Source organism: Sphaeramia orbicularis, chromosome 7 (genome assembly GCF_902148855.1).
Source record: "Sphaeramia orbicularis chromosome 7, fSphaOr1.1, whole genome shotgun sequence".
NCBI lineage: Eukaryota > Metazoa > Chordata > Actinopteri > Kurtiformes > Apogonidae > Sphaeramia > Sphaeramia orbicularis.
In genome coordinates, this window is record NC_043963.1 from 23,867,486 (window position 1) to 24,009,977 (window position 142,492).

At 38.5% G+C, this 142,492-nt stretch overlaps 10 protein-coding genes across 11 annotated transcripts; 7 read left to right on the plus strand and 3 right to left on the minus strand.

Annotated features, from left to right (window-relative positions):
- Window positions 1-8,667: 8,667 nt before the first annotated feature.
- Window positions 8,668-19,837, minus strand: bin2a (bridging integrator 2a). 2 transcript variants are annotated; one of them, XM_030139799.1, is made up of 13 exons: window positions 19,580-19,837; window positions 15,272-15,382; window positions 14,550-14,630; window positions 14,319-14,373; window positions 14,133-14,227; window positions 13,864-13,959; window positions 13,592-13,699; window positions 12,801-12,886; window positions 12,641-12,716; window positions 12,482-12,564; window positions 9,800-10,418; window positions 9,596-9,671; window positions 8,668-9,492 (listed from the first exon to the last, which is right to left on the minus strand). In XM_030139799.1, the coding sequence occupies exons 2-12, from the start codon at window positions 15,353-15,355 to the stop codon at window positions 9,618-9,620; spliced, it is 1,437 nt and encodes a 478-aa protein (XP_029995659.1). In that variant the 5' UTR covers window positions 15,356-15,382; window positions 19,580-19,837; the 3' UTR covers window positions 8,668-9,492; window positions 9,596-9,617. The 2 variants fall into 2 exon arrangements, with proteins under 2 accessions (XP_029995659.1, XP_029995658.1); XM_030139798.1 differs by lacking the exon at window positions 19,580-19,837 and having other exon boundaries at window positions 15,272-15,764.
- On the plus strand, window positions 17,549-21,169 carry LOC115423083 (uncharacterized). Its single transcript, XM_030139800.1, has 5 exons — window positions 17,549-17,785; window positions 19,848-19,953; window positions 20,196-20,302; window positions 20,551-20,723; window positions 20,824-21,169. The coding sequence occupies exons 1-5, from the start codon at window positions 17,629-17,631 to the stop codon at window positions 21,100-21,102; spliced, it is 822 nt and encodes a 273-aa protein (XP_029995660.1). The 5' UTR covers window positions 17,549-17,628; the 3' UTR covers window positions 21,103-21,169.
- Window positions 21,170-22,657: 1,488 nt separating this feature from the next.
- Window positions 22,658-29,895, minus strand: racgap1 (Rac GTPase activating protein 1). The gene is made up of 17 exons (XM_030139983.1): window positions 29,770-29,895; window positions 29,261-29,355; window positions 28,955-29,157; window positions 28,705-28,847; window positions 28,255-28,324; window positions 27,993-28,046; window positions 27,816-27,893; window positions 27,508-27,625; window positions 27,085-27,227; window positions 26,713-26,877; window positions 26,491-26,586; window positions 25,808-26,006; window positions 25,340-25,445; window positions 24,900-25,032; window positions 24,332-24,458; window positions 24,147-24,246; window positions 22,658-23,920 (listed from the first exon to the last, which is right to left on the minus strand). Exons 2-17 carry the CDS (start codon window positions 29,343-29,345, stop codon window positions 23,845-23,847), a joined length of 1,896 nt encoding a protein of 631 aa, XP_029995843.1. The 5' UTR covers window positions 29,346-29,355; window positions 29,770-29,895; the 3' UTR covers window positions 22,658-23,844.
- A 1,050-nt stretch (window positions 29,896-30,945) lies between these two features.
- LOC115423030 (inactive dipeptidyl peptidase 10) lies at window positions 30,946-52,137 on the plus strand. The gene is given in 26 exon segments (XM_030139723.1): window positions 30,946-31,080; window positions 37,031-37,145; window positions 37,629-37,724; window positions 38,003-38,097; window positions 38,667-38,738; window positions 42,664-42,716; window positions 43,316-43,394; window positions 43,845-43,965; window positions 44,092-44,246; window positions 44,334-44,431; window positions 44,590-44,713; window positions 45,123-45,164; window positions 45,258-45,362; window positions 46,087-46,178; window positions 46,975-47,022; window positions 47,726-47,812; window positions 47,814-47,842; window positions 47,928-47,975; window positions 48,272-48,370; window positions 49,251-49,317; window positions 49,429-49,623; window positions 49,734-49,788; window positions 49,905-50,004; window positions 50,118-50,176; window positions 50,663-50,735; window positions 50,830-52,137. Coding segments are annotated over 26 exon segments (2,364 nt in total). The 5' UTR covers window positions 30,946-31,041; the 3' UTR covers window positions 51,048-52,137.
- A 1,994-nt stretch (window positions 52,138-54,131) lies between these two features.
- On the plus strand, window positions 54,132-66,216 carry cs (citrate synthase). The gene is given in 12 exon segments (XM_030137928.1): window positions 54,132-54,310; window positions 57,327-57,374; window positions 57,615-57,722; window positions 58,252-58,317; window positions 59,659-59,790; window positions 60,816-61,004; window positions 61,205-61,404; window positions 61,523-61,652; window positions 62,413-62,514; window positions 62,613-62,822; window positions 64,109-64,211; window positions 64,214-66,216. Coding segments are annotated over 12 exon segments (1,404 nt in total). The 5' UTR covers window positions 54,132-54,259; the 3' UTR covers window positions 64,279-66,216.
- Window positions 66,217-66,818: 602 nt separating this feature from the next.
- Window positions 66,819-71,348, minus strand: coq10a (coenzyme Q10A). Its single transcript, XM_030137929.1, has 5 exons — window positions 70,701-71,348; window positions 70,114-70,263; window positions 69,824-70,016; window positions 69,605-69,706; window positions 66,819-69,471 (listed from the first exon to the last, which is right to left on the minus strand). Exons 1-5 carry the CDS (start codon window positions 70,835-70,837, stop codon window positions 69,304-69,306), a joined length of 750 nt encoding a protein of 249 aa, XP_029993789.1. The 5' UTR covers window positions 70,838-71,348; the 3' UTR covers window positions 66,819-69,303.
- Window positions 71,349-71,862: 514 nt separating this feature from the next.
- On the plus strand, window positions 71,863-90,992 carry ankrd52a (ankyrin repeat domain 52a). The gene is made up of 28 exons (XM_030139891.1): window positions 71,863-72,049; window positions 72,660-72,743; window positions 72,874-72,952; window positions 73,149-73,219; window positions 73,418-73,618; window positions 73,732-73,819; window positions 74,136-74,278; window positions 74,458-74,670; window positions 75,192-75,270; window positions 75,374-75,488; window positions 75,746-75,828; window positions 75,942-76,059; window positions 76,172-76,240; window positions 76,385-76,525; window positions 76,648-76,710; window positions 76,855-76,966; window positions 77,292-77,363; window positions 77,456-77,657; window positions 77,789-77,876; window positions 77,972-78,089; window positions 78,540-78,759; window positions 78,866-78,953; window positions 79,051-79,134; window positions 79,350-79,495; window positions 79,713-79,795; window positions 79,994-80,076; window positions 80,431-80,522; window positions 81,216-90,992. Exons 1-28 carry the CDS (start codon window positions 72,023-72,025, stop codon window positions 81,485-81,487), a joined length of 3,234 nt encoding a protein of 1,077 aa, XP_029995751.1. The 5' UTR covers window positions 71,863-72,022; the 3' UTR covers window positions 81,488-90,992.
- A 1,448-nt stretch (window positions 90,993-92,440) lies between these two features.
- Window positions 92,441-98,389, plus strand: rnf41 (ring finger protein 41). Its single transcript, XM_030139097.1, has 7 exons — window positions 92,441-92,581; window positions 93,473-93,578; window positions 93,672-93,787; window positions 94,256-94,527; window positions 94,860-94,995; window positions 96,366-96,469; window positions 96,562-98,389. Exons 3-7 carry the CDS (start codon window positions 93,698-93,700, stop codon window positions 96,914-96,916), a joined length of 957 nt encoding a protein of 318 aa, XP_029994957.1. The 5' UTR covers window positions 92,441-92,581; window positions 93,473-93,578; window positions 93,672-93,697; the 3' UTR covers window positions 96,917-98,389.
- A 1,978-nt stretch (window positions 98,390-100,367) lies between these two features.
- On the plus strand, window positions 100,368-119,114 carry dgkaa (diacylglycerol kinase, alpha a). Its single transcript, XM_030139095.1, has 24 exons — window positions 100,368-100,540; window positions 107,819-107,924; window positions 108,269-108,345; window positions 109,540-109,669; window positions 109,837-109,911; window positions 109,998-110,047; window positions 110,177-110,251; window positions 110,969-111,085; window positions 112,256-112,373; window positions 112,555-112,643; window positions 112,766-112,885; window positions 113,569-113,667; window positions 113,885-113,971; window positions 114,119-114,192; window positions 114,275-114,349; window positions 114,459-114,544; window positions 114,642-114,731; window positions 114,871-115,031; window positions 115,118-115,182; window positions 115,463-115,553; window positions 115,696-115,882; window positions 117,551-117,668; window positions 117,882-117,942; window positions 118,109-119,114. Exons 2-24 carry the CDS (start codon window positions 107,849-107,851, stop codon window positions 118,187-118,189), a joined length of 2,202 nt encoding a protein of 733 aa, XP_029994955.1. The 5' UTR covers window positions 100,368-100,540; window positions 107,819-107,848; the 3' UTR covers window positions 118,190-119,114.
- An 800-nt stretch (window positions 119,115-119,914) lies between these two features.
- tamalin (trafficking regulator and scaffold protein tamalin) lies at window positions 119,915-132,188 on the plus strand. Its single transcript, XM_030139928.1, has 8 exons — window positions 119,915-120,221; window positions 122,667-122,719; window positions 124,109-124,163; window positions 126,232-126,334; window positions 128,162-128,255; window positions 129,367-129,433; window positions 130,506-130,572; window positions 131,285-132,188. Exons 1-8 carry the CDS (start codon window positions 120,024-120,026, stop codon window positions 131,773-131,775), a joined length of 1,128 nt encoding a protein of 375 aa, XP_029995788.1. The 5' UTR covers window positions 119,915-120,023; the 3' UTR covers window positions 131,776-132,188.
- Window positions 132,189-142,492: the final 10,304 nt, after the last annotated feature.

The following is a 142,492-nucleotide window of genomic DNA, read 5'->3' on the forward strand; positions in this document are numbered from 1 at the left end:
TCAATCTAAAACACTATTTTTTTTTATTTGGGCACTAGATATAACATCCATATACTCTGCTTTGTTTTGGATTTTGGCCATTTCTTTTTTTCGTCTTTCTTCTTCAAAAAATTCGCTCCTAATTATTTTTGTGATCAAGTAATTAATAGTTATTTTAGTCAACTACAGTAATTATTTATGAATGTCGGTAAGATTAAAAAATCAAACTGTTGGTAGAAATCATGTTTAAATAATACACCATTTCTTTCACACTGTACAAAAAAACACATTTATTGCCTCCCATATTTATCTCAAATAGGGAAGTCTTCAATAACTGTCAGGTAATGGTTTCCACAAAACAAAAACAACAAAATCAAGTACAAACAGTGTTCAGCTGTCCTGTTCCTAAAGAGGACATTGTTTTTGAGCTTATAAAAGAACCACAATAAAAAAAAGCTAGATTTAAAAAGTAAAACAGTCTAACAGTAACATGATACAGATAGTACAACTCAATAAAACAGATTAAACTCAAAAGAAAGATGGCTGATAAATAGTGCAGCAGAAAAGCTGATCTTACATTTGGACAGTAACTGAATATTAGCTGATCATGCAACTGACTGTAGATAGAATAAAATCCCACCACCCATTTTGTAGTTTTGCACCCGCCTGTTGTCTTTTCACCTGCTTTAGGACCATCAATATGCTGTCTTCAATACAATAATAATAATATCTTTGGTGTTGCTTTTACATCTTTCAGAATGTAATATCAAAAATGGCACTTCTCTTCATCTTTTATAGTAAGTGGTAGCCTTCCATAAAAAACACAAATACAGGGAAAATAAAAACAGGCCTACATTTCCACTGTCTTTCACAGATGAAGACTAACATGCTCCCACAAAGTCTTGCGTCGACTTCAGATGAAGTATTCCTTCTTTTCACTCACAGTCTGGTCATTGAATTCCTCATCGGGGTCTTCTCCCGGAGCCAGCTCTCCTGTCGTTCTGTAGTCGCCCTTGTTGTGGCAGAGATACCGGTAAAGCAGGAAGCCCAAAACAGCTACAGTCAGCAGGATTAGAACAATAACCACTGGAAAGAAAGGAGGAAAAAGTGTTTAAAAGCTGGTTTTATCAGGAAGTCCATGCATTTTAACAGGAAAAGTTTCAAAACTAAAATAACCATGACCATTCAGTCTTTTATAACATGAACAGAAGTGTACTTTATTTTATTACTGAGTGAAAATTGAATAGGAACAGTTTTTATGTGCCAACTGTCACCTATTATGGATAGCTGTGACTCAATCAAAAATCAAAGACTGGTGGTTTGATTCCTGATCCAAAGCAACTAACCAAGTTACTCCCAGTGATCATTGCACTGGTGCTTTAAAGTAGCATATTGTAAAAGTATACAAATGTAAGTCCATGTACCGTTTAATACTCAAATATTTCAATAAATCGTTAAGCTAACAAGCTATATTAAAAGGACTAATTTAAATCAAAAGTTATGCAAAAACAACATTTTTGCTGTCAAATAATGACAAAAAGAGGTCATCTGCACATATATGCCTCCATAAATCCAATGGAAAACCTTCAAGTCAATTCCATTTTTAAAACCCCCACAGTGTCTAAATCTGCTCTTGCTGTGAGTTTTATTACAGCCAAAACTAAGGGAATCATATTTATCAAGGGTTAAAAAGGTTTGCTTAAAATGGCAGCTTTGAAACTGTGAGGGAAAAAAATTCACCTTAAAATGAATACATGGTGCTGCTCAATGAAATCCTTGACCTTTATCAACTCCATGATCCACGTGTATATTTCAACTTTAAAATATTTATATCCTTAGACTTTTCAGGATAAAGAATTCTGATATTATGTCAAAGATGTTGTTGTAATGCATTACAGATAAGAACTGAATTTCTTCACATCCATGGGCAGGTGTTGCTGTGACTGTATGTGACCACTAGAGGGAGTCACATATCTGGTCTCACACAGCATTGACAACTAACGCCAAGACAGAGTCAAAAATAACTGATGTGTTCTCCACTATTAGACAGAAAATTACATTTCCTCTATACTGGTAAGTTTAATAATGGAGTAAATGAAGGTACAAAGTTACTGAGAACTGAGGTGTAGATTATAAGAGCAGTGTCATTTTGACCAACTGAGTTTTGTTCGAAGGAAAAAGGCTGATGATGCTATCATACATGCGAAAACAATAAGTCTCATACTTTATTCAGTGAGTGATACAGCCTGCAAACACAGTGTTGATTTATTGATGGTTTTGGAAGTTGTGCATTCTGATATGCATCTTTCCCCTGCTGTTGATATCAGTAGTTTGAATATTAATACTGCAATACTATATTCAATCCCTGAATTGATGCGGTTCCAGGGCTAGTTCAGGGCTGTTGGTCAATCCAGAACCAGTTTTTTCCTGTTTCCACCACCAAAGAACTGGCTCAGGACCAGAAAAACCAGTTCCAGAGATGCAGCAACTTCCTGGGCTACAACAGGGCTAAAACCAAGCACAAATACATCAGGGGCTTAAGAAAGGGGCTACTGATACCAAGACCAGTTAAACTTAGTAAACATCATATTTGACATAATACCTAGTCTGTTTGAATTAACTAAACAAGAAGATAATGAGAGATTAATTATAGAGGCCAAGTCATGTCTGTCCTATGTCTGCAATACAGATCCGGAGTCCAACCTACAAAATATGAAGGGTGGTGAAGGTCTCAATTAGGCCCTGATTTACACGTTTGTCAAATTAAGAGATAATTTTAAGAGCCAACAAAGTGGCGGGTAATGGAAAAGATGTTAGAGAAACATTTGGTTTTGTGTTCATTTCAACGGACTGCATCTCATTATATGTGAGACATGTTATCAACACAAAAACTCACTGCTTTGGTGCATTTTACCTCAATCTCTAAGAATGAGGTGAAAAGTATAAGAAAAAGAGGTGAAAAGTCACTACAGGTCTGGTCATGTTGAAGGTGCAGAAACGCCTTCAACAGCTCTGAACAGATCGAGACAGTTACGATTACATCACTAGAGCAACTTTTTGGCGCTGAATTTACACATTTCCACAGTATGATACTAAAATAATTTTCCAACAAACTGCGACTTTACTGACTTGAATAATTATCTTTTACACTGACAAACCTCTTATGTGTAACTCATAGCATAATTCTAATGGGATAAATAAAAAAAGGTTTCTCACAACTGACTGTAATTTTTTTCTAAAGTTAGGGCACATGGGGAACCACTGGGAGGGGCAGGACATTGACTCTATACAGTGACATAATAGTTCCACAGTGGCTCTCAGCCAATGGAAACACAAACCAGGCCAGCAAGAAGAACCAACGGGACACCAGCCCTAGCATTGTCCCCTGCCAAACACTGGAACCACTTCAATGGAAAAGGGATATCTGAGGTCTAGGCTCCATAAGCACCTTTTTGAGCCTTGGCCCAACTTCTAATAAGTGGAAATGATTTCTGGTTCAGACTTATGAGATAATATTGTTGACATTTCACTTTTAACCCATAAAGACCCAAACAATCACTGGCAACTAAAGTTATCTACCAGTATAAAATATTTAATAACTTCTGAACCATTAATCCTATCAATCCAGCGTAAATAATTGGTGTTAAATACAGCTTGTCATCTGAACATGGTCATCAGATATGACCCATTTGGACGTTCAGAGGCTCCGTAGTTACTGTGAGAACGCCGTAATCTTCTACAACTTTGAGCTGGATCAATGACAGTGGATGGATACACTTTATGTTCAGTTAATGATAAATTTTATTGAAAAAGTCACGTTTTCTTCATTTTTCTCTGTTTTTGATACTATAACAATAAACTTTAATCTGAGCTTTTATGAACATCTACATGATCAGGAAATTAAATATGGGAAAATACCAGATTTTTATTCAAGAAACGAAAAATTCAGAGGAAAATATTATAATGAATGGTGATAAATTACTTTACAAAGGTTAAATAGAAAGAAAAATTCATTTGGAAACTGCCGGAAAAGTAACACTGGGTCTTTATGGGTTAATGTCATAGGTGAGCAATTTTAATCTCAAAACCATCAAGAGTTTTACATCCCTAAAAATAAAATGTCATGACTTTTCTGGGTGTCAGGACTGTAGGAGTGGTATTATATAAAAAAAAAAAAAAAAAATACAAAGTGCCTACAATTACCTGCAATAACTGTGTTGTCTGTACTTGGAGGGAGAGCTGTCGTAATGACTGCACAAAAAGAGAAAATACAAGAGCATTAGTGTTAAAAGTACTTGTGGAAGTCTTCGATGACTTCAGGAGCTGCAGATGAGTGTAGGAGTTACCCTGAATCATAGTGGTGTCTGCTTGTGTGGGAAGAGATGTTAAAGGGCTTTCTGCTTCTGAGAGAAGACACACACACATAAGCAACACATGAGCTGATAAAGCAGCAGAAACTATGAGGTTATGACATTACAAACATTCACTGGGTACAAGTCAGAATTCAAAGCCGTGTCATCGCAGAATCTAAAACACTTACCCGGTGTCAGACCTGTGTTTGTAGCTTGTGTTGGAGACACCATATCTGTAACTAAAGCACATAAAAGCATGTTTAAAATGCAGTGCACTAGAAGAGACTTGTGAAACTGCATTGTTGGAGGAGGAAACATTAAGTGTTGTGACACATTAATCTGATTATTAAGGACTGGGACTGAAACAAACCTGCTATGCCGTTATTTAATATCCGAATACCACGTGGTGAAATCACTTAACCCTCAAAGACCTGAACAGCTGCTGATGACCAGAAGCATCTAAAGATCTAAAATGTATAATAACTTCTGAACCATTAATTGTATTAATACGTGCGAGTGTTTAAGGTAAAACAGATTCTGGGCTTTTCAGCAGCATCAGATATGATCCATTTGGACGTTCAGAGGCTCCACAGTGAACATGGCAACACCATTGTTTTCTGCAACACTGATTCACCAATAATAAAATCCATGTAATTTGACAAATAATAATGGTTATAGACACTTGTGTTTAAATTCAGTTAATATCTTTTGCTGAAAAAAAAAAAAGTCAGTTTCCTGCATTTTGACATAACTTTTGGATTTATTTTGAGCTTTTATGAACATCTACATGGTCAGTAAGTATGGAAAAATACCTTATGTTCAATGAAAAATGTAGAGGATAATATTATAACAAAAGGTGACAAATCACTTAAGGAAGGATGGATGTAAATTTATTTAGAAGTTGTCAAAAAAATGGTCCATGGTGTTAAAGGATTTTAATCAGAAAACAACTGGTAGAGGATTTGTAAAGAAAGTTGTAATGCTACACAATGTCACTTAAATGCACAAAAGAAAAACATACCCCAATCTGAGTAATACTTGTGGATCATTTTGTTCATTTTCTATATTTAGTTGACCATTTTGTTCATGGTGACAATAATTTTTGCTCACTTTCTTGACAATTTTGTTCATTTTTGTTGACTATTTCATTACATTAAATTATAAAACTTTTTTTTGGTAGCCCATTATGTATACTATGCACCATATTTCTTAAATTCATTACCCTTTACGTAAAATATGAATATGAAAAGTATCCTCCAACTAAAGCTGTCAACAAATTGAGTGCCTTGTAAGTTTAGAGTAATATTAAACTTCACCATACTCTAGTAAAGTACCTCGATGCTTGACTTGGCAGGGTATTTCTTTCACCACTTGAGCACCTCACACTGATTTTGGTTAAAAATAACTTCACAAATCGCATGCCACATGTTCAGCTGTGTCAAATAGATAAGATATCTGAAATGGCGCAAATAATTCTGCACTTAAATTAAACTATTTTAGTATTAACTTACCATTCATGGCTGCTTTTCAGTTATGTTGACCTGGAAAACAAAGTTGCAGCAACTTATTAAAAAAAACAAACAAACAAAAAAAACTCTCCAGTGTACATTTCCGCAAACATAATTCCAAAGGACATGTTTGGTTTTATTGACAGAGGAAACACCTTTTCCACCATTGTTACCGACACCACAGACTCAGCTCTTTTTCTTTGTTTCGACTTCAGCTTCACCTTTAATGGAAAACTAAACGTGTTCTTAGCCACGTCCTCTTAGTTTAATTTACTTTAAAATGAAATGAACTAAGTAAAAATAAAAAAAAAGGAAAAGAAAAGGCAGGTTCTGTTAAAGTTATGAAGGTTCTTAGACATAAAACAGACGCGGTTCTTCTCAGCTGTTTGCGCTTCTTACCTGGACGTGGCCGCAGTTGGTGTCACAAAACCGAGTCAAACTAAACCAGGCCGACTTTAACTGGGGGGAAACTCACTGTGGGGGTCGGTAATGTAAACCCGGGCAGACTCCTGTGAACCGTGTGAATCTGCGTCTGTGAAACACAATAATAAGTCAGACTTTTCGCCTCGTGAGTCACAGAGGACACGCTCTCGATTTCCGCCCCTCCCTTTTCCTCCTCGTGTCCGCGTCGAAGATCGTCTACGGAGACAGAGTGTGAGCTCTGGACCACATCCCAGTTCATCCAGTCTAATGGCTCACCCTGATTACATTCAAACTGATTAACCCAGAAAGACACTGTGCTACTTTTGTGGGTTCCCAAATGCATTGTTCTCTCTATTTAACCTTTCGTAAGTATTTCCATTTATTATTATATTATCTTTTGCATTTTACATTTACATTTATGCACTTGGCAGACGCTTTTTTTTCCAAAGCGACTTACAGGGGAAAACCAATCAAATCACTCAATCAATCAAATTTTATTTACATAGCGCCAGATCACAACAAAAAGTTATCTCATGATACTTTATATATAGAGCTGGTCAAAACCAGACTTAAGTGAATTTACAGAGACCCAACAGAATCCTTTTCCACTATAAATCATGTATTTTCCTCTACTTAACCCTTTCATGCATAGTGGCCACTACAGTGGACGGCTGTTCTCTTGTATATTCATGGATTTTGTTGATTTAGTTCCATATCAGCGAACACAGTGGACACTCAACTGCAAAAATCTAGCTCTGACCAAGTGTATTTTTCTCATTTCTAGTCCAAATATCTCATCACAAAAAAAAAAAAAAAAAAAAAAAAAAAAAAAAAAAAGAGACAGAATCACCTAAAGAGGAACTTTTCACTGATATATAAGAACTGATTTATAGACAATAGATCTGGAAAATCTTATTTCAAGTAATCTTACCAAGATAATTTTCACTTGTTCCATTGGCAGATTTTTTTTTTTTTTTTTTTTTTTTTGCTGGAATTAATTAAAAAAAAAAAAAAAAAGAAGTTACTCTTTAGGTGATTTTGTCTTATTTTAAGTGTGATGAGATATTTTGACTAGAATGAGAAAAATACACTTGGTAAGATTTAGATTTTGGCAGTGCATGCACCATCTCATACATTGCAATTCATACTATTATTGTAACTTCACTGTTCTTGATAAACCTGATCTGCACTGACATGTTTGAGTGTAAATTAATTGCTTGTTATTGTTATTAAACTGTAATTAACAGGGTTTTTTCAAACTTTTTTTTTTTTTTTTTGCATATTATCTCCATAAAGTGAGTAATGACTAGTCTTAGTGTATGTTCAAATGTCAGAAAACATCAGATTAGCTGGATTAAAAATGTTTTCATTTCATAGTTTTCACACAGTTTATCAGTAAATATCTTTCTTTGCTTCAGAAATTAAATGTATGGTGTCCAGCTGAGTGGACATTTTTGCAACTCCATGAAAAATAGGTTCATAAAAACAATTTAAATTGCATTGTTTTTTTTAATGCCTCGAGAAATAAAAACACTCAGGAAAAAAATCTTGATTAAAGCTCTCATCATTCATGCATGAAAGGGTTAATTTCCTATATTTAACCTATAAAGATTTTAATACCTGTTGATCCACGAATCCTATCAATCCATGTAAATAATTGGTGTAAAATATAGTTTGTCGTCTTTTCATGGTCATCAGATATGACCCATTTGGGCGATCAGAGGCTCCGTAGTGAACGAGGAAACACCATCATCTTCTGTCTCTGTTTTGATTTAATAACCTTTGAATTTACTCTGAGCTTTAATGAGCATCTAAATTCAGTATAGGAAAGTAAACATAGGAAAATATATGATTTACAGTGAAACTGAAAAATACAGAGGATAATGGTATAATAATTAGTGATAAATCACTTAAGAAATGTTCAAAAGAGAGAAAAATTCATTTGGGAACAGACACAAAATTAGCACTGGGTCTTTATGGGTTAATTTAGATGTTCATGAAAACTCAGAGTAAATACACAACAAAATTACACGTACTAAATAATTCATTTACATTAAAACTATTTCCTTCATTTTGTATTTGTTGATTATTTGCTTCATTTTGTTGACTCTTGTTAAATTTTTCCATTTTGTTGACTATTTTATTCATTTTAATTATTGCTTTGTTAACTTTTGTTCATTTTTGAATTACTTTTTGACAAAATGAATGGACTGTTCTGTTTAAGTTGTTCATTTTGTTGACTATTTTGTGAAGAATTTGTAATTTGTTATTGAATATTATTCTAAAATAATATACTATAAACTGTAATGTATTAATTTAGCTTAATTTTGCTCCAGTTTCTCCAGTGTATGGATGGAAAATAAAAATATCACACTAGAGGCATAAAAAGAAAACCACACTGACACCAAATACCAAGAGCATCATTTCACCTTTAATCTGGTAATAGAGCAGTAACCACAGCTATCAACAATTTCAACAATTATATACAACTCTTACATCATTTTAATGTTACACATTTAATTATATATTTATCAGACTTAGATTACAGTCTAATTACACTTACTGAAACTCATCAAATAGCTGGAGTTAAAAGAAGATACAAAAAGATTACAACTTGATTTCTTTTGTGGCTGCACTGCCCACCTGAGTGATTTTGATTTTGAGAGAACTATGGATTAAACATGCTTTTCTCAAAGTCAAACAGAAATGGAAATTAACAAAAATAAATCTCCCGGGACTTTCCATCAACAGGTAAAATCCAGTTTTATCTCCTGAGTAGACACCATTAGTTGACACTTCATATGACTTAAATATAAAACAAGATGTATGAAAGTTGCTCATTCTGCTACAACTGAAAGAAGATTATGACTGTAAAATAAACCTAATGTTCCTATGTGAGTTTTTTTTTTTTAAATTTTCAAAGACAATCCTTAGTTTTCCTACTCATCAGGTAACTCTTAATAACAGAGACATTACGAATGTACAAACAACCTTCAGGTTCAAAGCTTAGACACGCTGAATTCACTTCTCTGTCCCAAACCTGAAATTAAAAAATTACAGTTCCTACTGAAAAGGCTGTATGTACAATTGATTTTGATAAAAGATAAATAAAAAAAACTAAACCAAGCAAAACACCTCAGCATATTGTATATCATTCATGTGTGCACAGCTGATGTGTTTTCCTTCTGCAGCTGCTGACTTCAGTCTCCTCTTCCACAGCCTGTTTAACTCTACACAGAGCAGACACACAACTGATGAGAAACTCTGTCAAATACAGAAATAAGAGACCAAAGAATAACAATGACAGATTATATGCACGAGAAACACACAAACCTCATTTGACAGTCTGAATATTTTAAACATCTGTGCTCTTTGAGTTCGTGGAAGGCTGTTGTTCTGCAGGAGTGTTCTAGATAGGACACAAAGAACAGAGCAAAAAAATGTGAAATATGAGAGTCAGGACACAAAATATTGGTAATTTTATAAAGGCGGATTGGATCACAATGTGTTATCTGTGGTACTAATTAAATGACAAACCGAGTTAGGAATGCTGAGGTCTTTAGTGTCAGTGTGAAGCCCAGAAACCTCTCCATTCTCCAGCCCATTAGATTTGGGGGCGCTGAGAGCCGCAGGGCTGTCTTCTCTTTCTTCGATGTGCAGCGGGCTGTTGTCTGCAGCCGACAGCTGGAGCTCCAAGCTCTCTGAATCACAGGAGTTGCTCAGTTCAGAGCTGTCACTTGGTGGAGCTTTTTCACCGTCTTCTTTATTATCAGATTCTGCAGGAGGCTTTAGCTCAGACTTCTCTTCTTTCATGCTCTTCTTCTCTTCTTCTTGATTGCTGTCTTCTCCCTGTTTCAGCTCATTTTCAGGCGTCTCTGCCGCACCACCTTCCTCTGCAGGAACGCTTTGGGCCTCGCTGTGGCTCGACCCTGCATCCAGGTCCCTGGACTCTGAGGTGGGGTTCTCCATAATAGGCATTTCTGGGGATACTGCAAGGCTGCTGCTCTCTCTAGACAAAGTTCCATGTCTGGGTTTGTCTGGGGACTTGAAACTAAACCTCTGGGCCGTTTTAGGGCTATAGTTTCTATTAAACTCAGAAAAGCTGGCCTTCCACATCCTGGGGGACATCAGAGATCGTCTCTTCAGGGAGCCATACCTAGAATATTATACAAATTAATGTGATTTCATTAACAAAAGCAGTAATATCATTTTTATCTTCAAATACTGACAGCAGCTCATTGCATGTAGTTATCAAAGTTATGTATAAAACAATTTAGGGAAGGATACATTTCATTTGTATGAGTGTAAAGTAACAAATCTGCTGAAGATGATGCTATAGGTCAGGGGTGTCAAACTCATTTTAGTTCAGGGGTCACATGCAGTCCAGTGTGATCTCAAGTAAACCAGTGTAGTAAAATAATAGACATAATAATCTATAAATAATAATCCAAAATTTTCTCTTTGTTTTGGTATGGAAAAAAGTAAAATTACATTATGAAAATGTGAATAACTTGAACAACCATGTACAACCTGAAATTTCCTTAGAAAAATAAGTGCAATCTTTATATCTCTGCTACAGATCACTGTAAATTGCACAAAACATTTAGTAACAGACATTATATTGTAAAAATTGCACCTATTTTTCTCAAGATATTTCAGTCGTTCATATGTTTTCAGGATATTCACATTTCACTGTGAAAGGACAGTCTGTAAATGTTAATCAAAACATTAAAACAAAAAGTAAATTAAGAGTTGTCATTATTTACAGGTTATTATGCTGTTATTTGTATAATGTGGCCCCAGAACAACAACGACTTTAACCTTTTTGACAGTCAATGACTTCAGTGTAATTTTCGCACTTTGTAAATTGATCCCAAGGCCCAGATTGGACCCTTGGGCGGGCCGGTTTTTGGCTCTTGGGCCATATGTTTGATACCCCTGCCACAGATACTATGGCCGCTTTTACACAGAAATCCCAGAAAAAAAGGTGAGATGGTGATCCCACCTTTTTTCCACCATTGACTGATTTCCACAGCTAAGCCAAAGGAGTAACAGAGGTGAGACAGGCTGGACTTTTACACAGTGGACCTGCATTCTGGAATCAAAGGGGCAGTGACACAGCGCAGCGTATAATGTGACGTATAACTTGTACATTGGAAATACCCCAAGTATAGCGGTGTTGCTAACCTCTCAAGAGTTGACCTGTCTTTCACCATTCCACAAATCACAAATGTTAGCATGGATACAGTCCTCCACCCAAAGTGACAACAGCTCGCGGATGTCGGCAACTCCCTAGTTTGACATCTTTCTGGTCGCGTTGATATGCCTGTTTACTGTACACGGTCCACACTCATTCTTAAATCCCCCCTGGCACAGGGCAAGGTTCTAATAGTTTTGGATTTTTCATTATAGTTTAGTTTTATTTAGTTTTGACTTTTTTTTTTCTCTAATTCAGTTAGCTTTAATTAGTTTTTAGAGCAGGTTTGCTATTTTTTTTCATTAGTTTTCATTATTTTCTAAATGCTTAGTTTTAGTTTAGTTTTAGTTTTTTCATATCTTTTATCTTTTTCTCTGTCATATTCACATAAATCCCAGACAGGACTCAGCTGCTTTCTCCCACCTTTAATCTCCATGTTTCCAGGTAGAGTAGGAACAAGAAACCAAATTTAAACAAGTGACAAGAAGTGACAGATCGTTAAGTGTTGTATGGTGCCACCAGCTAAAATTGCTCGAGGGAAATAAATTGATTTCGTATCAATCTGACATTGACAAAAATGAAAATGAAGGGAATTTTATCCATAATTTGTATACGTTTTAGTTAGTTTTGTAAACACACAATACAGTTTCAGTTAGTCATCATTTTTTCTTTTAATTCTAGTTTTTATTTTTATTTCAGTTAACGAAAATGTTTTTATAATTCTAGTTTTCATCATTTCCTTAGTTTTCGTTAACGATAATAACCTTGGCTCAGGGTTCACACATGCAATACGTCATCAAAAAGCCACCTTGGTTGCAGAACGAGAGGTGTTCCTTTTACATAGTGTTCTGGACTCATGATTGCACCTGTATCATGGCTCTGTTACTACCTCCAGAGGCATTACAAAGATAAAGATGGGACCAAATGATCCCACCATTTCATTTACACAGACGTTGTTCCGGTATAAAGGCGAAATATTCCTGTAACAGAAGTGCAGTGTAAAAGGGGCTTATAAGACTAACCGCTGAATCCCCTTCACAGAAAACTGTTTGTCAGGATACTGGCTCTGTAGCTCCTTTACCACATTCTGCAGATCAAGGTTGAGCTGAAAGAGGAAAAGACTGATGAAAAAAACAATTTTTAACATCAGCTACACTGAGCCAACACAGAGCTAAACATACCGTGCTGATTTCCTTGTAGAAGGTGTCTCGTAAATTAGAAATAGCTAAGAAAACTGCCACATAGCATCCAATCCGGCTTGAAATGAAGAATTAAACAGAGGTAAGGTTAGTCATTTTGATCAACACCTCTCATATTGTCAGTAAATGTAGTGTCTCAGACCTGTCATAAAGCACAGGGAGCTCTTCTTTCAGGTCATTGTTGATACTTTCATAAACACTTTTGGCCACATTCATCTCTTCCTCTGCCTGTGAAAGTAAAGTGACAAACAATGGAAATGTAATGTTTTAATGAATAAAGAAATAATATGAAAATTAAAGGATGTTTATCATTTTAACCTTTTCATGCATGAATTATGAGAACCTTAATCAAGATTTTTTCCTGAGTGTTTTTATTCCTCTTTAGGCATAAAAAAAAAAAAAAAAACATGATTGATTTTTTTTAATTTTTTTTTTATGAACCTATTTTTCATGGAGCTACAAAAATGTCCACTCAGCTGGACACCAGGTGTTTAATTTTTGAAGCAAAGAAACATGTATTTACTGTCATACTGTGTGAAAACTATGAAATAAATGTTTTTTTAATGTTGCATTTTAATGTTGCCAAGCTGATGTTTTCTCACATTTTAACATACTATAATAGTAGTTATTACTCACTCAAATAATATGCAAAAAACAACAAAATACAACAACTTCTTAAAAAAACCTGTTAATTACAGTCTAATAACAATTAGCAACTGATTTACACTCAAATATGTTGCTGCAGATTAGGTTTATCAAGAACAGAAATGTTACAGTAACTATATGAATTGCAGTGTATTATGGGATGGTGCATAAATATCCACTGTGTTGGTTGATATGCAAGTAAAATAACAAAATTCATGAATATACAAGAGAACTGCTGTAGATTAACTGCCTGCTGTAGTGACCACTGTGCATGAAAGGGTTAATGACCTTGTTAATCTTGATATCGTCCCTCTTCTTGGCAGTCTGCAGCGCCTCCAGGTGGTGACGGCTGGAGTCATAGTCCACCAGTTTTCTGCCCCTTTTGGCAATTTTGTCCTTCAGATTGGAAACCACAGATCATCCAGATAAGCTCTACGTATAAGTGCATGGGAAGTGTTGGTGTGTGCCTGTGTTGGTTTTGTGTGTTTGCTCAGGGGCCTTTTGTTCATGTCTGTGTGTTCGCTTTTGTTTGCTTTAATACCAGCTTCCTTTTGCCTTACCCTGACATCTGGGAATTGGCTCACATAGGACTCCATGGTGCGTATGGACTGGTCTAATAGCTTCACCTCGTAGTCATTCCACAGGAGGTCCTCCCCCTTATTAAAAGGCATAGCATAAATATTGCATTAATTATGTATGAAGAGAGAGAGAAGAAATGTGTTAAAGTCCCCTGGTAATATGTGAATATCCCTGCTTTTGTACTTGTAAAACAAAAATGTACAACAGCACTGCTGCGGCTGTTCTGTGTTGAAATTCTATTTAATCTAACCTCCACAATGGCTCCCAAGTCTTCTTCTCCAACCCAGTCACTTTCATAAACATCAAACAGGGACTGGGAAAGGCGTCTTGAAGCTTCACGCATATCTACAGAAAAGCAGAAGAAGAATCACTGTTATATGTATAAAACCTCTGGAAGACACAGTTCTGCAGCATTTACTTACAAAACCGTTCTTACCTCTGACTGCATTAAGGTAGTTCCTCAGGTCCTTGTATATTCGGTTTCCGTCAGTCTGCAAACAAACAACTGTCAGTCTTTTATGATGCTGAATTTACAGAGTACAATCAATAAGTCATCCCAGTGTTTACATTCATTGTATATAACGCCATTGAAATCTGTTTTAATACTCAAATAAACCAAGCTTCACATATGCAATCTTTTATATTTCTTTTGCCGAGCACCGATTACCTGCTGGTCATTAAACTGCTGGAGAAAATGCTCAAATTGTTCATCTCTGGTCTCTGCTGTCTTTCCCAACTTTTGCAGCACCTACAAAAAAACAAAGCATGCATCTTAACCCATAAAGACCCAAATATCTACTGTCAACCAAAACCATATATATATAGTAAATAATCCCTGTTGATCCACTAATTCATGTAAATAATTGGTGTAAAATACAGTTTGTCATCTTTTTATCATCAGATATGACCCATTTGGATGTTCAGAGGCTACATAGTAAACATGGAAATACTGTCATCTTCTACAACATTGATTCACCAGTAAAACCCATGGATTCTAATCAGTGACAGTGGATGGAGATACCTGGTTTATGTTCAGTTAATGATAGGTTTGGCTGAAAATGTAACTTTTTCTTCAGTTTTCTCTAGTTTTTGATATAATAACCCTCAACTATACTCTGAGCTTTTATGAACATCTACATGATCAGTGACTTAAATGGAGGAAAATACCTGATTTTCACTGAAAAAAACAACAACAACACAAAATACAAAAGATAATATTACAACAAATAGTGATAAATCACTTAAGGATGGTTAAATATAGAGAAACATTTATTTGGGAACTGACACAAATGACACACCGGGTCCTTATGGGTTAAAGCAAAAGCCAGTAAATTGTAACATCATAATCTTCTCCTGTCTTTGGGGAAAAGGGAACTTGCAGAATATTACCTTTTCTTTTCCTCTGCTCAGCTGCCTTTGGACTTTTTTGGCAAAGTCGCCGGAGCTGCCTTTTGGACTGTTGCTCTCTGCCATTTTTTGTCCTGTCTGTGTTTATTATGCCTAAGAGAAAGGGACATGGAGAAGATGGATGTGTAATACCTGTAATGCTGTAAGGGGCAATTTTTCTTCAAGCATTTCATATTACACTGGGGTATAAATATCTAAAAGCCTGAGATTTGAAAGGAAAAGTGCAAAAGAAGGAGGAAAGGGAGTCTCATAAAACCCATTCTATGTCCATAAAAAACTCCTTCTATGATGCTTTTCCCAGTCCCTATTGGATGTTTATGAAAGTGACTGGGTGTTAATGTCTAAAAGTACAAGATTAGAGAGTAAAAGTAGACAGAGGGAGTCTCATAACACCCTTCCTATATCCATCACAGTGGGAATTACTGAAATACTTTGTGTTGGGACTATTTGTCATCAAAATTAAACCAACTTAAAAGTGACTGAACTTCAGACTTTAACATAAATCAAATAACCACTAGATACACCGTGGGTTTATGGTTTATGCAGTCAAAAACATAATGTCCATTACCATAGATGTATTTCATGTGTTTTATTCTCAGGTTTTGCAGGCAAACAACAATTAAGGCCTATTTGCTGCCTCTCCTGCTCATCCTGTCATACTGGCCGACCGACTGACCGACCAACCGACCGACTGACTGGTAAAAAAACAAAACAAAACATAGACCCACCCAGGTGCATGCTGCTCTCACCTATTTATGATCAGGTACCCACTGTCTAAACCAGGGGTGTCAAACTCATTTTAGTTCAGGGGCCACATTCAGCTAAATTTGATCTGCAGTGGGCCGGACCAGTAAAATTATAATATAATAACATATAAATAATGTCAACTCTAAACTTTTCTCTATGTTTTAGAGTGAAAAAAGTAAAACTACATTATGAAGATGTTTGCATCTATAAACTATCCTCTCAAACAATGTGAATAACATGAACAAACTGAAAAAAATGTGTAATTTTAACAATATTTTGCTTCAGTTGATCATTTACACATGTACATTATAACTAACAGATCACAGTGGATCTACAAATACACAAAACATTTTGTAACAGGTGGAATATTATTAAAATTGCACTTACTTCTCTTAAGACATTTCAGGTTGTTCATATTTGTTCAGGTTATTCAGATATTTTTGCAATATTGTACTTTGTTTTAGTGTAAATACATGAAAACATTTACATTTACAAAGAGAAAAATTTGGAGTTGTGAGTATTTATACGTCATTATGACCTGCCTGAGATTGAATTGGTCTGGATGTGGAACCTGACCTAAAAGGATTGTTAATATCTTAGTGTAATTTTAGCATTTCACAAATTCATCCCAAGGGCCAGATTGGACTCTTTGGTGGGCCAGATTTGCCCCCCTGGCCGCATGTTTGACACCTGTGGTCTAAACCAATAAGAAAAACAAAACAAAAGGTGCTAAATACTAAAGAATGAAAGTAATGATCATGAAAGTTAAAAAAAAATAAAATAAAAAAAAATCTAAATATTAACCCTTACATGTAAACTGGTCACTACAGTGGACAGCTATTCCACAGCTGTTCTCGTGTATATTCACGGATTTTGTTGTTCTTTTCGTTGTTTAAGACACTACATGTCTTTTCTGATATGAATTGGTAACATTATGTAGATCTCCCCTGAGCATAAATCCCCAGAATCACAAGCCCTCCCCATAGCTTTCACACAATTTATCAGTAAATACATGTTTCTGTGCGTCAAAAATTAAACGTGTGCTGTCTAGCTGAGTGGACATTTTTGCAACTTCATGAAAAATAGGTTCGTAAGAATTTTTTTTTTCCATTATTTTTTTTTAATGTATTGTATTTTATTTATTTTTATTCTTTTTTTTTTTTTTTTTTTTTTTTTAATTTTTTTTATTATTATTTATTTTTCTGAAGAAATTTTTCAATCACATTGTTTTTTTCATGCCTAAAGAGGAATAAAAACACTCAGGAAAAATTTTTGATTAAGGTTCTCATAATTCGTGCATGAAAGTGTTAAACAAACAAAAAAAGCAAACACTAAAAAATAAATAATTAGCCAAAAAATACTAAATTACTAAACAAAAAATTAAATTAACTTCAAACAAAAAACTAAATAGACAAACAGCTCCTACACCATTTTTCTCCCTGCGCCCCAATTTGTAACATGAACTACTGATTTAATCCTCTTAACTACAACACCCAGACTTCCTTGAGCTGAAGCCACGCCCACTAATAATATGGCAGTGGTGAACTTTACCCGGACTGTTTATATTTTTTTGTTGTTGGGGGAGTGGACTCATGTCAAATCATCAGTTTCCTGAGTTGATCGCGGATCTGCAGGACTGGATCATGGGGAGCGCACTGATCAAATGTGCCATCACGGACCTGAGCATCCAGTGGGCCGGGTGGGCCATGGCTGCAGCTCTTAAAACCGAGAAGTTTTACGATTTGGCAGGTAATGTGAGCAATTTGTAAATCTGTGTCTTTGTGATCAGGCATGCGGCCATGAGGTGACTGGTTTCTGATTAATGGTTCAGAGAATCTGATGTGAAAAGTCCAATCCACAGAAAAGCGCAGCGCATTTACGCGAGAAAAGAAAACAGCTTTTTATATGCGTAAATCACAAATGAGCAGGATCAATTATTGTAGAGGAAAAAATATAGAGCTTTTCTCTGCATTTAGATGTTGAGGAGTCACTATTATAAAACCCGTGTTATCTAAACAGCTTTGTTGTGAAACAGCCTGACTCTAGAGCTCCTCCTTCAGCTCAGGATCACACTCTACTACTTGTCCTCAGGGGCGGACACAGAAAATCCAGGGATTAGTTTTTCCCAGTTACAATGTGATCATCCATCTTTTAAGACATTTAATAGTAACAAATGGCTTTGTTGGTTATAATGTACAGCACAGTGGAGGAGTCTTAAGCTTAATTTCATTTATTTTTATGTAATACGCCTACGTTCTCAGTATGAGCATAAATAAAGTTATGACAAATACATATGCCTGTTCGGAAATTGTTTATTCTAAATCTCATTTCCTTATTAGCTAAATTTCATATTCATACAAGCAAATTTGCCAGTCAGAAACCCAGCTTTGTGGTCTTTAAATCTTATTTGAAATCCTATCTAGACACACTTAACTTTTGCACTAACCCTAAAGCTGTGAAGACTGAAGCCTTATGTGAAGAATTTAAATTGTATTTTTTTTTTTTTTCCTCTTCTTTCCTCTCCTCTCCTTTACTTTTATTTTATCTAATTTACTTACCTATTTATGTAATAGTATTTAATTTCTTCCTGCCTCACCTTGAGCATTATGTTTTTTTCTCCATGCCATGTTCTGGTATATGTGTATACAGTATTTTGTAAATAAAGTATGAAAAAAAAAAGACAAATACATATAAGTGTCTATCTCTACACATAAGTAAATGTATACAGCATATAACCAGATAAACTTTAGAACAGATTCTGCAGTATTGCTTATAATAAAATAAATGTCATGCCCAGTTAAGCAATGAAATGCCAATGCTCCCTATACTACGGTTCCTTTTATTCAGTTGCATGAAGTACATTTTCAACATAAAAAAAACTTTGCTGTTTCTATAAATTATGTGTATTTGCAAATCATGAGAATCTGTACAGACAGCATAAAACAACTTTGCAATTAAATTTACATACAGACTGGACAATACAGTCAGTTTTTTTTTTTTTTTTACAGTCATACAGTGGAATCTACCACCACCGGTCACTCTCCTACAGATGACACTATCAGTTGCAGTGCTTTGCGACTAATAGACATGAAGAATTTTAGAATTAGAATTTAACTTTGCACTTAATTGTTTTAACACCAGTCCAGTAAAAAGCTGTGTATATTAAGATATGCTTATTCTTCTAATTTTTAGAGGGCTGTGGGTGGGATTGCTGCCTTACTAGAGGGGTGTGGCTCATCCTGTGACACTGACATTGACTTAAACCTCCATTTCAAACTCTGTGAACTGTTTCACAACATTTTAGATATTGCTTCAAATAATTATGAATAACTGCAAAATAAGAAATTATTTCCTTCCAGTTGATCAGTATACTCAGTTTACTTAACAGGATATTTAATTGACAGTCTAAGCATAAGAAATTGTTAAGTACTAATGAGGAAGTTCCTAATAAACCTAATATGTAAAGACCTGATACTATCAAGCCTGAATACAGTCATCCATGAAATAATTTGTTACAGTGTTATGTAGAACAGCGTAGCTTACCTGTAACACACCAGAGACTGATTTCTTTCTAATTTCACGAATGAATCACCGTGACACTTCTCTTTTACTCGTCCTCCTCTGGCTCTCTGCTACTCTGTGTACTCGTGGATATTTTACCCTTGAACTTTGGAACCAATTGTCTGCAGGATCCTGGGTAAAAGATTTATTGAACACGCCTTATTCTGCAACAAGTAGAGCCATCCGCCATGCCTACGTCTGTCTGAACTACCCTGAGTCTGCAGTTTGTCTGTCCTTTTTTTCCCCTCAGGATCTGGAACATTTATACTGCTTGCTCACCTGAGTCGTATTTGGGGAGGAGCCAGTCATGTCCGGCAGAATGTGCAGACTGGGTTGGTAACAACATGGGGGTTGAGGTAAGCAATGCACTGCTGTAAACAAAGTAGCATCCCTGTACCACAACACAGACACCTTTCAGCAAAGTGCACTGCCCTCTATGTTGTTGCATTAAGATGCAGTGAGTTTTGTGCAGTTGTAGCCATGCATGATCCTTGACTAGGTAAGAAGAAAAGCCAAAGAATGTGAAACCCTAAAGTTAGGTTAATGAATAATGCTTTGGTTAATGTGCATATGGACGTTAACCATGTTCTCTTTGCAGGCTGGGGACATTCCTCTTCATGCGGATCTTGAAGGACGGCCATGATCGCAGGTTCAACAATGTCAGAGACAGCCCAGGGACTTTCTTTGTGTATTGGACTATTCAAGGTATTCGTAAGCATTGTTAATGCCTACTCTATGAACGTCTCATTAACATAGTCCTTGACCAAGACAGTCTTTCATAGGAGGTGGGCTCGGTATAAATCTCTGCCGAGTTTCTATTCATTTATATGTATTTATTCTGTGAAGGAGCTGCAGGCTATGTTGAAGTAACATTAAGTTGAATGCATTTATTGCACAACAGTATCGAGGCAAGGCTAGTTAAAGATGATTCATTTTTTTCCTATTTCTCCCAGCCGTGTGGGTATTTATGACCCTCCTGCCCACCCTCATGCTCAACACTGAGAGGCGAGATGTGCCTCTGGGAACGAGGGACTACATTGGCTGGGGTATGTGGGGCCTTGGCTTTGCAACCGAGGCTATTGCTGACCAGCAGAAATGGCTTTTCAAGCGTGACCCAGATAATGCTGTAAGTTCATAGACCTCAGGATGTGCCACCTCACACTGCATTAATGCCTCCTTTACAGAGTGCAACAGCTGCACTGTCCAATTTACTTTTGTCCCCCCAGGGGAAGTTCATCCAGAGTGGACTGTGGGCCTACAGCAGACACCCTAATTATTTCGGTGAGATCCTGCAGTGGTCAGGCCTCTGGCTGTCAGCCTCGTCGGTGATGCAGGGTTCCCAGTACCTGAGCGTGGCGTCACCTCTGTTTGTCTGGTTTCTGCTGCGCTATGTCAGTGGTGTCCCCATCCTGGAGAAGCAGGCCATGAAGAAGTGGGGATCTGACCCGGCCTTCCAGGACTACATCAAGAACACTCCTCTGCTCTGGCCATGGCCGAGATTTTGATGTTATGTTTGTTATAATGAACATTTTTCTCATTTTGGTACCAATAAATGCCACAAAGAAAACTTCATTTTGGACTCACACTAGTCTCAAATGTGAAGCAAAGCTGTTGGTTTTCACCGTCACCCACTATAGAAAAGCTTTGGTCAGGTGTAATTAATCTTCATGTTATGCAAATTGTTTTCCACACATGTTCTTTAGAACTACAAAGCACCTTTAAAAACTTCCTAAGGGGTGGCCCAGTGGTTAAATAGACTGGGGAACATGATCATAATATCTGATTCAAGTCACAGTCTAGGGTTCTGTTCAGATTATGCAGGGGGAGGTAGCCTTGCTCATACACTGTGACTCAGATTGGTATTTTAATATTGTGTGAATAGTGCAAATCACATGGAATCTCACCTTCTTAAGTGATCCTAAATCAGATAGAACTCTGATCAATGTATGTGATAAGAGTCAGCCACCAAGCTCAGAATTCACCTCACTTTAACATCGGTCTAGATTAAAATTTGTCACACACACACTGGAGGGAGTATTGAGTAGTCCAAATGAACTCAAACTTAATCATATGTAGCAATAAAACGCATCATACACTTTGATGTAGCTGTAATATGAACACAAAAACATCACATCCAACAGTAAAACACTGACTTGGACCATTACACATGACCACTTGATAACATAGATAAGTATGAATCCAAAATTTAAGTGGAGTATTTTCAGGGTGTATTATTACCATTACTGAAGGAAATGATCTGAACACCAACCACTTTCTTGCATATGGGTCTGTTGAGATCCAACACTTTACACTGAATCAAATACTAGCCACATTAAAGGGGTCATATTTTGCTAACCTCACTTTTATTAGTCTTTGGTACATTTATTTGTGTATTTGGACCCTAATAGTTCAAAAAGTTTGAATTTGAACCCTCCAGGTTCTGCAAAGTTATCTTTGTATTCATTTTGGCAAAAATCGAGTGGATTTCTACAACCTGTTTTAATTCCTGCTTAATTTGTTACATATATAACTAGTTATGTCACGACATTTGCACATTTAAGGTCAAGACTTCAGATGATCATTTCTTCGAGTACGACATAACTGTTTGTCAGCAGCAGCAGTTGTACTAAAAACTGAATATATGTCCAAACTGTGAGCCGATTACCTAAAGTGTTCAGTTGTTGGTTAAACGGGACAGAGCAGCATGGTTAACAGCCTGGAGGGGGTGGGACATGAAGTGGCTCATTTGCATTTAAAGGGCCAGCACTCAAAACGACCTTTCTGGTGTCATTACTCAGAAATAGGGTTGAAGATGGACCTGTGGAGTTTAATTAATGAATAATTCAGACCCAAGCATAGCATTTACAGTTTATGGAGACCACAAGGTCTGTTTTAAAATGCATAATTTCATTTAAAAAAAAAAAAAGCAAAATATGACTCCTTTAAAGAAAATAGTTTGTGAACAGCTAAACAGGACCTCTTTACTGTCTTCATTTCCTCTCCACATATCTGAATAACAGCACAAAAGGACCTAAAACAGTACAAATAGTTAAGCTCGCTTGAGATAAGATCCTTTTTTGGTGTTCTTACAAGTTTGTACAGTGCAGAGGTCTAACACATCTCATTAGCAGTCTCTCATCTCCCTCCACCTGTATCCACCTTACAGTAGTAAAACTTCAAGTAAAAGGAAACACAGACAAAGCACTTAAGAAAAAGGGCACGAGCCATTTTTGTGTGTGAGAATGTATTTTATAATTTACACAAATTTCAGATTACACATGTCCGCAACTTATGCTAATAGTTAAATCGTATAATGCCACAATATCTGAACTGGCTAATCGTACAAGATAATTGCTTTCAGTACAATGCCGCCTGAAAACATCCTCCCTCAGTACAAACATTACACAGAGCAATAAACATTAAATGAGCACAAAGATCCGACAAAGCTGAGGATACTGCCTGTGACATAACCCCATTAAACAGTACTCTTTAGGGCCACTGGTGGTGCACACAACACTGTAAAACACAGTGACTGAGGATTACAAAATGTGCCCCTCTACCCAGACACTCATGACGCTAAAAAAAACAAACAACAAAAAAAACCCAGTTATGCTTATATGGGGTGAGTTTTTGTCATCTAGACTCGTCATCACACACAGCAAAAATGACATGGCATGTGTGATTAAAAATATTTAACTAGGGAAACAACACATGGAACTGAAAAATAGGAATGCACAACAAACACGAAAACTCAAAAATTACACCGCAAGTAGTCACGTATTTAACTGTCAAATGAAATGCCTTTACATCAGTTCTTCAACTTCTGAGTGACACATGAGTTGAATCACTGCCAAAAGAAATGATTACGTTTGTAAGCAGATCCTGCACACTGCACACTCAGGACCTATTTTATCTATGCACAATTTTCTCATAAAGAGTAATAATACAGTACATTCTCTGGTGAGTTGGAAGATGAGAACGCCATACTCAGTGATTACTGAAGCATCAGAGCAACGGCTCGGAAGTGTGCATAGATTTTTAAAAATGCTATAATTTGGTTTAAAACAAAACTTATTTTACAAACAGCTACAATCAAAATACAACTGTTACCAATGCCAATTATTAAAACAAGTATAATTACATATAGAAAGTCTACCACTGAGGAGTTTATAGCTATAATGAATGTAATGTATAAAAGATACTTTGTTATTGCAGTAGGAGTAAAAGCTAAATGGAGATGCTTTGGATTATTTGAGGAGAGGAGATGCAAAGAATTTTCCTTGACGAGAAATTGCAACCGCTGATTTACTCTTGCTCCCAAATCTGCAGAAGAATAATCCAAATAATGATGAGTTAATGTCAATGAAATAGTCCATGAAAGATGAGAATGAGAAATGAGGTGGATTAACTTTAATCTGCCTTTTTCTGAATTAAAATTCATTTAAAACATGTTTCTAAACACTTGAATCTGCAGCACAGTGCAGTCAGTGTGGCTGAATAATCATTAGATCAGTGAGTGGGACAGGGGATGAGCATGCTGGGTATTTACCTGGGTGTCAAAGAGGACTTCATGCGTTGAGATAGGGAGCTTGAGGAGGGGGTTTTATTGAAGTGGTGCTCTGGAGTGGTCAGAGGTCCCAGCATGCTTGCTGCAAATAGTACAAAGAGTTTACAATATACTTTCTGGACACTGAAACAGGATCTGAAAAACTGTAAAAACAAAAAGAGCCTCACCTCTTTCCGGTGTGGCATAGCAGTTAGCATTCTCTATGATCAGGTGATCCAGGTTTGGCTGCTCGTTTGCTGCCATGACAAACTGGCCCCAGTAGTCCACCGGCAGAGCCAAAAGACGCTCCACAACCTACACAGAGTAGGATTAGTTAGAAAAAAAACAAAACACAAAACAAGGGGATTTCAGTGTATTGCCTCAGCTTCTGCCGATGGTGCCAAGCTAGTTATAAAGACGCCCAAGGCAAGACAAAGGGGAATTACTGAAAACACAAGTGTGTGGTACTGTGGTGATGTTAATATCATAAATGGAAAGCGCTTTCTATTAGATCTACAAGCTATAGTTGTAAACCAGCCTCTAAGGTTAAGCTGAAATAAAGAATTCAATTAATTTACAGCTAGATGTCAATTATATTTATTGATCACAAATAGTTCAATTTTAAAAGCTCCCTCTCAACTCTGACAGTTTACTCCTTGGCATGTACTCTGAATAGCAGAAGGTATAGAGTTAAACTTTTTATATGAGTAAATTATTAGTGATCAAATGATATCCGTGATGAGCAAGTCAGGTCACCTTTGGCTGTCGTTTAGTATCCTGAAGGATTGTCATGGGCTCCGGGTTGGGAACTGCATGACCCACAATGGTCGGGCCAAACACTCGAGCAAGGTTATGGATATCCATCTTTGTCTCCACACTGTCAGCAACTCTGAAAGTTTTTGTTTAAGCAATGCCATAAATAAAACCCCATATATACTGAGTTTTTAAGTATATTTTCAGGTAAATTGTGTTTTCCAGTACTAGCACCATATAAGATCACAACTATTGAGAAATTCTGAGCACATTTTTGCCTTGGGCAATCTAATCCAATTCGTTCAATTTGTCCAGTGAGTATTAGCAAATTCCCATATTGATTTTACTGCAGGAATTTGCAAGGCAGGTGTCTGCCTTTTAATAAGCTGTGTTGTGTCCAACGGGTACTTTAGAATTAAGATTTAGAACAGCGTGATGCTAACCTCTGAAGGTGGAGGACAAGGAAAGCAAGTGTGTCTCTGTTAGGCTGTGGAAGGTCACTGATGGTTTGGTACATCAGAGCAATGCTGTTGTCATCATCTGAAACTTCTGCAAGAAATGAAAAACCCCTTTTATCAGCAGACAGCAAGAAATGTGTGTGTGTTGGTGTTTAACGAACCTGAAGAAAAATGTAATTGACTACAATAAAAAAATGAAAAGGCTAACAAAATGCAAGATCAATCTCTCTGTTGTCTCAGGCAACTTCCTGGTTGAGATTTTTGACTGTGCTGAAAAGAAACTGCATGCACAAACCTGAATGGGTCTGCTGGGTGCCTTTCTGCTGCCCATTAAAAGTGGAACAAAGTTACAGGTTTTCCAAGGACTACCATAAATTAATTTTATTTTCTGTTCGAGTAATAGCCCTCCCCTTCAGAAACTGCTCCCAACATCAAGAGGAGTCACACACATACCGGCTGCATCCATAAATGGGCGGTTCAGGCGGAAGGTAAGAAGAGGCTCCTTGAGGTTTCTCAGAAAATCCTTGAGGAGGCCTGTGATAGCATGGATGTCCTCCACCTTGCTGAGGACAGGAACGTTTTTGCTCCGGAGAAACTTTTCTTTTAGGTCCTTTACTGTTCGATCGGCGCCTGACAGACGGTACAATCCAGCCTGAGAGGGAGGAGATGATAATACAGTATTTGTCATCTCATTTACTTCATAAACCTTAGCCGCATCGTTACAATACTAAAAACGTCTAAAACCAACAAAGGGATGGTCGCTGATTCTCCAGAACCTCAAAGAAAAAGCAGCAGATGGAAGAAAAACAATATTTAATGATCATCTCAGAAAAAAAAAAAAAATCCATATGCAAGTACAAGAAAAGGAAAAAACTAGGACAGAAAAAAAAAACAGAAGGGAAACAAAGACAGCTGCACACTCATACATCAATCAATGAGTAGAGCCATATTAAACAGATTTGGAGTACTTCCACAGGCCAATTACAAATTTAATCTCCCAGGAACAGATTGTTAAGACTTGGTTAGAGCTCTCTGTGTGTACTAAAGAGGAAGACATTAAAGAGAACTTCTGAAGCCTCAGGCTTTGCTGTCCTTCACATTTCTGCATAATATTAGAGCTGCAATAAAGCACTCACCTCATGCAGTCCTCTATGTTCAATTTCACTAATACAGTGGACCACAAGAGGGGGGATCATAGGAGAGGTGTCTGAGACGTAGTCTGCAAGAATGCCCTGGCAACAAAATAGATATGTGATTAACTGACAGCATCAGTACCAAAATGTACACAAGGGAGTAAACATGTACATCGGGAGAAAACATGTACATCGGGAGAAATTAGCTATGAAAAATGCACACACCTCCCCAATTTTGACTGGTGTGGCACAGGGGTTTGGGATGCATGGCAGGGGGCAACGTTCACGACACTCTGGGTGTGAGACCACTCTGCAGTCTCGGCACTTGAGGGAAATCTTTCCAAATTTGATTCTCTTTCCACAGGGCACACAGGACTCTGGTTTAATGACCTATAAAAGGAGAGAACAAAAAACTTTTTGAGTGACTGGATAAACGAAATGTATAAACACAATCACAGAAACCAAAATAATACTTAATTTAAATTTAAAATACCAAGGTTAAAAAAAACAAACTACAACTGAAACCAAAAAGATAACCTGCTGTTTAAGGATGATCATTAATTCACTTAACAAATCTCAAAGAAACAGTATTTTTACCGTCTTGGAGACAAACTCGTGGAGACGGACACCTCCATTGTTCTGTGGAGTGCTGGGCTGAGCTCTTATCTCTCCCTCAGGGTTGGTGGGCTGCTTAAAGACATCCTCAGACTTGACAGATTCAGAATCCCAATCCATAGCCGCTGAAAAGCAGAGACAGAAAATAAATACCTGTGTGTTACATACTATGACAGTTCAGTAGTTACAGGAAAAATACTGTCACAATGCTAAAATAAAATAATCACTCAAGCCAGGATCATTTTTTTTACTGCTTGTCTTTGATGAATAAAGTTTTCTGAATGAGAATGAGGAGCATTTGTGCCGGTTTTACGCTTCATATTAGTATCAATTAGTCATGCTACATCTGAAGAATGGGCCCATTACTTCCCAAGGGCAGATACTTCATTGTAGTATAAGTCTTACCCGTCTTTCTCCTGCTACGAGTCCAATAAGGAACAGTCTCAATGGTTGAAATGGCCTCAACAGGTCCTCCATTAGTAGGGACTGTCACTGTGGTCTTTGTCACTAGGGTCTCATTTCCCTATTATAAATACATAAAAAAATAAAGTCAGAATTAAACACAAATAAAATTTTATATTGTATATCAACTGCAAAATATGTTCTTTAGTCATACAACTAAATAATAACTGTCAGGCTTAAAATAACCCATCACCCTCTGGTTGCTTCAGCTGAAAGACCCCTTTTGGTAACAACAATGTGACAAACTTTACCTTCTCTGAACTCCTTCCTGTTGAGCGAGTCCTCTTGGATGCAACAGGAGGACCGTCAACATGATTTCTAGATGAGCGCTGAAATCATGACATTAATTCCTTCAGTAAACATATTTTGCCTTGCAAAAGCAAATATGAGAAATAGGAAAAAAGGGTCTTTGACTGATAAGAACATACCCTTTTCTCACGTCTCTTGAGGCGGACTGTCCTCACTGCAGAAGAATCCCAGTCCTGTCACAGATCAAGCAGAAATAACACAATAAGAGAGTCTGGTTTCGACTGGCTCGATATGTAAAGTGTCATGAGATAACTTTTGTTATGATTTGGCGCTATATAAATAAAATTTGATTGATTGAATAACATTCACAATTATTAGTCAGAATTACATTTCTGGAATACGTATGAACTTCTAAATAACAGAGAGGAAGAATGCACTTACAAGAGAGTCATCAGTTTTATCATAACTGATATCCGACAAAATCGAGGCAGATTCGTCTATTGTCATCAGTCTGTTGGGGGAATGGAACACAACAGGAAGGTTTCTCAAATGTAGACTATTTTGCTAAAAATACCTATCTGACATCACCCAAAACAGTGAATGGTTTTTAATTTGTCCTTTGAGGTTTGCAAAATAATCTGATTAAAATGTGTGTCTGAATGAGACGTTTACATGATTTATAGCCCAAGTGGGAATCAGATAAAGTTGACTGCTCAGTGTTGGCCTTTGAAAAGAATGTAGTAACAGAGTCTCAGGTGTCAGACATTCTCACGTGCAAATGTAACCCCCACAGGGGTCCAATAATTTGCGTCTAGAATCCAGGCCACAAGCATGGCACAACAAAGAGGTCTATGCCTTTACTGTTTCTTGTTGTGGGTTACGGTTTCTTACCTCCGGCTGGTGTTCAGATTGGATGCTGCTTGACAGTTTGTATTGAGGAAGGCAAGTGCTGAGCGTTGCTCTGCACTGAGCTGGATGCTGTTAGAAGATCCTTCACTGGTCAGGAGGTCCCGGATCAGCTGAAGCTGACGGTCCTGTAATATAGAAGAGTAAACAACAGATAATTTAGAAATTGCTTAAGACAGAAGAGTCAATCATGTAGACAGCATTAAAAATATAAGGTTGGGTTAACATAACATACCAACTTCTCACAGTCAGCCTCAGCCTTTTGCCTCCTCCGGATCTCAACATCTACTTGATTGCGAGCATGTTTCAGTTTAACTTCCAAGGCTCCCCTCTCTGTCTCTGTTTTGGTGAGGATCTCTTTACTAGCTCCCAGTTCTTGCACTGCTCTCAGCCATTTGCGACGGCAATCCTCAAAGTTCTGTGCCATCTGAATGAAGCCTGGAAAAGAGAGTACATAATTATGAGCGAATTATATGGTATGGATCTGTAAGGGCACTTATGTTATCCGTCTAAAAAGAATGTAAAGATAAAACACACTTACTGGGATCAATGTTCTCATTGAGAAGGTGAACTTGCGACATCAGCTTATCATATAAACTCTGCAGGTTCTGCACAGCCGTATCCATGGTGTAAAAACTGTAAAAAGAGACACAGGGGGGATGCAGTTATGCTGACAAAGCTTATGGTCTTATGGTTTAGTATGGTACGTGTGTAATATTTAATATTTCTTCCATTATAATTGAGGCATCTGGCAAACGATGACAAGGATAATACGTTAGCGTTAGCCTTCAACTAACGCTAATCACATGAAAACAATATACAAAAACAGTCACTGTAAAACACAGAGAATAATTTAGACATCCTCACATTTTAGATTTTTCCTAATATCTGCTAAAACTAGCTTGTTTTACCTTAATCCAAGAAACTGTGTAAAGTAAGTAAACGCAAAAACATGTCGGTGCTAATGTTAAACCTACCGTTAGCTGCTAACCTTAACTGTACCTGCTTTGTGTTCCAAATAAGCAGCACACAGGTTCAACTGTTACTTACCGCTGCGGGAAAACGAGTTCTGTCTTAAAAAGGTATTTTTCGTCGCTGTTTTATTGACTACTTGGTCCTTTTCTTTTTAGCGACTAACTTGAGGAAACTTTGTCCACATCCTTCCGCAACCACGACTCCTTTCGAGCGCGATGCTTTTCAAATTTCCCCACGAGCCAATGAATGAACTTCACTGCGGCTACTCACTTCCGGATATATACTTTCAAAGTAAAATCATTCAGAGAGCTGCGTTGTATGTCAAATTAAAAACATTAATTGCTGACTAAAATCCAAAGATAAAGAACTTCGAGTCAATTAATTGTTTCTTACAGATTCAATAACTTTCCTTTGAACGGATAGATAATGCAGTTAAACGTAGTAAGAAGCAGATAAAGTTCAAACATCCGGTCAGAACCCTAAAAATAAAATCCATACTGGCGGATGTATTTATGGTTTTATTGGTTTTGTTGGGAGTGTCAAGTGGAAAAATAACGACCGATCTCTGTCGTTGGTGTGGGCATTGCCACCGTGTTACAGCTGTGGGGCAAGGTCCCATCGAAAATATGCTTTTCAAAAGCTGTTGGCTTCAGCTCTCCCTGGTAGCCCCATTTACTGAATCTTTAATTGACTTTGAAAGACAAAATCACTTACTGACAAATAAATTACTTATAATTAAACCATAATTGGGGAAAGTACATTCATAATTTCTATAACTTTCAAACATCATGCAATTATCAAGGTGACTAAATGACACAAAACGAGTTTATCATGATTGTAGAATATTATTTTATTATAGAATATATATAAATATTAGCCCATAAATATTTTATTAGATAAATAATCAGTGCATATTGGGTTATCACATTACCAAAAATCTTGATCATCCATTCTATTATTGTGTTATTACCTAACGTTAACTCCTTGCTTGAATTAATGATTACCAAACAACTGGAGTCACCTGTTAAGGTATGGTATAGATGCACCGAGCAATCTGTCTGTCATGAATAATTTCCAAACCAATCGATAACCCATAAGCAGTTTGGAAATAGGCAGCTGATGAATGAATGCATGAGAGTCACTGGGAAGAGAGAGAGAGAGAGAGAGAGAGAGAGAGAGAGAGAGAGAGAGAGAGAGAGAGAGAGAGAGAGAGAGAGAGAGAGAGAGCACCAGCTCACGGAAGACAAACTTGCAAGAAGCAGGCTTGCAGGAGAAGCTCTGCAAGACACCAGTGCAGCTGCTCGCCGGGGTTTGAGGCTACAGAGGCAGAGCTTGTTGCGGATTAAAATGATTGCTACAACTCAACAAAACATGACCACTGAGCTGGTATGATCTTTTTTTCTTTTTTTTTCTTTTTTTTTTTTTTTTTTTTAATTATTCCTCTATCCAGACTTGTTTTTTCTTTATATTATAGAGCAGATGTGTGCGCGCATGTGTGTCTGCTCTGTTGATGATATTTTGTGCAGTGGGGAATTCCTCATCCAGGGTCTGCCCACAATACACTGACCGTCGATTAGAGCGTGTGTTTTAGGCTGTTTGGTCATTCATTCAGACTTTTCGATCAATACCCATCCTCTGGACAGGGTTACCTCTGTGCACTGCGGTGCAAGCTGGTGAAGCGGCTACCTCGACGTCCAGTCCTTCTCAGTCTCACATCGCCTTTCTGTCCCATGCAGACTTTTACAGCGTGATATCTGCATCACTACAAATCCTACTTACATGCAAGAATTTGTCCCAGGCATCTGACTGTCCCGTCCAGTCTGACCCTGCAGTGACAAAGGGGCTCAATACTACAGCCTGCACTGTATGATTGATTATCCCTGTGCTGTGGAGGTGTATTGTCGATGAACAAAAGATATGAGCCAAAATCCTCATACACATATTTTTTTTGCGCACATTGTACTGGTGTCATATACATATTCAAATATTTGTAATGCGTCTGCAGCTTTCCTGTAAAATCTTAGTACACGTGTCAGATTATGTGGCAGTTCTATGGTTAGCTGAAAAGACACTTGTTTAAATGTCCAACTTGTATGTACATAATTGATTTAAAGTGGAATATAGATATTAATATCACTGTTGATTTTCACATATTTCACTGTATAGAATTCTCATTTGTTAAGGGTTCAGTATGATGCTGATTGTCATAAACATGTGTATCTCATTAATCATTTTTGCTTGCTTTGAATCGGTTGAAATCTGCATGACTAATATCTACTCATAAATTATACGCACTGCTTCCTTTTAGATTAAAACTTTGTCAGCTCCACATTTCACATCGTCCAGATTTTATGGAGATTATGCTGTGTTTTTTTTTTTCATTCAGTGCAACAACTTAGATCTCTGCCAAGTCAACTAATTAGCAGATCTCATCAAACTGTAAGCTTTCTGGTGGTGAGAGAATTAATCACATTCCCTGGTGGAAAAGTGTTCTTGAGACCAGACTGAGAATTTGACTTATTAGTGTGAGGACAGAATGTGATACTGAGCAAAGTGATGTTTGACATGTGACACACTGAATTGTTTTACTCACATGTTGATGTGATGAAATCTCGGTGAAACTGTCTAAAGGACTGTATGATAATCTTGCAGCATTGTTGTTTCTGAAAGGGCCACACAAGGCTGCAGAGTTTACAGTCAATCCATTACCTGCAAATGTCGCAACGTCTCCTGCGCCAGTCTTCAATCAATGTGATTTGCACAGTAAAGAAATTAATGAAGCACACCACATTTGCTCATTTTCATTGTAACTGGATGGGTTCACAGATTACTTCTCAGTTGGATTTTGCATGTTGCCTCTTCTTCTCCTATATGTTTGTTTATCATTATGTCTTATTGTGATACAGCAGGAGCAGAGTGCACTGTTAAACTAACTTAAATGCTTCGTAATATTGCTGTTTGCAATAACCTGATTCAGCAAAGAAAGTGATATGTCATGCTAGAAAAACATAATGCTGTTTGCTCTGGCTCAGCTAATCCCAGTTATTAAGGAGGGAAATAACTGATTTAATTAGTTTTTTCAAAGGTATGTTTTCCTTCAACACTGTGGATCTATATTATGTATCTACTAAGCATGTTTAAGCATATAATTTCCCAATGGAGTATCTCTGTAGAGAACATATTCTGCCCCATATTTTACTGTATTTTGTGTAACTCACGTGTGTTTTAGTGACGATGCTTTTTTCCTAAGGCAGACACTCAGCTGTTGTGAGTGGCTGGACATACAGGGGTAAAAGGGTCCTCATACAGGACCCTTTCGCACAGTAATTCTCTTATGTATGCAAAGAATAACACAGTAGGGCAGCCTTGCAGCAGGGACGGCTAAAGAGGCAGGTCTTTTATTTCACTGAGGCTTGTGCTGCATTGTCTGGCTATATAATCTAGGGGGTAAAAAAATCCACCCTGTTAGTCCCATATGGTGTCTATACCACCTACGGCTTTTCTAGATAAGAAACACAAGAAAGGGAGAAATGGTGGCGCAGTGAGTAGGAGAACAGACATTCCCCTGTATGTGATGAAAGAGGAGGATAGATATAAATCAATATTAAACCAAAGTATTTCATGACATCACTTGGATTTATCTTAACCAAGCTCAAGTTACAGCCTACTATAATGATAACCTTCATTTTAAATGAGGCAGTAAGAGATATCGACAAGGTAATACATATGTGGGTTACTTGCTAATCTACAGCTTTCCCCTGTGTCCAATTATAGTGAATCATTAAAATCAGGAACACATAGGCTGCACTGAAGGCTGTATGTATCTGCCAATAGATTGCTGCCTATTTATGTTGCTGGCTATTTCACTTATGTCTCTGCCAATGTCATGTGTGTAATAAACATCATCACCCGATGTTAAATGAAGGTTTAGAGGTATGCAAATCCAGAGCCAGTGTCTCTGAACAGTACGCCTCATTCCTCTGCATGTGATTTATTGTTGGATTCTCACCGCCTCAAAGACACAGAAGATGAAGTTAAGGGGGTCTCCTGAGTCTAATTTATGAATTCTTAGCACCGCCTGGATTCTGCACAACCTAGTTGTGTGGTGCAAGCAGTGAAGATTGAGTAATTGTGTTTAGATGGCTTGTTTTTTAGTTTGCAAACTCAATCAATACCATTTGAATGGTTTGATTTTGTGTGCTGCGCTCTGCAGAAAAGGATTCCTGTAGCTAAAATCTGTTTGTTTGTAGTTAAAAAATGGCTCCAGTCAGATATCTGTGGTTGTCTTATTGAAATGGGAGAGAAGGTCAGAATGGTTCCTATATTCCGCACAGAGTTGTCATGCTTTGTGAGGAAAAGTGCTCCACACAGGCTGTCTATCTAAAAGTCCCCTTTATGGCTGTATTCCCTGTATTAATTGTTTCTCACTGGACCTTGTACAGCTATACACCTTATTGATTCTCTCATTTGGTTGAATAAAAATTCTCTTGCTCTGCTGGCAAAGGTAATGCAGCTACGTTTGGTCCACCTAAAAACACTCTCAAAGGGATTCCCTCAGAAGGGTTATCCATAAACATAAAGATCTTTGGTTTGCATTCTCCCACCTTTCAGCGTCTGGTTGACACCTCATCTGGGCATCTTTTCCAACTCCTGTGGGACACAGCCGGCTGAATAAAATAGATGGCTCACTGAGTAATGATTAATTTTTGATCTGGCTCAGCAGAAAATGTTCTCTGAAATATACTCCCTTGTCCATTAGGGTGCAGTGTGAGACTGAAGCCTGACCGTCTCCATCATCTGCCCCAGCACCCCGTGCTGTATTACATCCGTACGTGCATTGTAACAGCGGTCACTCGCCACCAGCAGCTTCACTGTTTTCACTCTTGGGATTCAGTCCAGCACATCTGTGTCTCATTTACAACTGTGACAAAACTCCTCATTCACACAAATGCATGAGTCTCCCAGTCTGTCCTAACAATGAGGCGACCTTAATTGGAAGTGTGGTCTAATGTCTGGGCTCAGGGGAGTGATAGGCGCTCCCATTAGGAGGATGTTTCAGCTTACACGTTGCACACAGTAATTACAGGGAGGACTTGGAAATGAAAACACTGTGTGGTAAAATCACTCCAGTGGCAGGATTTCATTTAAAATTCCTTTTCATTGTCTGCTATCAGTTGGTAATATTAGGGATTTTGTATAAGGACAGTAAAGCTTCAAACATCTAATTAGAAAAGAGACCTAGATTGATCCCACCATGAGTTTCCTTAAATTTAAAATTCACCAAATTAAAAAAAAAGTAAAGGTTCATCCATAGGGAAAGTGTAGAGCATACAGTACCATTCAGAGTGTATATTTTCAAAATCTTTATAGATCGCCACTGGTTTCTTTATCTGCTGCAAGGATTATGTTGCTTTGCTGAGAGATTGTGTGCTGAGTGGAAGAGAGAATGAGATAAAACACAGTGTTAAAAGGGCCAGTAGATACACAGCTTTGAACATCAATCATCCAGTCTGGCCTGCAGCGAGAGCCCAAACATCACTTAAAAGTTGTCCCTCCAGGTGAAACTGGTAGTGCTTTTAATTTGAATAGTTTTGATAGTGCAGCCAATGTGATCTATTTCAGATGAGTCCTTGGCAGAAGTCCTGCCCTAGCAACCAAGAGTGGGAGATCATTGCTTTCATTTCAGGTGTTTGTTAAATGCAATATCTTACAATGGCACATTTGAGAACATACCAGTTTTTAACAAATCCACAAAAACACACAAACGGGGAAAAAATGTTTGAACAACACAAGACTAAAAGATCAAGGTAAGTATTACATAATGATAAAAGCATAATTTAAAACTCAGCTTTTGATAAATTCAAAAATCTGTCATATTTTCTCTGTTAGTCACTTTCAGATCTGAACTTCTCTTTTGCTGCATCCCTCTCTCATGCACTCAGTGACCAGTGTAGCTTTTAAAACTAAGTTTCAAAGGCTTTGACTTAACTTTAAATCAGTGCCTAAATGTTTATTCCCACCAGAGTTCACAGTAAAATCAAGTATTTAATTTTATTTATCAGCTAAAATCATAAAGTTGATTCAAAAGGCTTTAGAGATGATACAGCATACAGCACTCTCTATTCTAGACTCATATTTCAGGTATAGAAAACTCAGCAAACATGAAAAGACCTTTAAAAGAAGCAGAAAAATCTCTGCAGCACCCCTTAATCTCCTGTTTCATTAGAATTTACTGTAATTTATTTCACTGCACAGCATTCCCAGTCAGTTTATGTAAGTATGTTTGCTGGTTTTTTAGCAAAATAACGCCAAGTGCCAGGGGCTCTCAGATGCTCAAAGGGGGTGTAGAAGTGTTAATAATTTTGTGTGTTACATTTTGTGTGGAGAGGAAGTGCTGATATCCGGGTGGCACAGATTCAGGGACAGCTGGTATTACCCAGGGAGCGCAGAGAAGCAGCAATCTGTTGACCACTGAACCACAGATGCCCTTCTTCCTCTGCCTTTCTCCCCAAGGCTCGCAGGGAAGAGATGGGGATAGACGAGGCCACAAGGGTTAAGCCAAAGGGGTGGGCAGCCATTATAAGGGCTGAGTTTTATGGCCGTTCTGTGATTGAACTCTCACACTCGAGCAGGCAAGTGGCTCCTGCAATGCCAGCCACTCATTATGAGGGAGTGGAGCGCGGCCGGGGAACGGCGCACAGTTGTGTTTAATTGTGACTGATTCTGATGCTGGCTCATTCCATCAGTTCCCCCTGATCGCATACAGAGCCTATACAGGGACTTAAACCTAAAGTTGCTCTCTTTGTTAAATTGTACAGTCCTATCTTTTCATGCTCACTTTTATTGACTCATTTACACCACCATCCAAATCAGTTCAAACTGCAGCTAAACTAAAGGACCTCTTTGCAGATAAATTAGCCAGCAGCTTTCCTGTGAAGCCCACTTTACTTCCAGACCCACGCATATGTGGTTATGGTGCCCATCCCTCTCGGTTTTAGCAATACCTCATGGCCCATCAGTCATGCAGCAGGTGAAATGAGGCGGTGGGGAAGAAAAATTAAGTTTTGACCAAAAATGCTGCTGCCATTAGGGGCTGATGTCTCATATGCAGTGATTTTATGCTGTACTTATTTGGAAAATTAGTGTAATTCAGGGAAATCTCTGCGGTGCTGAAGGCTGGTCTCAATCCCCCTGGGGCTCTGCTGTACTGATACGCCTGTCAGGGAGGAATGTCTGTGAGACTGTGGAAATGAAGCAGCACTAATATTCCCCGTCCTCTTCTGTACTCGCATTCATCACTGTGTCTGTGTGTTTGTGTGTGTTCTTTTCAAATCAGGACCTGGGGAGTTCAGATGGACCCCCGCGGAACTGGAAGGGTATAGGAATTGCAATGGTGGTGATTCTGGCTGTAATGTCTCTGGTCATTCTGTCTGTCATCCTCCTCACACCTGGTAAGAATGTGGAAAAAGAGAAGGAAAAAAAAGAAAAAGTCCAAAGAGATGTGGAGGTAAAAGAGAAACAAAATGCAGCAGCAGAGGAGCTGTACTGATATAAAAAGTAAATCTAATACAGCTATGGTGCTTTGGGCAACAATTTTAGTTTCGAGTGTTATCTGTTGCTGCTTGGGTTTTAGTTATCTTCAAATTTGAGGTTATAAAATTAAGAACCATTTATATTTATTAGAGAAACACAAACTTTAACGCATTTGGGCTACACTTAGTTTAGTTACTGTGAAAACTAAATTACTGTGTTTATATATATGTTTGCAATGGTGGTAATTTCCTTACTGCTAAATGAATCCAGAGACAAACACATAAATACAAAATAAATCTGCAGCTGAGACCAGACTTTAGGCCAGGTGGCAGATATGCTTCAGTTCTCTGTAAGAAGAAAAGCCTTTCTGATGAACTAACTACTTCTGTCTATATCTAAAGATGAATCACACCTGTTACTCCGCTCCCATCTCACCATGGAGGACCTGGAGAGTGAAGAGTTCAAAGTTCATGACCCCTCTGTAGCATGGCTTAATGGTATGGATCTCTGTTACCTGCTCATAGCTGTGTTAATCATTATCATCCCTTCCCTTTGTAATTTGTCTCATTATGTCCTTATTTATGTGGGTTTTATGTCTTTTAAATGGGTTTGTGTGGCACAGCACGGGTAGAAGCCCAAGGCGAATCTCCCAACATTGTGGCACAATAAAGGGAATCTTGAATGTTCCCAGAAAATAAACCTCTTATTTGCAGATACAGCAACTGTTGATGCCTGAAATAACACAGGACTCTCTAAAATGTTTCAACCCTGTCAGAAAACGAAGTGGCTCTCCGCACCAGAGAGGGTCATGTCCTGTCATTCAGTCTCAGCAGCAACATCACCACCACCCTGCTGGACAACAGCTCTCTGGTGAGTCACAGCCCACACAGCTTACAAGGACAGGAGATGGATTTCAGTATTGATTGTGGTTCAGATTCACAGACAGGTGGACAAATTGAGTGACCACTAGAGAGAGGTGCCACCAGATTGAGAAAGAGAGTCTGTGTAGTCCCCCCCGGTACACACTTCTGTAGTTGAGACAAATAAATTTCTGGCAGAGTGACAATATCAACTCATTTCCCTCCCCAATCTGGCTCTTCTGCAAGTCCTCAACATGTGCCTTCAAAGAGAATTTTCCAAGCGAGGGCATCATTTTGAACACCGCCTCTGCACGACACAACTGACTTATATGGGTCATCGCTGAAGAGCTTAAAGCAGGGTTGTGTTGTCAGGTTGGGAAGAAGTCTCTCCTCAGCGCTGTGATATGGTGTGCCATTTCAACTGCTGCTTTCTTTTTTTTTTTTTCTAGAAAAATGCTTTTTCTTGTTTAAACACTAAGACGCGTATAGGACTTTCACTTAAACAAATATGTTAACTCACAGAAGAGTAAATGGAAGTTGCTCCTGATGTGTTGTCCTATTCTGCTTTTTTCCCTACAGGATCTAACCACCACTAAATTCCAAGTGTCTGCAGACAAGAGGTTTGTCCTCTTGGCATATAACATTCGGCCGGTGAGTTTTGTTTCATGTGTGATGAAAAAAGATTGAATGTCAAGCTGATTCAGAATTATGCAACAAAGAGCAGTCAGCCTTTTTGCCTGCAGAAAATACCCAGGCTCATTAATTATCCTCTAATAATAAACCCCCATGTCTGTCTGGCCACTAGTGGCTGTTAAACAACACTGACAAGCATTCTAATCAAAGCCCCAAAGAAACAACAGAGGGAAGGAGCGACGACATAAAAGAGGAGGTTCAGGAGAACATGCGCGTGTATGTGTTGGTGTGCGTGCTGATTTTGCCACTGCAGCAGTCTTTGGTTCCATAACACAGCCAGCCAAATGACTGGGGTAACATATGGGGAGTTGAATATTTAAACCGGCTGATGGAGGAAGGTGCAGGGGGTTGTGGAAAGCTTGGAGTGAGTGATCAGTGTGAAGTGGATAGCAGAAAGTGGGGGGAGGGAAGGGAGATCAAGGAGATGAAGAGGTAAAGTTGGAGCTGCTGTAATGAAATCACCCTGGTGGTTCGGTGGGGAATTTTAATGAGAAGCTGACGAGAATCACAATCGTAGGTGGTTTTAGATAAGAATTGTCTCACAACAGCGATGTGAACAGAGGACACAGATCTCCCTTCTGTACTTTTGCTGCCCCAGTCAGCTATTTCACTGCGTAAATGCCTTCTCCATTAATAAATAGTTGACGCTTTCCTCAAAGGGCAGGCGAGTTGTATAATGTGTAATTGGTGAGGGAAGAAAACAGAATTAGGAGGAAATGAAAGCCCTCAGCACATTTTCCCCATATTTTTATTAAAAATCTGAAAACAGATTTTGCTGCTGTTCAGCTCCGTCACACTTCTGCAGCCAGTCTTTCAGAGTTTCCTTCAAAGATTCTGCTTCTGCTTTAATCATTGCGTATCATATCTTCTGTGTGTGGGGGAGATTGAGCCTGTTGCTGTGTTACAGTGTTCGTCACAAACAGATTGCAACTATTCTTAATGAATTATTGAACGGTTAACATACGTTCAATCATTTCTCAGAGATCTCAGTAGAAAAAGGGCTCTGCTTTTGCGTGTTGCTTTGCTTGATTTATACTGTGTCATTAGCATACTTCCTTTGATATCAGCAGGAATTGTCTGCTCTCATCTGTATGCTCAGTGTGTATCCACGCTCCAAGAATTCAGAGGCACTGGGCATGCCACCTGGAATTTTGTATACATAGAAATTATATCTTTGTGTTAGTGTGAGCGGGGTTGGCATTTGTGCACAGGGACTCTTTCTCCATTCTCTTCTTCTTCATAGCTTTCTCCTTTTCTCTCCCGCTTCATCTTCTTCGCTCTCACTCACTTTTTTCCGTCTATCTCTGGGGGGATTTGTGCTGACTGAAGCAGTTTGCAACAAGCACCACTTTCGCTATTCGGAAGACGAGTGGCGAGCTGCTGAGAGTGGCAGAGAAGGAGAGGGAGAAACAGGGAGCAGTAAGGAAAGCCACTCGCAGTGGAGGGGGAGAAAAAGATGGGATATGCACCATTTGCCCTTAGATACACTGCCCAGTTGAAATCAATCAGAATGGTTATCAAAGAATGACAGAGATGCTCAAGGAGCGAGCTGCAGTGTGGAGGAATGGATGAGCAGGCTGTGGGTGAAGTTAAAAAGCTTCTCTGGATTTTGTGTTAGCGCTAAAGGCTTTAGGGAGGGTTTGCAGGGTGAAAGTAAATGGATTTGATAAGAGAGAGTGTACGTACATTGAAGTGAGTTAGGGATTGGACCACTTTGGAACAAGAAAAGCAGATTTCCTATGGGAAAATGTCTTTACTCAAAGCTTATTTGAATTAAGTATGTTTGTGTATGTGTGTGTGTGTGTGTGTGTGTGTGTGTGTGTGTGTGTATAAGAGGAGAGATGGAGAATGAGAAGACCTAGATATTTTTAAAAGAGTAATGGTTGTATAGTTTGGAGGACATGGTGGCTTCTGGGATTGATGAGCACAAGCAAACGAACCGGTGCCTGCCAAGACGGTGCAGTTTAGAGACAAATAAAAATCCAAGGGAGTCGTGTCTGCACTCTGCAGCAAACACTGATGGCTGCTGGTATCAAAGGCAGTGCATTGTGGCTTAGAAATGCTTGTGAGGCAGGGACGGTGTTGAACAGGAAGGATGCTATTATCTATGCATAGTATATCTTCCAGTGTACAATAGCTCCAAGTATAAACAGGCATGCAAAAGGTGTAGTAATCTCTACACATTTCCTTTGTCATGGTATCCCACGCAATGCTCTGATTGTTTAGTCTGTGTGCTGTAACCCCCGGCATTTTCTGGGGAGGGGGTGGCTCATAAAGGGAGGGGTGGGAACGGTTGAGTAGAGCGATGTGTAAGATTTATGACATGTTACTGGCAATCATATTAGAATTCACCCTGCCTCTCTGAGACAGATGCTCTCAGCATGTCTGTTTATCACACAGACACACAAGCACACAATAATGTACAGTCTCTGCCACTGGCATCATGATGTTAAATCACGAGCAGAATCACCAGGTTCATTAACAAATCATAAACATGGTACTGATGACAATGGTGCTACTCTTGAGGAGTCATGCTCCCTGTAACTCAAAGATAGGTTTTTTTGCTGCCTGTCAAGTGCCAGCAGATTCTGCTGTCAGCACCTTTGACCTCTTCGCATCATTTCCTGTCGTCTTGTGTTTGTTTCTTTCCCTTTGTCAACCTCTGTTACTCTCTTACCTTTAGTATTTGATGAAGCCATTCCTTCCTCCTGATCTTTCCTGCCTTTTTTCTGTGTTTTACCACAGTTGTTTTTTCTCTATAGCCACTCGCCTTTATCCTCCAACTTACAGGTTTCATTTTCATTTAGATAGCCTTATTTATTTCCCTTCCTTTATACCTGCAGTTTTACCATTGTTCCATCCTTGCATTTCCTACAGAAAACAGACAAAAAGCACAGAGAGAAATCCAATTTCGCTGCTAAGTGTGCTGTGTAGAAGATGTGACATTTCATTTCTTTAGGGACTTGTTTTGCAGGAGGCTGGCGCTTTTAGGGGCCAGTGGGCAAATAGCTTGCTTCCAACCCTTTGTTTGAAAAAAAAAAAAAAAAAAAAGAAAGACTGGTAGCAGATCAATATATTACCTAGAATTCATCAGGTAAAGTTGTGATCAATTGTAGTTTATGCACACCCGTACACATACACACATTCATTGATTCTGTTCCTTTGGTCTCGTTCAGCAAGTTAATTTAATTATTCACTGAGCTGCTGATGCTTGTGTGAGGGTTGCGACAGAGTTGCCAGCCACAATAGATCTCACACAGAGGGATATTAACTGTAATGATGCTATTTAATGAGATGTCTGTCTGTTTAAGCCCTTTCCTTTCTGATGTCTTATCTCTAATGTTATCTCTTTTACTCAGTCCTAAGGGTCCCTGCGATCCGAATCTCTGTTATTCACATGTGATCATAGTAATGATGTAATGTAGATGAAATCGCTGCCAGCACTTAAATGAGTCATAGAAACGAAGTTTAGTGCTGAATTGTGTGACTGACTTGATAAGAATCAAATAAGAATTTGTCATACAAACGCTCACATGATGAAACATTTGCTGCTGCTTTATTTGGATAAGAACAAAACTTCTTGGTGAAAAAAGGGTACATTAGTGTTGAATTATTTTTCAATGAACAATTGGCTTTGTAATTGTGCACAGCTGTCCTTTTATTAGGCAGCGATTTAAGAATAAATGTAAAGCACAGCCTCTGTTGCTTACTGCTTGTTTCAGATTGGCCTGAGCAGTGTCCTCCATAACCTGTATTTCATGTAGTGCATTTATCTTAAGGCACATTTTTACATGTGTATGAGCATGTGTGAGCACTAAAATGTGTGTGTGTTGTCATTTAAGTGCTGCACACCTGTTTGCATGATATCCTTTACCTCTTTCAGGTGTTCTCTCAGTCCTTCACAGCCTCCTATGCTATCTACAATGTGGCTAATGGGTAGGTAGAGTCATGAATGCTAATGCATGGGCTGCACTGGGCATGAGAATAATCAATGCAAGCAGACCCGCAGACTGAAAAGTGTCTCTCATTGAATATCCCAGCCTCATGTTGCTGTCAGACATGCATTCATTCATCCATGTTCTTTGCAGGTTCCATTTCCCAACATAAGGTTTGTACTATACTCAAAATCCACTGCCTGAAATTCATGTTCAGCATTAAATCAGTGAGAAAAAAAAACTCTGTGGAAGGTGATCCCGGGAACGAGTGCTTAAAAATATGGTATGAAAAGGATTTCAGCAGGTACCGCAATACTGATCATTGCCTGAATATGCCTTGGAAAACGTTTGCCTGTCTTGAAGAAGGAAAAGCGCAGCTAGAAATAAGGTTGCAGTCACACTTGCATGATCCAGTCCCTCTGCTTTGTTGTCCCTTTCTGCATCTTGCTATTTTGTCCTCACGGTACAGTATTTCTCTCGTACAAAGCTCAAGGCCAGGGCATGGAAGGACCCCAGAGGTCCTCTGTTTGTATCCAGTGGTGGCTTTAAACAGGCGCCCTTAACAAATGGCTAATGTCTGGACTTTTGTGTGTGTTCCAGGGACCTGCAGGAGCTTAACCCTCCAGAGGAAAAGGCAGTGCTACAGTACGCTTCTTGGGGGCCACAGGGGAACCAGCTGGTAAGGCTGACACTTGCTCATTTACCTGATCAACCTGTTATTTTAATAAACCTGTCACTGAGGAAAAGAACATGTTTTCTACCTGTACATTACCACCTTTGGTTGTGTCGTTAATCACTGATACAGTGTCGTTGTCATCATGAAATTGACTTCAGCTCAGAGGTTATTGCAGTGACCGTATTTCTATTATGGGGTTGTTTTACACCAATAATATAATTCATCTAAACTTCTCTGTGCTGTAATTGGCTTTCGCTGCTCTGTCGGTGCTCATCTGCAGCACATTAACAGGCAAGAGAAAGATGTATTGGCTCTCACTCATGTGTGCTGGCTGATGATTCATTCAATCTTGGAAGCTGTCCGATGTTCGGATCAGGCAGCCAGGAATGATGCCTGCAAACGTACCGTCTTTGATAATGGATTGGCGCTGTCTGTCCTTGCTGCTCATGCCAGGCCTATGTGTTTGACGGAGATATTTACTACAAACCGAGCGTGACCAGCAAACCTCTACGTCTCACATCCACCGACCAGGAGCAGAATGTAGTTAATGGTCTCTCAGACTGGACATATGAAGGTAGGTGAATTTCCAACTTCAGCAGAAATGTTTTGCTTAAAAATCTGCAAACACAACATAACAAAAATGTGATAAGCAAATAAATGCCTGTGACTGTGTATTAACAACCTTATTTATCTAAAACAGAGGAAGTGCTTTTGACTTACGTTGCTCATTGGTGGTCTGTGGATGGTGCTCGGCTGGCGTACCTCACCCTCAACAACTCAGCAACACCTGTGATGGAGATACCACACTTCTTAGGTGGTCTTTACCCCTCAAATGTCCTCTTTCCTTACCCAAAGGTGAAGATTGTTTGAAAAGAAAGCTTCCAAAACTTTGCTTCCCTCTATCACTTTTTTATTCTGTATTTGTTTGACTTTTGCTCACAGGCTGGTTCAAGTATCCCATCAGTCAGTCTGTTTGTGGTGAATCTATATGGTCCAGCGCACACTCTGGAGATGATGCCTCCTGACTCTCTCAGAGCCAGGTAGAAAATCTGTGTGCATGTAGACAGACTAAACTTTAAGAGCTTTAGACTCAACCTGTCTGAAATGATGCAAATGTCTGTCTTCTGTTCACTGCTTTTCTTTTGTTTTGATTTTTCAATCTTTTCCCCGTGTATCATTTTCTGCATCACCTCTTCAGAGACAGCTACATCTCCATGGTGACATGGATCAGCAGCACCCGCCTCGCGGTCCGTTGGCTGAATCGTGCCCAGAACCAATCAGTGCTCTGCGTGTGTGAGGCCACTACAGGGGCATGCTCAGAGGTGAGCGGTCATCGGTTGTACCACATTAGTAATCCAGTGGGCCCCTGCTGCAGTACGGAGCCTAATAGAATTTTGCTTCTTTTACAGTGTTGGGAGTTAGGATTGATTTCTTTAAGCTCTCAAATCTCTACTGACTGGATTAATATTTAAGGTCATTTGCTGCATGAGAGGAATTTTCAGTGATGTATTGCAGCATTTCATGGCTTGTTCCACTTCTGTAAATCCTCACAGATTTCTGTTTCACCAATGCCAGTTATCTATTAATGCCATGTTTAATAATTAATTAAGTCATTAAGCACAATAAAATTTGTTTATACAATGCTGCTGAAACACACTGACATATAACATGTCAAATATAATTCCTCTGTGTGACTAATGAATATTTCTATGTGTGATTATAAATCCGTAGAAACACAAGATGGCAATGGATATAATGCAAAACCAGAGGCAGGTATGTGTTACTCATGATGCAAAACAATGTTTTTAGAATTGCCACTTTATCAGCTCTTTACTGCATTAATTTTGACCCTTATCTCACTAACAGGATGTGCCATTGTTTTCATCTGACGGCCCTATGTTTTATACAATACTGCCAGCAAAACAGGGTGCTAGTGGAGAGTTTCACCACATTGCCAATCTTTCCGCTCAGGTAAGTATGAGGGCCATTAACTTTAACTCCGCTCTCCCACCACTGAATAATTCCTTGAATAAAAATTGCTTGTTAACATTTTAATAGGAGTTTAAAAAAAAAAAATAGCAGCACCGATCCCAAAATGTATTTTGCCCAGTGTCAGTTCTTTTATCACCATTTTAAGCTACTTTAATGTGCTTATTTTCTCTAATTCTTAATCACGACTCATAGTCGTTATTTTAAGGGTGATTTTTCTTATTAGAACTTTAATTATCCTTTTTAATTTCTGAGGTAAATCATCATATTTAATTTTGGCTGAATAATTTTATCCATCACAAAAATGGCAGTTAAAAGGTTTAATGAAGCAATTGTTACAAAAATATTAAATATAATACAGTAGTAGGAATGGCAGTGGTTGAATTTTTCTCACTCTTAATTAAAGAAAACTAAAGTAAATTGGATGTTAACATTTGATGAGAAGTCAGGCCTCCCCAGGATTCATACCTTTCTCTTTATTGTGTCTCTACTATATGGCATCATTCTCAAAATAAACAATGAATAAAAAGATTTTTTTCACTCTCCTACCATCACTATTTTCATCTGGTTTCATTTTATGAAGCTATCTTCATTTCTTTTTTTTTTTTTTTCCAATCCATGACACACTGTATCACTGCACCTATTTTTATTCTGTATATCTGCCTGCTTCTACATTCCTCTTCATCTCTGTTCCTCTGTAACGCAGCCTGCCACCCCTTCTGTCCCTCCTCGCTTCTTGACATCAGGGAACTGGGACGTCACCTCACTCTGCGCCCTCGACGAGAAGGCTGGAAAAATGTATGTGAGAGGCACAGTGTGTGTCAAATCACCCTTCAGCACCACCTTTATCACCTCACAGTTCTTCACAGTGAATGTACAAGTGACAGGGATGGTGGGGGTGGGGGGTGGGGGTTGGATGGGTAGTGGCTATCATTAAAATCATCACCTCTATATGTAAGTTCAGGGCAAAATCCAAGTGTTAGCTGCTGGAGAGAAAACTGCAAGGTCAGACTATGGGTGAATGTTACACTTAAGAAAAATTCATTTAACAAAAACATTTAAGCACAAAGCATTGATTTTGATGGAAAGGCCAAAGAAAATTACTCCAACTTTGCTTGTGGCTATGCACTGCCATGGAAGTGCACAAAGGAGTACTTACATTCAGCTGTGCAAGATTATTGCTTAAATCAGTCTTTATTGTTCTGGGACTAGAAATCCTTGATGACTGGTCTGACAGAGTTGTGATCACAAGTACAGTCGGATTAAGATCTAGCTAATTAAGTTCCCAAATCCCACCGCGCAACGCATGCATTCATCTTATATTCATATCGGTGAAGATAGTGAACATATAATACAGTGGTGTACATCTAAATGTTTTAATCGATGTCCCAGATAATGTCACGACTACAAATTAATTGTGATGCACTGAGCCTATTAATGCTGAATATGTAAATGTGTGTACATCCATTTTTTCATGAATAATTAATACCTCACATAATTATAAGGGAATAAAATACCCAAAGGTTATCTGCAGTTCTTGGTTTATGTTGAGTAATTTGCTGTGTCTCTAGTTAATTTTTTTTTTCATCATCAGCTACTTCCTGAGCACAGAGGAGTCAAGGCAGAGCAGACACCTTTACAGGTAAACATGCCCTAATGTGTAAAAACACTCATATCACCATAATGAGGCTACAAATCAGTTTCAACTGGTAAACTATGTGGAATATTATTTGCTGAATTCTCTTTTTTTCTCGCTTTCATGCAATACAAAGGCGTTCTCATAATGTTTGTGACAATAAAGTGGACATGACTGAGCATTAATGTGTTAATACATTTCTTTCTTGTGTGCTTAAGATGCTCCAGGCAAAAAAACAAAACAAAACTAAATTGACACATTTATAATAAAGAAACTCACCCAGGGGAGTTAAATGTTACCATGAGACCTGCTGTCCTGCATTTAATAAACACATTCTTTGTGTTCCATGTCACCTTTCATGGTTTCGAATCATTTGCTGAGCTTTTGGTGTTAGCAGAAGGCTCGATATTAAAGCTGAGGGGAAGATGGCTTGCTTAATCCGTCTTGTGATTAATTTTCTAAGAAATTTGTTAGCAGTGCTGTGAAGAGGGACATTTAGAGGCTGAGCACCGCTTAACAGACCAATCTGTCAAACAGCTTTTATGTCTAACCTTATTAAACTCCATTTGTCTCTGAAAAGTCAACTGAATAGTTTGTCTCCAGACACTGACTGTGTTGCTTAATCTCTTTGTAATCAATTGCCATCCATCTCTTTCGACTACCTTGATTTTTTTAAGTGTGGTCTATAAACTTTGTTCTTCTCTCTAAGTGTGGATTTGGATGGAGTGTTTCAGCGCCAGTGCATCTCCTGTAATCTCCTCGATGGGTGTCGGTATTTTAAAGCCGAATTCAGCCCAATCAAACCACTTCACCCTCTACTGTCTAGGTAACTGAGACACACACAGTCAAACATGAAATGAAAGCTCAGTTTCAGACAGCAGGTTTATAATGTCTTTTCATCACTTTCCCAGGTCCAGGAATCCCTAAAGTGACAGTTCACAGCACAAAGGACCCCTACAGTGAGTGTTACATCTGCTCATCTGACTAATAATGTAATCACACACAGAGTCAGCAGTTTACCATGACAGCCTGCAGAGGGGGGTATAGTCAAATAAACCCTGGAGTAACCTCATAAAGACCAGAATGCCTATTTGTTTCATGCTTGTGTACGCTGCCTCCTGTCGGACGCTCTCAGAAACAGCTGCTGCCTTTATGATTGAAGATTTGACCCATAACCTCTGTTTATTGATTGAAAGTTCAAGACCCAATAAATGACTCCCTGTTGTTTTTTTTGTTTTTTTTTTATTCCCTAAAGGATATGTGGTCTTGGAGGATAACAGCCCTCTGTCTAAAGCCCTGGAGGACAAAAGCCTCCCTGAGACACTATTCAGAATCATCTCAGCAGATAATCAGGGTACCATTAAGAAACCAGATACTGTATTTTTGTTTTCTTGCATATGTTTATGTATAAGTTTTCCTGTCTGCGCTCTAACCTTAAAATTAGATTGAGATTATTCACTACAGTTAGCATAGTTTTTGCATTTTTCACTAGTTTTGGTTTTTATTTAGTCTTTTTTGATTGGTTTTGATTATTGTTTAGTTAGTTTTACAAGCGCTTAAGTAGGATTATTGAGAAATTGACTAGTTTCTGTTTAGTTTTTGGTCATTTTTGGTGTCGGAATCAGTTTACAGGTAGTAAACTGAAAAAGATCAAATTAAAGAATAAATGACAGTACATATGATTTACAAAACCGTGGTTTATTCAAGGTCTTATATTGTGAGAAGCCTCTTTATTCCTGCTCCCCATGAACCATTAACTGAAACAAAACTGGAACTCTGCTCTGCTTTAGACTGTGTTCCATTCTGCTGTAGAAAATTTAATTATTAGTCATTTTTATTTATTACATTTTATTTTTACTTCAATCAGCAAAAGTATTTTTCTTGTGAGTTTCAGTCTTAGCTGAGCTATAACTTTGGAATTGAAAGATCCCATTCAGTGTTTTTTAATGCAACTAAGTAGGTGTAATCAGTAACAACAAAGTCAGTGGAAGGTGATACCTTGAAATAACAATATAGTTAATACTCAACCAAAGCAGCAGTCACTTCTATTAGATAATTAGTTTTTTTTCTTCAGGGATCAGTATATTTCTTTCATATTGCAGTTGTGCATATTTTGCACTCCATATTGATTTATTGTTGAGTTGTATTTTTGTTTTACAGTTTCATATGTGCTAAAAGCTGAGGCTCTGGCTGCAGAGTGATGACCTTATTTAACCCCTGTTTGCTTTCTTTAGAACTGCACCTGAAACTATCCCTACCTCAGGGTTATGAAGCTAATCTCCACCCTCTCCTCATCATTGTGTAAGTATCACTAAACAAACTTTTTAGGGTGACCTGTTGTGCAACCTGTCATGCTCCTCAAGGCAAACAGCTGACTCCAAATATACTGATCCTGTTCGTCTTGTCCTTCAGGGACAGTGCCCCGGGCAGTCAATCTGTCACAGAGGAATTTACCCTCGGCTGGCCTCAGGTCCTCTGTAGTGCACACAATGTGGCCTTGGCCTGGGTGGACGGCAGGAGTGGCGTTGTCCGTGGACAAAAGACCACCGCTGTGGACCCACGCAAACTCGGCTCACTCAGAGTCAAAGATCACCTGGGAGTTGTAGAGTCAGTGCAGTTACATAATGTATAAGTAATAATAGAAGGCCATATGATTGATACTGTAGGCGAATGGTGCAAGATTTATTAACTAATAGGCTTTTATGATATTTCCACAGGTGGTTAATGCAGCTGCCTTTTATTGATGATCGTCGCATGGCCCTCTATGGCAAGGTTACAGCGCTTTTTAATCCGCAGGCTCATTACCTCTCTTGAATAAGTTATCATCCTGGAAATCACCACGGTAAAACATGCTTTTTATGTTTGCACTTTTCTGTCTGTCTCCACAGGCTTTTGGCGGCTATTTAACTCTCAAGATGTTAGCTGCAACAGATAAACTCTTCCAGTGTGCAGCCACTGTGGCCCCAATCACTGACTTCAGACTTTATAGTGAGTTAGGATGATGCCTTTAGCTTTTCATACAATACAACCATAGAAAACATGATTTTAAAAAAAAGGCTTACAGATATGTATGACAAGAAAGGTTATTTCACTTGTTTCAGGTGCTGCATTCTCAGAGAGATACTTGGGCTTTCCAGCAAAGGAGGAGCATGCTTACTCGGTGAGGCTTAGGGTTATAACTCTTTAGCGATTAGCCTGTCAGCTATTTTACCAATTAATCCATAAATTGTATGCTCTCTAAAATATCACAAAAATGTGAAAAATATTGATTTCCCCATATCCAAGATGATACCCTCAAATTACTTGTTTTGTACACAAGCCAAAGATATTCAGTTTAGAGTCACAGGGGATGGAAGAACCTGGAAAATATTCAAACTTGAGAAGCATTACAGATTTTTGACTTTTTTTCTTAATAAATTAGTCAAACTGATGAACTGATTAGCAAAATAGTTGGCAAGTCATTTAGCAGATGACAACTAATTCATTAATCTAATTACTTTTCCATCACTAATGAGGCAAATGCTCTAAACCTAGACTGATTCCAACTCAGAATTAATCGTTTTAGATTAAGAGTTAAAGATTGTGTGATATATATATGTGCATAGTTATTTAGAGCCAACTATGTTGTACTGGTGTATATTTTCAGACTGCCTCTTTGCTGGGGGAGGTTAACAAACTGAAAGATGAGAACTTTCTAATTGTACATGGTACTGCAGATGGTAAGACCCTGTTCAGTGTCATATAGACCTTTACAGCAAGTTTGTGTTATATTTGTAACCTTTACATTGAATTTACGTATGCGTTTTGCCACAGCGAGGGTACACTTCCAGCACAGCGCTGAGCTCCTGAGCCGGCTGGTGAAAGTGGAAGCAAATTACTCTCTGCAGCTGTACCCAGATGAAGGCCACACCTTGAGGGAACCACGCAGCATCCTCCACTTCCAGCGGACAGTGGTGAACTACCTCCAAAACTGCTTGAAGCACAGCACATACCTAGATGTTGTAGAGGAAGAAGAGGAGGAAGATGACTAAACATCTTTTTCAGCTTCCCTTCTTCTAGAAGGACTGTCTTAGAACTGTATGCCATCTTATGCATTACCTTGGGTCGGATTACCAGGCACAAGAGCACAGGAGTGGGGACCAAACACATCAGATCACCTCCTAAAAATTGATTTACTGTATACCTTGTTGCACACAATTATCTCTGCTGTTATATACTGTATTTGAAGCCTTGTTTGTTTACAAATTCATATGAGATGATGTGGACTAGTAGGCTACTGATTCTGCCAAAAGTTTACAAAGATGTTAGAACATGCATGTCATAATGGCTGCATGATGTGGAGTAGTTTACAAAGTATTTTATTTATTTCCAGCCCATCAGGGTGAAATGTGCAGAAATCTGCCAACAGCCAGAAACACACTTGAAGACTTTAAAATCCTTACTGATGCTTAACATTTCACACCAAATGACTGCATAAATTGACAGATTATTTCCACTCAGAATTTGGAATAAACTGGGAGCATATTCAGATGCATGCACATTTCATCTAAAAATAAACAGTTCAGAGAGCTCTCATGTAAGATACCTGACTGACTCCCAAATCCTGTGATAGAATGCAAAATGTCACTGCACAGATCTGAGTTAAAACTAGTCTTTACTGAAGTGTGTTCCTGACCTAATTAAAGTTAGATGAAGCATATTAATCATCTAAATGTGCCAAATATATCTGGTGGATTTTATCCACTTGATTTACTAGAATTACTTGCATTGGTGTGACTGAGTATGCAACTATTCACAAGCTCAGATTCAGGAATGATTGCAAGAAGAAACTAATAAGTTTCAGTCTATATCAGGTCTGGTCTACATACTGTATTTGTATGTAAGTATAGTATGTTTTGATAAATTATTTCTTGTGTATGGAAGAGTTAAGTTGTTTCTTTAGACAAACTATTTAATCATTATGTTCCAGTCCTCAAAGGTAGTGGGATTAAACATGAAAGTAACCAAACTGTACAGGTAAAGTGCATGTAACTGTTTTAAACATGAATGCCCTTTAACCCAGACTACCAATTACCTTTTCCAACAACCCTGTACAATAAAGATTGAACATTTTGTTTTACAGCCAAAGATTTATAGCGTTTCCTTTACTGTATAGTAATGGCTATATTCAAGAAACAGCATATATTTTAAGGAGCTATTTCAACTACTTCTATACTTCCTACACTGAACAGGTGAGTCATGACTGCAAAATTACAGTTGTGGCTTTCACAGTTACTATTATCTTCATTTATTGCTCTTGAAAGATAAAAGATCAATGCTGCTGATGCGAGCCTTACATTTGTTGGTCTACCCTGCCTAACCCTAACCCTAAGTGATCCATTAATAGTAGCTATCTCAACTATGCTAAAAGGTAGTACATGCTGCTACTCAGTCCTGAAAAATGAAATTATAGACTTATATTGTGGGTGGAAGCACAGATTTTGCATCAGAAGGCTCTTATTTTTGAAAAAAAAAAACAAAAAAACCCCCAAAAAAACCTAACATATTATGTACACTAATTGTTCTGAGACAGATTTTACCACTCTTTTATTAGTGTATACATCTGTTCTAATATTACGTCAACTTGGTTCTCTCAGAAAGGTAGTGAACAGAAACATGCTGAACAATACACTGAAGTCCAGGGGTTATAGAAATTTATGAACCCCCTAAGACCTAAACAGCCACCAGTGACCGAAAACATCTACTGATCTAAACTGTTTAATCATTTATGAAATCAAAATTTATCAATACATAGATCAGGAAAAATGCAGTTTCTTAGCTTCTCATCATCATCAGATATGACCCACTTGGATATTCAGAGGCTCCGTAGTAAATGTGGAAACATGTCCTCTTATGCAACATGTGATTCACCAATAAAACCCATGAACTTCGACAAATGATAGTGGCTGTAGATACTTGCTTGTATGTTCCATTAATGATACATTTTGCTGAAAAAGTCAGGTTTCACTCTGAGCTTTTATGAACATCTATATGATCAGTAAATTAAATATGGGAAAATACCAGATTTTCACAGAAAAATGCAAAGATTCAAGATTCATAGCATTTATTGTCATATGTACACTGAAGAACATGTTAGTTGCTCTGCTGTCCACAGAATGTCAAACATATAAACACAACTGGGCTATAAATAGATTTTTTTTTTTTTAAATTAAAAGATAAAAAAAAAAAACCAAATAGAAATAGCATAACAAGATAGATAAAATAGTGTAAAAATACAGTGCACACTGCAAATGTTAATTATGCAATTATGTCTGTGCAAGTGAAAATGTAAACAGCTAAGTACAGTTACATGAGATAGTGCAAATAATGGTAGTCCATCATTGTAAACTCCCATTAGCTGTTATGAAGTCTGTTGGCAGTGAGAAATAAATGCAGTGGAAAGGATGGCATCATACTTAATGGTAAATAAGGGTTAAATGCAGAGGAAAAATAATTTTGAAGTCACTATAAAAAAAAAGAAAAGTTCTAGGTCCCTAAGAGTTAAAATAAAACCAGCACATCATTAATGTGAACAGATGCCATGTGAACATTTTAAGAACACACTTCACCAGATAGAACAAAAGTAGAATGAATGTTTGAAAAGACAGTCTCACAGCATCAGGTTAGATTGCGATAATAGGAAGACATGGCCTCAATCACACTAAAGGTTTGATGCTGATGATTTGTACCAAGAACTCAGCTCATTTCAACAAATGACTGCACATACAAGAATTTACAGAGGACAAGACGCTCTTTTACTGTACCCACACCGCGCAGAACTAGCAGCCTTCCTTGTGTTGAAAGAAAAACTCTCCACTAATATATAAGAATTGGGGCAGGGATTGTTTGGGAGGAGCTTCCTCAACAGTGAGTGACTTCGCGGTAAATAAAAGCGGTAATAAAACCATGACGATGAAAATAGTTGCTCTTGAACACACCCCGACTGCCTTTTGTCGTCATAGGTAGATGTCAGGGAACTGCCCAATCAGCGTGCGCTCAATTGGAGTAAAACCAATCACTGTCCTTTACGCAACTCTAACGACCATGCCCCTCGTCCAATCAGCAACGACGCTACTTGCGGGCCTGAATCCCTCTTCAACCTTCTGCTTTCTGGAGGGGCACCTTCAACCAGCTCCGCGGTGCACTGGCAGTGGCTTCCTAAGTTTTAAAGGATACTTGGAAATAATACTTGAACACAGACACAATGTCCTTTCTGAGTGTCAGCAGGTTAGCACCTAAACTTCTCAGTTCAAAGGTAAGCGGACGACAAACGGCCTCACCGTCAGTATCTCAGTCAAAGTTAACATGAAAGCTAACGCGACGCTAGCCGGCTAACGACGTAGCTAATGGCAAAGCTATTTAACGTTAGCTTAGCATTGCCAGGCACATTGTGAATTGTCGTGGCTAATTTAAAGGGCTTTGGAGAATAACCTACTTTAATCCTTGTACTGAGTTTATTTAAACATGTCATCTGTTTATTTTGTAAAAATCCTTGTTCTTAACGCGAATCTAACAAACCATTCTCTTTAACTTGGCCCGGTTATATTTCAGCCTGGGCATGTTTCTTTAACTAGTTGGTCACTGGACCGTGTTCACTTGTTTCTACTGTGTGAGTTCACCTGTAATGTTGATGCTGAACTTGCATATGTAATTTGTTTTTCTGACATTATCACACAATATGTCAGGTCTTACACTCAGCAACCACTTTGTTTCTTTGGCCACCTCCGTTGACCTTCAGGTTAAAATTTACAACAACTATTCATCGTCCCATCACTTAATATCCCTTAGAATATGTCAAACTTTTTCTTAATACTGGCTTCAAACTTGAAGACCTTGTGGATTAATATTGTATAAATACATGCAATTGATAGTGTAATTTTATCGAGTTTATCAGAGGATTAATTACCTAATTGTAATTCTAATTGGAATTGCATTACCCTTTACTATATTTATATAAAGCTTTGTTTATTCCAAGCAGTGTTAAAGAAACTCTCTTCTTTATGCTGACAGTATACTATAACCTACTGTCTTACTCTACTGACCTTTTGGCCTACACACTTAATGACCCATACCACAACATTTATCCCACCACTGAGAACGTTGTAATTGCATAACATAGTTCATGTTTCCACTAAGTAATGATTAGATTACTTCCTATCTTGACCTCTGTACAGACAACAGACAGGGGAGAAGTGTGTCCCAGGTTTCAGTATCTTAAATTAGGAATTTGTGCCCCTAACCTGTGTCACACTCACCCTTTCTCTCTTATCAGTTGTAATCTTTTGCTCAAGAGTTATAAGCAGGTTTGTTTGTAGCCATTACATAACAGTCTTTGGTCATAAAATTCTCAGTAATGTTTTTTAAATGACTGAAAATCATGGTGATACAAGTGTGGACGGTCTCTATCTGTTTTTTATGACCATAAATACAGATTTGTTTTGTAGTCTTATATTATGGAGCTTCTTTTGGCACTTGGTTGTGGTCTGGTGGAAAGCTGTAGCTTGAGCCTTTTTGCCAGGCAGGTGTTGGCTGGAAATGAATGAGAGAAACTTGTGCTCTATATATAAGACCCAGAGCTGTTACATAATCTCTCTGAGCAGTCTAGAGTGTGTACCGTGCATTAGCTTTTGTTTAAATGGGTCTTGCCCGTTCTTTGTCCACTCCCACTAGTTGTGGTGAAGGGGAGAATCCTAGTAGGACTTGAGCCAGCTGTCTGACTCACCTGCCTTTGACAAGAGAGTCCTGTTTCAGTGTCAAACAGCAGCCTGGCTACTCTTGTCAGTCTGCTTTCTTTTAACAAGATTACCAGCCTCCAGACACAGTCATAGCTTGAAACTGCCTCCTCTACGTTCCAGTATTTTTTCTAATCTCATGCATCTCCTTGCCTAGTCTCAGTTTCAGCAACAGTCTGAAGCTCAAGCACTATTAATTACAACTGTTTAATTTTTAACATTTTTTTTTCTCAAATTGTGCAAAGCAAAGTGCTTTGTTATTTGTTTTTTTCTTTTTATGAATCTCATGGTACAGGGATGGTAATCCATTCATAGGACTTAGTCATATATTGACAGTATTGCAATTTTATCTCCTGTCATGGCATTCCGGAGCTGTGATGAGTTTGAGACTTTGTAACTCACCCTACAATTTATCTATGTTTAATATCTGACTTGAAAGATACTAATTAACATGCTTAAGACTATAAAACATACAAGTCAAAAACATATCACATGATTAGGCTCACACTATTTTTCTTTTTTCCTTTCAAACAGCCACATTACTGATGCTGAAATTATGGAAGTGCATCAATCAATTCCATATATTGACATTGTAGACTGGTGGTGTGACATGTCCATATAATAGATAACATATTGTTTAATAGTGTTTATCTAACTCTGACCATCTTTGTGTCTCTGTCTGTAACTTGTAAATCTTCATTTTAGTAGATTTCTTTGGCTGAGTAATCTTCCATGTATCAATTAAAGATGAGCTAGGAATAGGATGGGGCAATATGTTGAAATAATTTTATTAATTTTTGTTTTGCTTTCTGAAATTCATGAAAAATTCCTAAATTGACATGGTTCCTCTAGAGATATTTCTTCTCAAAAACAATTTAAAAGGTAGCCTGATAGTTCTTTATAACATACAGTCTCATATAGGTTTAGTGAAAAGAAAAATCAGAAATTGTCTATAACATTGAAAATTGAGATGTCATTTTTTCGGCCATATCACCCAGCTTTACCTAGAAATGATCCACCCTCATAGATTTTTTTCCCCCCTTTTCTAATAATGTTTTTTTTGATACAATAACATTAACTTGGTGTGGACCAGTGGAAAAACAGGAAATATGACGCGTCAGTATATTAGTTGAACACATGATATGTTCATAGAAGAGTTGCCCTGAGGGTTTGGAATTCTACAACAGGAAGAGAAATGCATTACAGTAGGAAGAAACAAAGAAAAAAGTCTGCTTTCAATGCCAACTGTGTAATGCAGGCTACTCATATTCTCATCTCACTGCAAAAAGTTAAAAAGACTAACTGTAAAGTTTTCTGAACTTTCCGTGGACCTATATTGCTTGATTTTAGTGTCTGTTGACTAAATTCATGGAGGTTTTTTTTTTTTTTTTTTTTTTTTTTTTTTTAAACAAGAAGTTTTTATTCAAAATATTTTGTTCTCACCTATTCATGCCTGTTTAGAACTACTGCTTCAAGGTTGTCTATTGTCCTTGTCTTACTTACTTTCTGAAACTTATCATTTCTTTTCTCCTTCCACAGAATGCCACCTACTTACTTGTGGCTGCCAGAAATGCAAGCGCATCAACAGTAAGTAGACTTTGTTCACAACAAGGTGATCTTTTGGCCTCACATTTTAATGAGAAGTTTGTTTTGGACAACTTTTTTACTGTTTGCTCTCTTCAGTATAAAAAAAACATCTTCACCCTCTGGCTGCCTATGCTTTTTAAAGTTTATTTAATTACTTCCAGCTCACAATAAAGTGGAAAATATTATTTTAATACCTAGTATTTAGTCAAAGATATCAATTAAATGTTTTTGATTGTATAGAATCTGAAGGATGTTCTGGCAGACCTCATCCCTAAAGAACAGACCAGGATCAAGAACTTTAAACAGCAGTATGGCAAAACAAACATCGGACAGATTACTGTTGACATGGTGAGTAACTTTTCAACTGTTGTGCACAATGAACAATAGCTTCATATCATTTGTTAGAAGTAAACAACTATTGTAAACTCTATTAATTAAAAAAGTAAGCCATCGGTCATGATTGAGATTAGATGTTGCGTGTTAACCTTGGCCTAATCCTGCTTGGCCACCTGCCTAGCCTTATGCACTGTGTCAGGTGTCATTGTTTGGCTGTCTCTATCAGAAGCATTTCAGTGCCAGAGAAAAACAGCATAGTTGCTATATAGACTGTACATGCACAAACACACTGATTTCTGGCAACTTCTTTAGTGGAGAGCTTTACTTTCATATAACAAATAATCTTTCAGTTTTCCTTTTCATGTGTATGTAATTCTTATTATTATTCAAATGCATTTTGTTCTTCCTGTATATTCTGGAGCATATATTAATCAGCAGGTATTAAGTTTGTACAGTGAAATCCATAATCCCGGTGGTAAAAATTTCTCTTTCACTGCACTAAATCTGTTTACCTCTTCATTGTGCATCTTTTCATCCATAGGTTTATGGAGGTATGAGGGGCATGAAGGGGCTGGTGTATGAGACTTCTGTTTTGGATCCTGAGGAGGTCAGTATATTGTAGAGTGACACAAAATATCATTTACATATTGTACATATTCTTGTCTTGAATGGCCTGTGCCACATCTTCCAGGGTGCTTACCCTTGACTGCATCATAAAAAAAGAAATGTGCAAAAGCAGAATAATCTGTTTAATTATCTATACAAAGGTAATGCTGCAGTTATGCTTTTATGCCTTTGTTTATTCTGTGAACATAAATTTATATTACACATATTGTGGAGAATGTTACAATTTCCATTTGTTTATCTGGGATGTACAAACAAGCAAGTAGACTTGATTTCATTTGTGTATTGCAGTGGTTGCGTATATTTTTTGGCCACTAGTTCAACATTGGGCTATTTGTTGCTTGTTGGTATCCATTTCATCTGCTCTGCACATGGGAGTCATGTGAAATGCACTGCAAAAACATCACTGCCTAAACAGAGACTAATTGAAAAACTCTTCATTATAAGTGTAGATAATAAACAGATAGCAGAGAATAGGTTGTCATGTTCACACTCACATGTTTTGTATTTAAGGAAATTGAACTGTTTTCCACTTGTATAATTGCACACACTCTGGCCTTGTGAATGTGATTGGATTATCTGTGTAGCTTAATTTCAGCACTGTTGAAAGAGAAAATGTGTTGGATTAAACCAAATTTCTAACAGCACATTTAGTGCTTGGCTTAATGACGTTGAAGAAAGTATTTAAATTAGGATCTGTGGTTGTAAAAGCACAGGAAAAAATTACGCCACCAACAAACGCCACATTTATACCAGTGCTAATAATCAGATGTGTATGGATGTGACCTTGCCTTAAATGGGCCTTAAATATAAATTGCAGAAGCCTTGTCATGGGTAAGGTTTCTGATCCATCAGATCATCCAGTAGAAAGCACTTACTGACTCACAAGATGGACAGTCACAACAAGTTAAATTATCTGAGAAGGCTGGCTGTTCATAGGGTGCTACTGTGTGGAAGCATCTTTCTGGAAGGTTGGCTAGAATAACAAGATGATAGTTACCAGCAAGACTATCAAATGAATATGTTTACAGACTAACCCAAAGCAAGAATTAACATAGTTTAAGACAACTAAACTTTGATTTGCCACATTATTGTTTTTGATGCATTTTTTTATTGCTTTCACATGACTTACATGGTGGCAGAGTGGTGCTGTCATCATATCTGTTGTTGCATGTCTTTAAATTATTAATAGATTATCCAAAAATCACGGTAGAGCTGGAGGTCATATCAGTACTTAACACTCACTTGATGGACAACCTAACTTTGCGATTATCACGACTTGCGCATCATTATGTGTCTTTAATTGATTCCCTTTTACATACAGGGCATCCGTTTCCGAGGATACAGCATCCCAGAGTGTCAGCAGTTGCTTCCTAAAGCTGCAGGAGGTGAGGAGCCACTGCCTGAGGGTCTCTTCTGGCTGCTGGTCACAGGACAGGTGCCCACCGAGGAGCAGGTGAGAAGAGACGGTCATACACTGACTGTAATGAGGGAGGACGGTGAAGCTGTCACTGTGTTTTCAGTCCTCCCCCTTCCATTTTACAGGGTTGATGTCTCAGGCTCTACCTGTCATATTCTAACACGTCCTCCTCGGTTTGTTCCGTAATGTCAAATTTAACCAACCCTTCATTGTAATTGACACCTAAGTGACAAATGACAGGGAAAACTGATCGGTTAAAGCATCAGTGCGCAGTAGTTTCACGGTGTCACCTGCAAAAAATCCATAATTACCTTTCACCATATTGTAATTCATGGGGTCTGTAAGGAAGCTAGACTTCTGCACCTTCTGTTGATTTTCTTTACAAACTGTATAAAATCAACCCTGTGATCCAAGACTTTGTCCATAGGTTTTTTTTTAGGTAAGGGGATAAATGTGTTTATATTTAGTCTTGATATGGGCATATTTTTTCAAAATCTTGCTTTTTACCTGATTTCTGCTGCAGTTTTAAAGGAGGAAATCAGTCGTGCAGAGTGTCATGATTACATAGCTGCTGTGATGTGGAAAGTTGGATCACAAAATGAGTTTACAACTGTAATTGCAAAGATGGCAGAAGTAGCATTAGATATAATTGTGTGTGTAAACTTTACTTTGTATAAACTTTGTTTACAACCACAGAACCACGCAGTCTTGACCTTAAATGGTCTTTTTATTACTGCTGTTATCTCCTTTCCAGCTGATATGAGCTTAACCTCTTTGATAAGCTGCCTATTTTGCTGACAACAGTTTCAAGTCATAGCTTGCAGCATTACGCCCTACCTCTCCGATACTTTTCATTTTATTGATCATTTATTACTTGTAGAAGTCATTTAAGGTGATGAAATTTGTCCTTTTTGCCTGCTGTTGTACACTCACCAAAATACAGTCTCATATATATTCAGTGTCACTGTTTTTAGCACAGCTTTTCAGTAACTTGATGAGCTCAATAACGAATCAAAAGAAGAAACTGAAGGTTCACTTGCACATTTTCCTCTGTTCTTCAGGTGAGCTGGCTGTCCAAGGAATGGGCAAAGAGAGCTGCACTTCCCTCTCACGTAGTCACCATGTTGGATAATTTCCCCACAAACCTGCATCCCATGTCTCAGTTCAGTGCTGCTATCACAGCTTTGAACAGTGAGAGCAGCTTTGCACGGGCCTACTCTGAGGGTGTTCACAAATCCAAGTACTGGGAGGTGAGGTTTCCTCTGTCATAAATTTTGCTGTCATATAGTTTGACATATGTGATCCTCAGGTAATGAATAAGTGTTGATCTTTAGTGTAATTTCATAATATTTTTGCCCTGAATTTAACAAATGCATTATATTCATTAAAGTTAATTCATGCTTGTTCATTTATGTATCTCTGTTTTGTCTGTATACTTCGGTTCTCTTAGTTTGTCTATGAAGACTCTATGGATTTGATCGCTAAGCTGCCCTGCATTGCTGCCAAGATCTACCGCAACTTGTACCGTGAAGGCAGCAGCATCGGAGCCATCGACTCCAACCTGGACTGGTCCCATAATTTCACCAATATGCTCGGTTACAGTGATACCCAGTTCACTGAGTTAATGAGGCTCTACCTCACCATCCACAGGTGCTTTTTTTATGCTAGTGTCTGTCACTGTCAAAAACTGCCACTTGTGTTGATGGATATGTCATACCAGGGTAAAAAATCACTTCAGGCTGCTGAGCTAATGTGTCTTACATTTCAGTGACCATGAAGGAGGCAATGTCAGTGCCCACACCAGCCACCTGGTGGGTAGCGCCCTGTCAGATCCCTACCTGTCCTTCAGTGCCGCCATGAATGGTCTTGCCGGTCCTCTTCACGGCCTGGCCAATCAGGTTTGTGTTAAACAAGTTTTACATTTTTAACATTTAAAATGGCAAGAATACATTTAAGGAGTATCACGCAAATGGATCCGCTAACCTGAGAACATATACCCTTAAGGACAGTTTCATATACATTTCCTAAATAATACCTAAAATAACATTGAGCAGCTATTTTACAGTGTCTGCTTTATTGTTAAAGGATTACTGCAACTACTTGAATTTCAGTCGCACTTTTGAACATTTTGTTGGAGGAAAAATGTAATCACGGTGGAATCGATAACCACTAAATCAAACTTTGCAACCGGGTCAGAATTTCTTAGAACAAAAACATTTTTACAATGTGGTCTGAGCTAATAGGTTTTGAAAAAAAAGAAAAAAAAAAGAATAAAATCTTATTTCTAGGAGTAATATGTTAAGATTGCTTCCATTAACCTCGTCTACTTTCAATCAGTTCAAAGTGCAGCCAGATCTGACTGGGAATAGTTCATTTAGTGTTATGATTTGGCACTATATAAATAAAATTTTATTTGATAATTCGCTTGGTTGAATCATGAGCAAGAAGACACTAAAATGAGAATCTTGGGGTTTAAAGGCACAAAAATAATTAAACCACATATATGTTAAAACCAGTAGTCTCCTTTGTATGGGTGTTCTTTGCCTCAGGAAGGTCTTAAATTAACATAACAGAAAACATATATAGTTGTTGTATATACCATTTGAAATTTTTGTGTATCTCACAAATGTGTTTTTATTTCTACCTTGGGTCAAATAGGAGGTGCTGGTGTGGCTGACCGCCCTGCAGAAGGAGTTGGGTGGAGAGGTGTCTGATGAGAGGATGAGGGATTACATCTGGAATACGCTGAAGTCTGGAAGGGTAAATGCATGATTTTCATGGATTGCTTTGGAAATGTTAACACTTATGACTCAGTAATAGTGTCTGAAACCACTCTTAAACTGGTCTGTTTTCTTTAGGTGGTTCCAGGCTATGGCCACGCTGTCCTGAGGAAGACTGACCCACGTTACACCTGCCAGCGAGAGTTTGCCCTGAAGCACCTGCCCAATGACCCCATGTTCAAGATGGTTGCCCAGCTCTATAAGATTGTACCCAATGTGCTCCTGGAGCAGGGCAAAGCCAAGAACCCCTGGCCCAATGTGGATGCTCACAGTGGAGTACTGCTGCAGGTAAGACGTATATGGTGTTTTGTTTTTTTTTTTTTTTTTTTAAACATTCAGAGTTTAATAGGGGATAAACAGATACCGTTGCAGTCAGCCAAAGTCTTCACATATTAATTTCAGTTTAACATTTGAGTATAAATGCTGTATAATATTAAATCTGACACCTTGTGGGTTGCTCTCTGTCACTACATTTTCTTAATACAATGTCCTGCCAAAGAAAAGTCTGTTAGCAAATATGCAACAAGTACTTACACCCTAACTGATGCTGTGAGTGGCTTCTCATTTGTTAAACAATCGATCAAGTTGGTGGGATGAATAAAGGTTATGTGGTCTGAGTCCACATTGACCGTGTTTCGGTGTTGCTTCAGTTGTTCAGTTCTCAGTTTAACAACATTACATATCCAAAAAAACACAGAAATAAATGTTGTGACATTCATAATCTTATCTAAATGATACCACAGTAAATTCATGCCATAATCAAAGCTTAAGGGTAAATATAGATTGGGAACTTTTGTTATTGCTACACTGTGTGCATACACTGTTGGTAATAGCTCACATAACTCACCACTCAGGGCCTGGACTTGAAGCACAAGGAGTAGTGGCATATGTTTTGTGTATTATTATTATTATCCAACTGACATACAATGCAGTGGGAGAGAGCAATCAGCATGTCTGTCTGTCATTATTTTGTTTCTGGAGCCTAACAGGGAAAACCAGGCAACATTTTTCCACCAGACTTTCTACAGTTTGTTAGTGGAGATTTCTACCATTGGGTCTGACATCCATCGGTGTTGTCTGTCACAGCCATTAGTTCTGTGTTCATTACAGGAGCAGAACTAGACAACAATTCAGTATTTTTCCAGTAAGCTACTCTTCTCCACTGCTGTCATTTGACTGCTCAATGAAACATCACTAAGAAGTACTATTTTTTGATTTAGTGGGAGGATATGCATGACTGATGTGTTTTTTTTTTTTTTTTTAATGAAGGAAGAAAACGTACAGCCAAGTGTCAAGGCTTTTCTATATAAACCCTCAGGCTTTACTTTGTATTTACCTGTGTCAAATTCAGGTGTTTGGTCTATAAATGTTAGGAAATTGATTTCTGACTGAGCTAGCCTCTGGTTTCATGGTAGTTCTGTAGATCAGTGATTTAATTTAAGCAGGTAACTAGCAGTTTTACTCTGTTTTTTTTTTTTTTTTGCAGTTTTCTCTTTCTCCTGTCAGTCCTGGCTGGGGTGGTTCTTGCTTTCCATCTTAAACCTAACCTGTTTTTTTTTTTTTTCTTTGTGCAGTACTATGGAATGACCGAGATGAACTACTACACTGTGCTGTTCGGAGTGTCCCGAGCCCTGGGTGTACTAGCTCAGCTGGTGTGGAGTAGAGCCCTGGGCTTCCCCTGGAGCGTCCCAAGTCCATGAGCACAGATGGACTGATGACATTGGTGGGAGCCAAGTCGGGCTGAAGAACAGCTTACAGGAGTCGGGGGTTAGTGTAAAGGGTGGGAGGAGGTGGAAATATCAAAAGGCAGACATAGGTTGACCCCCTGTTATTTCCAACTCCAGGGAAATGGGATTCAAAGAGACAGTACGCTTTTAATGTCAGTTCACAAAAAATGGCCTTTTCGATTGTTACACCATTTAGATTTAAGTGTGTTTATTAACCAGCATCAAGTTTTCTCCGTCATGACTCCATGTTTGGAATGTGTGAGGTGAAAAAACTTAACATACATTTAACCCCTAAGTAGGCTCAAAATATGTACCGACTATTCGTCTGCTAGCATCACTCAGATCCCCTCAGACATTTGTGCAGTGCCGTGTGTCTTCTGTTGGCACTGGTCTGAGCTATGAAAAGACAGTGACGTTCAAAGGGAAATGCGGGGGTAAATTAACTTCCGCTGTATTTGTTCAAAGATTTGAGGTTAAACAAGTGATTCAGCCTTTGCTGCTTTTGGCTACAGCAGTGATTTTTGTTCTAGATGAAATCCCGAAGCAAATTATATTTCCCCCCAGTTAAGATTCTCAGTTTGGGTTTTTTTTTTCTATGCAAATGTCCCCAGATTCTTCCCACCCACACTTCACTCCCATTATGACACTCCAGTTAAATTTAAAAAAAAAAGAAGGCCCTCATGAGTAAAATTAGCAAAATGTTCAAGATATGGGCTTAAATCAGTTAAAAGATACTGCCCCTTTAAATCTTCGGTCTAACCATTTGCCTCAACTTGTAGATTTTGTTCTTTTTAATTGTAACCTGCTTTTCCCTCTATGATCAAAGTAACTGTCTTATTGAAATCAAAATAAGGATCCTCTCTTTTTCTTCGACATGCTTATTTATTTTTTTAATAGATCTTTAATGAGTCTTTGCTCAAAGGGGCATCTAAATGGTAGAATGAAACAATAGACTGGTGTACAGTAACAAAACTAAAGAGTAGAGTAAAGGGGTTGTAATCTGCAGCGTGTAGGAAATCCTTAAGAGCAAGCTTGAATAAAAAAGGTGGGGGAAGGGGAGGTAGGCTTTGTTGAAGTCCTGCTTTAGTTGAGTGTTTTTTTTTTTGTTTTTGTTTATCCCCACAGGAGAGCGCTTTAAACATCAACTACTCCAAAATGAGCACTTGCTTGATTGGATTTCCTGATTATAGCAGTAGAAACCCCAGGTTGATTGTGTCCCCTTTTAACATAAGCTTTTGGTGTTGAATATGTATAAAACTATAATCTCTGGGTTCTCATTTTGTGGTTTTATTTATACTTTGTGTACATAGGTATATATATGTATAGCTTGAATGTATGAGCTCTGTGCGACCATTTGCTTGTAATAAGAACCACAATGATTACCATAGTTTACCACCATAGTCTAATGTCCAGTCCCACTGTGATGTTCAGTCCCACTGGTCACTGAAAATGAACAAACGACTGCAGCTATCTTGTATATACACTATTTTTTTTTTGCCTAGCTCAGTGGGCTTAGCCGGTGCTGTTTTTCAGGTGTTCACTTGAATGTTTCAAGCTTGCCTCTTAAGTACAGCTTCACCTGCTGCTCCTGGTTTGTCAGCACTCCTTTTGTGTTAACTTAGATCATGCATCTTTTTTTTCTTTTCCATCTGTATTCACATAGCCAGTGGTTCAGATCAAAATGTGTAAACCTCTTTTTTGCCGCCACCTTCTGTTGTGTTTGCTCATTGTAGTGTTCTTTCATGTAGTTGGTTGCTCAAGAGTCAGGTTTATTTTGATCATAGAGGAACAACAAGGTTGTACATGATAACTGGGAGAATTCATTGCAGATGGACTCATCAGACAGACACTTTGGGGGATGGGGCTGGATGGGTCAAACGAGCAGGAAAAGCTTAAAGAGCAAATATTGGAAAACCTAACAAAAAAAGAAAAATAATAAAGGTTTTTATTAACATATGCGTCTTGTGTCCTTTCATAAAACGTGTCAGACTGTAAGATGTTGCATTCACAAAAAACAGTAAAAATACACAACCACGGAGTGAGAGCAGTGCTGTGTGCACTTTGATGATGGTTGGTGTCTTCCTTTGACATTTATGTTAATTCCTGTCATGCCTGTACTGTCACGATCACAAGCATTGCTCCTACACTTAAAATACTTAATAGCGTCCTCAAATACACCACATTTCCAGTAATCACTTACAAATTACACTGTACCATCCTCTTGTACACGATAAATATGAATTTTACATAATACAAGCAATTGACATGATTTTAAAAAAAAGAGATACCCCCCTGTTCTATCCTGCTGTTATTAATAACTGGCCCACATACCATCACCCAACTCTGGTTTCTTATGGGTCAGCTGCCTTCGGGAAGCTCTGTCCAACCTGCCACTGTACTGTGGCATAAAAACTCACCTCAACAACTCAACAAACTGACGCCTATATGTGTATATTTGTCCTAAGGACAGCTGCTGTAATTAAAAAAAATGAGAGGATCACTGAAGTCTTGAGAAAAAAAATCCAGTTCATCTGTGAATGAGTGACATGAAAACAGCACATTTTAAGTTTTTTATTTTAAATAACACTCTGAAACACACCCACAATATTTACAGTACAAGAGTCATTTAGCCAGCAACAGAAAAAGTGATCAGACTGTAAAATAAAGGCAGTTGTTTTCTACTTGTGCAACTGTCAGTGAGTCATTTCTCCAACCTTGTTAGAATAAAAACCAGTTGTATACCTGAATGCAGAGGCAGAAATGTACAGCAGGGATGGAAGGCTGATGTGATCATAGAATACTTTTAAATACTGCCCTCTGAAAACATATCTGTATTATATCTGCTGTAGAGAAATAGCACCCAGCAACCCCCCCCCCCCCCCCCCCCCCCCAAAAAAAAAAAGGATACTTAAGGTTTAGAGATGCATCTTATGCTGCAAAACCAACATTTTTCTCTTTATTATGGCTTATGAACACTCAAAATGGCATTAAATATTCTGCTGCTAAAATGTTATGTGCAATTCACAAATTAATTTATTGCACATTCCTCATGCACTTGTATTTATCCTTTTATGTGTTTTTATTTCAAATCATTTTATACTAAACCACATCAACTTTAAAAATCCCAAAAGTTGTTTTTAAGTATACGACTTGAATTGTTTTGACATAATGATTTGCCCCCGAGGCAGGTGTACACATTTGTTTTTCGGGTGACCTTTGGCAGCAAAAATGATTAGATTCATCTAAAAGTCACTAGTACAATCAGTTAACAGTATGATATGAAATATACTGTTCATATAACAGATGTGAAATATGAATCTGAAAATATCATCATGCCCAAACAATGCAATGGGTAAAATGTGAAAACCTGTTTGTTACATTTATACATCCATGCATCAATAATAAAGTTACAATAACAAAAGAAAATTTAACTAAAACTAAGCATGAAACTCACGATGATAAATGATAATGTTTTATTCTACAGCCCACCAGTGTATAGTTTTACTAAGAAGGTGCAAGTCAGACAAGTAACATCCTCCTGATGTTCTTCTGAAGATAAGACAAAATAAAACCAGCAGAGGTGAACACATTTCACTTGAATAAATAATTGAATTGTTACCTCCAGTAACAACTCTAGATTTTATCTTAATTCTTCTAAAATTACAAAATAGGGCGTTTGTTTGAGTTACAAGATTGTGGACTTGGTAGAGGTGTGTGCTCATAATCAATTCACAGGATGCCAAGTTATTTCACTTTATTTTAGATTTCAAAGATATCAAAAACACCTTTCAACCGTTACGTGAAGCAGCTTTGTAGAAAATGAAAACCCATGCTAATACTTTAATTTTAAAAATATAATAAAACTAACCACTTTTAGAATTTCAGGTGCTCTTAGTTGTGCAAAACTACATCACATTCCCTCGCTTCTGTTAATCACTTGATAGTTCCTGGAGCTGGGCTGTAAAATAAGGCATTATTGAGTTGGCTGGCCTAAAACAAAATCCAGCAATCCACAGCATAACAGCCAAGTTAAAGCTTCATTCCCCAAACTCCAAATCATTCGAGGCCACTGCTAACATAACATGACTTTTTTCCCCTTGGAAAATGTTTGACTATATTGTCTCCCAACTGAGACAGCTCATCTTAACACATGGCACATGTAATCCCAATAAAACATTACTCTGCAGATAACCGCTGCTGAATAAATTAAAAATTTTATTTTTCACCAACTTTGCAAAAGATGAAAATTTCCCTTTGAAATAAGAGTAATGGCAAAGAAAAAGCTTTTCTAAATGATCTGTGCTGAGGTGTAATGAAAAGTTGATCACACTGTAACTTAAATAAAATATGATGTAGCAGTCTGACAATAACGTTAAGGGACCGGTGTGTAACATTTAGAAAACTTTATTTACAATGGAATAATTAGATCTGCATTAAACTATGATCATCTGTAACAACAATGTTTAGCTGGTTCCAATCTGGAACATCACTTCTAGACGCCACTAAATCCTACAGACCAGTCCTTTAAAGTCACCGTATGTGACCTGTTCCCAGTCAAGAGCAAAAATAAGCATCAATGGGTGTCTTGTACAAAAATAAGAGTGATTTTTTTTTTTTTTTTTTTTTTGCAGTTGTTGTGCAGCTCATTTACTGTAAAATCATAGTTGACTATTACTGATAACACCATGCAGTAGTCATTCGCTGTTTAGTTTACATTAGTACAGCTTGTAACTGCCATAGAGCAAGGGCTCCTTTTGCCAAACAAGGATCCCTTTAGTGGAGGTAGCGAAAAAAAAAAACTGACAAACTAAACAAAAACAAGGGCCATGAACAGGAATTTGACAAGGCAGGAATAAATCCACCATAATGCTAACAACAGCTGAATGTTTTACATCTTCAGGAGCAGCGATGAGACCTATTAATAAATAGATGGAGACTTGAAATGAAAAACAGAGAAGTAGCATCATGCAGGTTGGTGAAAAATAAAGGGAATAACTGTTGGTACGGTTTTAAGGCCTAATGAGGACGTACAGCTGCGCAGCTCACGTCTGATGCACCTCATGAAACATAAGCTCTCGTGGAATACGAGTTTCTGGACCATACAGCTTGCCGGCTCGCCGCTCAAACGCAGCAACATTCTGCTTCACAACCTCATCGAAGAACATGGTGGCTAACTGGGAATGCAGCAAAGAGCGGAACTCAAAGGATATCTGTCAGAAACACAAAAATAACAGTCCTCTCAATATATACCAAGGACAATGGATTATAATTGTCATCAAGGATATGGAATAAAACACAAAACAAAGGGTGATGTAATCTGAATAAATCAAAACAGGTACTTACAGAAAAGTCTACTGTACAGGTACGAGGGTAACCTGGAATGCCAGGACTGAAGCGCCATATCGTCTCTAGGTGATTGAACAACTTTCCATCTGTACACACAGCCTAAAAACCACCATAAAAAAATACCATGGAATTAAAACAGCTCTGGTATGTAGTAGGACAGTCAAAGATCTTATTATTCACAGGATTGGTAGATATAGGGAAACTGATTGCACTTACTTTGACTAAATGAGGCCGGACACTAGTGATCATAGATGTGTATCGTTCCACCACTGGAGGGAAACCCACTTCAAGCTGGGCTTTAGAGTGACCTGCTCTTTTCATAATGGTCTGGGACTTCTTACACCATGGCACAAAATGCTTGTAATCATCAACATTGGCCACCACATCGTACATCTCCTGCATAGAATACCTAAGAAAGACAGCAGTAATTAAAGTGAAGAAATCAAAATAGCCTTATATCAATGTAATTTAACAGATACTCTGAGTGGTTCATGCAAGAAAATTACCCAAGTATCCTACGCTCGGAGTACTCCTTCCTTTTGTTGGTAAGGCTGATGAAGTTTCTGCTTTGGGGAACAGTGGTCATTGTGTCCCACTCTTGAAGGCAAAGCACTCTGGGAGTTCTTGTCATTAAAATGCCACATGATGACAAGTGCCTAAAAAAACAAGAGTAAATTTCCCGTGAACCATTTTCTGGAAAGAATACAACCAGTCAGAGGGACAATCTACGACAAATACACCACAATGCATTGCAGTTTCCAGCAGTTGGGTCATTGAGAACAGGCAGCATGCTAAAGCAGGTGGGCACAGAAAGCCTGTGTGTTGGGAGGTTGCTGGTATTTTCTCAGTTGGCCTTTTTACATGAATAGAAAAAACACTGTAACTTGACACGCTTGTTAAACTTAGCAATTGGTTTGACTTGTGCACCCTGGTCTACTGTGCTGTGGCCACACTTTATTATCACCTGGAATGTAAACTTTATTTAATGATGGATTCAGTGTGACAATAAGGGTCCTAGTGTGAACATGACTACTTTGTACAATATGAAGTAAGAATAAGACAGTGTCAGTCACTATGAAATACAGTGTCTCACCTGATGTTTTGTCTCACACATCCTCTTTGCAAAACTGTGCGACTGGAGCGAGGAGACCCCACAGTGGCAATCTGGAGAAAGTCACTGAATGTCCGCACACCCATGGGTAACCTCCGGGCACTAGCCGCGGCTGCCATCAAACCAGTCACTGAGGTCAAGGAAGGGAGATCCTGACTTTATGGAGCCGAGCCCGGATCAGGTCCAAGACACAGGGGGGTTCCGGACCCAGTCCAAACCACTGTATCAGTCCGGCTGCTCTATCAGTTGACACGTAACGTTTACAAAGACTCTGAAGGGAAAATACCATTCACTAGTTGGTTGATAACTCTTCCTTTGACGGCTTCTCCTCTCGATTTCTGCGTTGACGCGCCGTAACTAATGGCAGCTGACGTACAGCGGTTAGACGCTAACGTTAGCCACCTAGCAAAGGTTCATAACGAGTCCGAACAAACACGACCTACAGCCGCGTTCCCACTTTTTCAGCAAACTTCGAGTTACTCCTCATTTCAGACAACAATTCTGCTACAAAGTTGACGACATATTGTAGTTATTGGTGTAAAATTTGGTCAAGTACCGAACAACTACAGACGACCTTCTGCTGCTGCTAAATAAAACGCCGGTGGTACAAAGTGTTCCTGCCTTCTGCACCTTGGTCTTCGGTTCAGCTGCAGGGTTATATAATGAAATGCTGCCCCCACTGGGCTGGAGGTCTTAAACGGTGGAGTTTTCTTTTAATTCATCGACGCAAAATACTCTGAGCGCAACTCTGACACAAAAAAGTGTAACATACCATTACGCAACTTATCCCCTACAATGCAATAAGTGTTCATGTTGTGGAAAACTCTCTCTCTCTCTTTCGACACATTTGAGCAGCGTGATTAAACAACGCAACCCAAGAAAAAAAAAATGTAATAGATAATATTAATAACATCTACGTACAATAAATGACATGTGTATATGTAGATAAGGTGGGTAAAGTGCGTTTTTGAGCCTTTTTTCCCCCCAAATTATTCTAAATTGTTCCATAATCTGATGCATGTAAAATGACGGACAGAGTGTTATTTTCTACCAAACCACACGGTGACGCCCTTTCACCCGTGACGGAGGAGCAGACCGCCACGCCTGTAGGCGGACCAGCACAGTCGTAGCCAGGATCGTCAGACTAGACATTGGATACAGACAACAACAGTGACAGATCAAGACCGCATTTCTGTTTGCAACCAGCAATGGGTGTAGTCTGAAAAGTGGATACAGTAGCGCACCGCAATATACCTCGAAGTTTTATCCTCATGAAGGAGCTCCGTCCTGGCTGAGTTTGGGAGATGGGAGTACTCAACATTGCAGACCAGGTACGCTGAAAGAAAGCGCTCCGTGTTTGTGCTGTGGCGCAGTCTATTTGCTGGGAAGGACCTGGTCTTGTGCGCAATCTACTACGTCTTATTTGCAAAATGGTTTGTTTTTAATATGTAGTCTAATTATGGTGCATAATTTTTTGCATGAAAGTCAGCATCATGAAGGTATAACGCGCTGCTTGCACCTCTACGCACACATTTATTCGGTAATACATACGTTGTTACTGCTCTTTTCTAGGCCCTGCTCTGGGTCAGGGCCAGCTCTGTTAGCTAGCAGCAGCAGTTGAGCTAGCATCGAAGGTACCAGTGAGAGAGAGGCCTGTAGGCCTTGTTGAGGCGCAGTGTAATTACTGGAAGGAAGCAAAACTAACAACACACTAATACTTAGCATTGTAATAAACGTATGTAACAGAGGCAAACAAAATTTTATCGTAAAATATTTTTTTAGAATTTTCATTATGCGCTTAGTAGCTATGACGTAGACCTGACCTGCTCCTTGTGTACATAACTGGTGTCATTTGTGAATCAACGTCTTGAAACAACGTTAACCTAATGTTATTGTGATCCATTAGTGTATGCGTAATAACATATTTATTATGTATTACAGCCTCCTCTGGTCCAGGCCATCTTCAATCGCAATGCTGAAGAAGTTCAATTATTATTGCACAAAAAGGAGGATGTCAATGCACTGGTATGTATCAACTCTATTAGGTTACAATGCAAAACAGGTCCAGACTATGATGCACGTGAGGCATGTAATATCAGTAAACATGCAGATAACGTGAAGTTTATTTTAGATTGTTCATGTGTTAATCCCACAGGACCAAGAGCGCCGTACACCACTTCATGCTGCTGCCTGTATGGGTGATGTCCATATAATGGACCTCCTCATTGAATCAGGTGAGTTAGTTGCATAAATGTTTTATTTTTGACTGCATAATAAGGATCTGGCAGTTGGATATTGTGCACTGCACCTGCTTTGTGTGTTCAAAATCACAGATGCTCTATCATGATCATCAGTTTACTCTGCAGTGGTGTTGCTTTTTCACTTTTCATGTTGTGATTTCTTTAAATGGATTTTGATTTTGTCTGCCAGGTGCCAGTGTAAATGCTAAAGACCATGTGTGGTTAACCCCATTGCACAGGGCGGCTGCTTCCAGGAATGAAGTAAGTATTTTATTCACCTGTTCTTGCTTTCTCAGAAGGTGTAATTGTATCTGTCTTTTAACTTTTTTATGATTCACACTTACTGAATATATATTTCATTTGGATTACTGTTTTATTATTTGTTGCTGTAGAAAATGCAGCAGACACTGCAGATATGATATAAGCTTTAAGCTTTTGTGAATGCTTCCTTCTCCCCAGAGGGCAGTGGGTCTGCTGCTGCGGCGCGGAGCAGAGGCAAATGCACGAGACAAGTTCTGGCAGACACCACTGCATGTGGCTGCTGCCAACCGTGCCACACGCTGCGCAGAGGCCCTGCTAACCCAGCTGAGCAACCTGAACATGGCAGATCGCACTGGCAGAACTGCCCTGCACCATGCGGCTCAGAGTGGGTTCCAAGAGGTGAGGCATTGTAGAACACAGTTCTTTTTTGTGGATTTTGCCATAACCTTTTTTTTTAAAGGTAAGAAACTAAATGTGATGCCTTAAAATGTATTTTTTAATCTATCTTGTAGATGGTAAAGCTGCTACTGAACAAAGGGGCCAACCTCAGTGCCATCGATAAGAAGGAGAGACAGCCTATCCATTGTGCTGCTTACTTGGGTTAGCAAATTTCACTTTCTCACTATGCTAGCACAAATTGTCATTGAAATAGCTGTGAAAGCTCCTATTGTTCAAGGCAAGTTTCATTCAAGTAAGAAATGATGACAAATTCTTGCGTCACAGTCCGGGTGTTAATGACACTACAGCCACTGAATACATGCCTCTGTTTGGTCCACAGATTCATGCCAACAGTGGTTCTGTGTCAGTACTCACTAACTCTTTATTTCTACTTAGTTCTGCATTGAATGTAAGAAGTCAAATATAACGTTGTGTTACTAATGTTAAAAGGTTGACTTTTTTTGTATGTTTCTTGTAGGGCATGTGGAGATTGTGAAATTGCTGGTGTCCCGCAGTGCAGACAAGAGCTGCAAAGATAAGCAGGGCTACACACCTCTTCATGCTGCTGCTGCAAGTGGTCACATCGAAATTGTTAAGTACTTGCTGAGGATGGGGGCAGAGGTGAGAGATTGCTGCTGTGTGTTTTTCTTAAATGTCATAGATCACGCCCAATGGTCTTTTTATCATGGCGAGATAAAATCTGTAGAGCTGGCACTCATTTTAATCTTTCTAGAAATCACTCCCTCTCTCCCAGTTGCAGACTCTGTCTGATCTTGTGTTCTGTTCCTTTTTTGTGTCAGATTGATGAGCCCAACGGCTTTGGAAACACAGCGCTTCATGTGGCTTGCTACATGGGGCAGGAGGCAGTGGCTACTGAGCTTGTAAATCATGGAGCTAATGTCAACCAGCCCAACAAGTGTGGCTACACCCCTCTACACCTGGCGGCTGTCTCCACCAATGGTGCCCTCTGTCTGGAGTTGCTGGTCAACAATGGGGCAGATGTCAACCAGCAGGTATGAACGAGACTGAAGAAATCCAAATAGGAGTATTATTATTTCACATGATCCGTTTTGTAAGACTTCAGTATACAAATTATAGTACAAATGATACAGATACGGTAATGTTGTACATGTAACGTTTATGTAGATAAGTATTGAAAATGTATTTATAAAATTATCATTGATGTTATCTAAAATGTTTCAGATGGCATTGTAGCTTTGGCCCAAAAAACTAAAGTACATACATGACATGGATGCACTTTCAATTTCTGAAACACTTTAAGATTTGTATGCATATACAGAGGGATGGAGAATGAATCTCATACGGTTTTCCCAGCTGTTCTATGGTATTTGTGGAAAAAGTATTATTGAGCAATCTGCATTTGGTGCAGATTGCTAATTACTAATTTCTCCAGTTCTTTGAAAAACAATTAGTGGTTTATTAAGCAGTGTGCAAATGTTTAACTTTTGGTAATATGTAATATATATTTTATATTAAGCTGTTGTATACTTAAATATTTTTTTTCCCTCAATAGAGTAAAGAAGGGAAGAGCCCCCTGCACATGGCAGCCATTCACGGACGCTTCACACGCTCTCAGATCCTTATCCAAAATGGTAATGATGACTATGCAGTCTTAGTAAGCTAACAGTATGTTGGTGCAAGCTTTTCTCTCCTAATGCTCATTTGTTTCACTCCCACTTCCATATTTTCCATCAGGTGGGGAAATTGATTGTGTGGATAAGTATGGCAATACCCCTCTCCACGTTGCTGCTAAGTACGGCCATGAACTGCTGATCAGCACTCTGATGACCAACGGAGCAGACACGGCCAGGTATTGGAAAAAGCCTTAAGTGCTATTACTGATAAGTTATAACAGTGTCATGTGGTTCAGTAAAGAAATTTTTAAAAGCCCAGCCCACAATACAATAGATTATGAAGATATATGGATCACACTATACAACAAAATATTTTAAGGTTCTTTAATGTTCATTGTTTGTTTTCTACAACCCTTTTCTCTGTGTGTCTGTCTGTCTCTCTGTGTGTATGTGTCTTCGTGTGTCTGTGTGTGTCTGTATGTTGCCTTTGCAGACGTGGGATCCATGGAATGTTCCCCTTGCACTTAGCTGTGCTGTACGGGTTTTCAGACTGTTGTCGCAAGTTACTCTCCTCAGGTTTGTGATTGATCTATGACTGTGTGCACTCTGATTGAGATCCTCTTGGATACTTATGTTTTCATACACCATGACATTATTATTACAGCAGATTTTCCTCCATCATCATACAGGTCAGCTGTATAGTATAGTTTCATCCATGAGTAAGGAGCATGTACTATCGGCTGGGTTTGACATAAACACCCCTGACAACTTTGGGAGGACCTGTCTACACGCTGCTGCCTCTGGAGGGTAAGATGCAAAATATGGTTTGACACAAGAATATTTAAAACAACTAAAATGCTCTGGTGTGCCTTCTGTTATTCCAACCTAACATTCATCTATTGGTCATCTGTCTTTACAGAAATGTTGAATGTCTGAACTTGCTCTTAAGTAGCGGTACCGACTTGAATAAGAGGGACATAATGGGAAGGTGAGTTTCATACACATCATTGTCAGTTTTTTTCGTCATTATTTTTTCACTTAGGGCTACCCGAGCTGCTGATATCAAAACCTGGCCATCACTTCTCCCCTCACAAATAACACTATTCTCACCCTTTGTATTCTACTTCTAAAGGACACCGTTGCACTATGCGGCTGCTAATGGGAGGTACCAGTGCACTGTGACCCTGGTGAGCGCTGGCGCTGAGGTCAACGAGCCTGACCAGACAGGCTGTACTCCCCTGCACTACTCTGCCGCCTCCCAAGCCTTCAGCAGGTTAGCAAACTTAATTGGATTACTTTTGTTTTTGTTTTCAGTGAGGTGCATAATAATACTAGGGCCAAGTCACATTCACATTTGAGGTGGACCTGAATCAAATACCTTCTTGTTCTTTTCAGAGTTGATCGTCATTTTTCTGGGAACCATCAGAATGATGAAGATGAGGCGAAGGAATCGTACTTGTGAGTGTTTTTTTTTTTTTGCTATGTTTTTCTATATCTGATTGTCACTAGTGATGGCTTGTGATTCACAATTGTGCCAAAAGTTGTTAGGTTATTTGAAATATGTGTCATTATATTTTATTACATAGTATTCTTTATTCCTAGCTGCTTGGAGCATCTTTTGGACAATGGTGCTGATCCATCAATGGTCAACTCAAAGGGTTACAGTGCTGTTCACTATGCAGCTTACCATGGCAACAAACAGAACCTGGAGCTGGTGAGTTCTTTACAGATATTTGACAAAATCTTCATGAATAAACATTATGCTTGAATATATGTAGTAGGTAATTCTAATGTCGGCACACACACTTCTAGTTGCTTTTTCTCTGTGAGCTGCAAAATTCTGCAGCAGGTAATGAATTAGTTAATGGGAAATGATGTCATTAAGTACAGACGGTTAGTTAACAAGTTTGATTATGTCATTCCTATGTACGTTACTATTCATAAATAAATTAGATCAAAGTTTTATCAGTGTGCAGTACTTAAGTGCACTGTGGTTGTAACCACTGAAACTAAATCCATCATTGTGGTTTATGTTTTAGCTCCTGGAGATGTCCTTTAATGCACTAGGAGACATAGAGAGCAGTATTCCAGTTAGTCCACTGCATCTTGCTGTAAGTGTTTCAGATTGCACCACCTTTTCTGGAGTCTACTTCTTTATCTCCACGAAGTGCAAAGTTGTGACTGCCTTTCTCTTCTCCTGTAGGCTGACAAGGGTCACTGGCAGGCGTTGCGTGTACTGACAGAAACTGCAGCCTATGTGGATATGCAGGATGCTGCAGGGCGTTCTGTGCTCTACTTGGCTGCCCAGAAAGGCTACGCCCGCTGTGTGGAGGTGCTGTTGGCTCAGGGGGCCTCCTGCCTCCTCAATGACAACCGCCTCATGTGGACTCCCATTCATGTTGCAGGTAACTTGCTTTCTGTCTGAATATTTAATAACATTCCTTTTCCCTTTTTACCATTCGGAATTGTCAATTTCATGTATTTGAACAAATGCACAATTTTAATTCACTTTCTCTTGTATTTGGTGTCATACCAGCTGCCAATGGTCACTCAGATTGCCTGCGTATGATGATTGATTATGGGGAGGAGGGAGATCTCACCAACAGTACGGACAAATTTGGCCAGTGAGTTATTTCCTCTGTAAACTAACAGTAATTGTTTTCTCCACCACTGGGCATACAGTGTAAAAATACTTTATTGCTGCTTCTGTCCTCTGCAGGACCCCTCTAATGCTAGCTGTTCTGGGAGGTCACACTGACTGTGTCCATCTCCTTCTGGAGAAGGGCGCTTTGCCGGATGCCAAGGACAAGAGGGGCAGCACAGCTTTACACAGAGGGGTAGGTCAAAAGCACAAAGCATTTACTCTGCAGAAGTGACACTGACAAAGTGCCATGATGTACTCTTACATTAATCTTGGTTTTAGTTACTTTTATGTCAGAGCTAATATTTTACGTTGCGTCCTATAAAAACTATTAAACTTAATGCGTTGTTGTCTGAATGACAATACATTATAGACATTGATCAAGTACATAATCTATCTAAGTAGTAAAAGCATTTCTGATCAATATGGACAGAATTAATCTGACATATTACTTAACCCTAAACTGTAGTGTTAAAAATGTCATCATGAGGAAGTAAATTTATTTCCAGCGTAGAAAACTTCACATCACTTTAATCCATGAGCACATAAGCAACTACTGAGAATATAAATAAAATCTACTAAGGTAAGGATTTGAAAGTATATTTCCCACCCAATGGTTTCTTGACTCCTACTGGTCTCTGTATAGGCGGTGCTAGGTCATGATGACTGTGTGACAGTCCTGCTGGACCATAAAGCTACTGCACTGTGTCGGGACACCCAGGGTAGGACACCGCTGCACTACGCTGCATCTAGAGGCCACACAGAGATCCTGGCCAGTCTGGTGCAGGCCGCCATGGCAACAGACCCACAAGATAAACTGCTGGACAACAAACAATACACGCCATTACACTGGGCTGCTTACAAAGGTTTGCTCAGCGTGATCAACTGGAAAATGGCTAATTTCCTAAATAAATGTTGTAAATAATCAGTGTTACATCTGCTTTGTGTAATGTTTAATCTGTTTGTTTTCAGGGCATGAAGACTGTTTGGAGGTTTTACTTGAATTCAAAACATTTATCCATGAAGAGGGAAACCCTTTCACCCCACTGCACTGTGCTCTGTAAGTATTAACCTGGCACACACTCTTATTCAGTCTCAGCTTGTCAAAACTGACACATGACAAAATCCTTTCATTAATTGGACATATTTGCTGGCAGGATCAATGGCCACAGCAGTGCTGCAGAGAGGCTGCTGGAATCTGCTGGGGTCCACATGATTAACACCAGAGATGCCAAAGGAAGGTGAGATTGCAGAAGAATGTTACTGCATTCCTTAGTTTGAACCGAGATTAAGAAATGACTAAGACAGAAAACTTGCTGTAACATACTGATGTATTTCATCTCATTATAGACTTGTTACCCATGAAGCCACATGTATTGTACTTGAAGCCTATTGCGGCCTCTGAAGTTGTAGTTACTGACTTTGTAGTAACTATTTGGGCATTCTTTACCTGTAGGACTCCACTGCATGCTGCTGCATTTGCTGAGGATGTTACGGGACTTCAGCTGGTGCTTCGCCATGGAGTAGAGATCAATGCAGTGGACAAAAGTGGATGCTCTGCTCTGATGGTAGCTGCTGACAAGGGACACAGTGGCACTGTGGGTAAGTCTGTTCAGGGACATCATGTTGAATTTTAAATAGCGAAATGCAGTCTATACTGACTCACAATATTTGCCCTGTTTATTTTGCGGGATTTTAAGAGTTGGTTGTCACTGACTCAGCTTGAACAGATCTTCTGTTTGTCCCTTGGAACTATTTGTGACACAAGGATGTGCAGTAGCCAGATTTAAATATGTCTTTGTGTTTTGGTGTTAACCAGCCATCCTCCTTCACCGGGCCAAGGCCGACTTGACACTGCTAGATGAGAATAGGAACACTGCCCTGCACCTGGCCTGCAGCAAGGTACGCATACTAATATTCACAAAAGCCTACTCTTGTCCCAATACAGCATGCAGAGCGTGACATTGTGAGCAATGACAAAATACAATAAATGTCGTTCAGTTTTCATGTAACATATTCAACTCCGTCAAATTGTCAGTATTCCTAACAAACAGAAAAAGATAAAAGTCTTTTAATTTGTCATTTTATTTTGTCCCTCAGGCTCATGAGATGTGTGCCCTGCTGATTCTGGGGGAGATCCACAGTCCCACACTAATAAATGCCACCAACAGCGCTCTGCAAATGTGAGAACCTTAAAACATGTAACAGGATAAATGAAAGTAACAACTTTGGGTTTTCTTACATTCTGTGGTGCTTTTTTTTTTTCTTGGTGTGACTTTCCTCATCAGTAACTCTATAAAGTAGCTATTTACAGTTTAAAATGATTTATGGTCTGTTTTTCCCTTGGAATTCTGAACAAGTCATGCATTTTCCTAAAACCTTTCTATTATTTTATTTTACAAGCAACTGCTTGGAGGCCTGATCTTTGCTTTAAATTTAAGAGGCTTCTCCATATGTCCACATGTTAAAATTGTAAATACTGAGCTCACTAGTAGATGTGCCAGCTGTCTCTCAGACTCTCCCTCTGTCTGCTCTAGGCCCCTCCATCTAGCAGCACGTAATGGCCTGGCTACGGTGGTGCAGGCACTGCTGAGTAGAGGAGCCACTGTGCTGGCTGTGGATGAGGAAGGTGAGGCCCTTTTGACTCTGTTTGCTATTTCACCACATTCAGCCTGATGACAGATTAGACTTGGATACAGTCAAGCTCTTTTTTTTACAGTTTTATGTGATTTTTGTGACACTAACTGTATATATTGTGATAGCACAATTGTAGAAATGAATTTAAGAAACACTCAGAACAGTAGAAATAACAATGTTTCAAAATGGAATTTTTAAGGATCCAAGTGAGAGCAAGAGTGTTACTGGTTTTCACATGCTAAGCAGTCCTGTCAAAATGTGACAGCTGAATTCACAAGATCACAAAATGATGTGTGATTATGAGACAATCCATCCCACAGTTGAAGCGTTATTACCATCTGTACTAGTAGAAACATTTCCACTGCTGCACAGTATATACCGTCATCTTTCCCAACCCTATTGCAGATAAAGTGCTACATTAGTGGGTTAAATACAGTCATTACAGAACCATACATTTTAACAATATAGTTTTGCAAAAGTTAGGCTGTCCTTGTTGGTGTGTGTATTTAATACTTGCAAGTTTCCTTCAAAGGCTGGCTGATGATGAAGTGATGTTTGGAACTGATGAAGCTTCCAGTTTGCTTTAAAGAGTTAAACACACAAAATGGCAGCATGATTATTTTTAAGCATTATTGCCTGATGTAACATAGTGAGTGCTAATGACGGCTCATTGTCTCTCCATCAGGTCACACCCCAGCCCTGGCCTGTGCTCCCAACAAGGATGTGGCTGACTGCCTGGCTCTGATCCTCTCTACCATGAAGCCTTTTCCCCAGCGGGACCCTTCCTCCTGCTCCTGCTCTTCTCCCACCGTCTCCCCCTCCCCAGGTCTCAATTTGCTGAAGCACTGCGGCATCACCGCCGCCTGCGCCCCGCTGCCCAGCAACGGCCTCCACAACGGCTACGTCAAAGACCGTCACGGTGCACCGGTTGGCCTGGATGGGTGTCTGTCTGAGTGAGGTCACATGCCCCCCTCAGTCAGCTGCTATCACCATCATCACCACCAGTGGGTGACTCCCTTTAACATGGCCCAGAGGACCAGGAGAGCACCCACCCACATGTCTGTTCTCTGTGTATGTATGTGTTTGTGCGTCTGTGTGTGTGAGTGTTTGGTCTTCTCTTGAGGTGCAGTCAAACCTAATATGCAATTAGATCCCATTCCTCCATCTCCTAGTAGTGCTTAATATGTAGAGGCTGATTGCTCTACAAGGTCACTCAGATGAAGTGTGGCATCCAAAACAAACACTAGCAATCTGGCCATCTCTAAATCATTTAACCCTTTAAAACCATGTCGACATAATAATATAACCAACATCTGAACGCATGTAAATCTCTGTAACCTCAACTGTCTTTCTCCCCATATCATTCAATATAAAAGTCATATCATGTTTAATCAGTTGTGGTGACCTTGTAGAGGAACACACAGCCTTCCCAAAAGAATGATCAAAGAGTTTCTTTGTTTGGTTTAGTTCTTCTTCCTTTAGTTTTCTTTTTTATTTTTAGCTTTGTTTTTACTCGTCCGTTAGCCTAGATTTTTATGAAGGAACCACACAAGGGAAAATCTAAATTTTGCTTAAGAGTGCAATGCTTGTGTACTACAGTACAATCTGAAATTTGGAAAAGGGTCACAAAGATGTTAGTTCCATAGTGTACTTTAAATGTATGGCCTCGAATTGTTTGGCATTTTAATATAATTTGGTAATGCTGCTGAATACATTAGCATGTCTCCTTACAAAGGAGGGCCATGTTTGGGTCAGCATTGTGACATCGATTTGTTCTTAATGCTGACTTGATGTTTTAAAGATGCTAAATAAGTGTTTGTTAAGCTAGAATGTTTCTAAGCATATAAGTTATGACCAAAGTTGATCAACACTACTATGGCTATAAATTATTTATTTGAGATGAACTGTACTGTATAGAGAAAGACAATAGATCTTGATATACCTCGTCAACTCGTTTAGCAGCTGCTTCATCTTCACCCAGGGTCCGTAGGCCTAATGTTCTCTTTTTGTAGGACTAGAGAACTACTGTAGGATAGTGACTGACTGAGGCCTTGTTTATTTCTAGATGAAGGCTTTACTAGTAATATCTGCCAACAACACCTCATCAAAGCATCATATATCTGAGCACATAAATGAACAAGCCATTTCAATTTATTTCCCATCTCTTAACAGTGTTTTTTGGAAGAGATTTCAGAATTAGAATGGCCTAAATATCGAAGGAGAGCAATCAAGATTTGGTTTTTAGGCACGTTTGTTCTTGTTGTTTCTGAAGTCGAACCGGCCATCAGCATTGTGGTTTTTACAAGCTCTTACTAAAGGAGTATTTCTTGGAGCTGGTGAACTAGTCTTAAACATCGAATAGCTTATATCTCAACTTCTCTGTGGTCAACTCTGATCAATTTGAAAAGATGAGTATTGTCTATTTTTATTGGGCGGTTTACAAGCAATATTTTCTTTTTGCCTTTTTTGTTTAACGTTATTGAATAGACAATCACTGTCACAAGGGCTTTTGTTTCCCTGGAATGTGTTTTGATTTTTGATTTTTTTTTTTTTTAATTTAATTAAAAAAAATTTTCTCTTTTAAGATTTCATGAAAATTAACCTAAAGACTAAACGAATGGCTCTGTGTGCCGGGCATTTTACTGTCAGTGTCAACACAAATGCACTGGATTGCCTTTATGGCATCTCATGAAATGCCTTTTGACCCATGCCTTCCGTAACACGTCATTTCAGTTGGATTAAGGTAATGGCAGAGTACGACGAGCCCTGAGACTGGTTCTCTTCTACCCATTTGATAGCAACAGCATTGAACCACAGTTGCACCATAGTATCTAGCGGGGGAAAATAAAATAACACCTTGTTTATCCTGGCATTCTCAATGACAGGGAGTTGATGTCCCTTATAGAAGCAAACAGGGCTACAAAGGAAAGGAGAGGGAACTTTGCTTAGGCCAATACCTGTTGTTTAGATTTCAGGAATAGCAGAAATCCAAATATGTGCTTTTGGTGTTCATTTTGTTGTCTCTTCATCCCATTTCTGGTTCTTAGCATACTAAAGATGATTGTATCGGACCACTAGAGCTGTTTGTGACTTAGATGTTATATCTATGCTATTTTGTTGTTGTTTTTACCACCTGCTGGTGGTTAAATTACACTGAGTCAGATTGTTTTCATTGGCGTGATAACTTCATATCCACTGGTAATGAAGTGGCACAATTGCACACATTAGTTGACTGGATGAGAGATGAGGACCTAGACTAGGCTATGTTGTGTAATACCCCTGCGAAATGTCTTTTACATTATTATTTTTTGTTTTGATTTCTTTTGTTTTTACTTGATATCCTAAAACTGACAAATACTCAGATGTCTAGATTTGTAGTTGGCATTTCAATTGACCTCGATAACTGACTGAATTGAAATGGAAGTAATTGGTGACCCCCAGCCTTTGTTCTCTTGATCGATTTATATTTTTCAGGAGAATAATTATATTATCATTATTAATATTATTAGGAATAGGTACATAATTTTTGTAATCTCAGGATCTGTGCTAAAGCAGCGGGCAGAACTTATTAATCCAATCAGATCTCAGCAGGATAATTATGTCTACATTTTTTTGGTTGGGATGTTCTGTATTAAGTTCCTTTTTAATCCCACAGCACTTAATTAGATAGTCAAGCACGCACTTTAGTACATTCAGGTTCTAAGTGTGCAAAATAGAGCAGATGTAATGTATGTACTTATGTTTACATGCATGTGTGTTGCTGCTGAATACAGGAAAGTAGGGTTGCAAAAGATAAGCAAAGGCTGCAACAAAATTGTACTCTTTCAATGCATTATTTAAAAAAAAAAAAAAATGTGTCTCAGCACTACGGGACAGTGTCCACTGCCCATGTTTTTTTTTTTCTTATGCTCTCCATTTTTGGGCAGCTGACCCACAAAGTGACAAGGTTACATTACCCAGCCTACTGTTAATAATACAGACTCTGGCCTAAGTCACTTGAAGTCAGTCCAGTGATTGAACAGACACCTCAGGCAGGCTGCTCACAAATACTCTACGTACTCTCTCTGCCATCTGTAGGTGCTGTCTGACTGTCTGTTCGGGCAGGGATTTCTTTTTCTCCTCTTGTGATGTCCTTATCTGACCAGTACATGGAGCCATTGCCCCTGCAACTATACAGCATCACAGTATTCTTATACATGCTTTTTTTATTTGTGTGTACAAATGAGTGATTGTGCATGGAGCTAGCTCACAATTTTGATATAGAAACGATTAAAACAAATGGATATACAGTATATATCTGGAGTCAGAAATGGAAAGCAATGAAAGGTCCAATTGTAGCAATAGAGTGTGTGTGTAAAAGTGTGCAGCACAAATATTGCACTGCCATCCATTTAGGCCAATTCAGTAAATCATAGCATAAATGCCAATGGAAGATTTAAATGCGGGTTAGATGTTATAATCTTTGGTCACAAATAAGGCCTGTTTGCCAAAATGAGTTGAGGTGAAAACCTCTTAGTAAAGCAGCAATGGATTTATGCATATGTTCAAGCAGTTTACAGTCTGACCATCAAATCTGAGCCATGAATTTTCTGACTGAAATGAATGTAGGGTCAGTTTAGAGCAGGACAATTTGCTTTCTCCCGACTTTAAACTGTTGCTCTTCATTTGTCTTGCATAGATATGATTATACAGGTAGCATGTAATAACCTAATTCTCTACATAATATACCGTATGTGTAGTACATGTAGTCTTCCTGCATCGAGGGACTGGATAACGTTTTGGCATTATTGTTGGAGTATAGGCTTACCGTTGTGTAATATCAGTCTTCTCTCTCTACATACTCATGTGGAGTGTAGCCAACAAGGTAACAGAGGACAAGAGTTTTGATGAATTTAACATTCACATTCATCCATTCCATTGAGATTGCCTTACAGTACAGTAAAACATGAGGGACAAAAAGGTCTTCAGTAGATATGAACACGCATACTCGTAAATAGCCTATATTTGACAAAAATGCACCTAAGCTACACCCATTTAGTGCCATAGAAACCTTTATTTGCCTTTAGACATTAATCATATTTACTTGGTCAGTAACTTATTCAGAAATAGGCAGATATAAGACAGTTTTGTGTTTAAAGTTGCATGTCTTTTCGCCAATTATACTAGTAAAAAAAAAAAACATTTGCATGGATTATTAGTAAGTAAATGCAAGCATTCAGTTGAAATTTGGTGTTGGTAGAAATCTTCTTTTTTTAATTGGACACTTTGAAGTATATAGTTAGTCCCGTTGGTATTGGCAAAGCAATCCTTAGGTTGTGTGTTTGTTTAATAGGATGGTTTATAATGTGTGTTACAAGGAGAAAAAAAAAACATTTTTGATGTCCAAAAAACGCATGGTATATACAATATAGAATTGATTTGCCTCAATGGATGTCTCGGTTCTTACTTGAAGTAACGCTGATAAATGGCAAATTTCAATTCAACTCTCTGATCCACTGTTGAGCCTTTTGCCTTAAAAGCTGAAAAAGGAAATTATACCTGGCAGTACCTGATAAGTTGCATCACCTGTGGAGTTATGCTACTTGGTTGGATTGCTTAAGATTTTGGCTAATTTTGGTCTTATCGACATCTTTGGGTGTCAAGAAGCACACAAATCAAATGAGGTAGCACATAGCTCAAGGTTGCCATGGTGCAGAGATTGTTCTGAGAGGTTAGGATTTCGCCATATAGCCACTGTGAATGAATGAATCCAGAATTCACTCGTAAACAATCAACTTTGGCGTCTCTGTTATCCAGAGCCAAATGACACTGGGGATAAAAGTGGTGTACCTCAAAAAAAGAAAAAAAAAAAAAATCAGACGGAGAAGAAAATTCTTATGAAAATGCTTGTACAGCTATGCTAACAAAGAGTAAAAATCTTGTGATCCATCTTGTCGTGGGTAGTGTAATTCTGCTTAAACCAGCCTAAATCAGAAATGTATCTACGCGGAAGTGTTAGATTAGTGTCAGCAGATGTCTCATATTTCCTACCTTACAAAGGGGCAGAAAACTGCACCTTGTACTTATTATTGGACCTGCAGTTATACCTCATCAGTGATCTTTTGTGTAACGACGCTGACATTGATCCTCTGTGATTTCTTCTCGTTTTTCCTGATGCCAGTCGTGTAGATTTCTCTTGTAGTGTGTGTGAGTGGTTTTCAATATATGCATGTCAATCCAAAACATGCACAAGTCCTTTTTAGTACAGGAAAGCATAATTACCCTATTTAAATGTGTTTTCTCTTCATAATAACCAACAGATGAGTCTGTTATTTGGTGCAAGTCATGCAGGCTGAGGCCTATTTTAAAGTGGGAAATGAAGGTAGCTACATAACTTTACCTCTGCAAGTCAAAACAATACACCTTTACTGTAGGACTAATGCTAGTTTGACCGCCTTCCCTGCTTGAACACTTGGCTATAAATTCCCCCTCCCCCCACCAGTAGGATCTGTGTAATATCGAGCACAGTGGTGGCATGGTGCCTTTTATTTGTTACTACCGAAAGGTACGGTCTTCCATTTGTATTTCCCAGAAGCCTTACAATGGGAAAAAGAAATTACATTGAACGTACAAGACTACAGTAGATAGGCTCATATTCTCTCTAAGCATGACTATTTCAACCCTATGTGATCTGAGTTTATACAAAAAAAAAAAGCTTGAAATATCTCCTTCTGTATTGGTCTGGATTAAATGATGCATTTCCACTGAGTGCTCCCATAGGGTGGCAGAATAAATTGCACATTACTGATGCGATTTTTAGGGCACATCAAACGTTGCATGGATGGAGATCAATAGTATGAAAGCACAAATCCAAAGAAGGCACCTGGGGCTCAGTTGGCTCTCCCAACACCATGGAGTGAAGGAGCCTGTACACCAAATTTAGGCAGAAAACCAGACTCCTCTGAGTACGGAAACATGAGGTTTGATTGTCAGTAAGACATTAACTGTAGAAAGCCCATTGTCTCGAATTTCAGAGCTGCTTCTGATTGTTCTTCTCAGCTTTTTGTTTTTCATCAACAATTAGTAACTTCACAATACAAACCAAGTTGTGAAATGATGCGGTACCTGCATTCAAGATTAAGTGATTGCAAACTGTTTGTTGTGACTGTGTTGCGAATTGATTGTGGAGATTTGTTTTGTGTTAATTAGGATAGACTGACTACAAGTAGGGTTGCAGTAGTAGTTGTGTGCAGTGTTAATAACAGTGTGATCATACTATAGAAGTGACGTAACATTTGTTGTCTTACTATGACATTAAGGCATGATGAATCATCTTCTCTCAAGCTGACCTCGTTTGAAATAGACAAAAGATAAAAGTGCAATAACCTTTTGTTTATCATTGCTTCCTCAGTTGAAAACTATTATTTAATATGCCCTTTTTGTTAACACCAAAAGTCACTCATCTGTAGCAAATGAAGGATTTCAGTGGTCCTCTTGTTTGTATTCAGAGACGTGGCATTTGATAGTGGAGTGTGTGATATTCCATTCTTAAAACTGTGATCGATATCCGACTTTAAAAGCTGCCTGCTCAGAAAAAGGACCGTGCACAAGTTGACTAATATATTTGAGTAGGTGAGTTTTTTCTTTTTTTTTTCTTTTTTTTTATCTTCTTCTTATGGATGGACTTTGATGGTATTGTAGTTTGGACTTAGACCTAATTCCTTGAATTCTGGTTTATAGCCGGTAGACATGTTCATTTGCATGTGTAGATGTATATGCATCCTCTTCCTCCTTGAATGAAATGTTTTCTCAAAAATATTTAGACCTGCTGTCAGTGATGTATGCGGATAAAAGGAATTATGAAATGCCTTATATTTGTTTTCAATGTTAAGCATTAAGGGTTCTTACGTGTCCCTCCCTTTTCAGCGTGTAGCCTAAAGCTTGTACAGTTAAGAAACTCATGAGATTTATATCTACTGTATAGCCTATGTGTTTTCACAATTTGTTACTTGGAGGTCCTGTGATTGTGGTTTTAGAGAAACATTCCCCTTGAAAGTGCCGTTTGTTTTCACCAGCAGAGGATGTGTCTGGGGGAAAATGTATTTATAAGAAGGAAAAAAAATGTTCAAAACACTTTGCAGTGTTTATTAGTGAACCTGTTGAACTGAATGACACAAAGTATTTGTGCAGGTGAAATAAGGCAGCAATCTTCTTCTGATGGAGCACCTTATCGACTCGCTCCTTCTGTGAGCCCACAGTGGAAGTAGTCTCACACCAAGCTTGATTACTCTAAAGCAGAGCCATATCAGAGAATTTACCCATTAGGAGCCCCCTTGAATGTGCTATTAGGAATAGCCTACTGTAGGAAAGGATGTATACTGCATGTTCTGTGACATTTTAGTAGTGTTAGTCCCTTTCATGTTTTTTTTTTAATGTTTAGTCTGCTTCACTGTAGATGTTGCCACCTCATTGCAACTCACAAGCTATTAACAATCCTCTCACAACTGGACTAAAGCAGGCATTGATCTGTTGCTGAGGCAGCCTTAATTCATTACAAATTTAAAAAAAAAAAAAGAAGATAATGGGTTGCCTGTTTTTACTTTGAGTGGCTTATCTGGGGAATTTCAAAGGAGCCCTTTTCATGAGTGGAAGGACTCTAGATCAGGGCATGTGATGAGTTACAATCAAATAGTTTTCACAGTGCACCTTCACAAAAAATTTAATGATTTAAAAAAAAAAAAAAAAAAAAGTTGGCTTGTCCACCCAACATTCCAAAGTTGATTTTGTTTTCACAGTCCTGTCCCATTGATTGAGGAAATCCTTTTTGCTTTGCTGATGAATGAAGTGGGCATGTGTGTCAATGACAGGGTTCCCTATTTAGCCTAACGCTGATTACCTCATTTACAAATCTGCAAATATACTATTCTACTGTGTGTGTAAAGGAGTCAATGCCATCACCAGCAGTGTGGTCTACAGACCTGTGATGACAACAGGACCAACAAACTTTGTTGAAATTAGCCAAAATAAAATATGACCAGTCTTGGATTATAGGGTTTAGACACGTTTCAAATTCTGAAAGGCCAAATTGGCTAAAAGATTTCTTTAGTTTGCAGAACACCACAGCTGCTACACCAGTCAGCATCAGGAGCTATAAAACACTTCAGATTCTTTGAGGGCTTCTTATGGCTCAAATCTCTAATTTTTTGACAATGTAAATGAAATCTAATGTTACTGCTTCTCTCTGGAGTTTCAGAGTTACACCATTCCTCAAACATTGACTGGAATAGCACCTTTGGTACAAGCATAGTTTGAGAAGTCTAGCCAAAGCCTGGTGTATCTCAATTATTTAAGTGAACGATCATGTTAGCATCACTTACTGTTTTCAGTAGCATTTCTCCTACCTCTTTGTTTTGCAGCCTTGAGTATTGTTTGTCTCTCCACCTGTTTTGACAACGAAAAAAAAAATACAGTACAGGAATACAGATTTATCATAAGCAATGGTAGTTATACATAAAAGTTGTGCTGGTTGTGCTGTATGTGTATATGTCTATTTGACGTGAAAAATATTTATGAGAAGCATTTATACGACAAAATACCACTGGAATGTGGAAGCCAGGACAATGTTATGATGCAGATTATGATGATAGTCTATCCCCTTTAACATCAGTGGCGAATGGTCAAGAGGATTCATCTTTCAAAAATGAATAACCATTCATTGGCCTTTTCTTAATACCGTCCATCTTTGTGATTTCCATTTGTGCATCTACTTCACTGTCTAGCCCTATAGTGTACTTCAACGTTTACAGCTTCATTCTGGGTCAGTCATTGATTGCAGTTGAGTTAATACCATGTCACGAGGAAGATGTAAGGTGGATTTGTAATTCTGTCTGAGGGCAAGTTCGAGCCCCTCAAGCCGTATGCCTTGAATCATCTCACCACTCTGAACCAAATTCTGCTACATAGGCACTCTGTCTCCACACTTGCCCCACATTTCCATTAGTTTGATTACACAGGGTACAGGACAAGGGTGAAAAGTTTGAGGTTTTCTGACCAGGGCCCCTCCCTCCTTCCCTCCCTCAATCCCTCCCTCTTCTTCCCTTATTTTACCCAGCCTACTCCAGGACAGGACCAGCCCACTTCCCCCCATCACCCACTGTCTCACCTAAACCTCAAGCCATTCATGTTTCTGTTTTGTTTTGTTTTTTCGACAATGCAATCCTGAAAGCACTTTGCCTTGTTATTCCTTTGTGTGAACATGTGAATGATAATTTGTTACAAAAATGTTAAATATGTAAAAGATCATTCACTGTTTTGGAAAAACCTGCATCTGTCTTTCTGACGTTAAAAGAAAAAAAAAAAAAAACAATTTAGTGACATTAAACCTGAATCTATTTTATAAAATGTTTGCTGCAGCCAATTGGTCTTGTCATTCAGTATTGTGGCTTAGGGTTGTTTGTGTTCAATAAAGTGCTATTGCTAAATATTTGCGGGGTCTGGAGTCATTTCTTGAACTCTTACAGTGTACATAAACCTAAAGAAAATGTGATGCAAAGAAAATCATGTTTCATCCAGTCAAGCATTGTTAGTGTTTGAAACTTACCAAAACCAGGGAAATTATTTCCAAATGTTTACCACAACAGAATTAGAATTTAAGCACTTGAGCAATTAGTTAACACTGGTTAATGTCAGTATTGGGACAGGCAATCACACTCAATGTGAGTGATGATGACTCACTGTGACGCACTCTTCAATGTGTTCCTCCTGGTGGAAGACACTCTACATGCTGTGCACGTTCTCTGTTCATGATGCCTCTCATTTTCTTCCTGTTACATACACACAGCTTTGAAACTGTGCATGCCTCAGAAAAACAATCACTTTAGATTCACTTATTATTCATTACAGCTGATTCACAATGGGGTCCATAAATGTGTACATTATATCCACATCTTCAGGTTTTTTCTCATCATATAAATATGTTGACAGTTATAAATGTCAAGTCTACCACATCACAGATAGATAGATAGATAGATAGATAGATAGATAGATAGATAGATAGATAGATAGATAGATAGATAGATAGATAGATAGATAGATAGATGTGGAAGAAGAAAAAAAAATCCACTGATGGAATAAGCTGGTCATTCAGTACATTCAGGTAGTCAGCTGACGTCATTTTTGGGGCACATGACATTGCTGTCCCCAGACCTGACCAACTGCAGCAACTAAGAAAACATTACACTGCCCCCACCCACAGACTTGTACTGAAGGCACTAGGCAATGATGGGTATTACTTCACTCACTTCCTTCTTACCCTGATGCGCCTATCACTCTGGACTATGGTCAGTCTGGGCTCATCAGACCACATGACCTTCTTCCATTGCTCCAGAGTCCAATCTTTATGCTCGCTACTAAATAGAAACCTTTTTCCCGATTGGCCTCACTGATAAGAGGTTTTATTAAAACTACGCAGCAGTTTAGTCCCAATCCCTTGAGTTGCTTACACTATTAAACATATTCTTTTCTAATCACATTTCTTTCTCAAAAAAGATGGTCCCCCACTAACCTACCAGTTTTTAATAGTGTGGTGGAAAATTCTTAACCCATTTTTTGTAGTTTCAGCAACTCCTTAGATGTTTCCTTTGGGTGTTAAATGTCAATAAGCTGATCAATAAGTCATGACTATTGAATGTCATGACTTGATTGTTTAAAAAGAAGTGAAACACAGCATCAGTTAGAGATAAATAACTTGTCAGCTGAAACAAAATCACCCATGTAGTCAAACTACAATGGGAGGCGTTTACCTATTTGGCTTAGTTAAATTCAGGAGATGACTTTTTTTTGGCCGGACAGTGTATATAAGAAGATCAGATATTAAAGTCACTCATTCGACATACATATCGATCTGTATGCCTGTACTTCGCGTCATGACGTCACCAATACGCCTGCGTATCAGTGACGACGCAGAGAAGTGTAGGATGTAGCACAGGACGTGGCTATCGAGCTACTAGTTACAGCAGGACATCCAAAAATACATATAATTTGCTGCAAGGACGTGTTTTAGTAAATGTTCGAGTAAGTCTAACAATCGATTGTGATATTATATGCTAATGTAGGTGTTTGTAAATAGGCCTTTCTCGGTGTACTTTACCCAGACTGAGTTCTGTCTGGTTAGCTCTGTGGCTAACATCCAGAGGAAACCAACGGCACTGGAGGCGCTAGCTTTGCCAGCTAGTTAGCAAGTAGTAGCTAGTGTAATTATGATGAACAAGCTATAGCCACTGGCATCTGAGCTCAGATATTGAGTTATTCAGTCAAAATGATAATATGTTAGGCTACACTTTCTGTGTTAGTGTAATGTTAGTGTAATAAGACAGTGTCTTACATGTAACCATCACTCGCTAGCATGGTGGGTTAGCTTGTCTGCAAGGCATGCTGAGTGCGAAGGGAGAAAAACGATCTGGAAATCGCCTCTAGACCGGTATGTGCTGCTTCCATTGAAATTAGGTCAGCCACCAGTCAGCTGGGACAACAGGATCCTCTCCTCAGATGTGGGATGTTGGCTGCTGCTTTTCATACGACACGAATAACATCACATTACCTTAGTGGTCCAAGGGCATTGCTTCAGGGCGTTCATGGTGTTTAAATATAGTCTTTTTAAATGTGCGAAAACGCTCCGTTTATACGTCGTCTAAGTAGACAACAATAGAAAATATACTGATTACTTCGTTTTTTAATCCATGAAGCCATCTTCATGGCTTGTGTCACGTGAAATTTGTGCCATTTCATGACATAATCCTTGATGTTTCAGCCATTTAAATCTGAGGAAGATGCACCATGTTGCATTTATGACGTTGTGAATAATTATTATATATCATCATTCACTTGATTCAGTTGCCAGCAAACCATTATGTCTTGAAAGCTATATCATGATCATGAATATTGATCCATCTTCATGTTTTGCAGGAAGTATTTGTGTCCATTTTGCTGCACAGATTATTTCAACCAGATGTGACCGGCCAGCAGTTAGTCAAGAGCTGAATGGAAACATTCAAGGCCTTTTGTGAGTGAGGTAAGTTGACATATTTTCACTTTCAATTAATCTCCAGTGCAAATATAGCTAAATTGGGAGAAATGCTAGTTTGTTCTGCTTATTGTTCCTCAGGAGGTTGTGGGTCCTAGTAATGTACCATGGGGTATGATGTTACGAGGTTCCAAGGGGAGGTGGACGAAGACCTACTGTGCCCTATATGTAGCGGAGTGCTAGAAGAACCAGTGCAGGCAAGTCCCTTTATAACTACATCTACACTAATGCAACATTGTGAAAGAAAAGCAATCTCTCTCCACACAAGTGTTTTAATATGCCTAGAACATAACCCACATAATTAGGGAGGATGATGACACCACTGGAAGAGGGAATTGTCCTTTTCTCAAATAATAGTTTACAGTGAATATGGCTGGTAAATCAAGGTTAACAGAATTGAACTGCTCAACAGATGATTGCTGGGTTAACAAGAACAGAGGGCCATGTTGAATTACCAAGTCGTTGTTAAGGATGATGTGTTGTTATCTTCTGGAAAGAATCATGTGAGAGGGGCACAGTGAATCATGGGAAGATACGCAAAAACTGATAGGATCTAACCAGGCAGCAAATACACAAGACTGTAGGGATGTTATGTTTAAATGAAAATGTAGGAGTGTGGACATCAAACTGGTATGATATTTTGAAATCCCTTTTTTTGTTTTCAGGCCCCGCACTGCGAGCATGCCTTCTGCAATGCCTGTATAACACAGTGGTTTGCCCAGCAGCAGATTTGTCCTGTTGACCGCACAGTAGTGACACTAGCTCACCTCCGGCCTGTGCCCCGCATCATGCGCAACATGCTGTCCAAACTTCAGATCAGCTGTGACAATGCAACCTTTGGCTGCACAGCCACACTACGGCTCGACCAGCTGCAGTCACACCTCAAAGACTGTGAGCACAACCCCAAAAGGCCTGTCAACTGTGAGGAAGGATGTGGGTGAGTAGATCCTATTAGGCACAAACAGTAATTGCCTTTTTACTACTAAATGGAGTATTTTTATCCTATTTTAATCCTTTACTCTGAACAGTAGAAAAAATATCTGTATAAAATATTTTCACAAAATATCTGTTGGATATTGATGATGGTAATTATGTGCTTGACAAAAACAATCTGTTACTTGTCCTCTTTGTAAGTTATTGAAGTAGGTGGTAAGAAAAAATCTGATATTTAAGGAATTCTTCTCATTCTTATGTTTCATGGTCTGTGACCATGAAACGTAGTGTTCTTTCAAGTTCTTTTATATCTCCTCTTATGCTTTTCTCTTGCAGCCTTGAAATGCCCAAAGATGAACTGCCCAACCATAACTGCATCAAACACCTCCGGAGTGTTGTACAGCAGCAACAAACTAAGATTTCAGAGCTGGAGAAAACTGTGGCAGAGCATAAGCACCAGTTGGGGGAACAAGTAAGAATATTTGACTGCACATTCAAGTATGAAGCACAGTAATATGCTTAGTCAAATAAAATAACTGCAGAACAACTTCAGAAATGGTTTAGAGCAAATTTGTATTGACATTACCCATGTCACAACAGATGGATTTGTCACTGAATGTTTGTTATATTACTCATGACTGTAGTGTTGTATGTATTTGTCATGAATGTGTGGGATGATGTATGCTATATTTGACTTTTACAAGCACAGCTAGTTTGAGGTATCTTTGTGGTACTGCTAAGTTTTTTGGTGGAAGGATTCTTATAATTACTGGGAAGTGATCAAGAAGCTTAAAATATAATTTGTGCTTTGCTTCTTATATTTTTTAATTGATACCAGACATCAGTGACCTGATGCAGTGATTAGTAATTGAGACCAGTTAATGTTTCTTTGTGCGAGTTCTTTATTTGAGCCAAAGTGGAGTATCTGTCGCACGTCAACAAGAGGTGTTACTGTAGAAATAGACATAAAGTGTAGACAAAGTGTCCAGATATAGATTACAGGAAATGACTGTAACTTATTGGTGTCTATCAGCTTGGTTATTATTTCCTGCCACCTGTGTGCCAAAAGCTAATGACATATTTAAGTAGCAGACTGAATAACAAAGAAATGATACAAGTGCATTTTTTTTTTTTTTTTTAAATACAGAAAGATGAGCAATTGGAGCTTATTGACCCAGCATTAAGTCCCTGGTGACTCCAATAGATATTCTGTAAATGCCTTCAATTGCTAAGTTTACATTATCCTGTGCATTGCTTACTGTACTTAGATGTTAATGTATATTAAATTCTGTCTGTCTCAGTTCTGTACTGTATAGAAAAACTGAAGGCATACCATAATCCCAAAAGTATCACTATGACTACTGTCACTGTGTAGTTTTGCTGTACTTGCTCTCCAATTGTAGCCAGTAAAATTGTACATTCATCCACTACGAATACATGTTCATTATTGCCATAATGTAACAAAGAGATGTGTGCATGGATGTATTAACTAATTATGTGGTATTTTATGTATTAATTTCTAATTATACATCCATCGTTACAGATATAATCACATTATCAAGTCACACATGAAACCAAACTTTCATTATAATTTGATTAGTTTCATGGAATAAGGCTTTTAATTTGGCTTATTTTCGTCTGATGAGAATATGTTACCAGCTAAAAGCATGCAAATTTGAACCACTCAGTTGTTAACTATTTTGTCAAATACTCATTAAAACAGCAGCGCGATGGATCCAAACAAACTGATGTTGTAATAGTAGCCATAAGATTTAAATATTGTTTTTAGCTTTGTGGTGGAGGTTTATTGAGACTAGAGATGACGATGGTTTTACTTTTCAGAAACGAGACATTCAGCTGCTAAAAGCCTACATGAGAGCAATCCGCAGTGCTAACCCTAACCTGCAAAACCTTGAGGAAAGCATCGAGTACAATGAGATTTTAGAGTAAGTCAAAGTTCTTCTCTTGTACTTGCCCGAGTTCAGCTTTGTTAAGATTTTGTGGTTCAGTCACTAATTGTTTGTGTTCTTATCTACAGGTGGGTCAACTCCATGCAGCCGGCCAGGGTGACCCGCTGGGGTGGGATGATCTCCACTCCGGATGCTGTGCTCCAGGCAGTCATCAAACGCTCCCTCATCGACAGCGGCTGTCCTCTCTCAATTGTAAACGACCTAATCGAGAACGCCCACGAGCGTAACTGGCCGCAGGGACTGGCCACGCTCGAGACACGGCAGATGAACAGACGCTACTATGAGAACTACGTTGCCAAGCGTATCCCTGGCAAGCAGGCGGTTGTGGTGATGGCCTGTGAGAATCAACATATGGGGGAGGATATGATCCTGGAGCCCGGCCTAGTCATGATCTTTGCGCACGGCGTGGAGGAGATCTTATAACTGTACAACTAGCTGAGCTCATCCAGAGACAAGTGGGGACGTTTTGCTTGGGGGTTTGCTGTGACCAGTTGATTTTTCCTCGCTGAATAAAACTTCAGAATAAATCTGGCTTATTTAAAAGAAAAATCATAGAAGAGTCTCAGTTCTGAGTTTGAAACCTATGCCTTAAAGGACAAATACATGAACCTGGCAAGTAGAAACTTAATCTGAACGATATCTAAGATAAAAGGTGAGATGTGCTGTTTACAAGGTTTATATTTAGTGCATTATATGATCTGATTGTTCTGCTCCATGTCCTGAATAGTAATAAGCTTGAACCCCCATTTAATGTCCTCAGTTGTATAAATGCTTGTAAATACAAATACTATATTGAATTATAAATGTCATTCTTATTCTTCTCACTGTAATTGTGATTTACATTTTTTGTTTTGTTTCAGTTCTGTTGAGTCAGCCTGTGTGACAGTCTGCAGGAAAGTTTACTCTGAAGATTTTTGTTATTCTATTTTTTTTTTTTTTTTTTTTTTTTTTTTTTTTTTTGAATGCTTGCTGTAGTATTTAGTTTTCTGTGAATATTTCAGGAGACATTGTGCTTCTCATTTTAGATTGTCCAAACCTTCTGTGCCATTTGTTTTATTTATTGTGTTGCCTTTTACACAAACATGCTTGAAGATGTTACCATTTAATGTATGGAAATCTGCCTTTTTCGGTGCATTTGAAGTCCATTGGAGGAAGAAAAATTGATTTTGTGTTTTCATTGTTGCCTCGGTTGTATATAGTCTATTTGTTGGGTCCAGTTGAAGTGTTAAAATTTATCTGTTGGGATTTAACTATGTATTATTACTCATTTGACAAATCAAAATGGTTTACTTCATATGTTCAGTGATTCTCATCTCATTTTCTTATCTTTGAAGCATTGACTGATATCATTCTACACAGTTCACATTTATGTCACTGAAGTACACAGTGTGGAGATTGTAAAAGATATATATAGAAATATAATATTTACAAGTCACTAATGGTTTCTGAGGGGTAAAATATTGCACCATTACTCATATATAGTCATAGCAAGACAAGACTTCAGATGTCTGGTATAAACACCTACAAAAACAGTAAATGGATAAGTTTGGATTGTGCCCTTTATTCTGTTTTCCTGTTAATGTTTTAATTTGTTTTGTGTCTGTTAATGTACTGTGTTGTACAGACAAGAAAGGAATAAAATGTAAAACTTCATCCTAAAAGAATGTATCTGATTGGGATAACAGGGCTTTAAATTTAGCACCTTAATTAGGAAAAAATGCAGTTCCTTTTTTTACCACACTATGTCATCAGTGATCTGTAGGGAGCTGTATTTCTTAAGGGCATGGACCTGAATATATTATGTAAAGACATAAGAGAATATTGCTGTTGCTTTTAAGAAATCAGGCCAGTAAGGAGGAGATGTGGGATCTGAAATGCTAAAATGATTCACGAAATTAAAAAAAATGAAGAGGAAAGTTTAACCACAAAACTCCGAGGGCGGGAGGCCCGAGTGCTCTGACCTGACTCACTCTCCTTTTCTCTGTCTAACCCAGACACCCACATGTTTTCCATGTCTGTTATCCTCCCTTGCCAGAGTCGTCCTCATTGTGGATCCTAATCCCTCACTATTGTGGCCACTGGAATGTGAAATCATGTGCTTTAACAAATACTGTGGCTCTGTCATTGTGTGCACACATCATTATGTGATGTGGTTGCTAAAAGCCAGTATTTTGCCCCCTGTTAAAATGTGTATCTCACAGTTGTGCAGAGTAACAACTTAAAATATACAAGAGGTCTGATTATGTAACATGCAGCTTCTTCAGTTGAAATGTACACTACCAACACACAGTGGTGCAAAAGGACCTTTTACTGAAAGAGTGAAACTATTTACAGGGAAAAGTTCAGCATTAAAAACTACAACTTAATGTTCCTAAGTGTTTTAGCAAAAAGCAGTAGAGGTAAAGTGCTATGACAGTTGAATACTTAAAGGTCAGGTTTTTAAAGGTCTGTATAATAAGGATGGTTTGGAGCAGGAAAAAACCTATCCTTTCACGCCCAAAAAACTGCCATTGAAATAAATGCATGTTTGCATTAATTTTATTAAGAACTGGTTTACTCTTAAGGTGAACATTTAAGTCAAAGTAATCCATAAAAAAATGTAGAACTTCGGTCATCAAACTAACTGTAAAAATCGTAGGTGGCATACTATGAGCTACTGGCCATTATCTGCACTGCTGATATTAATAGTTTGGTCATGGTATGATAAAATGTAAATATATCAAAACTGTTATTTGCATATTGAGTCAATAAACCATGACTATATTAAGTGACATCTCAGTAGTGGGTTAACTACATTAGCCAAAACATGCCTTTAAAAACTGTCTCCTTCATACACACAAGCTGGCATTTAAAGAACTATTAGCTACTTTATAATAGCTTTACAGTTCAGTGAGCTGTAATGTATGTGTTATGTAAATACTCAGATAACCTAGACATTTACTACTTACTTATATATAATATTTGAATGAATATTTCATAGTTGTTTTTTATTAGAAAAAACATCATTAAAATGGTTTCATTATGTCTTGTATCTTTAGCCCTGAAGTACCTGCAGTGTACTAATATTTGTCAGGTTTATCGCACCATAACTTACCCCAGAGTGTTTTAAAGTTCCCTGTGTATTCAGCTAACCTAACATTGTATCTAGGTATGTTTTGTAAATACTTTGATAACTTAACTAGTTACATATGTCTGAATAAATATAGTATAATTATGATAAGGACATTTTTTAGTTCTTAGCAAACATTATAATTGTAGCATTATGTCCTATATTTATAGCCCTAAAGTAACTGCAGTAGCTTAATATTTGTCAAGTTAATAAAAAGAGTTAGCTAGCATTAGCTCACTCAACATAACTTCCCTTTTAAATGTAAAAGCTCATTGTGTTCAGCTAAGCTAGCATTATCTAATGACTTCGACTAGATAATTAGTATCAATAAAAGTACTTGGGGAAAACAGTAATTCATAATGTTAGCTTAGCTGTGAACTCTTCAGTGTAAGTTATGCTAAGTGAGCTAATGCTAGCTAACTTTGACTTAATGGGCTACACAGATATATAAACTTGTCAAGTATTAGCGTACTGCAGGTACACTAAGGCTAAAAATACAGGACATAATAACACTACCATTATTGTGAAGGTTGTTAAGAATAAATGACACTCTATAACAGACTGGTTTTCTTTATGGACGCAGTAACAGCTGCATAGTTCTAACTGAAAATGTACATTTTAGTAGATGATGCAGGTCGGTGCAGGGGTGTGTTAATGAGCGGAGATTGCTGGGGGTGTGTTGGAGGAGGCAGGGGGTGTGTTGGAGGGTGCAGGGGTGTGTTGGAGGGTGCAGAGCAGCTGAGGCGGTGCTTGACAGGACGGATCCGCTCTCAGCCTCTCAGTCAGTCTGTGCTCTGCTCTGCTCCAGACCCAGTGCGTCCGCAGCGCCGACCGCCGCCTCCGTTCAAAGTTAACGGTCGGTCACTTAGCTTGGCACTGAAGGCGACACTGCACCGAGACGGTTTCAACACAGATAACGACGGAGCGGCGACAAAAAAGGTAAAACCCACCCTGAAACACACACACACACATACACACACAGCTTAAGGTCCGGACTCGGCATATGGGTAGAAGTTTCAGTGCAGCCCCGAACAGCTTTTAGCTTCAGATAAACTCCCGACCAACACAGGAGGTTAATTTAACCCGGTTGTTTTTATGCATCTGTCAGTAACACATTGCAGTAAATGGTGCTTTCAATGCCCGTGCAGGAGGACTGTTTGAGAGCTGCAGATTGTCGTGTGTTCATAACAATGTAATTCACTCAGCCGAACAACAACCAGTGGGCCGAAACAATGCATGTTAAAGCACCTTTTAAACCTTGTTTTACATGTTCGTGAACCCACATCAGTTCAGCTCTCTTCCTGCCGGTCATGATTGTTAATGTCAGCCTACTTAAGTTACCTGCGGGGATCCCTTCTCTCGGCTATTTAAGGACTGGAGTAATTCATCTGTCTGGGCTGCATTGAGGGGTATTTGAAGTATTTGCGTGTCATAACCTAAGATATTCTGGTGTTAAAAACTCCATTTTATTAAAATCAAGCTTCATGTATTACAAACTCTGCACAAGTACACAGCATGAATATGTTTATTTTACAATTTCCCCTTATTTGAATGACTCCTCTCCGAGCTTGTTGCAGGAAACTGGGCTTTACCATTGTGGAAACCTCAATCATAGACATTAAACATTTATTTTTAATCAGTTTTGCAAAATCCCCCAGGCTGTGAAGTAGATTAATGTGGGCGTTGGTGCGTAGAGTCACTGCGTTTATTGTTGTTTACTTAAATCTCCCTTTTGCTGTCATTTGATTGCAAATGCTGAGTGTGCGCTCATGGCAACTTGCAAAACAAAACATACTTGAAGTGTCAGATACTTTTTGTCCAGTGGATGTTTTTGTCCTGTGCTTGAAGTGACACAGTTGAAACTGCTTTATCTTTAGGTGACACATTACAGGTCCACGTTGCATGTTCATTGATAACAGGTTTTTCTACTGGGTCTCTGTGGGATTCATGTGTCTCTGGCTGCAAGAGAGATTTCAGGCACAGACAATCAATACTGTGGTCAGGTCAGTAAGCCCATTGTGACTGTTTACATTAGAGGCTAGAGATTGTGAAAGGACCACAATTTAGTCCATTTTGGCATCTGTATTAAATGTTCTAAATGTAGCTGTTGCTGCAGTATACAGTGTGGGAAACATAACCAGAAAAATGGCATGAATGCCTTTTGTGAACGGAAATTTTAACTTCTCCAAATGCAGTACTTTTATCTCCTAATTAGCCTTCACTTCCTTCATAATATTATTGCTCCAAGCCTGAGTCAGAATCCTGCAGTAATGACTACACTTTTACACTTATTTGTTTTTTCCTAGATAAACTGTCACAGGTGAGGTTATTGGTAATCTTGTTTGAGAATAATTAAAATGTGACTCATAGTAGGTGAAAGTTTAGTGAATACCCCATAACAAGCATTTATATTTGTCTCACTCATTTAGATTCAAAGCATAATTACATCAGCAAGTATAATTATAGATGTTTTAGTTCACTGTGAAGGCAGATCTGTAAAGATTATTGATACTGAGAGACTTGATTTTGTATGCTGTCTTTAAAAGATGTGACATTTAACGTTTCATCTTCAGTTGTGGATTGATATGTGGGCGAACCAGGCGAGACTCCCTGATTTGTGCAAACAGAAACCATAAAAGCAATGTGGCTGATGTATGACAACATGTACCCTCACAAGTCTGGGCAGGTTTGAGGGTTTTCTTTTTGTATTGAACTCAGCGTGATTTTATACAAGGCTGCCTCCACAAGAAAAGCTATTACATAAGTCACATTCAAGTCTGAACTCTGTGTGATGGGCAGTCCTCACTTTGAAGCCGTGGAGCGAGCAAAGCCTCGCCTACATTTTCCAAGAAATCGGTGATTCATACTGTGGTGAATGTCTTTTGGTTTTTTTGTATTTTGGTTTTGTCTGATTGTTGTTTTCTATTTCTCCAGATTGCTCGCACTATTTGAAGGCTGCTGCAGTTTTCATGTTGTTCAATTTTTCCAATACAACAATAACAGAAATGGGGAAGCCCTGTTTTCAGAGAGCATGCTCAGCTGTGACCGTGACATTAGTTTTGACCATGCTTTTTGTGTTATTCCATAGCAGGTTTATTCAACTGAATAATGAAGCCTGCACTGAGTTTTAAGTAAAACATGTGCTCTATTACATCCTCTATTTAGCTGTTAATGTCTTTCTGGAAAATACCTCTGTTTTGCTGGGTAACACTATACATCATTCATCATTTAGTACAATATTAAATCTCCTATCTTTCAGCAGTGGAGCCTATATTATTCTTGTGGCCAGCACTGAGCAGTTATGTGCTTTGCTGAAGTATGGAATATAATCTCAACCAGGGGAAGTAGTGGTTGTAAGCTTTTTGAGATATAAATTTACATATGTGAAAAAGTGAAATTTTTCCACTCTGTTAGTATTACGTAGTTTGTAAAATATTGCTACTGACTTGGAACTTCTGGCCAAGCCTGCAAAGTGACCCCTTGACAAACAGTCCATTTATAGAAAGGGAGTATTCCCTTGTCCATGCAGCTAGTCACAGTAGCATCTGCATGTAGAATGCAGTTTAGAGCGTGGCCTCTGGTCTGGAAGGGCAAACAAGGCTCATAGCGTGGGAGGAGGTGGAGCTGCAGGGGGAAGACTCATCGCTGCCGACTGGGCTCCCCCTTCCCTGAAACAGCTGCCCTCCTCAATGCCTGTGCCTCCCCCTACCTGTTAGTCACCCATCTGATGAAGGGAAACGCTTTCCATAGCAACCATGTCTGTCTGTCCTCCCCCCGTCTGTTAATCTAATACAATATGTACACACTTGCGCAAAGAGAATTGTTGAGTTTAAGGAGGAAAGCAGAACAATTTGTAGACCTCACCCTACGTTCACAGAACCTACGCAGTGTTTTCCAACCACACAGTGACGGAGTCAATGGCTTGCACCGTGCAAGTGTTGCAAAACAGCAGATTTCCTTGACACAAGGTGTGGGCGTTATGACATCTTGCACAAACATTAGCCTACACGGAAAAAAGGTCATCCCCAAGTGTACCTTGACATAATTCTTGTAACAGGTTTGTTTTATGGTTGTTGACATCAAAGTATTGAGGTTACAAAATTAATTGCATTCCATCTGTGACGTAAAATGCAGACTAAACTGTGTGCTAGGCTATACTCCTAAAACCTTTTAGTGTTTAGAATTTTGTTATCATAAGTTAAAGAGGTTGTCATGTACTCAGCAGGTATTTTTTCTGATATTTATGGGGGAGTTCAGTTTGCTTTCCTACGCAGTTACTACCTTGAGAACCACTCTTAACATTAAAATGGTTCTTTACAGCAATTTAAAGAAGCATTAGCGGCCACCCATAGAGCCAACACAGAGCCAGCTCTTGTACATTTATGCTCAGAACATTCTAATATACGAAGCCACAATTTGTTCAAATAGAGTTATACTGCATCTCTGACTCACTGTCATCAGAGCGAACCATAGTAAATTACAAGTGATGACTGTGAGTGTCCTTCGTATAAATGTTTCTATAAAGCAATATAAACAGGTTCCCCATAAAGCATCTACCATCTAATCTGAGCTTGGAAAACCTTATTGAGAGGCAGACCAGAACCAGTGGCAAATCACATGGTCTATATTAAGCCTTAACAAGCTTCAGACATTCCTAAAACCTCCTGAAATATTTATGCTTGGTTCACTAAGCTGTTTTCGATGGTGCCATTGTTCTAAAAACTCCATGTCATGTTGGAGAATGGAGCTTCCTGGCTTGGCATATGTTGTAATATTTCTCTCTTCTGCTTTGAGTGCTGGGGTAGCATCTTCCTGTGTTCCATGTACGGACTAGTCTGATTTCCACCCTGCATTCTGCATGCAAATCATTATCTAATCAGGAAGTCAGGAATCAGATTACTCTGATAGGCTTGTGATCTTGTTAAACAGGACAGTAATGATGATAGTGGAAATATAGGCATGGTGAAGTGTGTGAGAAAAAATAAATAAATATGAAAAGTAAGAGTAACACCTCAGAGTTGATCTAACAGGGAAGGTTTTTTCTATCCACGAACAAAGCTCACAGGTCTATTTTTAGTTTCTTTCTAAGGTTATGTTTGAAGATGGAGTCAAATGCATATTTATAGAAGTTTTAGTTTATAATCAGGCAATCAGTAGCAGATGCCATTCATTTCCCACATGTATCTCATGTATTTCTGACCTGGTCTACCTGATCAGCAGCATAAACAATACTGCTAGGCAACACTGGTGACCTTTTGAGGGAATTAAGAGAGGACAACGTGGCCCTTTCAGTGTGAGCAAATGGATCCAAATCACATGTGCAACAATGGGTGTGTATCTTAGTTTATTTCACTTCTTTTTCCCAGTACATGCCCCAGCCATTATGTAATGTGACTGTTTGTTCAGTGTAGCTGTCACTGTTACCTGCACTGGTTGCACTGTAACATATGATAACACTCGTGGATAAGCATGTGAACAACCCATTTATAGTGAGGTCCTGTTCATCAGCATGGACTGAAAATCGCCCCACCTCCGATTTTGAAAGAAAGTTATAATCATGGTTATGTGTGTGATAATATGTATAAAGGGTCAAGGTTATCCATAGGTTTTCAGGTGACTAAGGTGCTGTGTTGATTTGGGTTGGAGGGTCCTCACATGGAAAGAGTTTAGTAAAAAAAAAATTATAAAAATACTTTTGATTTGGACCATTATTAGTACCATGTCTCTGGAAAATCAAGGAGAAGCTAGGAGTGTTAATAAATAATCAGTACCCCAAAAGCTTAAACCAGAGTTTCCTAAAGAAGTCCACTGGAGACCAAGTGTAACCATTAGATCTTTGAAAAGGTTTTTAGTTAGTTTTGATGCTCTCCACAGTGACTTAACATTAATGCCCCAAATGGCTTGGGTTCTGCATCAAAGCCTTATAATGGTAGAAAAATCCCTGCAAGTGTTTGTGTTGTGTATTTATTCTCTTGTATTTTAAACACTCTCCTCGTATTTTTATCAGCAGCAACAAATCCCTTTGTTTATCAAGGAATTAATAATAATTACACATTTTACTGCTGACGACAGTCCAAAGTTCGCAAGTCTTTTTTTTATTGCCTAGGAAGTCATGTAGTCACTCCCATCTGTAGGATTGTGCAAAAATACTGCACTGATTTCATTTAACAAGGAGGAAGGAGCCAAGGATGAGTACATGCATAAATAAGGGCGCAGGCTGGAATTGTTTTTCACTTTCTTTGACTTTAGAGAGCAAATCACCCTGAGGCAAATAGTACTAGCAAACACTTACTGTTGTAATTAGTGCCATGTTTCAGTGATGACGGCTGAAATGATATGACTGAGACCCATGTTTCCATGGCAACAGTCGGTTAAACTAACCAGTGGTACCAACCGACAAAAAAGGATGAGAACATAGGTCATAATTGTTAGTTTATTTGTGGTTTAATAATACTGTTGAATGGGTAGAAGAGTGCACTATGCTCTCTGAAAGTGCTTTTTATATAAATCTTTCCTACTTTCCCGTCTGCCTTCCATTTCCATTCATTTCCACACAGTATTAAAATCAATTAGAGAGCCATCTGAATCTGCCTCACTTGTGTTCTCCAAAAGAATATCACAAACTCTTGGTTTATTGTTTTTAAAGCTCCATTATAGCTCTGTAGTAATGCAGGTAAAGTGCAGAGTGAATTCTAAAGTGTGATTTGCGACTGCATTACCCCTTAATGGTAATATAATTTAAATGGATACCTAATGCAGTTTACTGTGATGGATGGATTGTGCAACAATAACCTAAACCATTCCAGGGACGTAGTTCTCGGTGAGTTTTTATGGTCTTAAACAGTCCTTTAACAAAAATAGTTGTCCTTAATTCTTGTTTTTACTGAGCAATGCACACATCCTTGAATCTGAATGTTAAGTATGTCTACAATTTGTGAATGTATATTATACTGTACTTGCCAGGAAATATTTCACTTCTAGCAAATGATGTTATGAACATTTTTCTTGGCAGTTTTTCTAGGCTGAACTGGACTAGTTTTGCTCTTTTGAAGTTGAACCTAGAAAAACCCAAAAGCAGAACGATGAACTGGGCAAATGAGAACTTACACACACAACATTATGAACAGCATCAGTCATACTATACATCTCATTCAATCTATGTCTCTTTCACTACATTCTTAGTACGCGTCGATAAAAGCAGGGTTCAACAGGATGTCAGGATGTGAAGTCTCTCTGCTTCACTACTTAGTTCTTTGTCCTCCGCACTCAATGAATAATAGATTTGTTTGTTTTCCTGTCATTAGGAAATGTCTATCCGTATATTGTTTTAATAGCATGTGTGATCGTAAAGGAAGTACTGATCCACAAAACATGCAGACGTACATGCTGGTGCAATTATAACTATGTTTACAAGGCCCTTTTGTATATCATATTTAAATTTCCTGCTCACTCTCAGCCTTGTGTGACATTTCAGTCTCTTCCTTCTGTTTGATGGGGGGGGTCCCTTGTCAAGCCACTTTGTTTTTTTTGACATATCTTCATGATCTTCCTTGTCACAGGTCACTGCACTTCTCTTTACTGATGTAAACAGTCCATCTTCTACATCTGTCGTTTTCTGAGGCAGATTTGGGCCAGCCTGCATGGAAAAAGATTTTGGGTGCAGAGACTCCCTTGAGTCAAAGTATCATGGGTTACTTTAGCCTGACATCATTTTATGAGACGGCTCATCAGTCCTAGATATGAGAGGCTAGTCAGTGTGGTGCTCTGAGAGACGCACAGTGGAATTTGCATGAAATATAGAGTAAAAGAAAACTAAAGTATGTGTTCGCAGGAAAACCGGTTTTATGCACACACGTTTAATTACTTAGTGATTATAAATATTGACCACAGTGACAGGTCAGCCTTGAAATCAATAGTAATTACGAGAGCTGTTCAGAAAGGAAAGGACCATGTCAAAGAAATGATGTCGACTGTGGATAAATTTTGCACAGTGCTGCATGTTCTCCTGCCAGCACCGACTTGATTCTGCTTCACTCAAAATGTGTGTTAAATGTGATTCCCCCTGTCATACAATCATGGATTTTTACAGCCCGAGTTGGAAGAAGCTATCTTTTGCTTGCAGCTATGCTTTTATTTTCTGCACAGAAGCAGGCTAATGTGCACCCACCTTCACTTTTCTTTCTGTCTATGTCTCACCGTTTCTTTCACTTGTCCACAGGCAGGCAGTTAGTGCATAAGCAGGCACCATGTCCTCCCCCACAAACCCAGAGGTGAAGGAACTGAACCCTGTCGACTTTATCCAGCTACAGCAGTACATTGAATGTGAGTATAGGCGAGCGGGCGGGCGGGCGGGCAGGCAGGCAGGCAGCTTTCTCAGTGCTTAACACCCCTCTCCACTTCCACTTCCACCCACACGCACTCATTTACACTCGCTCATGGTTTCTCATATCTACAAGAGGTAGCAGTCTGTCACATTTTCTTTCTTTTTTTTTTTTTTTTTTCAAATAAAGCATCCATATATTTCATTTTTTCTATGTTCACAATGTAATCATGTTCAAGATATCTCATACATTTAGATTGAAATGATACAGACATGATTAGAAAACCACTCTTATGTATAGATACACGTGTGTTTCCCCATGTGACCCGTGACTGTTTGCTTCCAGACTGCAGCCTGAAGGTGAAAGATGTGCTGAGGGAATTTGATGCAGATGGCAGTCTGGCCCAGCACAGACATGGAGAGGTGAGGGGACTGTGTGTCCTGCTGTCGCCATCATCTACTCCAAATCCCACTTACAGTGATATCAGTCACAGAGGATACAACTGAACTGAATTACAGCTATCAGTGAAGCAGATTAATGAAAAATGAGCGTGTGATCTATGTATATTGGACAGTTATTAATCACCTTGTTCTGAGTAATTAAATTCAGACCCATCTATCGTGTTGACTAAGCTGTCCATGAGAAATATCTTGCGTTCATTTGACCAAGGTTGCAAATGTAAATTACCTCCTTAGTTTTGCCCACGCAGCAAGGCCCGGCTCAACAGTGTGCTGGCTGCCCTCATGCAGTGTAAGCTCAATGTGACTGAAAAAAGATCTTTCCAGTACCATGCATCAGTAGATGGGAGTGCCAAAAAAGTTATGCAGGAAGCTAGTGCAGCAGTTTTGGGTAAGTCATTTGGCTCTACAGTGTAATTGCAAATTTGGAAGGAAATATGCCTTCTTATAATGGGAACAAATGAGTTAAGATGGTGTGTTGAGCCATAAAGCACTGGGCAGTGTACTTGGAGAAATTATACAGTGTATTAAAATTATGCAGTAAGCACACTGCAGCATCAGTATTGCTTTGTTTTTCATTCTGTCATTTTGTGGTCTGACTTGCCTTGTAGTGACATTATTTATTACTAGGGCAGCTCTGCAGGGTATGAACTAGGAAAATGGAATAACGTCAACAAGAAATGGGTTTGTGGTTCACCATTATCGAGGGAGTACTGCATGTTAGCCCTACAGCATAATATCACATGAGATTACAGACAGATGGACTGAAATGTTAAATGAATAGTTTCTCCTGCTTATGTGAAAATCTTCAACTCCCATTTGGTTGACATCCAGATTTTAAAATGATAGATTACATGTATTTTTTTTAGTTTGACAGCATTCTCTGGCTTTCAAAGTTCTTTCAGCCCTTCTGGATACATTTGCTATGCATGGTTCTCAGGCTTAAAACCAGGGTGTTTTTCTTGTTACTGACAAAGCAACACTTGACTAAACAAGCTTTTCACGCTGTAGCAACAATGTGATTATCATCTTCTTTTATTTTTTAGAAGAGTTGAATTCAGAAAATGTAGTTAACGTGTCCATGGCACATGCAGACCTACATGTGTATCACATTCCATAATATTCTTGTAAACAATGTGCCTCTGTCATTCATTTTAGTGCATCAATGAAGAAGGCTTTCGTCTGTTCCTGAAGACTTATTTAGAAGTAGAGGACTTCCCCATGGATCTCTGCCAGCGACTCTTCCTCTCCTTCCAAAACTCTAAACCCACCCAGGAAGACAGTGCCAGTGAGATTATACAACATGTATTAAAACATAACCCTCTGCTTCCATGCTAGTTTGAAGCTGCCTCTTATCAATTTACACTATGGCCTGTTTGGCATATGATCATTTATCACCACATGCCTCTGCAGTTATGCTTGTGTAGATAATATTAACAGCCTTCTCTTTTGTAGAGGAGGTCTTTCTGAAGGATGTTTCATGTTACTTCTCTCTGCTGGAAGATGGCCAGCCCCGGGACAAGCTGGAGTGTGAGTCCTTTGTGAATTTACTGTCTAAAAATAATTTGAGTGATGACTTGGTGCAGCACTTCCACTTTCATTTCTCCTATCTATAGTTGCTTTCAAGCTCTATGACAGAGATGGCAATGGAGTCCTTGACAGCTCTGTAAGTTGTTGAGAAAATCTTTTTGGCGTGATTGACAATATGAAGCCCAAAAATCTGTTTCAACAGACAAATCATAATGGCTCATTGTAGTGTTGAACGTACTTGTCATTTTTTTTTCTTCACTCTCAGGAAGTGGATAGGATTATAGCTCAGATGATGCATGCTGCTGAATATCTCGGCTGGGACGTGTCAGAGCTCCAGCCAGTGAGTCCCAGAACACACTGCTCTGAGACACCCCATAAACACATGAAAGCCTATCCCTACTGTGCGTCGATCTATTAAAATATACATGCAGTGAGCGCACATACAGGGGTTGGACAAAATAATGGAAACACCTTCACCTCAAGATGATAATGCCCCAATCCATACAGCTAGAATTGTTAAAGAATGGCATGAGGAACATTCTAATGAAGTTGAGCATCTCGTATGGCCGGCACAGTCCCCAGACCTCAACATTATTGAGCATTTATGGTCAGTTTTAGAGATTCAAGTAAGACGTCGATTTCCACCGCCATCGTCTCTAAAAGAGTTGGAGGGTATTCTAACTGAAGAATGGCTTAAAATTCCTTTGGAAACAATTCACAAGTTGTATGAATCAATACCTCGGAGAATTGAGGCTGTAACTGCCGCAAAAGGCGGACCTACACCATATTAAATTATATTTTGTTGATTTTTTAAGGTGTTTCCATTATTTTGTCCAACCCCTGTACAGTATAGATACACATTTGTTTGCCTTAGATATCCTTTATGACATTACAAATGGTATATGGCCATATTTGTCACTCATTTGCAAATGTTAACTCTTTGATAAGCTTCTTGGTATTCACAGTCTCTGAATTCCCATGTGATATTTTTAAAGAGAATGCTGTTTTCTTAAAACATGCTTCTTGGACAAATGACAAGTAAATATCATTTCATCAGGTTTTAAAGGACATGATGACAGCAATTGATGCTGACAGCAGCGGTACGGTGTCTCTAGATGAATGGGTGGATGGGGGAATGAACAACGTTCCCCTGCTCGTCTTGCTTGGTCTAAAGGTACGTAGAGGCTTGTTAGTGTTTCTCTAAAGTTCATATGTATTTCTCTTTAACACAGAGAGGTAAAGCCCACATTTACTGCTCTTATGAAACCTTGGCCTTGTGTGCTTCTCCCCTGTCCTTTGTTTCCTCCCTGTCTATATGGCCTTTTTGCCAACTCAGTGCTACAGGGTGTGGTAATGTCATCTATTCTCATGCAAGCTCTGCACTGTCAGAGTGCTTCAGCGCTTTCCATTTACTCTGCATAATCTATGGGCACTGGTAAAAAAAAAAAAAAACTCTCTCCAGTGCTTTACAAAGCAGTGTTTCCCTCTGATTCATTCATTTATTTATTTATTTAAAGGAACAGTGCATATTAATGTACATGTAAATGTAAATATCCCAGAATTAGCCTAAGGCTACTTTCCATCTGCAATCCCTGGCAGGTCAGAAGAAATAACATCAATATTAATATATTAATATATCATATTTAACTTATTAATATTCCAACCACACAGAAAAATAGAACAGACCAGTTTGCTGCTGACAGGATTGTAAAAGCCACTTAAAAGCATCAACTGGACTTTGTTACTATTCGGTCTCTACAACAATGCAGGGACTTCCCCTCAGGCTATTTCTAGCCACAAACGGACATTTGAAGCCTGGGGTGCATGAATTCAGCCCCCTCACAGTTGCTGTGGGCTGCTTCACTGACTACCCACAGCACCTCATGCTGTAAGTGATAGGCAGATGTATCATGTCATTAAAAAACAATTTTAGTGTGTAATCTGGATAAAAGCGCCTGTCAGGCTGTAAACAAACTAAATGCAACCTTATAATCTTGTGTCGCAGGCTTGAGATTATAGTCAGTTTCAAATGGAGTTCACCATTATATGCACAACCACTCCATAATGCATGTTCAGCAATCTCATTAAGAGAAGGTTAGTCATGAGTGGGTGTGAAAAACTGTGAAATGCAAGCCTTGGCCAAAGTGCATTTATGAACAGTTTGTGAAATGTGATCTAAATTTCAACAAAAGAAACAGACGTACTGTGTACATTCTTTAGTATACAGTACAGTTTTTGGATAGAGGAGCCTTTCTGTGTATTTAACAAACCTTTTGCCTCTCATAAATGAAGTCCGTTTCACAATTAGAAATACCATAAACCATAATGCACCTCTTTCTTCCAGATGACCCAGAAGGATGGGCAACATGTTTGGAGGATGAAAAATTTCAACAAGCCTGTTTACTGTAATGTGTGCCAGAGTATGCTGCTGGGTCTGAGGAAACAGGGCCTGTGCTGCACCTGTAAGTACCTGAACACACCAGCAGATGGCAACATTGCAGTGTCATCAGACTGTGAAGCTTTAAAGTAAAAATTTGAACTGCATTTATTTTGTGTTATTTAGTGTCTTTTTAATATGAATCATGAGCTCTAGGTTTTATTCCTTTAAAAATTTTGTGTTTCTTTGTGTTTGTTGTTGTCCAGGCTGTAAATACACAGTCCATGGACGCTGTGCCAACAGAAACCCAGCCCCCTGCACCAGGACTTACGTTAAGTCAAAGAAAGAAACGGGGGTAAAGTAGTGTCTCCATGACAACATTTACATTATACTCGCTCATTGAATTAGCATTTTTCATACATACAGTATATGTGCTGTTATGTGGTTAGTGTTATGAACATTCATCCTACACCTCAGGTCCCAACGCACGACTGGGTGAGTGGGAACTGCGATGCCAGGAAGTGCGATAAGTGCCAGAAAAAGATCAAGAGCTACCAAGGCTTAACAGGCAAACACTGTGTGTGGTGCCACACTATGGTGAGGAAGCGCGCAATACAGTTTAATAATTATGTGTTCTAGTTTATGATTAGTGAAATGCACATGTGTTTTTGTCAGAGGGTTTTGCTTTATATTCAGATCACCTTCCTCGTCTCTTTCTTCTTCAGCATCCAGTGAAGCAAAACTCTATTTGTGTATGTGTGTGTGTGTACATATATATATATATATATATATATATATATATATTTACAGCGTGTCCCAAAAGTCTCCATACATAGGAAAAATAAACGTTTCTTGACATAAACCCTTTTTATTTATATAATATGCTCCATATGACTGCCATTTTGTCGGGAACACATTTCAATGCGTGTCTGCTGAAGAACTATAAAGAAGAAATATAAAGAAATACATGTTAGAACCATATATGTATGGAATGTATTATGTCTCCTATGTATGGAGACTTATGGGACACCCTGTATATATGTGTATATATATATATATATATATATATATATATATATAGAGAGAGAGAGAGAGAGAGAGAGATAGATATAGATATATAGATAGACAGATACATATATATATATATATATATATATATATATATATATATATATATATATATATATATTTATATATATACACACACACACACACACACACATTGTCCCATTATTGTCCAGTTAGGAGTTTAAGTAATGTGTCACTGTTCTGTTTTACAGCGACATGATGAATGTGCAGGCCAAGAACCAACAGAGTGTACCTGTGGGCCGCTCAAAGATCATATCCTGCCTCCATGGGCAATATATCCCGTAATAAAGGTGCAGAATTGTCCCTGGGCATATTCACAGTACAAACAGTTCTTGTCAACATAGCATCAGCCCAGGGCGGTTTTCTGTTCTTAGCAAATCTTTCTGAGCTACGTGGCCGTTTTGACAGGTTCATAGTATGGACGGTTTTTTTGTTTGTTTGTTTTTTTTTAAGCTATTCCATCCCCTTAGGTTTATTTACTTTCTTCTTTTGTTTTGATTCCTGAAGGAAAGACCAAATAATGTAAAGAATGGCTGCTCAGTTTCAACAGATGACAGTGAACTCAATACTACCCCTGACGGACAAGTACTTCAGGTACTGCCCTGTACAATTAATTCCTTTGTATTGCTAAATAATTATGACTTGAAAAGTAATGTAAATAGCTGAGAAATGTGTGTGACTGTCTCAGTGTGTATGGGTTTTTCTTAAACATCTATTCACTGTAGTACTGTTTTTCAACAGATCAGCCCTGTGCCAAACACCCACCCTCTTCTAGTGTTTGTTAATCCTAAAAGTGGAGGCAAGCAGGGAGAAAGGTCAGTCCAAATAGGAATGCCTTCACAGAGAAGTACATTTTTAGTACAGCTGCCTCGTTCAGTTTGGTTTTATGTCTTTCAGAGTCCTGCGAAAATTTCAGTATTTACTGAATCCACGGCAGGTATACAACCTTGTAAATGGAGGACCGGGACCAGGGTGAGTATAGAGTATTTTATTTGAATTGCGCAATGCATGGTAGATAATTTTAGAGTATCTGTTTCATCTTTGAATCTTGCTCAAGTTCAGCCCACGTTCTGTCTTTCAGTCTGAGTTTCTTCAGAAATCTGCAGAACTACAGGATTTTAGTGTGCGGGGGAGATGGCACAGTTGGATGGATTTTAGATGCAATAGGTGAGACTGTTGGCTAAAAGCACTATAAAAATGAACTTTTACGTCAAGAGCTTCTGGTAAAAATCATTGACGCACTTGCTTTTGTTTTTGCAAATAGACAAAGCTAATTTGTTAGTGCGGCCACCTGTTGCTGTACTTCCTCTGGGCACAGGAAATGACCTTGCACGATGTCTCCGATGGGGAGGAGGTGAGAAATAACAATTAAAGTGAAAACTACTGACACTGTTTGTTTATTGCATATACTCTGATGTATCTGAGACAGAAATACATTTATTTGTTTTTTATTTTTACATGAGGGGGCTCGGTCATGTCTTGTTACTTTGCAGGATATGATGGCGAGGACTTAAGTCGTATTCTTAAAGACATTGAGGGGAGCTCTGAGGTGTTCATGGACCGCTGGAGTGTTCAAGTTATCACTGACGAAAATCAGGAGGAGGGTGATCCAGTGCCATATGAAATAATTAACAACTACTTCTCTATTGGAGTTGTGAGTTTGTCAGAAATACAACACGTGAGAGGAGCCGTTATCTTCAGTTTTGTGTATTTTGGTTAATTGTTGTTTTGTGTGGACAGGATGCCTCCATTGCCCATCGTTTTCACACAATGAGGGAGAAACATCCTCAGAAATTCAACAGCAGGTATATCATCCTCCAATAGAAACATCCCCAAGTCAGTAAAAATATTTAATATAGTATAAAATGACATCTGACTACACTCCTTAGTTTACTGTTGTCAGTTTTGCTTTGATAGATCATTTTTCACCATTTGCTACTAAAGCTTAAAAAACAAAAGCAGGTGACACTAGCAGATGTTTTTGGTTCCTCTTCTAAATACCTGTGTGTGGTAAAAAGAAAAAAAAAAAGTCATGTGTAAATGAAGAATAACTTAAACCTGAAACACGCTTCCTTGTGGTTTCAGAATGAAGAACAAGCTGTGGTATTTTGAATTTGCTACTTCAGAAACCATTTCTGCTTCTTGCAAAAAACTCAACGAAAGTCTCACAATTGAGGTGAGAATGCCGCATCAGAGTAACGTGCACTGCAACTGTGGATTGTGCATTTTGTGCTTGAAAAAAAAAGTATCTGCGCTATGATGAAAGTATACTCATGCTTTAGTCACGTCTCTCTGCTCTGCTGCTGTTTCGTCTTCAGTGTTGTGGAACTCCACTCGATCTCAGTGGCCTGTCTTTGGAAGGGGTAGCAGTTCTAAACATTCCCAGCATGCACGGTGGTTCCAACCTTTGGGGTGAGACCAAAAAAGGGGACACTAAAGGAGGGATGAGTCAGGATGAGTCTGAAGTCATCATCGACCCAGAAATCCTAAAAGTGACCTCTCAAGGTATTTTAGTTTGACGAGTAGTGTATCTAAGATTATGAAAGTTGTTTTGAATTAAAATCAGTACTTCTATATTTTTATATTAGCAACCCTAACCTTATCGTAGGGATTATTTGTATTGTGCCATCATCACTCTTATTTTCATCTACATGTCACTATGATGAAACAGCTAAAGAAACCAGTTAGGTACTTAATTCATTGATAAGGAGCATCATTTGTAGATGTGTGTCTAGAAGAAACTGATACCAGTATAGTTCTGTCTGTTGAAGTGTGTCTGATGCCCCCCAGTGGCATAAAATAATAACTACAACTGCTAGAAAGCCAGTCTATAAATCACACATGGGTAAGCTACAACACATTCAAAGGAAAATAAAACACCAAGAAAATCAGTAGAAAGGTAGTATTATGTTTTATTTGTGTTTTTTCTAAATCAATATATTTGTTATATCAGAAAAATACCTGTGATCAAGGATTAAAACATCAGTACAGATTTTTTGATTATATTAACTAGATTATGCTTTAAATGTGTAATTGCAGAAAAGTTATAAAAGTTATGAAACTGTCTTCCAACGTCATTTCCAAATAGGATATTAAGAATATTAATAATCAGCGATGAAAGCAGCTACATGTTGTCCCATGACAAAACAAAGCAAGCCTTTCCCTAATAGTGAAATTTTATAGACTGTTCATATTTATAACGTGTTTCTTCAGTGATATACGTAATGGGGATTTTCACACAGTTGGTAACATGTAGTGTTATTTAGAAGTTGACATCAACAAAACAGAAAGTTTTTGTTATAAATAAGGGTACAGGCCAGAAATAGACTTTACAATGCTCTGTTAAAGAAAGGAAGAACGTAATATTTTCAAAATAAAATGCCTGACTTATGCTGAGTGCAGGATATGGGTCAAAGTCTGGACCTGATACATCTACCTACCCAATTTGATATGTCTATGTGAAACTTTTTTTTTCTTCTTTAACAAAAATCTTTGAGGCACTTTTGAACCATTTTGCCTCATCCATGTTGAAGACCTCTAAAATATATTATATTTTGCTACTTATGACACGTGCAAAGTTTAATCAGTTTTTGAGCAGGGTTAGCCAGTTAAAAATGTGATTTTTTTTTTTTGCAGAAAAAGAATCCTTATGGTTTAAAGTAATTCTTTGCACTGTTTACAACTCTACCAACAGTCACTTAAACAAACCAATTAACCAAAGCAATAATTTGTGGTTTAATAATATTTTTGGACACTTCCAGGGTGTACCCAGCCCTCACCCATTGGTACCTGTAATGAATGGATAATATTTTGGAATAATGTTAGTCTACACTTCTAGTTATTTTAACTATATCATTGGAGTTTTATGAAATACCCTCTACTGTACAATTTATGTAACTCTTGTAATCTCTGATCAGGGTATAGCAATTTCCATAGGTCCATTGAGAATGAAGGATTATATTGGAATGGCATATTTTTGCTTATCTACATTATTTAGAAAACAAATTCAACATTATGTATTTGAGATGTTTGAGATGAACAAAAGCATCACCTTTCCTCGTTAATTCCACGTCAGACTTAATATGCATCTCACACATTTGTAATAACATTCAGACTTCAACATGTGTCTACTATGTGCGATGGTGTTTTCACTATTTCCATGTATTATTTCAGATCTAAGTGACCGTCGATTAGAAGTGGTTGGCCTTGAAGGAGCCATGGAGATGGGACAGATATACACTGGTTTAAAGAGTGCAGTGAGACTAGCAAAAACGTCACAGCTCACAATCAGGTAACAGACAAATGCAAACATGTTGATGCTTGTCCATCTTAAACCTTTAGTCTGACAATGACTGTGATCACCACATGAGGGTAATCCTCTGCTGACTCATTACCTAACAATGGTTTATTTACTGCCTTTCATTTTGGTATTTTAATTACACATGAGGGTAATTGATGTTGTTATTAGATACACGGTCTTTATCCCTCTGCACTTTTCCTTCAGGACAAAGAAGGCGTTACCAATGCAAATAGATGGAGAGCCATGGATGCAGCCTCCATGCACGGTACATTCTGCACAGACATGTTAACAAACACTGCAGCTGTGTTAGTGGCAAACAGGAAGCAAATGTCAGAGCTAGTATTCCTATAATCAGTGGAATGAGGGTATTATTTTTTATTTGATTACGCTGTAATTTAATGGCCATTTTGCAATTTGTATTTCTTTTTCAGATCCACATCACACACAAGAATCAGGCCAGTATGCTGATGGCTCCTCAGGCCAAATCATCTGGTTTTTTCAACTACAAATAAAAACTGACACCTGAGTATCAGTCATATGTACTTGCTTAATGTATATAAATTATTTTTTTTTAATATAAGATCAAGTTGAATGTTTATGTTGTAGAATATTTACATTACAACAGTTAAAGTAAGCATATATGCTTCAAGGTTTCAGCATCCCTGTAACACATAACCGAAGCATGGCACTGTATAAATACAAACTGTATGGTAAGATATGTTTGCATTGTGGCAAAATAATTTTGACCAAAATTACTTTTATCAGTACTCAATACTTTTACTGCATCTGTCTCAGTGCTTTTCAGTTAGTGGAAATGCTGCTCTGTAGAAACTCCAGATAAGGATAAAGTAAAGTTAATATCATGCTAAAAGAAGAATCTTTAGCTTCATGTGCCTTTACAATCTGTTCTCTCTGGTTGTGGCTTCAGTAGAAGATTTACAGAGCGTTATGTAGACGTACTGTCTGGTCACAAACCATGTAGTATTGTTGTGTTGTTGTGACTGTAAAGATGCAGATATACAATATATTCTTGTCAATTTGGAACCAAGAGTGAAGGATAATTGAGATTAAATCTCAGATAGTGGTTTAACTTATTTGCTTTTTTTCGTACATTTTAGAAGATACTTGAAAGTGTTTCTGGGAACATTAGGAGGACAATCATTGCCAAAGTGGCTGCATGCTGATCCGTTAAAGAGGATCTGCTGTTCTTGTTTCTGTGTAAAGGCAGAAAGCCTCTGCTGTACTTTGATAGTCTAGATACGCCACTTTTAACTTATAAAGATTGATGACTTCAGCTTTAAGTAAGACCATTTTTATTATGTAGTCCTTATTTAAATGCTTTATCAGCCAATGTTATCAGCCAATGTTATTGGAGAATGTTATGGTAATGCCTAATATAACACTGTGTAAAGATTTGAATAAATCATCTGGACTGAAGTGTTTTGTATCATTATTTCTGTGCACTTGTGACAATAATAACTGTCGTACGACCACAAGGGGGCCACATCTACTTCATCTGAACAGAGGCAGCTGCAACAATATCTCCTCCACTCATTTAAATGTATTTGCTAAGATACTTAATATTTACTTAAAATAAACAGTAATTTCATTATTTGTATCTATTTATATCATCAGCTTGTATGGTTTTCCTACTTATGTTTCTATCCTGTGCAAAGTTTAAGCCATGGCAAGAAAAGCTGCATTTACATTCTGTAGGAAAGTTTACTTCTTGTTCAACTACACCAACTTCTTTCAATATGTGGTACTTTTTTCTTCTTCTTTTTTCTTTTAAGTGAACTCGTAAATTATGAATAGGACATCGAATAATAGGTATCTCTAATTAATGAATTAATTAAAATTACAAAATATAAAAAGTTCATCTGTATCTGTAATGATAATCCTGGAAATGTAAATGTAAAGTTAAGGGAAGATGTTTTTATCTACACTGAAGTGTATACATTGGAACTATATAACATTAAAACGCATATGAAGGCTGTAAATGCACTTCGAATTGCTAATATCTATGTTCATGTAATATTCCTTCACGTACCCGCACACAGCCTACGTTTAGACACCGAAAGCTGCTAAAAAAAAACTCCGAGATGCATTTGAAGGCATCACAGGGGACGCACATCGACGATCCTATTGGCTGACATGGGTGTCCGTCATAGTGGACGTCCCCGCCCCCAGGCTGATTCACTGGAGGTACATTTGTAGTTGCCTCCACTGAGGTTCATAACTCACAGAGCATCTGTGTTGGCGGATTTCACTCTGCTGCGTGGACAAAAACACACAACTCTACATCAAGTTTCTACGAACTGGTCCAGGCCGCTTTATGAACCCATCATGACGTTCAGGAGGCTGAAGAAAGTGAACTCCAGTGGACCAGAGAGTGGACCAACAAACCAAGACAACGACATTTATTTCCCTTCGTCCAAGTCGGACAGCTGCAGGACTGTGGACCTAAACACAAACTCCTCTGAGGTTTACAACTACAAAACTTTGGCTTATTCTGGTGGGACACTGCCGAGGAACTTCAAGAAGGTACGAAGATTTACCAGAGGGTAAATAAATGAAGTGTGTGTTTGTGGGACAGAGGAGACAACAGCTCTGTGGTTTATTTGTCAAATATTCTTATTTTTTCAGCCATTAGTGTTGGCTGAAAATATTAACAACAACAAATGACTGAGTTTTGTGAAGTTTTAGGCTTTTCCACAGATACACCTAAATGTTTCAGAAAAATCAACGATTTGCTTCACATTCTTGATTTTCGTTGTAAATTCAGGGGTGTCAAACATATGGTCCGCGGGCCAAACTCGGCCCACCAAAAGGGTCTAATCCTGGGTTAAATTTGCAAAGTGTTAAAATTACTCTGAAGATATTAACAATCAGTGATGTCAAAATCATTATAGTTCAGTGGCCACATACAGCCCAATATGATCTCAAGTGGATCAGACCACTAAAATACTATCATAATAATTTATAAATAATGATAATGACAACATTTTCACTTTGTTTTACTGTTTAAAAAAAGAAGAAAAAATACATGAAAAGGTTTACATTTACAAACTACTCTTTCTCAAAAAAAAAAAAAAAAGTGAATAACTTGAACAAATATGAACAACCAGAAATGTCTTAAAAGAAGTAAATGTAATTTTAATGGAATGCCTGTTACTAAATGTTTTGTGTCTTCGTAGATCCACTGTGATCTTTAAGTTGTTATGTGTAAATGATAAACTGTGGCACAGTATTTATTTATTTTATTTGTTTATTTATTTATTTATTTTCTACTTGTCTTGTCCACCATCCTAACAGCAGAATGGTAGTCTGGCAGCCTTTTGGTGCTGAACAAGTTCTCTTTGCCAAGGGTAACTTCATAAAGTATATGAAGCTACTGTGGCACAATATGATTGAAATTGCACTTATTTTTCTTAAGAAATTTCAGGTTCTTCATGGTTGTTTATGTTATTCAAATTTTTTGAGTTCCAGTTATCTGTGCAAGGGATCAGTAAAGTTCTAATATAATTAAAACTTTTTCAAGGATAATTTCTAGATTTGTAAACATTTTCATCATGCAATTTTACTTTTTTCACTGTAAAACACTGAGAAAAGTTTGGAGTTGACATTATTTACAGGTTTTTATGTCATGTTACTGACCCACTGGATCATCTTGGGCTGTACAGTATGCGGCCACTGATCTAAAATGAGTTTGATGCCTCTGTTCTACAACTTATAGACAACAAGATTCAGACACTGCTTTTCATTTTTTGTCTTCCTCATGTGTAAACACTCAGCTATGTGGGATGCAGGCTACTGAAATGTGTGTGTTTTATCAGTCTGTGATCTGAAAATGTTTGCAGCCTCTCCTTGAGGGTGATCACTGAGGTCAAACAGTAGCCCATCCACGGCCACTGTGGACCACCCAGCCTCAGAGTCTGACACTTAATGTGACAGATCCAACAGGATGGATGGGAATGACACAAACTTTGACCTGTTGTTGAAAAATGTCACATTCCCAGTCAGTTTATTGTGTCTTATTAATTAAAGGCTCCACTTTAGTTTATTATGAGACAGAAGTGGATAGATCGCCTAGAAAACGGTGTAGAGAAGCTCTGTGTAGAAGTAACACTGTACTGTAAAGACAAGCAGAGTTCCCCCAAAGCTGAAGTGAGCAGAAGCTGAGTGAGGGGCTACAACAGTGCATTGTGTGCACACAGGGACTGGAGATCCTGCCTGAGCCACCCCTGTTGGTCTCTGTGGGTATTTGGGAATAAATGCACTCATTGAGAAGGGCGCGGGACAATTCTGTAAGTGTTGGGACATAAAGAAAGCAACATTTTACTACCAGAGACTGTGGCACAAAGCAGCCTTTCATAGAGGCAGCATTTGAAAATGATTGAGTATGAACAGAGTTGGATTGATTGTAAGTGATTTAGTGGAGCTTTCTGGACCGATACCTCCCTTATTTACACAGGTAGGGCAGGGTCCTGACCTGCTGTTGACTTGGGTTTTAGCTCATTACAGTTATTATTGTAGAATAAGGACCAGTGTTTAGCAGCAAAGAGCCTTTGTGTTTCTGTAATTTGTTGGAATTTGTTCAGACTGCTGGAAATGATAAAAACAAACCCAGATAAGTCAAATGTCTAAGCGTCTGAGGGCCGATTTGGACTATCATCAAGGCTAAATTTAGATGACGAGAGCTTTTTGTTCTCATGTTGTTCGAGGTAAACAAAACAGCCTGTCACGCAGTTCTGGTTTCAGCATTTGTATTTCTATGCTGACGTTTTGGCTCAGTGGCTTAAAAACACTAAACAAACTGCAAGTAGCACGTGTGCAGCTTTAAGACTTGATGGACCAGTCGCTGCGTAAATGTACAGTAGGTGTGTCTAGGAAACGTTGGGGGAAACCCTGGTGAGTAATGTGGATCCTGTATTAACCTCACACAGGTGCCTGACACGCTTCATTTCTTGTTTCGGTTTCTTCTAACAGGGCGGTGGGCTCCAGAAGTGGAAACCCCTCACACAAACGCCAGAACCACAAAGGTACACTCACTCACTGATCTTTACCTATTTTTTAAATTCTACATTAAAATCCCCCTCCTTGAATCTGAACTAGGGATGTAACGATATGAAAATTTCATATCATGGTTATTGTGACCAAAATTATCATTATTATCACGGTATTGTTGAAATTGTGCTCAAAATGTTTAAAAAGTACTCATACACACACTGACATAATTTAACCAAGTTGTCTTAAAAAAAACAAAAAAAAACCAAGGAAAATAATTAGCACAATGTATTTTCTCTTGGCAGAAACATTCAAGTATTAACCCTTAGTGGTCTGAGCCTATTTTGGCTGTTTTTCAGTACTTTTGATTTTGCCTTTATATACTATATAAACAAATGTTTACTATACACATGTTTGGTATCTTTTTTTTCAGCACAACTTCATCTATCTTATCTATTATTTTTTTCACTTTAACCTACTATATCAACACAAAAGGCCAGAAAACACACACAAAAAAAAAAAAATCTGATATGAAAAATGTTTGTAATTTATTGCATAAATAACACACAGATGCTTAACAAACCTTTTCAAAGACTTTAAAAGTGAATATTGGTTCCAAATATTAGGTATAGAAAATCAAATTTGTAATAAATAAAAACTATACTCAGATATTTGACATAAAAGCAGATCTTTACACAGGGTTTTTTCCCCTAAAAGTGCGGTAATCAAACACGGTTATCATAATAATTAGAATTTAAACGGTAATACTAACTGTTGGCAATTTTACCGTGGCGTATCGTTATACCGGTAATCGTTACATCCCTAATCTGAACAGCTTTGTCTTGAGTGAAAGGCCGTCATTGAAACGCTCCTCTGATGGCACCCATTGTTATGTATGAAATTCTCCAAGGCTGTCATGAATTTTCATGACTTTTACCCACTCTGCATACAAGACGATGTGTTAACGTCCCTTAGTGCAACAGAAGCTCATACTGTATGTTTGACTGTGACGTCCAGATGCTGCAGGATACAGAGGAAGTCTTGTACAGCCCGCATAAATATCTTTTTCTGCAATTTAGATAAAGGCACACTTTAAAGAGAGGATTGCAGAGTTGGCCATAAACATCTCCTGTCATCCTGTTCTGGTGTTTTATATTTTCCATACAAATATAGCTGCATTTTAAATCACTCACAGTGCTTTTTTTAACTTATTCTCACTATTAGCACAAAAGCTCATGATAAAATGTCCACTTGAGCTTCATTAGAACTCAGGTACTTTCAGGTTTTAGGTTTCAAGGTGATTTAATACTTCAATAGCCCGAAAGAGTCCCTAAAAGAACTTCCTCTTTCATATTAAAGTAAGACAAAGATATTTTTAGAGGTCTGAAGTGTTGAAATGTTTCTTTTTTTTGCTGTTTTTCCAGGAAGGTAGTCGTCCTAGAGAAAAAAGAAGAGGAGTCATTCGGTTTCGAGATCCAGGTAAGAGGATTAACAGGCACATTTTGGGGTTTCTAGACCTCCAAAGTGCCATTTAATAGGATTTCCCAGATCGGGCCACATCTCTGCTGTAACTTTGACTGACTTAAGCATGTACGCCTTATCCTGTAAATCTCTTAATCCCGGTGTTTGTCTGCACTGGCAGGTTGAAGGGTCACACATCAGGCAAATACTGATGTTGATGTTAGTCCCATGACTCGATGGTTTTCTCCCCATGTCTTTTTATTTTAAGCCGTGTGGTTTACTCACACGCTTCCCTTGTAATACCTGCTTTACTCTCACCCTCTCAGCAGGCAGACGCTTCGTACATTTGACCTTAATATCTCTCGGATCTCTGCTCATGTCTCCCTGAGGCGCTGTTTCACAATGTGGCCTCTGTTATGCAGCCCATGGTCGATGCCATAGTTTAAATAGTTTCAAAATGCCTAAACATTAATTTCACCATTTTAATTACTTGCTTTTTGATTAAAATGCTTTGTGGGGAGTCACACGGATATGGTTATTCCTTTGGTTAATAAAAGTAGAGCGTTGCATTGAAGGAAATTATTCTATTTATGGTTTCCACGGAGGGTCCCGCCCTTCCTGTCGGCCTGTGGCTACAAGGAAGTGAGATCATCATGGCCAGTGTGATGGTCAGCAGAGAAAGATGGGAAAGGAGTCTTGTGTTTCCTCAGTCAGTGCCTGTTATGTTAATGCTGATGTGGAGTGACGGTTGTAAATGTAAGAATTTGCATCTCAGTGCTATTTGCATGGTCATATGTTTACCTATCAGGCTGCAGAGAGGGAAGCTGGCTGAACCTGTGGCAAACACACCGGCAGATGTGAATCATTGAAAATTTCCATAAGCGATGCTCGTCCAAGCAGAATTCCTGTTTTAATAGGAACACTTCAGAGCAGTGGATGGAAAGCTTGATAAGTTGTGTGTTGTTTTATAAGTCTCTGCAGATGAGTGTTACTCATATTGTCAGTCTTGACCTGTTTGGCGAGGGAAAGGCCTGCAGTTTCAGACTCTTGTTTTGTCTCACTGATTGTCACCTGACAGATGAGATGGGAAGTTTTGCCGTGTGTCCTGAAGCGCTCTGACCTTCTGCACAAAAACTATGACGACTGAAGCAAAGAACACCATGCAAATAAAAGTGGAAGTAACAAATGGCGTCACCAAGACAACAAAACAATTTATATAGAAGCACGCAGGATCATAGTTTCAGTTAAAGACTCAAGGCTGCAACTTCACCCAACCTTCATATTAAGGAATGAAGTTTAGAGTTGTACACTGTTGCCCATAAAGTTGGAAGAAAATATTTGTGTCTTTTCTCATGAAATGATTGTGATTTATTCTTGCCTCTGTTAAGCTTACACCAGGTCAAAGGTGATTACTGATGTGTATAAATAGGAATAGAAACAGGAATGTGTCTGAAAACAAAATTATTCCAACTTTATGAGAAATGGTGTATTTAAAAATTATTTTTAGTTTGCAGCTTAAATGTGAATATTTGAGGGATTTCTTTGCTGTACCCTACATAACAGCATCTTGAACTCATCACCTTTGGCTGAGGATCATTAGTTAATAGTCATTAGTTGCATTTTTAGAACTTTCAACACAAAAATACAAGCTGTAAACCATTGCATGCATCACTGAATAAATGAGATGAATTAAAACATTCTGTAACTGAGTTAAACACTGGCAGAGGTGATGATAATAGTAAAACATGAGGGTAATTGTTGCAGCCCTATACCTGAGAGTGTTTTTTTAAGATTAATCATTTATGATGGTGTTTAGGTAGTGGCTCGACTGACTGCATTGATATTTCAAATATTGTTTTAACTGAATCTGATAATTGAATTACCTCTTTTGCTTTGCATGGCTTCACTTCAACTTTGCACATTTGCTGATACAATCTGGTGTCTTTGGTTACTTCTATGTCGGTTATGCCATGTCATAGCAGTTGCATTGTTGGTCTACACTGTTTCAACACTATTCTTCATCATATTGTGTAAGACGGTACTTAATTTATAATGTTTTTTTTTTTTTTTTTTTTGTCTCTCTCAGACTTACGGCCTGCACCATCAGGACCAAAACTCGGTGGAGATGTGTACCTTTGTGTGTAAAGTGCATGACGACAGCCCGGCTCAGTTAGCTGGACTCAAAGTTGGTGAGTATGATCCTGCTGACATTTTGTTTGTACTTCTCTTTTTATTTGTTATGCAAGTTTAAAATACAGTGGAAAACACTTAAAATAGACATGACGGGAAGTGAATATGACGGGAGGTTTTAGTTCATTTGGGCTGCTTTTTCGTTTGCCAGTTCACACTTATTGTATCAACAAAAACACTCATAGGTTTCGGCCTGTTCTTTAGGGAAGTACAAATATGAGCGTGTGCCTACTCCTCTTCAGTCAACAAACATTCACTGGTGGCTATTTCAGCCAACGCCAACAGTATCTGCCAGCTCATTTCACTAATGTTCCAGATAGAGTAAGAAAACATTTCAACTGCCAGATATTAGGAAAGTGTTATTTTATTTGCGTCTTCATTTCCTTTTGAGTATGAGCCTGTTAATGGGTTTATCCGGAGATCATATTTGCAAAATTGACCTTGTTTCTGTTTTTCAAAGAAACCTTAGATAGACGTCTGTGCTCATTGTCACACTAAAGTTCCCTGCTGTGATCATTCAGTTTTGTCTCTGGTTTTCAGACTTGTGATCAGTCACAAGCTGCCCACTCAGAAATGTGTTCAAATCAGTGTGTCAAACCAGAGAAGGTGATTTGTCGCAGCCTCCTTCCCTCGTTCGACCTGCATATGTCACATCAGTTTCACTTCCTACATTCCTTGCGTGCTTGGTCTATTGTTCCCTGCGTCTAGCTGCGAACACAGTGACTTCATCGCAAGAAGTGAAATAGGCGGTGGTTTTTGAAAGAGGAAAATAAGCTTTGTGTTGAGGCCTCACAAAGGCGGCTGTCACACATACGAGCTCACACCATATCTAATGACTCCACTCAAGTGTGACTCTGACAGGTAAAGAAAGATAAATGGAGCAGCTGTAAAAAAAAAAAAAAAAAAAAAAAAAAAAAAAACTAGGCGTCTGCAGTTTTTTTTTTAATAGATAATCAAAGTTTTTGTTGATTTTGGTTTTTGACAAGAAACACACAACATACATATCATTTTAACAGCTAACACTATACACATCCACTACACAGCCAGGGCAATGAAACAGAAAACTAGTAGTAGCATTACATCGCCATAATAATAAAATAAAATTTAAAAAACAGGAAAATAAGACATCTTGAATAAAGTAAAATAAGATGAGATACCGAATTAAAAAACAAAAGGGGGTGCGGATGGGATTTATGCATGATAATACTTTTATCTTGGGGTGCTAGTCAGTTGAAATTGAATAAAATGTAGGAAGTGGGACCAGACCTGGTAAAATGTGCCCCTACTATCATTCAGTCTTGCAGTGAAATCCTCAAAGGAGGCTTTGTCTGTGATCAACTTAGCCAGTGTGTAAAACAGACCTTACTTGGCTTTTCCAATGTCTTAAGATGATTTTTACAACTTTGATAAACCCAGCAAGTGCCAAGGCGGACTTTGCTTTAGACATCCCTGGAGGTAAAAGGGGCCGGTCCTCTAATAGACATGGCTGGGGAGACTCTGGTAATGGCATATCTAACCATCCTCCAATAGTTTTAATAATTTGTTTCCAAAAAGGAAAGACCATAGGGCATTCCCACAGAAGGTGGAGGTAGGAGCCTGTGTCATTCAGACATTTCCAGCACAAATTGTCCGTCGGGACTGCAGTTTATCAATGAGCTGTACGCTACCACTGCACATGGCTGTTGACATTTGTGTTGCATATGGATCAGAGGTTTTATTTGGAACCAAACAGGCTTCGGCTGGCTGCAGCTCAGATGAAGCTTCAGCCGACCCAAGTGCATCCTGATGGCTGTTGGGTAAAACACATGTTGCTTGTGTTCACACAGGAGACACCATCGCCAGTGTGAATGAGGCCACCGTGGAGGGATTTCGGCACAAGGAGATCGTTCAGCTCATCAGGGCCTGTGGCAACTCACTGAGGTACTACATGGGCTGTTTGGGCTTTTTTTGTTACTCATACATGTACTGATTATTATGTCAGGTTTTTTTGTTTTTTTTGTTTTTGTTTTTTTTGTTTTTTTTTTATTCTAAGTCAAAAATAGCATTTGCACCATGCCAAATCCCGGGGTGTTGTCCCCAAAAACTCCCAGTTTACAGTGAAACAGAAACTGAAAATGTACAGATCAGAGAAGCTGCAAAGTATGTATAAGTATGAGTATGTTTCTCGATTTCTAATCAGAATAGATGCAACTTTTTTTATCAGTCAGGAACGATTGCTAAAAGCCTCCCAGGTTTTAAATTAGTAGATGTATCAACTTTGTTATTGTAATGAAATGGATATATATTAAGCTTCCAAAAACTTGCAGCTTTTGTAGTATTTGCTACATTTATTAAAAGTCATTGTGCATATATTTGGGCTTTTTTTAAAAGTAGGGGTTAGAATGGTTAAAATATGATATCATAATGTATTATTAGATATTATGTTATATTATAAATGACTGTAGTCATATTGACTACTTTGTCGTATTACAATAGTTGTGTAGGTTTGCTGTGTTGTACGTCACTGTTCAGAGTTCGTATCTGGCTGAGTGTTGAGTGGGTGTTTAATCGAAGCCACACTCTCTTCCTCACCCTCCTCCTCTGCTTGTAAAAGATTAAAAGGACAATTAGGGAGGCCCCAGCTTTGAGAGCTGCTGCAGGAGAAATGAGGTGAACCGCATCAGAGCGCCAGTGATTTTTTTACAGTTTATAGACTGACTTCATCTAAATGATGCTAACAACTTGAATCGGTGTAAACTGTTAAACAGAGTGAAAATGAGCTCTTTAAGTTGGTCACTTACTCATGTGATTCAAAGCATTCGCAGCCCTGAAGTGTCTGAGTGGAAACTGTATATGTTCCTTAACCTCCCCCCCTTCTTGTAAACTGTGAACAGCAGATTCATTCCCGCCACAGTCTTATGAAAAGATCCTTTCACATGGTCGTACGAGCTTCCCCTGCTTTTTTTAAAAACTGTTTTCTCTCCTTGTAGTTTTTATAAGCACTTCCTGTCATGCTTATTAATTCTGTTGCCCTCTGGTTTTTCACTTACAGGCTTGAGACGGTTTACAGTGACTCAATCCGTAAAGCAGAGCTGGAGGCCCGACTGCAGTATCTGAAGGTGAGCCTGTATTTTTTAACGTTGTCACGGCGGTTGCCATGGCGACTGTTTGTCAGCAGTGAGTCAGCCTAATTGTGTGTCCAGCAGCCTCACATGCTGTGTTACAAGCCCGATATAGACAGCAACACCACCATCATCTCCCCCTGTTTCCACACCTGTCTCCCCCCACAGCACCACCTGTTGGTTCAGCAGTTTGCTCCCTGTTCGCTGCAGACATGGCAACATTCTCACACATGGCTGCTAAAAAGCTGCCTGTGAAGTGGCTCAAGTGAACAAGCTTTCCCCAAGATTACAGCAGCTGTCCCGCTCTAATCCATGAGTGAGCGGCCTGTAACACAGCCGGCTCTCTGACACACTAATCCAACATTTTAAAGATTATGGACACAGATTAACCACCACTGAACACACTGCATTTGTCACACTCGAGATAAAATGTAGAATTTTTCTGTTTAAGGCCAAGCATCTGTTTATAGACTCATTTATGTTCGTGGATTACATAACAGATAATGGCATTTTGGAATGTCCCAGCCTACATTTACTGTCATCTTCCTGCTAGTTTTGACACATTTTGATAGGACTGGGAATTAAACTGAAATACTTTTACGACACAGACTAAACTGCTTAGATTACGACTATTAAAATATGCTTCAATACCGAAGAGTGATTTATTTTATTTTTTCATCTTGACAGACATCTCAAGTCATAGCTTTAGCTTTATTTTTGTGTTGTACAACTGGGTTGAAAAGGTATTCGGTAAATGCTAGTTACTATTATTGAAGCAGACAACTTAATTTGCTTTGAGTTTATTAAAATGCTTAAAAGCTAAAAAGTAAAGCTAAGGATTCGCACCAAAATGGAGAATTGTATCAAATCCAGTGTGTTAGTATCAGTACTACTATGGAAAATTCCTTCTTGAGATGCTTTGGTTAGGTATCAGTGTCCAATATCGGTTCAGACTACTTTTCAAAATATAATATTGAAATTTGGAGAATTTTATTGTAATTCCTTTACTTCAGGCTTTCATGTGATGTTGTTTCTGATGTAACAATTTAAGATATCTCTTATTTTGTAGCAAACCCTTCATGAGAAATGGGATGAATATCGCTCGCTGATGGTGCAGGAGCAGAGGCTTGTTCATGGTATGCCTTTAAACTTTTTTAATGTGTCACATCAGTTTTTATACATTTATTGGCTAAATTATCCTTCATTTCAGATAAAACATATCTAAATTATTTACATATCAATGTCTAAAAACCAACAAATTGGTTCAACTCCCAGTTTTATAACATGATCTGTGCTTTACTTTTGTGGCAGTTCCCAAATTATTTTTTTCTCTATTTTTAACTTTTCTTAAGTGATTTATCACAATTTATTCTAATATTATGGTCAGTATTTTGCATTGTTAAGTGGAAATCAGGTATTTTCCAACATTTAATTTACTGATCATGATTGATCAAAATAAAAGCTCAAATTAAAGTTGAGGATTATTGTATCAAAAACAGAGAAAATGGAGGAAAAAGTGCCTTTTTCAGTAAAATCTATCATTGACTGATCATAAACCCAGTGTCTCCATCCACTGTCATTGATCCAACTCTATGGCTTTTACTGGTGAATCAGTGTTGTAGAAGATGACTGTGTTTCCACGTTCACTATGGAGCCTCTGAACGTCCAAATAGGTTACATGTGATGACCATGAAAAGATGAAAAAGTACATTTTACACCAATTATTTACATGGATTGATAGGTTAAATGGATCAAGAGAGATTTAACTTTTTATATCAGTAAATGATTTTAGTTGCCAGCAGGTGTTTTAGTCATTATGGGTTAGTAATACAACTTCTTTTCCTGCAGGCATAGTAATGAGTGATGCTGCAGTGTATGAGTCCTTGGAGTCTGCAGGTGTGTACGGCAGCCTCGGCACTCCCAGTCCTGCTGTTCAGAGAGCTCTACGTGGCACCGGCGGCACCGGCAGCACCAGCAGCAGCGCCAGTTTCCTCAGCACAGCCACCGAGGATGACCCCCTGTACCAGACCTGTCTGTACCAGGCGGACGGCAGCGCAGACTCTGTCAGCAGCAGCACAGACAAAATCAAACAGCCCCCGCAGAGGCAGCAGCGTCTCCGACCGGCCAGCGAGCTCTTCACCACGGCCAAAACCCACCTGACCCGCAGCGCCAGCACTCGCAGCTACATGAGGGGGGGGTCGACATCTGAATCGGGGGAGAAGCAGGGAGGATTCAGCTCTCTACAGAGGAAGCCAAAACAAAAGAGCTTCCGCAGGCGGCTCCTCAAATTCATCCCTGGCTTGAATCGACCGCTGGAAGAGGAGGAGAGCAAGCTTTGAGCAGCAAATGGAGCTGCTTGTCTCCAGTTCAGACCCAAAGACTCAAAGCACCACTGACTTTAGAGAAACACAGCAGGCAGCCCAAAGACTGAGACCAAAGTGTAATGGCTCTACAACAGGTAGACCAATGGACATTTGGCTGCGTTTAGTGGCCTTCAGCGTTTCTCAGATGTACATAACTTTTGTTTTGTACTTTAAGTTATTTATTTATTTTAATTGGTTGATGTACAGAATGAAGGACTTAACTTTTTACTGCATGCACCGACAACTGAATACATGGTCCATTATTACTGTGATTCTGCAAAGCAACATTTTGTAAGTTTGATACCTACTTTAGTTACTCAGATTGTCCTGTTTTATTTTTATTTTTTTTTGCCAAAGTTTCTAAAAATAAAAAATGTGGCATTTTCAAATTATTTGCTTGTTATTTTGTGCAGATCTTGCAAGAAAAGCTGTTTTGTTCCACAAGCCACAACTGTTTGTGGGAATTGCAGCTGCCAAGTTTAAATAAGTGCTCAGACTCCGAGTGTACACACAGTCTGTTTGTAATTTCCACAACGGAGATGTGTCATATTCCATGTGATACTTTTAAATATAGCAGCTTTTACAGTTCCACAACCGTTTAGAAGAGTTCTCACCCAAGTCTGAGGGTCAGCGTGTGGTTTCAGATGCTTTAAGGCTTGTAGTGTTTGGAGGTATGTAGAATAGAGGCTGTTGTACTGAGTCTGACACAGTTTATTGTTGGGAGAAAAGTGAGGAATGTGCGGAGAAAGGCATGACCCAAAATTCCAAACACAACCGCTTTCTTTCAGCTCCTGCAGATGAATGCTGATTCCTCCTCTTCCACACTCCCGTATTCCCATGGCATGGCCTCAGTTGTCCAAGTGCTCGTTCTGTGTGTGTGTGTGCAGGGCGGGGGTTGCTCACAGTCTTTTCATTCTTGGCTCCCAGCTGACCCGTGAGGTCATGGTGGTCACTCTCTCCGTTGGCTCTGCAGCGTTGATCCCTTTGTCCTCTGCCGTTCATTCACAGATGCTTCAAGAGCGTCGATGATGGTGAGCGATGGTATGTGGCCATGTGTTGGAGCCGGGCCCTCTTTAAGGAGAGGAGGGGATGAAGATTGGAATTGTTGTGTGAGCTTGCTGGTGCTTAAAAATGGGATTCGAGTGAAAGGGCTGAATGCATAACGAAGGGATAATTAGTCAGGATGATGGTATGTTTAGAATAACACATGCATGAAAGAGCCATTTAACAGTGAGCTCAAACAAGGGGCTTGGAGTAGGTGATCAGCAGTTGACAGTGGGAGGTTCAGGAAATCCAAGTGCCTCCTCAATAAGGTTATTGCAAATGTCACCCTACTGCTAAAACACCACTGTTGATATAAAGAGTAAGTGGGAAGTTTGTTTTGTCTGCAACAGTAGGCAGGAAAGTTTCTGCTTTTTTTCAACAGTTATATTTGCATTTCTCTTTTTAATTCGTGACATTTATATTAGGATGCATGGATTGACTCTAAGAGATGAATTACGTCAAAACAGGCTGTCACGTCCTGCTGCTGCCTGTCAGTAATGAGAAATTAGTTTTGAAAAGAGGAAGCAGAAGGCTATGCAGGTCTAAGTTGAGTCTGTGGTGAAACGGTCGAGACTATTTCTCAAGCCTGACGTGCGTCACAGCTTCTGATGCGCCGTCTGTCGCTTCTGGTCAAATGAATGGATCAGTCCAGATGTTCCTCTAAGTTAAAATGAAGTGTTTCTGTTCAGTATGGGCAGTGAGTTTACACAGTTAATTCTAATGCTTGTGAGATACAAGACAAAGACAATGTGAAATGTGAACAAATATCAACCTATTCAAAGTAGGAACATAAGTGAAAATAAAGGGGAAGTTTGGGTAACCTAAAGCGTAGGTGGCAGGTCTGGTATCTTGGAGTGGTGTCAATTGTCTCTGACATCAGGATAAGAGCATGTGTGGGTTGTCAAGGCAAAGGATGTGGTGACAAATGTGCCGGAAATGTACCATAAAGATAAGGGACGACTGACTGCAGTGTTGTTAAAAAAAGCAGCGTTACGTGCATGTGCCTATTTCAATATTTGTCTGTGTTTGACTAAGGGAGACAACATGAGAGCAAACACTGTAAGCAAGTACCTAAGTGGAGCGGACACCTGCCTCTGGAGACGACAGGTGACAAAGGAAAACTGTATGTTGAGATCAAAAGTATGTAAAAGTGATAAAAACAAAACATAAATTATAAAGGCCGACAAATATAAACTCAGCTTTACCACAGCACTTTGCAGCCATCCTCAATAATAAATGTGAAAATGTGAATAAATGCAAAGTGGTTGAAGCCTCTATATAATAAATGTCACATAAAAATGCTTCATTTGGTTTCTGGGCAGCATCACAGCTGATAAAGTAATGGTTGTGCTGTTTCTGTCTCCTGGTGCAACCACTCATTATTACCACCAGCTGACACAGAGTATATTTTACAAACCCTCTTAAAAAGTCCAAGAAACTTTGGTCCACTTCACTCAACTATTCAGGCCTAATATTTGAGATTTATGGACTTGAATTCCATTTAAAATTTCCATATATTTCTTTTGTAGGAACCCAGCAGGTTGTGAAGAGCAGGAAATATTGTTAGGGTTTAAGGTGAGTCCTAATCGTGAAATAAAGACGAGTTATTAGCATTAATGTTCAACAAATACAGCCTTAAATTTTTCTCCTCAGTGTATTTTGGAAAACATGTTGATTTCATAAGATCCTATTCCCCAAACATGTTATTTTCTTATTGTGTCCTTACCAACGTTGAATCCAAAACACCCCTGATTGTTACATGAAATAATGGATTAATATGATGCATACGTGTCAGAAAAATATACAGTAAATGAAATAGGACTCAGGTTCTTATGAATCTAAACAAACTGAATCACTGATGATACATGGAAACATGTTTTTGTGTTCTGAAAAAGAACAGTATCAGAAGTTTTTACTGATTGAATGACAAATATAGACAAAAACTGCCCAAAACACTCCCAAACAGGACCAGTGAACATCCTCTAAGACCAGCTTTCCCATGTGGGATGTGAAATGCACGGGTTTAACAAAGGTTTTTAATAGTTTAAAAAAACATCCAATGTCTGATTTTAATTTTGACAAAGATGTGCAGTAGCTCGATGCTATTGTAACACAGAAAAATGATGGAAATATGACAGGATAATACAAATCTGACCTTAAATGTGTTACTTATATATTTAGAAACAACTACAATGAAAACATTTTAACCCAAGTTTATGACGTATCAAAGTTAAAACACCTAAACTGAAATTCCATTTAAAGCATACATATTTTCACTTAAAAATGTCCATTAAATGAAAACAGTCAAGCTCATTTTGTGTGCAAAGACAGTTTTGCTGGTGTAATTTCACTCAGTTTGTTTGTGGTAGTATGCATTGTATGTAAATATCCATTATTTTTACATATACTTTGATTTAGAAAAGTACACAGTGACATTGAACACGTGTTTATGAGTTTATTTGTGGAAAAATGCATTTGGAAGGTTTGTATTCTGTAAAAGTGAGTTATGATTTGATGATCACAGGAAAACGTGGGTTCCAAGGTGAGAAAAGTTGAGAACCACTGCCAATGTCTAATCTCATCTGATCATGATGCATGTGCAAAAACAAACACCAAAAAGTTGTTTTCACACTATGCTTTTGAAATTGAAATCGAATCAAAGTTTTTCTGGAGAGGATCTGTGCTAACATTTGGCTATTTCATGTAAACCATTTGGATCTCCTGCTGAAAAATATATTTTCCTGGACTTTATTACAGACTCTCGAGGGAAATGAAGATTATTTGACAAAACTGAGAGAATGATTGCAAAACATATATATATATATACATATTACTGTGCAAAGGTTTTAGCTCACTTTTGGCTTTGTTGTTTTTGCAAGGCTGAAATGAACATAACGTACATATTTATTTCTCCTTCCCTTTTCTTCAACAACAAAGTACATGGAATATGTGTACAGCCTTAAAAGACACACAAAGAATTTACTAAATGTGTTTTAAAGGTCAAAGTCACAATTTATTGTGACCCCTGACCCCATTAAAAGAAGGAGAAAAAACAATTACAAACAACTGACATGTGTTGAATGAAACCTGGTATAAAACATCAGAAAATTAATGCCATAAATCTCATAATGTCTAAACAGGTTAGAGACATGTTAAGTGCAAAGGGAGGTCACAGTGAATACTAGCACTTTGCTGTTTTATTCCCTGAAACCTCTGTTTTTACTGCTGTACATACTTCACATATATCTAGATCACAGATCAAACATGCGGCCCGGGGGCCACATCCGGCCCGCCAAAGGGTCCAGTCCGGCCCTTGGGATGAATGTGTGAAATGCAAAAATTACACTAAGATATTAACAATCCCTTTAGTTCAGGTTCTACATTCAGACCAATTCAATCTCAAGTGGGCAGGACCAGTCAAATACTATCACAATAACATATAAATGATGACAACTCCAAATTTTTCTCTTTGTAAATATAAATATTTTCATGTATTTACACTAAAACAAAGTATAATTTCACAAAAAATGTGAATAACCTGAACAACTAGAAGCACTCGGAGAGCGCAGACCTCCGCCAAGGCTGATCAGTGGCCCCCCCGTGGGCCCCCCCACCCCCGATCACCACCAAAATTTAATCATTTCTTCCTTATCCCATTTCCAACAAACCCTGAAAATTTCATCAAAATCTGTCCGTAACTTTTTGAGTTATGTTGCACACTATTGGACAGACAAACAACCAAACAAACAGACAGACAGACAAACAAACCCTGGCAAAAACATAACCTCCTTGGCGGAGGTAAATATGAACATTTTGAGTTGTCTGAAGTGCCACTTAACCAGTATTCTTCCTGTTATTAACTGTTTTATGTATTTGTTGATCTGCTGTTATCTGTAGGTTGTTATGTAAATGTGTAAATGATAAACTGAAGCATAATATTGTTAAAATTACACTTATTTTTTCAGTTTGTTCATGTTATTCACATCTTTTGAAAGGATAGTTTGTAGATGTAAACCTTTTCATAATGTAAATTTACTTTTTTCACTCTAAAACGTAGAGAAAAGTTTGGGGTTGACATTATTTATATATTATTATGTTACTGTTTTACTGGTCCGGCCCACTTCAGATCAAATTTAGCTGAATGTGGCCTCTGAACTAAAATGAGTTTGACACCCCTGATCTAGATTGTATCTTAATATATAAACTGAAAAATGCATTACTTTACTAAAGCAACAAACCTATGATTTTTGCACAGTACTTTATATTGGCAAGGTTCATTATACATCATTTGATATAAATATTGAATTTACTATGTTGTTTTAAGCTCTAAATCAGGGGTGTCAAACATGCGGCCCGGGGGCCAAATCTGGCCCGGCAATGGGGTTGGATTTGTGAAATACAAAAATTACAATGAAAATATTAACAATCAAGGATGTTAAAATAATTTTAGGTCAATTAATTCTAAAGTGGATCAGACCAGTAAAATACTATCATAATAAACTATAAATAATGAAAACTGCAAATTTGTCTCTTTGTTTTAGTGTAAAAAATGTAAAATGGCACAAAAATGTTCACATTTACAGACTAGTCTTTTACCAAAAAAATGTGAATATCTGAAATGTCTTAAGAGAAGTATGTGGAATTTTAATAATATTCTCCCTGTTATTTAATGTTTGGTGTATTTGTAGATCCACTGTGATCTGTAAGTTGTGATTCACATGTATAAATGATAAACTAAGGCGTAATATTGTTAACATTGCACTTATCTTACTGAAGAATTTTCAGGTTGTTCATATTTGTTCATGTCATGTTCAAGTACAAATCGCAGATGTAAACATTTTAATCACGGAATTTTAAGTGTATTTTTGCGTGTATCGTTGGATATTTAAGCATATTTAAGTGTATTTTTACGTGAATTGTAGGATATTTAAGCATATTTAAGTGTATTTTTTATTTTATGGAATTTACTTTTTTCACTCAAAAGTTCTTATCCTATTGTTTATATTATTTTACTGGTCCGGCCCACTTTATATCATATTAGGCTGGATGTGGCCCCTGAACTAAAATGAGTTTGACACCCCTGCTCTAAATGAAATGCTTTAGCCTTTGACTGTAATGAAAAGATGTTTCATAATCAGTCTTTTTCAGCTTTTCGCTGCTGACTGTGTGAGCTGTCAGTGTTGCTCATATCTGCACATCTCAGCTCTGTGTTGGCAGATGATCGGTGTATGTACTAAACTGAATAGTAAACTGTTTGCTCACATTACAAACTGTCCATTGAACTAAATGAGCGCCTCGTCCAGTTTCCACAGCAACACTTCCTCTCCATCATGTCTGCGTCTCCAGTTACAAAGTAAAACCATAAAAGACTCCATCCACTGATACACACACACATGCACATAAAACACACATGTACTTATTACCTCCTCAAGAGTGTGACAGGTGTGAAAGCCAGTGTCACTGAATATGTTTTCTCCCTCCTTTGCTGCTCATATGTCAGACAGTCATGACCAGTTAGTGCTAACACAGGAAACACAACAGCTGCATGAGCATAATCTCAGTATCATTTTAAGGGAAAATGACAGAATTATGCATTTGTGTGTTTTATCTGTCTTGCCTGTAGAGCAATCATTTCCGTCAAGATTAAATATACTTCTGTGTAAATTGTTTTCTCCATTTACGGGTTTTTGTTTTTTTTTTACCAGGATGTGAAGCATAAAGTACGTGCTATTTGTACAGTGGGTAAATGATGGGCCTCAGATTGAATGTTCCGTTATTAACAAGGTTCCTGTTGGTTTTATGGTGTTTGAGATCACAACGGTAGATAAGGAACCACCTGTCGACATGCAACAACTTCCACTTTGACAAACTAGAAGCACTCGGAGAGCACAGACCTCCGTCAAGGCTGATCAGTGGCCCCCCCCGTGGGCCCCCCCACCCCCGATCACCACCAAAATTTAATCATTTCTTCCTTATCCCATTTCCAACAAACCCTGAAAATTTCATCCAAATCTGTCCATAACTTTTTGAGTTATGTTGCACACTAACGGACAGACAAACAAACAAACAAACAAACAAACAAACAGACAAACAAACAGACAAACAAACAAACAAACAAACAAACCCTGGCAAAAACATAACCTCCTTGGCGGAGGTAATAACACGAATACACACAGAGAGGAGATAGAATACTTTACTGGAAATGTCTGAAGTATTTGGTTCAACTGTTAGATTTGGTCAGTGTTCAGATTTCCAATCAGCTGCTGAAATGAAGGGCCGAGCCTCTGTTATATAAAACCCTCGACAGCTGTGAGTGTGAGGGCACAGAGTGTTGAAAAGTCCTCAAATACAATAGCAGGAAGTGTCATGTGGTTATATCTTTGAACATACCCTGGCCTCAGTTCTCTCAGAAAACTGCAACATCTGAAAGTTTCTGTTTTTTCCCACAAATTCATCACTTGCTTCACTTTATAAACCATAAAACTATAAACCAATGTGACCGCCATCACTTGTAGATGAATATGTATCAGTAGTCTTCCATACTCGTGTCGAAATGTGCAAAAGAGGATGGCGACAGTAACTTCTTCCTGTCTCCAAAGAGAGGAAGTGGTGGGGATCAGCCTGTTCTGGACGTCACTTTTTTTTTTTTTTTTCCACTCAACCGCCACGTCCTCACAGAACAGAACAACACAGAAAAGTAAAGCATATTGTCTTTATCTCCCACCATGTCAGAGAGAAATGAAATCAGCATGGCAGCAGGCTGTGGAGCAGGAGCGTCTGGGCTTTTAGGAATGCTGTAAGCTGCAGTGTTTGTCCAAGAGGATGTTGACTCACCGGGGTTTTTTCAAGAGTAAACCCCCGGAAAACTCAGAGGATGGAGCCCAGAGATACTGTACTGTGCTGTCAGGAAACACTAGGAATGGAATTAGCTGAATTCTCTGTTCTTGGGAAGATGACAGCATGCTTCAGTTTGATAATAAGACACAATACGGACGTAAACATGACATCAGACATGAGCGTAATATCAGTTACATATTAAACTCACATGAAATACCCATATTATATCACAGTGACAGTGTGTGGGTGAATACTACACAGACAGGTGCTTTTTATCTCAGTCACTTCAGAATATCATCTCACTTTTTGCCCACACACATTTTAGCAGAAAGCCATTCACTGTCAGTCTAAGAAGGCAGATCTGACTCATCTGCAGCAGTGATGACATATACACTTCATACTCAAAAAACAATCTTTTTTTTTTTTTTTTGAGTGGGAATGAGACACAAATGATGACTTTGAAAGGAGATGCTGTGCAAGCTGTCACATTGTTTCAACTAGTGGTGAACAAATACGAAGCACTGGGCAGGAGGAAGTCTGCACTGTGGTTTCTAGGCTGCTGCTTCTTGTTTTTGTTTTTCCATTTGGTTTTAGATCCCATGATTACTAGAATGCATCTCACAGCATGTTTTTCAGTTTGTTTATCTGTAAATAAACATTTTGGCTCCATAGGGTAATCTCACAGTTTGAGGATGATGCTAATATGTCTTCTGCTTTGAATCTACAGACATTTTTATATGATTCACAGTTTCATCATTTGCTCTCTCCAGTTTTTAGTGTGAGAGTAGTTTGACACCAAAACAGACACTGACTGTCCTCTGCATGTTGATGAGAGCGGGGAATTCACTGTGATTTGAAAGGAGACCAAACATAAGCACATTGGGGCAAAGCTATTATCCGTTTGCAGCTGAATGGCAGCTGTGGTTGTAACGGCTGACATTTTCTTTTCTAGTTCTTAAATCCCTGTCTAATACTGACAAGCAAAGCTTTGTATTGTTTGGGGATTTCACGTGCATCATTGCAATCAGTGGACACAAAGCCCGTAAAAAGCACCCTACTTACTTTGAAACTCTCAGCACTGACCTTGAACAGGTCCAGGAAACTTTGAGACAATAACGCCGCTATTTCATCCACGGACTGTAACTGGAAAAACAAAAGGAAATTCACTGCAGAAAAAAAAGTTTAAGATGAAAAGGGGCCAAAGTCAGCCAAGAGCCAATATGTGTGAGTCACTGATGGCCACTGTCCCAGGCCTGGAGAGGAATCAAAACACAAGCATAACACCAGCAGCCCACCACGGCGGCCGTGCAGGCCTGAGAGGAGGCGCTGGTTATGGAGGGGGAGCTCCGAGAGGTGTTTCACTGCTTCTGGTTTCTGGGCCTCGTGTAACACTTCCCAACTCTTTTCCTATGGGACCTTGAAAAATATTCCCCACCCTCGTCTGCTCAGAGACAGCAGTAATGAACCGCAACCACAACAACATCATCTGAAAGGAAATGCTGGGGGAAAGAGGCACAAAACTGAAGTGTCCTGTCTATGGCTAGTATACCCAGCTTCCACATTTTAAAAAACCATTGAGTATCAACAGATGTCTTGTCATTTGATGCCAAATGTCAATAACTGAGGAGTAAATCTCATCAGAGTCAGTGCATGCGGTCTACACAGCTTTTACACATTTTAATGGATGATATGTGAACAGAAAACCTCAAATCATTGAAAATAGATGCATTTTTATGTTGTAAAACTGGTCTAATGATAAAATGTCAGGCAGATAAATGGAAAACAAAAGAGATGAAAAAGAGGTCACTGAAATAATAGGTTTACTTCCTCTATCAAGTTACGTCTGTCTGTCTGTCTGTCTGTCTGTCTGTCTGTCTGTCTGTCTGTCTGTCTGTGTGTCTGCAGTTTTTGACATATCATCATTTTCTGTGTTTATGCTCCTGATAACAGTGACTACTCATATGATTCAGTTTTTCCTGTTTAGCGTCAAAAGTCAAGGTCAGGAAAATTTGTAATAACTGTAGAAATTCCCATTTGTTAATACAGTCATATTTAAAATCCATTTGATTAGATTTTATTTTACCACATCGACCTATACTGTACAGATCTTGGGCCATGAAAACAGTGTCCAATTTTTAAAAATTGTATGCATCAAGATTTTATTAACAGATTTCTCTCACCTTTCATGTGTCATCTTTAAACCATGTCTTCCAAAGTGCAAAATACACTGTTTCCCCTTTAGTTGGAATAAAATATTTTTACCTGTTCTCATGAAACGATGGTGACAATGGGATTCTTGATAGATGAAATGTAACTGGGACTCAGAATGTAATCATTAACCCTGGTCAAAGGTGAATACTGATGTTTACAAGTAGGAATGACCAGAGGACCGTACCTGGAAACAAAATTATTCCAACTTCATGGGCAACAGTGCATAATATGGAGTTCATTTACCAGGAAATATATCTACCTTGATGAAAATTGCGCACCTTGAATGTTTTCCAGGATTTAATTTTATGTTCTGAAACTGTTTTGTGTGTATAAAACCACATGAACTGAAAAATAAAAGTAAAGATTTGCCCTGTGAAGTAATATAATTTTCTATTTGTTTAAATGAGGAATTGCAAAACACAATTGATTAAGGGGCTGGTATCAATGAGAGAGCATCACTGTATTAATATCAGAATCAAAACCCACCTCTAGCCCTCTCTTAACTGTGTTTAACCTTAAACTTAAAGAACTAGAACACAGGTGTCAAACATGCTGCCCGGGGGCCAAATCCGGCCTGCCAAAGGGTCCAGTCTGGCCCTTG

Bases quoted from the DNA above. Each gene is read 5' to 3' on its own strand.
- LOC115423083 (XM_030139800.1), top strand. From the start codon at position 17,629: ATGTCAAATCATCAGTTTCCTGAGTTGATCGCGGATCTGCAGGACTGG. The intron at 17,786-19,847 runs GTAATGTGAGCA...TTTTCCCCTCAG, and splicing joins GAAGTTTTACGATTTGGCAG to GATCTGGAACATTTATACTG. The intron at 19,954-20,195 runs GTAAGCAATGCA...TTCTCTTTGCAG, and splicing joins GTAACAACATGGGGGTTGAG to GCTGGGGACATTCCTCTTCA.
- tamalin (XM_030139928.1), top strand. From the start codon at position 120,024: ATGACGTTCAGGAGGCTGAAGAAAGTGAACTCCAGTGGACCAGAGAGT. The intron at 122,720-124,108 runs GTACACTCACTC...CTGTTTTTCCAG, and splicing joins CAAACGCCAGAACCACAAAG to GAAGGTAGTCGTCCTAGAGA. The intron at 126,335-128,161 runs GTGAGTATGATC...GTGTTCACACAG, and splicing joins GTTAGCTGGACTCAAAGTTG to GAGACACCATCGCCAGTGTG.
- bin2a (XM_030139799.1), bottom strand. From the start codon at position 15,355: ATGGCAGAGAGCAACAGTCCAAAAGGCAGCTCCGGCGACTTTGCCAAA. The intron at 12,717-12,800 runs GTCTGAGACACT...CTTCATTTCAAG, and splicing joins CTCCCTGTGCTTTATGACAG to CCGGATTGGATGCTATGTGG. The intron at 12,565-12,640 runs GTATGTTTAGCT...TTCCTCTTTCAG, and splicing joins TCTACAAGGAAATCAGCACG to CTCAACCTTGATCTGCAGAA.
- racgap1 (XM_030139983.1), bottom strand. From the start codon at position 29,345: ATGGATACGGCTGTGCAGAACCTGCAGAGTTTATATGATAAGCTGATG. The intron at 27,228-27,507 runs GTAAGACTTATA...TCTGCTTTTCAG, and splicing joins TCGTAGCAGGAGAAAGACGG to CGGCTATGGATTGGGATTCT. The intron at 26,007-26,490 runs GTGAGTGCTTTA...CCTCCCTCTCAG, and splicing joins AACATAGAGGACTGCATGAG to GCTGGATTGTACCGTCTGTC.
- ankrd52a (XM_030139891.1), top strand. From the start codon at position 72,023: ATGGGAGTACTCAACATTGCAGACCAG. The intron at 74,279-74,457 runs GTGAGAGATTGC...TTTTTGTGTCAG, and splicing joins TGCTGAGGATGGGGGCAGAG to ATTGATGAGCCCAACGGCTT. The intron at 79,796-79,993 runs GTACGCATACTA...TTTGTCCCTCAG, and splicing joins TGCACCTGGCCTGCAGCAAG to GCTCATGAGATGTGTGCCCT.
- coq10a (XM_030137929.1), bottom strand. From the start codon at position 70,837: ATGGCAGCCGCGGCTAGTGCCCGGAGGTTACCCATGGGTGTGCGGACA. The intron at 70,017-70,113 runs GTAATTTTCTTG...TGTCTTTCTTAG, and splicing joins TCCGAGCGTAGGATACTTGG to GTATTCTATGCAGGAGATGT. The intron at 69,707-69,823 runs GTAAGTGCAATC...GGTGGTTTTTAG, and splicing joins TCCGGCCTCATTTAGTCAAA to GCTGTGTGTACAGATGGAAA.
- dgkaa (XM_030139095.1), top strand. From the start codon at position 107,849: ATGTCCTCCCCCACAAACCCAGAGGTGAAGGAACTGAACCCTGTCGAC. The intron at 109,912-109,997 runs GTGAGTCCTTTG...TCCTATCTATAG, and splicing joins GCCCCGGGACAAGCTGGAGT to TTGCTTTCAAGCTCTATGAC. The intron at 112,886-113,568 runs GTGAGGAAGCGC...TCTGTTTTACAG, and splicing joins GTGTGTGGTGCCACACTATG to CGACATGATGAATGTGCAGG.
- rnf41 (XM_030139097.1), top strand. From the start codon at position 93,698: ATGGGGTATGATGTTACGAGGTTCCAAGGGGAGGTGGACGAAGACCTA. The intron at 93,788-94,255 runs GCAAGTCCCTTT...TTTTGTTTTCAG, and splicing joins TGCTAGAAGAACCAGTGCAG to GCCCCGCACTGCGAGCATGC. The intron at 96,470-96,561 runs GTAAGTCAAAGT...TCTTATCTACAG, and splicing joins GAGTACAATGAGATTTTAGA to GTGGGTCAACTCCATGCAGC.